General features: G+C 40.7%; 1 protein-coding gene across 1 annotated transcript; it reads left to right on the top strand.

The window, feature by feature from the left end:
- Positions 1-116,642: 116,642 nt before the first annotated feature.
- On the top strand, positions 116,643-119,049 carry LOC127104493 (uncharacterized). Its single transcript, XM_051041678.1, has 2 exons — positions 116,643-117,190; positions 119,028-119,049. Exons 1-2 carry the CDS (start codon positions 116,643-116,645, stop codon positions 119,047-119,049), a joined length of 570 nt encoding a protein of 189 aa, XP_050897635.1.
- The last annotated feature ends 25,130 nt before the right edge of the window (positions 119,050-144,179 follow it).

Raw genomic sequence — 144,179 nt, 5'->3', positions numbered from 1 at the left:
CTACTTCTTTTTAGCCCCTGCACATTTGTACAAATGTGAGAACCGCATCCAGTATCTAATATCCATGATGCAGAAGTAGATAAATTTATTTCAATAACAAAATTACCTGAAGTTGAAGTCTCTACTCCATTCTTCGTATCTTCCAGGTACTTTGGGCAGTTTCTCTTCCAGTGTCCGGTCTTACCGCAATGGAAGCAGGTGCCTGCCTTTGCTATGCCTCCAGTAGGCTTCAAAGCAGCAACAGTGGGTCTGGGTTTGGCAACTTCCTTGCCTTTCCCTTTATCACCCTGCTTGGTGGGCCTTTTGTTCTGTCTCTTTCCATTTCTGATCATCAGAATGGACTTCCCTTTTGTCTTCAGATTCTGTTCAGCTGTTCTTAACATGCCTAGCAGTTCAGGAAGAGATTTATCCATATTATTCATATTGAAATTTAGGATAAATTGACTGAATCTATCTGGCAACGATTGCAAGATCAAATCAGTTGCAAGTTCCTTTCCGAGGGGAAAACCCAATCTGTCAAGGTTTTCCACATACCCAATCATCTTGAGCACATGGGGACTTACAGGGGCTCCTTCAGCTAACTTGCTTTGAAAAAGGGCTTTTGAAACTTCAAACCTCTCATGCCTTGCCTGCTCTTGATAGAGCAACTTCAGGTGTTCGATCATATCGAACGCCGACATGTTCTCATGTTGCTTTTGCAATTCTGAGTTCATGGTAGCTAGCATGAGACAAGCAGTTTCATTGGCATCATCAACATGCTTCTTATAAGCATCTCTTTCTGCCTTAGGTGCAGAACTAGGAGGTTCCTCTTCAGGAACAGGAGTCTCCAAGACATACAGCTTTTTATCATGTTTGAGGACAATCCTCAGGTTTCGGTGCCAATCCAGAAAATTTGTCCCAGACAATTTTTCTTTGTCAAGGATTGATCGCAAGATGTTGTTAGAGGTGTTTGTTGTCATGGTTATCTACATAAGGATTAAGAAAATATTAGTATCATTGACATATTTAATTAGGCCTTTAATCAAATATGCTCCCACTATTTTACTCAAAACAAATGACCCTCATCATTTGATTCGGAAAATCCCGTTGGAAGATTTTCTAGTGGGTCGAGATCCATATTTCACTTCGTTCTAAGTCCGCGTAGGCGGATTACACAGAACTAGGTTATTTAGGTAGGAACTCCTTCCAATTGTATCTCATACAACTCTCGAAAATTTCAGTTGGGTGAATAACTCCTTATTCCAATCCATCATATGGATCATTCCCAACTCTTGCTTCTAAAACATATATGATATTATTATAATCAAGTTTGACCCATTGTCTTAGCAGTTGGATATTACAATTATCCCATCGCACCTTACTAATATAGAACATGCACCTCGCTTTGGCGAAACCTACATTATCCGATACTAGTCTTGATGAGTGCTAAAACTTGGAAAGCAAACATATATCATAATTTGTTTAGTTAAGTTTGACCCATTGTTTTAGCAGTTGGATATTACAATTATCCCATCGCACCTTACCAATATAGAACATGCACCTCGCTTTGGCGAAACCTACATTATTCGATACTAGTCTTGATGAGTGCTAAAACTTGGAAAGCATAAACTTAATATTTTAGTTTGAGGGAATTGCAATTGTTATGATCTCACCGGCTTGTTTATCATATAAATCGTCTCTCACATGCATCAACATACATTCACATGCATCAACATACATACACAATGAAACAGTTATGGCCCCTAGCGCAATTGTTCTCCCAAGCCAATGAGAGAACCTAAGCTAACCTAATAACGATCTAAGCTTCTCCAAGCAAGATCTTCAAGGTTGTCCTCCTTTAGTATTGAATTCTTCTCTAAGCTTCTCCAAGCAAGATCTTCAAGGTTGTCCTCCTTTGATCTTGAATTCTTCTCTTTCTTCATATCATTATTCTCCTTTGATATTGAATACTTCTCTTTCTTCATATCATTATATTACAGAAGAAACTCGTTTTACATACGAGGGATTGAGATGAGAAAAGAATTTACATTAAGAGATCAAAAGGAGAGGCACGACACGCAGGTCGTATTTAAAAACCCAAAACAAAATAAAGGAAGACTAAGGCCATAACTGATCACAACAAGGCAACAATAATAAACACATTATTATTATTATTATTAATCTCAATTCCTTTAATTAATTAAAACCAAATTAAATTTTGGCGACCGATCACACTACGCATTGTTTTGCTTGAACACAACCGTTGCGTAGTCACAAAACAGGAACCCCAAAATTTTGACTCTGGGAGTGTGACGACCGTCACAGGTGTGTGACGACCGTCACAGGCAATGTGAGTGTGACGACCGTCATGGGTGTGTTACGACCGTCACGCATCCAGTTTGTTACGCCTGTTACGCTCGTCATACGAGCTTCACGCAGCCAAAGTAACAAACTTTGAAACAGTCAACACGCTCGTCACACGAGCTTCACGCAGCCAAAATAATAGGACTTTGAAACAGTCTACGGACCTCTTCCAAAAACCCTAAATTCACAACTCCTTGACGGCACAACCCTTGCGCCGTCACCAACCCTAATGCGCCAATTTCAGACCGTCAAACACACCTCGATTGTTGATTCAGTATGATTGATCAACAGGTCATTGCTTCACCATACTAATGTCGGATTCCGAAGCAAATGACCATTGATCGCTCAAAGGAAAACAATCATTTAGTGTTCGAATGAACGAAACAGAAACAATATATCACATATACCGTATTTTGCATTAGGATTACTTATATCATATATAAGTTGATCGGTCTCAATTGCGTAACCTATGGACGATCGATGTATCGCTGCTTCACCATACTAATGTCGGATTCCGAAGCATAGTCAACATCAATCATCCAACTCGTACACTCATGATGCCAAATTTAATTGCCCGTTTAATTAATTGATTCATTCTGTCTTTTAATCATATTAATACAGAAATTAAACACCTATCCGATTCATGGTTTCGTAAGTGGCTCTGATACCACTGAAGGAGAATTTGCGACCCAAAGCGCAGCGGAAATTAAAATTTTCTCCTTTAGAGATCCTTACGAATGGTCATGATCAGTGATAGAGTATTTACCTCTTGTGACGGTTGAAACCTTTGGTGCAGATCTCTTGTGACAATCAAAACCTTTGATGCAAATCCACGAAGCGATCACGAACGTTGAACGATGACAACGTCTCTACTCAGTCCACACGAACGGCTTCCTTCAATCTCAGTGCTAGCTGGTACGAATGAAGGCTTTGAGTGAGAGAGAGAGAGAGAAAGAAAACGAAAATAATGCAACCGCAAATTTTTGCTTCTGCACAAGGGTTCTATTTATAGAACCACTTGTGTGGGCTTCAAGCTAAAAAGCCCACTTAAGTGTATTTTGGCCCATATCTTATAATATGCCCAAAATCACTTAAGCCCATGGTACCTTACCATATTTCGTATTCTACTCAAGTACACCGTACCTTACGATGTTCCATAACTCACTTAAGGGCACCGTACCTTACGGTATCCCTTAGTTATCCTATCTCTCATCAATCCGTCCTTTGTGTGTGACCCTGTAGGTTTTCGCGGCGTTGGCAATCATGTATTTAACATAATAAACAGTGAGCGGTATCTAGCAACACATCACTGCTACCCAAGACACGAAAATGTCATGTGATCTGACAATTCCTTCTGTGATAATAATTATGTGTATAATTACCCTTTTGCCCTTATGTCTATATTGAACACAAGGCATAGACCGTGTCATCCTTGTTCAGTTCAATATTGGGCCCATAGACATATATCCTGTTACGCAGGATGGGCAAATTCCATCTAGGACACTCATGTCCCTCAGCATGCTTTGTGGAGTACCCATTAACTGTCTTTATGGTTATCCAGTTACGGACAACGTTGGATCAGCAATAAAGCACTCGACTCTACATCTAGGATCCATAGTGGTTTCAGGTCGAAGAGTGGAATACACTATTATCACCATGAGAATGACTTATGACACCTTGCATAACTTTCTATATAGTATTCTCATAGCGGGTCAATCCGGTATAAGTATTACTCCTAATATTCATACCTATGTTTAAGACTTGATAACTCTTTATCCATGATCCATGAGATGTGATCATCAGTCTACAAACATAATAGTCTTAATGCTTTAGTGTTATCCCACTTCACACTAAAGCTCGACTACGGATACTTTAAGAATAGTGTCCTTATGTTTAATGTGATCTCATGATTAAGTCATACTTGATACATTAAATAGACTAGCTATTCTAGGGACTTTATTAAACAAACGCAATAAAGAAAAAGCCTTTTATTATTAATAAATAATTCGATACAAGTACCAAAAGTATTGGCCTCTAGGGCTCACACCAACAGATTGCCCGTTGGCAGATGTTGTTATCTGAGTATGATATTGAGTATCGAGCTCAGAAGGCCATTAAAGGTAGTATCTTGGCTGACCACTTGGCACACCAGCCGATCGAGGATTATCAGTCAGTTCAATATGACTTCCTGGATGAGGAAATTCTGTATTTGAAAATGAAAGATTGCGATGTGCCTACACTCGATGAAGGTCCAGATCCTGGTTCTAAATGGAGTATGGTATTTGATGGCGCTGTAAATCAGTAAGGAAATGGTATTGGGGCAGTAATTATTACTCCTCAGGGCACACATATTCCTTTTACAGCAAGGCTAACTTTCAAATGCACGAATAATATGGCTGAGTATGAGGCCTGTATTATGGGATTGGAGGAATGCATTGATCTCAGGATCAAGCATCTCGATGTTTATGGTGATTCGGCCCTTGTTGTTAACCAGATTAAGGGTGAGTGGGAAACGAATCAGCCTGGTCTCATTCCGTATAGGGATTATGCGAGGAGGATTTCAACGTTCTTTACTAAGGTTGACTTCCATCATATTCCTCGAGATGAGAATCGGATGGCAGATGCTCTTGCTACACTTGCTTCCATGATTGTGGTTAAATTGTGGAATGAAGTTCCCAATATCACTATGATGCGCTTGGATAGACCAGCTCACGTATTTGCAGTAGAAGAAGTGAAAGATGATAAGTCGTGGTATTATGATATCAAGTGTTTCCTTCAGAACCAGATTTATCCGCCTGGGGCATCTGTGAAAGATAGGAAGACTTTGAGGAGATTTTCAGGCAGTTTCTACCTCAATGGCGAAGTGCTTTACAAGAGAAATTTTGACATGGTTCTGCTCAGATGCGTGGATAGACACGAAGCAGACCTGTTGATGACCGAAGTCCATGAAGGTTCATTTGGTACTCATTCCAATGGACATGCCATGGCTAGAAAGATGTTGAGAGCAGGCTACTATTGGCTGACAATGGAGTCTGATTGCTGCAAATATGTGAAGAAATGCCATAAGTGTCAGATTTACGCGGATAAGATTCATATTCCCTCGACACTTCTGAATGTGATTTCATCACCATGGCCTTTCTCCATGTGGGGAATTGACATGATTGGCATGATAGAGCCAAAAGCGTCTAACGGACACAGATTTATTCTCGTAGCAATTGATTACTTCACCAAGTGGGTTGAAGCGGCATCATATGCAAATGTGACCAGATAGGTGGTGGTGAAGTTTATCAAGAATCAGCTCATATGTCGTTATGGTGTGCCAGATAAGATCATTACTGATAATGGATCTAACCTGAACAACAAGATGATGAAGGAACTATGTAGTGAGTTCAAGATCGCGCATCATAATTCCTCTCCTTACAGACCCAAGATGAATGGGGCTGTTGAAGCAGCTAATAAGAATATCAAGAAGATTATACAGAAGATGGTTGTCACGTATAAAGATTGGCATGAGATGTTGCCATTCGCTTTACATGGATATCGTACATCTGTCCGCACTTCAATAGGGCAACCCCTTTCTCTCTTGTTTATGGCATGGAAGTTATACTCCCAGTAGAGGTGGAGATCCCATCAATGAGAGTCTTGATGGAGGCCAAGTTGACTGATGCTGAATGGGTTCAGAGTCGTTATGACCAGTTGAATCTGACTGAAGAGAAGAGATTGACTGCCATGTGCCATGGTTAGTTATATCAACAAAGAATGAAGAAAGCTTTTGATAAGAAGGTCAAGCCTCGTGTGTTTCGAGAAGGTGACCTTGTGCTCAAGAAAGTCTTATCTTTCGCGCCCGATTCCAGGGGCAAGTGGACTCCAAACTATGAAGGTACATATGTTGTTAAGAGAGCCTTTTCAGGCGGTGCTTTGATACTTACAACTATGGATGGGGAGGATTTCACTCGTCCTGTGAATTCAGATGCAGTCAAGAAATACTTCGCCTAAAAATAAAAACAGAATAGCTCGCTAAGTCGAAAACCCGAAAGGGCGGCTTAGGCAAAAAATGAGCGTCTCGGTGGATTGAAAACCCGAAAGGGCGGTCCAGGCAAAAGTTAGAGACATGAAAAAATAATTATTTGTATCCCGCTAGATTGAGTACCTCATCCTGGGGAAATCTAGGCAAAAATTGGGGATTTGGCAAGTAACTGCATCTTAACAAGACTTTGTTCTACATCTGTCATCCGTCAGAGATTCTCGTTCATTCGTCATCAGCCGAAGCTTCGAATACATCGAATTCAGAATTGGTGGAGAAATGGTCATTATGTTCAATGTAACCCTTTTCCAATATATATCACCAATTTCAAATTTTGTAAAGATCTATGGAGTCTTGCCATTTGCAGACTATCATTCCATCAAATAAATTTGAGCCTTTATCCAATTATTTGCACTCTTATTTGTTTCTATTTCAACAAATGTTTCGCATGCTTTTAACTGAGAAAATATCATTGTTTTGAAAAAATGAATTTTTATAACTTGTTTTTAAACAAAGTGAACATTCACAAAGACGAAAGGATACTTAAGAGATCCCCAGTGCTCTTCCAAGAGTGGTATGATCTCCAACAGGGTAAGACATTTGTTCATATTCCTGGCATAACTGTATCCTCTTCCTCTAGAATATTGTTGTGGTTCATCCCACCGAGCGGAATGCTTGTTGAGGTTAGTTACCTCTCTTCCTAATAGCAGAGCAGTTGTTTCTTTCCTCCTCAGCAAATGTGTTCTCTCTGGAAGACTCGATTTTTGGTGTTGGGTCCCCAGAATCCCTTTATCCCTCGGATAGATTCCCCAGTAGAGTGGTTTATGTGGAAAATTCTACTTGTGCATTAAACTCTTTTCTCCAGCCGAGACTGATGATTCATCCCCTGTAGAGATTTGTTGTCCTCTGGTATCTCTGATCCCCGACAGATTGGATACTCTCCGGAGATCCTAGCTTTCCTCCTTGAGATGTAGTACCGGGTGGTTGATTCCTGGATCCGTTTGTGTTAGATATGTCTGTTTGTCAGCATTCATCAAACAAAAACCACACATAAACATGCATAATCATAACATCCAGATATTCATGTTGCATTCTTTGCCATATATCGTTGTTTGTTGTCTCCTGTTATTTGGTGATATATATCTCCCCTAGCAGAGGTGTGTGTCTGATCTCTCCATATAGAGTCAGCTCCATAGGCAGAAAGCGTCTATCCTTTCTTCCATATTCCCCACCGAGCTATATCCTCGTGGATGGTGGTTGTTTCTGTTTCCCCCCAACACATATATTGGGATGGGTTTCCCTATTGAGTTATATCCTCATTAGGACAAATCTTGATTCAATTTGCCTTTTGGTTTGATCCTAGATTGGCCCCTCGAAGCTATTTCCTTTGTTTCCCCGCGGTATAAATGAATAATTGCTCGGTAATTAGTAATCATTCATCTTATCCCCGGCGGAGTCTGTGGTTTTCTACCCTGATACCGGTAGTTGTAAACCCTATTTTCTCCCCTTTGCAGAGTTAACCTTTGATTCATCATAATCGATGACGGTTACTTTTCCGCAGTTTCCTACCCAGTAGCCGGTAGGTGTAATCCCCTCCTTGGTGGTTATCTTCATCCAATATTCGATGTTGACATTCCCTCTTTTGCCTGGATAATTGCCCTGTTTACGCAATTTATCCCCAGCGAGTCATCTCTCGTCTACCCTTTGTTGTTGATGATGATTGTTTCTCCTGAATTGGTCATCATTATATACCTCGTTTCGGTATCCCGATGCCTTTTTCTTTTCGGTCGATTTATCCTTTATTAACCCAGTAACCGGTTGTGGATAATCTTCCATGCGAGTATATTATCTACGTTCTGACGGTAATAGATAGTATATCTCATGCACTCTTTGGTCGAAGCCTTTTTGTTCTTCCCCAGTAGAGTAAGATTCGTTTCCCCTTTGTGGAGTCGAATATCCATCCTTTAATCGAGTTTGCTTTTAGCCCTCTTTTGGATGATGAGTGCCTTGGGAATATTCCCCAATTCACGCCTTGGTTGGTCACCTATTATATGCCCAGTAATCGGTATCCTTGGTGTTCCTCCCTTTCTGCTCCCTATTACGACTTTTGTCCCCTGTGGAGTCAAATTTCCTTGAGTTGAAATATACCTTCTAGGTCTTCCTCAGATGATTTGTTTGATTGATATCTCTCACCCTTGTACCGGTCTTAGATATTCAGTCTTCCCGAGCATGTTGTATCTCTGACGCTTATGTCGGTGATCAGATCACATGTCTCATTGAGCTTGTTGCCCAATAACCGGTAACACCTCATCTCACTGCTTTCCCAGGAGATTCTTTTCAGGCATCCCCGGTGAAGTCCATTGTGGTTTGTTTTACTGTATTGGCATATTCCCCAATACGAGCACCTTTGAGTCAGTTCGAGTCTTTCCATTGATTTATTCCCTTTGGAATTCTGCTCCCTAACTTTGAGTTGTGCTCTGCTCACGCATTTCTTTCTTATCCCTGTAAGAGTCCCCAAGATTTTGTCCCATTGAATATGGATTGTTGGTGTCTCCTGATTTTCTTTACTCCTTTGTGGACACATATCCCCACGGAGTGTTACCATTTTGCATACATACATTTGCATCATGAGGTCTCTTAGGGACCAAAATTTGTCTCTTTGTTATTATTTAAGCCCATTCTACCTCGTCGAGACATAGATTTTAACCTTCACTTCTCCGTCTAGAAGGACCTTAAATAGGGGCATCTGTAAGACCCCAATTTTGTCCCTAAGATCCCTCATGGCATCATAACATTGCATTTGCATTGCCTCAAGGATCATAAGCATCTTGGTTCCCTTTACCTTTGGGTGGGACTCTTTGTGAGTAGTTTGAGATCACCAAGCATGCTTGAATTGCATATCATTGCTTTTCTCATTTTTTGTTTACTAACCAAAAGCACAAAAATATGTCACTAACATCTTTTATTTGTAGCTTGAGCAACCACAAAGTCCAAAGCTTCTAGGAGATTATTGGTACAAAGACATGGTCAAGAAGAGATGATAGCCAGCATGGTAATGGTCCCCAAAGCTCTCATCCATCAAATATGCCTCCCTAGCATCTCAGTTCATCATTTTGATCAAAGCAAGTCAAAGGGTTTGAGGTTTTGTTCTTCAAGGAAACCCTAAATCCATCTGTGCACCACAATGCCTTGCTCATGAAGCAACCTCAGTCCATGGTCAAATACAATCAAGGGAAGTGCTTTAACTCTTCATTCCATGCATATTTGAACTTATTTGAGTGTCCTCAATCATCAATTCATCAAGGTATGAGTCATGGATTTGAGAAGTTGATCAGTCAATTCATCTGACTATTTTGAAATACACTGGGACCTAACTTCTTATGTGTTGATCAAATGGAGATGGTTCCAAAAGAAACAATGTTCTTAAAGACAATATGAACAACTTTCATTTTTATCAAAATTTGATTTGAATCTTATAAAACCATCTTCCATTCCAATACATTATAGGTCATTTTGACTGAAACCCTAATTTTGGGTCAACTTCCCAAGGACATAAATCATTCATTATTTATTATTTTGAGGTGGGATCAAATGAATTGGAAAGATTAAAATGTCTACTTCAAATGTTATGTTGAACAAAATTTCAAAATCTCAAAGGAAATACATGTGATAATGCAAGACATTATAGGTCCTTTTGTGCCAAAGGCATTAAAAGTCAAAAAAGTCCAACTTCAAGTGCCCATAACTCTTTCATCAAAACTCCAAATGATGCAAAATTTAAGTCTATTTTGAGTGTATTGAAAAGATCTATAACGTTTATGTTGGAGGTTTTTCCATTTGAAGCTTTCATCACCAAAACAGAAGGGCTTGAAAGTTGGCCAATTTTAGAAACCTTGCCTTGACATGTTTTGCACATCACACTTTAAACTCAAATTTCATAAATTTCCACATTCCAAATGGAATTTTGACCAACATAACATTTGTTCCTTATACAAAAACCTTTCCAACCATTACCCATATGCCTATGCTTGGATTTTCTAAATGGTATTTTCGAAGAGGTGAAGGATTAGGTTCAATTGTGGAATTCATGTTGAAATCTTGTTGCACAAGCCAATTCAGAGCAAATTACACGTCCAAACCCTTGGCATTTGAACTCAGCTTGCATTTGGCATTGCTTTTGGGCCTTGTGCATGATCATGCAAGCCCATGCAAGTGGTATCCAAATTCATGCACACGGATCCTCTCACACTTTCCTTGCCAATTCCTTTATAAATAGAGACTTCATTCCCTCCATTTTACAGACCCAATTCAACCTGAAATGCTGCAGAATTCATTCCCCAACCATCACTAAAGAAGCAATTGCATTTTTCTCAAAAAATTTCAGATCTCGAATTCAGCTTCATCTGGTTGTATTCATAGATCTAATGCTTCTAGACCTTCATTACACACTTCATTGAACTTCTTTTTTGATAAAGCAAGCAAGGTTTCAAGCTCAAATCACCAGAACTCAAACTAGAACTCCAACTGGTATTTTCTTCGATTCTCCTAATCCTTTGACCTATTGGCTGTGGTTTTGTGTTGGCTGAAGTCCTCTCAGTAGAGGCATCATGTTTATGCTTTTAATTTTTGCAATTCATTGAGTTCATGATGAACACCAGATTTTTCAACTTCTGATTTCTCAAATCATAGAGATCTAGAATGAAAATGGATGGTATAGAGATGATGTACATCATTTTAGCTTTCTATTGATGTATAGATCGCAGGTTTTGGTTGCCTTTTGAAGTTCTGCATTTTGGCCGGAATCTGGAAGCTCACCGTTGAAGACGGTGGCTCTGGTGACTTCATCATGTCCAGTTTAAATCTGGACCGTTTGATCTTGTTTCCATATTGAATCGTGTCCTTTGGATCTTATGACTTTCAATAATGTTGGATGCTTCGCTGTTGACTCATGCCTTCCATGCGCGCGCATCTCACATCCGTCTGATCAGTCACGTCAATTAATGAGGCTTGATCAGACGCTTGTGGTTTTTTCCATTTTCTGAATTTCTGATTTAATTTCTTTAATTCCATTAATTTTCAAAAATCAATATCTTCTTCATTTTTAATCCAAAAATTATGGGACCAATTGCATTATTTCCCAAATAAATTCTAGTTTCTATTTCTGATTTTTAATATTTTTTATTTTATTATTTGATATTTTTTGTGAATTTTCTCTTTTCTGGTTATTTTTAATTCATTTTAAATAGTTTTTGATATTCAAAAAATACAAAAATATTTTCCTAACCTATTTGAATGATGATGGATCTATGAAAAATATTCTCATCAATTTTTGAATTGATTTGAGATTTATTTGAGATTTTAGTTCATTTAGGTTATTTTTATTCATTTTTAATTGATTAAAATTAGTTTCTGACTTTTATAAATGTTGAATTTTTTTGTCAAACTTTCTTTGACCTTGCTGAACTTAGGATAAATCACTTGGACCTTTCAAGGTTGATTTGAAGTGATTTTGAAGTTTGACCTTTCCATTTATTTTAATTCAAGTTTATTTTTAATATTAAAAAATGCCAAAAATAGTTTATTCATTTCTTGACTTCCAATCTTCATCTCACTTTTGTTTTTGATTGTTTGACCTTGACTTTCAATTTCATTGGTCAACACATGAGGATTGGTACATGAGGTTTCATTTAATGCACTTTAATTTTGCCATTTCCTTTTCTCTTATCCATCTCCTTCTTCTTCTTCTTCTTCTTCTTTTTCTTTTTGATCAATGAGTTGAAGGTTGATAAGTTAGCATTGAATAGAGGGATTTAACCTTCCTTGATTCAAATCTAATTCATCTTGATCAATTGATCAAGTGAATGGCTTTGCATTAAGGATAGGTTGTCTTTTAAATCATGCATAAGGCTTAAACCAATACAAGATCAATTTTCTTCTCCCTTTTGGCATGGCAAGTTGTTGGGACTTGGTTCACTAATCAAGACTCCTAACTTGTGTTTGTTACCCACATTATTATTGACCGGCCTCAGATAGTTGTGACTTCTACATAAGTCCAATTACGATTGCTTAACATAGCGCTAAATTTGCCTTATGGCACACTAACTACTAACACTAACTATTGACAATTAACATTTACTTCATGCAATTTATTTCATGCAATTTACTTTAATGCAATTTACTATTCTTGCACATATTACTCATTTGCTTTTCTCTTTGCTCACTTGAGCACATGTTTATGTTAATGCCATTTGCCTTTTGCCCACTTGAGCACATAATTGTGTATATATATTATTGTGCTTGTGTTTTTGTTTTGATTGTTGTGGACCAAATGCAAAGAAATGGACTTAGTTTCTAGGACCTTCCCAATGCAAAAAAATGGAGAATTGGACTTAGTTTCTAGGACCTTCCTTATGCAAAATTGGAGTAAGAGGATCTTAATGGTGAAGATGGATTAGAAGAACCAAATCTCTAAACTCACTCTTGTCCATTCTTGTTTTACTTTATGGAACTTTTGATGTGTGTGCTTTTGTGCTAGGAGTTCCCATTTGAGCTTAATTGGAGGACCATTGCCATGTTCATCTAAGTGGAAGATACAAGATACATTGAGGATCTCTTGTGAGACTTGATTGGTTGCTTATACTTAGTGGTTGCTTATTCCAAAGGATGAGAGCTACTTGGATCATCCATATGATCTCAAGACAGGAACTCCTTGTGTGGTTCATTTCTTTTCCTTTACCCTCTTGTTTTGCTTAGGACTCTAGCCCTTCTTCTTCATCTCTCCACTCTAACCCAAGCCAAAACTTTTGTGCAAACATTTAACTATTGTTTTTCAACATTAGAAACCTAAGCCTTATGCTTTTGATTTTCAAACTTTCTTTTCATAACACTTATTTTGAATTGAACTTTTAAGTCAACTTTGACCATTTTTGTATATACTTCTAATTGGTAAATATAACCCATTCAAATGTCTTTTGTGGTTCCAATGGCCACTTTCTTAATCAAAATCTTTCATAACTTTTAGCTATTAGGTTTGAGTTATCCTTGTGGTAGATGTAATACTCACCTATATCCTTAGTGATGGACAATGAGTCTTCCATGCTTATTATAGGGTTAACCCCTCACTAGCATGTTGAAGTTATCCTCACATGGTGGATTTGTGGTTTGGTTGAGTTTTCTCCCTTTGATAACAAAAGACCTTAAGGCTTTTGGACCAATCAATTCACCAACTCATTTTTTGAAATTTTTACCCCGAACTACGAGGTTTTGATCCTAATCTTTTTTAAGATGGTACGTAGTGTAACACACCAAAATTTGCCCTCCTCATTCATGCATTCATTTAGCATTTCATATTGCATTTCATCATGTCAATCAGAAATAGATCCAAGAAATTTCTTTATTTAAAAAAAAACGAAAAAAAAACGAAAAAAAAAACGAAAAAAAAAAAAAAATAATAATTTTTTTACAAAAAAAAAATTAATTAAATAAATAAAATAAAATATAACAGATTTTTTTTTGGACTTGGGTCTCTCTCATTTGAGCCCACAAAACCATGAAATTCAGTATATAAATACCAAGGCTTCTTTTGAGAAAAAGGAAGAGAAGCAAAATACTCTGAGGTTTCCTTGGAACAAAACCCTGAGGAAAAAGATAGTGAGAGAAGAGCTAACAGAGTTCAGAGCAGCCTCCAAACCCTGAAGGGAACTCAACTGCACAGAATCACCTTTGCCTCACGGGTGCAACTCAATTTCAATCAAGCTCTCCAATCAGGTTTGCCCTATATCCATCATCTTTATGCCTTTAATTTGAATGCTCTAAATGTATGAGGTATTATGGGTGAATTTGATACCCTTTTGATGCATGTGTTTGACAAGAGGTTTAGGCCTCCCACCCTTGGTTGCTTTTTGTGAATTGAAAGAGCATGATTCATGTGGTTACATTTTGATTTGGGGGCAACTCTTGGTTACCCTATCTTGTTTCACTAACCCTTTTTTTGAGATTTTGTGAAGGCACATGACTTTTGCAGGGATAACTTGCATGGTTTTCCCACTTTATTTGCGGGATAACCCCTGGAGGTTTCATTCAGATTACCTGTACTGACTCACCTTTCTTTGATGGCATTAGCTTGGGAGATCCCTGGATTTCTTACTCCTTTAATTGCTGTTACTTCGGATCTTTATCCGTGTGGTACTTTTACCTCTTTTCCGCATTTTATCGCTTTCTTAGCTGGAAGACCTCGATAGGAGGCATTAGTTTTCTTTTGTTTATTTACTTCTGAGCCCCTTGTTGGCACATTTACTTTATACATGTTTGTTTTGTATGTGTTCGTATCCCTGCAGGTAGCGCGGTTCCTTCGTCAAGGACTGCCTTTTTGCCCTTGAGCATCCCAAACCCTAAAACCCAAAGCAACACGTTAACTCCTTCTACTACAGGCGAGTAAGTCTCCAAAGGTCGAGCATCCGGTAGATTGCATAGTGACGTCGTTCGTCCAAAACCCAATCCATAACCCCGTAGTTAGCCGAACTACGACTTGCTCTGATTCTCATTCCAGATGAGATACGTAGGCATAAGACGCGATGTCTTAGCGAGAACACATCCCCCCAACCCATAGGTCAACCGAGCTACGAAGACTCTGATTCTCATATTCAAATGAGATACGTATGCAGTGGATGCGACATCCATGCGAGTCATTTTCATTTAACCCTTTTTTTTTGTAAACAGCACAAGATAAACTCACACCCTTTAGACAAGAACTACAAAAGTGGATCCCGTAGAGTACTACGGATGCGTAGGGGTGCTAATACCTTCCCTTCGCATAACTGACTCCCGAACCCAAGATTTGGTTGCGAGACCCCGTCTTGTCCTTTCCTTTTTCAGGTTTACTTCGAGCGTTTCCTTTCCCTCCTTTGGGATGAATAACGCACGGTGGCGACTCTTCTGTCATTTTCTTTCGCCGGTTGTTTTTTCGCGCACTGTATTTTTCAGGTTGCGACAGCTGGCGACTCTGCTGGGGACACTAAGAAGTTGACCTCTTGCTGGTCCATCTTCCCTAAGCGAGTGCCTCCTAGCTTTTGTGAATTTCTTATTTGTTGGATGTTCATGCTTTTGTACATTTATTTGCTTACCTGCTTGCATGCATCTGTTGTATCTGTGGGATCTGTTTGTTTGTTTGTTGGGATGGGGTGTTCTATGAGAGATAAGCCCATTACCCAGGCTTGAGTGTACACACAGGTTTTAGAGTGGATAATCATGAGGCTTGTGTGGCGTGTTGCTACGTTAAGTCGTTCGTGAAGAACCACACCCAGACGAGGTTTCTTTTGGATATATTATGTCTTACGGGTGTTCCGTAACGGCAGGATGTTCCTCTAGAAATCGTCGACTCTGGTGACCATTTCCCGAGAACTCAGTCGAGGCCTCTCCTCCGAGACGTGATTATGTTAGCTCTGGTGGGCGCATTCTCGCTGCTCAATCCGAGGATCCCGAGACTGGGAACTTGCTATTAGGATGTCCTGTTGAGGGGAGTCAATGGAGGTCTTTTGTCCCGTAATAATACCAAACCTTCAGTGGTAAACGTATTATTCGCGACTGAAGGGTTGAACCTGACGAACTTCTGTTCTTAGAACCTACCAGTGAGGGGCGGGCTAAATTCAGGAAACCTTAACCTCCAACCAACCCGGTTTTCTGGAGCAGAGTTTTGGTCTTGTATTATATTCCTCAGTGAATTTCTCTCCAGGCAGTGCAACCTGACAGATGTTCAAGCGGATCCATCAATTCTGATTAACATGCCTTTGCATTGCATAACATCATCTGCATATTTGCATCCAACATCTCATGCTTATTCATTTGCAGGGTATTCCCTTTCAAAACGGGGGTGCCTTAAAACTGAACATGCAGTGCATCGCATACCATGCATATTAACCCTTGTCTGTTTTGCAGGTATCACCGCAGTGTCTAATGTTTGTTCCCTGTATCAGGCAGTTATTGGTCCCAAGCGAGTCCACAGGTACCCGACAAAGGAAAATCGTCCACAGCTAGCGATGGACCAAGTACAGAAAGAGCTGGCTGATATGCGTGAAAGGATGGATCAGTTCATGACATTGATGACTGGTATGGCAGAAGGCCAGGAAAAGCTGAGGGAATTGGTTGAGCAACCGAGGCCCAATCCGGAGGTGGAGATACCAAATGCTGAGGGAAACCTTGGTAACCCTAGGAACGCTGATAACCCTGTGAACACTGGTAACGCGGGTAACGCAAATGCTGATGGAAACCCGGGTAATGTTGGAAACACAGGGAATGTTGGAAATGGTATTGGCGGAAGGTACAATGTGAATCAAGGAATTCGGATTAACGGGCGCCCCGTTACTGAAGATTATCAGTATGATCAATTTTCTTTGCACGACGAGGCCCTCAAGACCACTCGCCGTATGGATGAGCTTGCTGAGAAGCTCAAATCTTTGGAGTCTCAAAATTCCTTAGGCTTTGATGTCACAAATCTTGGTCTGGTTCAGGGAGTAAGGATTCCTCACAAGTTCAAACCCCCTACTTTTGAGAAATACAACGGGGCTTCTTGCCCACGCACTCATCTCCAATCTTATCTGGGAAGGTTGGGAGCTCACACTGAAGATGAAAAACTGTGGATGTACTATTTTGAAGACAGTCTAACTGGAGCTTCTCGTGAATGGTATTCTCATTTGTCTCGTACTACCATCAAAAGCTGGAAAGACTTGGCAGAGGCTTTTTGTCGCATTACGCGAAAAACCGGCGGGAAAAGAAAGAAACAACAGAGCCGCCACCGTGCGTTATTTATCCCAAAAGAGGGAAAGGAAACGCTCGAAGTAAACCTAGGAAAGAACATGGTCTCGCGACCAAAGAGAATGGGTTCGGGAGTCGGTTATGCGAAGGGAAGGTATTAGCACCCCTACACATCCGTCGTACTCGACGGGATCCACGCACAAAAGGAAGGAATATTGGTTGCTAAAACACTGCTCAAACACACACACACTGGCTGAAAGAGACAAAAGAAACTGACTGAAACTGACTCGGCAGGACATCGTATCCTGGGCCTACTTAGTCTATCAGGCATAGACATCAGAGTCGAAGTAGTTCGGACTGGGGAGACGACACATGCTCGCTAGGATATCGCATCCTATGCATACGTATCTTCTCGGACGAGAGAAGAATCAGAGCATTCGTAGCTCGGCTGACACGCACACAAACAAACACAAACAAAGGCAAAAGTGGAGCCTGAATGCCAATCGCTGGACTTACATCAGCATCCGAACCAAGACACACGCAGGAAACCAACTGCCAATCGATGGACTTACGTCGGACTCCAACCAGAACACACACAAGGGTGGTTAAGACACAAAGGGTTGAAAAAAGAAAGAGGGCGCCCGGAGAGATCAGCTCAATCTCCTGCCTACATACTTCATCTGGTGTGAAGATCAGGGCGATGTAGTTCCCCTATGCAGGGACAAGGATCTAGCCTAACCAGATAACAGAGGGAGACACAACACTAGGGAGACTACGACTCGAGCCTAGATGTTGTCATGCAAAGTCAACCCTAAGTTAAGGTTTCTAGCTAACTGGCACAAGGGCCAACCTATCCTAGACACGGCTTGCACAGGAAGCAAGGGTCTCGATTGCAACTAGGGCAAGAGAAAGGGGAGATCTCAATCGCAACGAGGGCGAGAGAGAAGAGAATTAGTGTTAGTGGTTAGTCAAACTCGACAAGACATCGCATCTCGTGCCTACGTATCTCATCTGGACATGAGAATCAGAGTTGCCGTAGTTCGGCTACGGAGGGACAAAGGCCTCGATTGCAACTAAGGCAAGAGAAAGGGAAAGGCTCGATCGCAACGAGGGCGAAAGCGAACAAGGATTAGTCTAAACTAAACCTAACTTGCACAGGAAGCAAGTCAAACAAACATACAAGCACAGGTAGCACACACCATATACACACAAGGGGCTCACACAAGGGTTAGGTTTTAGTCGAGGGGTCATATCAACCTCAACAAACAAACCTCTGGAATGGGGTGAAGTGTGCTCTTAACCTTGCCATTGAGGGGCTAAGGTGAAGCAGATGAAAGGAGATGAGGGGTGTGCCTCATTGCTTCTATCTCTGATCAGGGAGAGCATCAAATATAAGAAAGTGTGGGAGTTCAGAAAGTAGGAACTCTCTCCACATTATTGACTCGATTGATCTTGGGTTTTGATCTCAATGCTACAACCATGTAATGGGAGCAAGGAGAAGACTCACTGAATAGTAGGGGATAGGTTGCTTATCCCTTTGATCTACCAATTGCCTTACTTGAAGGACTTTTCCTGCTTGGGACAAATATAAACACACACAAGCATTGCCTCTTAAGGAGGACTTCAGACAGTTTGCCCGGCCAAATAACAGGCCGGGTCTCCAGACTACATGAAGAAAGAGGGATTACCTCAAAGCAAATTGCTAAATAGCAAAGCAAAGCAAGTTCAAAGAACTTAAGCAACTAAATGGTACCTGAAATAGTCAAACAAATCAGTACACAGTTCAACAGTCAAAGCAAAATGAAGACAGTCAAAACAGATAAGCAAATGTGCAAAGCACAAGGCACAAGGCTTATGGGCCAAGCAACCTACAAAACAAAGATTAGCTCATGATAAACAATCAAGCTTAATCAAATGGGCAATGGTTTCTTTGAGGCATTATTGCTTAACCTGAAACAAATGAACTCAACATAAGCCAAGAGACCACTAGGGCAAGCCTAGGGTCAAAAATAAATGATAAAAGTCAAAACAGCAAATGAAAGTCAACCAAAATCAAGTTTAAACAATCAAGAAGTAAACTCAATTGGTCCCACATGCATATCATTCATCATCATGATTTTATAGACAAAAGAAGGCAAAGCATGGCAAATTGGTGCACATAGAAGTCAACAGAAAGACTTGCATCAAAAGTCAACTCAAACATTTTCAAAAATCACCAGATAATTCATGATCAATCCTAACACCTAGCATGGTAAGCATGTAAAATTTCATCACAATTGGACAAGTGGAAGGCAGTCAATGAAAATCATGAAGTCAAAGCAAATTTGAATATGCTCAATGAAGTCAACAGAAAGACTTAGCTCAAAAGCAATTATACTCAATTCCAAAAATTATCAAATAATTCAGGGTCAATCACAATCCATAACATGGCATACATATCAACTTTCAGCTCATTTGGATCATGGGAAGATGGTCAAATAAAATCAGGAAGTCAACACAATTTCAAGTGTGCACAAAGAAGTCAACAAAACATGTGTCATCTTCAAAAAATCATAACAAAATGAAAACAGATGAGAAATGGATGGGATCAACACCAATGCAAAGCTCAAGATGTCTAATATGCACATATGAAATTTCATGATCATACAACAAGGCATGAGGATTTCCCAAATGAAATGGCAAGAGGTGTCACATAAAGTCAACAATTGACTAGGCAGGGAAGAAAATTCACAAACAAATGGGAAATTGCACAATTAAATCCAGGAAAAATCACACATCAACTAGACATATAAGAGATGGCTCATGCAAAATTTCACATTATTTGAGGGCCAGGAAGTATGTCAACAAAAATCATGAACTTGCATAACAATGGTGTGACACAAATTGTCACACCCTACTTCAAAACTTTATATCTAACAAACCACAAATGATAAATGCACAAACTCTACATCAAAACAAAGGTGAATGAGTGTAGATTAACCACAAAAAATTTCAGGGTCATTGAATGCAACATGATCATTTCACAAAAGGATTGGCAAAAGGTATCAAATAAGCATACATGACAATAAACCCCATACCATTTATAATCCAGCCAACCAAAAATTCAATAAAAATCATGATAAAATACTAGACATTCAACAGGTCATAATGCAAAAAATCCCATGATTTTTGGAGTTGAAATGAATGAGAAATGGATTTTAGAAGTGAAGTAACAAATTGGAATAACATGAGCAAGATAACATGGAAGGATAAGTCAACCATGGTTGACCGGTGGCAATTCAGTAAATACGCGCGTTACTTAACCAAACGCTGCGTTTCAGGCCACGAAATGGAATGTTCTGATTGGCCAGTTTTCAATGAAACAGTACAGAGGCAGAAAATTCAAACCAGCAACCAATCATATTAACATAGAATTCGGGAAAAACAGCTAGGGTTTCTACAGCAATGTTTCATATTCATATTCATGGTTCATCATCAGTCGAAATTCAAACAGCATGGCAAACAGCATGGCAGTAATACAGTATGTTCATGCAACATCCAAACAGCAATAAACCCAAACATATTTCACATGAATTTCTGGATTCTAGGGTTTAAACTATAGGGTATTCATCATCTTCTCCAAGAATCATGGAAAACCAACATGCCCAGAAACAGCAAATAATCATGGCAATCGAAACAACAAACATCCAGCATCATATATCCAGCAAGCATAATCATTAAAACAAGCTAATCATCAATGAATCGTGCAAAACAAAAATGACCAACAATCTTTAAACTCAGATTTCTCCTAGCACAGTCAACCATTTTTCATGATACAAATTGCAATAGACTCAGCATACCAAGACCTACATCAAGCATGGCATAGTTTAGAAAAAGAAGTAAATCGAAAACTTACCAAAAGTGATGAGCAGTGAAGATTCAGTAGCTTTTTGCTTGCAAATGCTCGAGACAGATGAAGATTCTTCTTCCACAAATTGAATGGTGAAGCAATCGTGGCTCAGCAACCCTTGTAGGAGCTTGAAACAAATTCTGCCATGGCTACACCTTGAGAAAACAGAGCACGAAATGGAACTTCCAGCAGGGATTTGAGGTTGCAAAGGGCTCTCAAATGATGTCCAGATGATGAAGGAACCAAAGGATGCTCGAGGGTTTTGGAAATTTTGGCCAGAAAAATGCAATGTGCAAAAATGCAATTTGAGAGAGAATGAGAGTTTTTCTGGTTTAGAGGCTGCTAGGGTTGCTTCAATGTGACAGAAAATGTGTTATATACTTCTGTTTAACATCAGCTAATGGAATGGTAAGCTTGATTAGCTCAAATGGAACCATTTGCACATTTTTGCTAATTTTGACCATATGGAAGTGGAGGTGCAAGTTCTGGCCGAGTTGGGCTTGCAAACAAGTCTCAAATAAACATTAAAACAATTTCCAAATGGCCACTTGTGCTGAAAAGCCTTAATTCAAAAAGTCAACATTTGGTCATACTTGAATTTAAATGAGACAAGTCAAAAAATGCCATTTTGATTGGCAAGGTTTTGGTGAATGATGAATGAATTTTTGGAAAGAGGGGATTAAATGGAGTTTGTAGGAAAAAACCCCATCAAATTTGGCCTTATGGTTCATGAGATATGACTCTTTGAAGTTCACAAATTTTTGAATTTGAGTTGATCATATCTTGCAAACCATACATGGGATTTAGGTGTTCTTGGACTTTTTGAAAATGGGAGAACAAGATCTTCAACTTTCATGTTGGGCAAAAATTCATTTGAAGCTTGTATCATGATGTAAGTTTGGGATCAAGAAGTTTCCATTTTTGGCAGTTAAAATTACAGGTCAACTTTCTATTTCTGGAAATTTTCTGTTTGACTTGATTTTCTTCAATGATGTTGATTGCCATGATATATGAGGCCTATTGAGACATGAATAAGCTCTCTCAAACCAAATCCATCCATCAAAATCATAAAATCAACCATAGTTGACCAACTTTGACTTTCTAGGGTTTCTGACTGATTGTGCATGGACTGATGACCTCTGAACCTCCAAACCTTGACTTAAACATTTCAAATGGACCTCCAAATCATGTGAACTTGTGGGACAAACCCTAGGGCCTTTGCTCCTTGAGAAACACCCTTGCTTGCTTCTTGACTGATCTCCTGATCAGTTTGACCTAATTTCTTGCTTGCTTGCTCTTGAGGCAACTGGGGACAATGCAATGCTATGCAATGGACCATGATATGCTATGACCTAATATGAGATGTTATGTGCAATGATAGGTGCAAATTTGAGGTGCTACAGCTGCCCCTATTCAATCAGCTGGGAACCCGAACGGATGATAGCAGCGGCTGTCAGACTTTCAGGGTAAACAGGGATTGAATACAAAAGAACCGTAGAAATTTGCACCGACTGGATATGATACAAGAAGAACCACGTCATTTACCGATGACAACTGCCTGACAGCTTCAGAAAAGCAAAACCATTTACCGATGGTTAGAGAACTGGAACCTTGATATTTACCGATATCAACTTCAGCGAGACCATTTACCGATGGCTGCTGCAACTGGAAATTCGATATTTACCGATATCGAAGAAAACTGGGCCATTTACCGATGGCATCTCCGCTTGGGGAGGAACAAAATCTTTGTGGTGATACCAGACAAACCGTTTACCGACGACTTCTGGGGATTTTGATTTTATTAACAAGAGAAACAAAGAATGACCAGACATTTACCGATGACTGGGATGAGACTCGATGTTTACCGACATCGAAAGATGATGTTTACCGACATCAAAAAGAATGACCAGACATTTACCGATGACTGGGATGAGAAATTTATTGGGGAAAGACAAACAAATATTTGCAACTGGAAACCAGATAGGACATTTACAGATGACTCTACTGGGGATTTCTAGCTGGGGAATTATCAGACATTTACCGATGACTGGAGGAAAGACTCGATGTTTACCGACACCGAAGCAATGGCGTTTACCGACACCAAAAAATGACCAGACATTTACCGATGACTGGGTGAGACTCGATGTTTACCGACACCGAAACAATGGTGTTTACCGACACCAAAAAAATGATAGAACACACGCGGGTGCTGACACGACACTTACTGGTATCACAAGAACGACATCTGAGATATGTCAAAGCAAGGCTGATCACTTGCTGGGGGTCTCACTGGGGGAAACAAACTTTCTGTCACCATCGGGTGAGGAAATAAACCTCTGTGGGGATATCAATCCTGAGTGCTGTCAGGAGCAACTGTAGCAGACTTGCTGGGCTGATGTTGAACAAAAATGATCCACCTCTGCCGGGGATACGGCCTGATGTGGTTTCGAACACATGAATGCATATGTTTGAATTTTTCTATGGCGTAATGCTCCATATGGGATGGAAATGCTACGCAGTTTGAGGATGCAATGATTACTATATGCAATGCAATATGATAAGAACTCTGCGGGAGAAATACACAGGACGACTGTGTTGAGGAATCTTCAATACAAATCCGCTGGGGGAGTAGGACAAGGCAACTGCTGGGGAACCAACCATACGAATCCACTAGGGGAAGACAAGGCAACTCGCCGGGGAGCCAACCATACGAATCCACTAGGGGAAGACAAGGCAACTCGCTGGGGAGCCAACCATACGAATCCACTAGGGGAAGACAAGGCAACTCGCTGGGGAGTAAACCATACGAATCCACTAGGGGAAGACAAGGCAACTCGCTGGGGAGTAATAAAGCAACTCTGCTAGGGGAAAGCAACGGTAAACTGCTGGGGAATAGCCCAATCAATCCACAAAAATTCCGCTTGGGAAGCTAAACCAGGCAACTCTCTGGGGATAAGACCCACGATATTCACAAGTAGAAACAAACTCAGCTGGGGATGCGGGTATCGATCTGCTACGATAACTCGTCCAATCCACTGGTAGGATGAACTCTGCTGGAGAGATAACTGCTTCGCTGGGGAAGGCTTAAACAATCCATAGTCAGGAGAATGATTCCGTCTGGGGAAAGCACTGCTGGGGAATGCTCACAGGTGACGACCTTACTGGGGAAAATATTCACAGGTGACGACCTTACTGGGGAAGATATTCACAGGTGACGACCTGCAAATCGAACAACAGATGCCCCAGGGAATACATGGACAAGATACGCTCAAGTGTCCTCAACATTCAAAATGATTTTCAAATGTTTTTAATCTTTCTGCACGTCATTGTTTAGCCTTCATGTTTTTAGATGCAATGTTTATCAAAAATTCGGACGTTTTTGCAAACAAAACAGTAAAAGTAAAAACAAGAGAGCAATTATCTGAATAACGACTTTTATTGATTGAAAATGGGCCTGAAAAGGCAAATACATTGGGAAGCAATTCCTAGAAAGAGGTAATCGCACACAAAAGGAAAATAAACTATCCTAATGGCAATGTGAACACGGCATCCACTGTTTCCCAACTCTGTTATAACTCATAGATCATCAGTTTCCTCCCAATTCCTTGCTTTCTGAGAAGACTGACTGGACCGATCACATCTTTCGAGATGGCAGCTGACGAAGCATGATGAAGCACAGATGACTTAGATTGTAGTCTTCGCTTTAATCCCTCTTTTGGCTGGATCGCCCTTTCGGGTCTTCAATCCACCGGGATACCCATTTTTTCCTAAGCCGCCCTTGCGGGTTTTCGACTTACCGGGTGTACAATTTTTTTCATTTTTATCCCTAACTTTTGCCCGAACCTTTTCTTTCTGTTTTTGGTTCGCCGGGATGCCCATTTTTGCCTGGACTCTTTTATTCTTTTTGTCCAGCGGGTCAATTTATGCGAAGTATTTTTTGACTACATCTGAGTTAACAGGGGAAGGAAAATCTTCACCATCCATAGTTGTAAGCATCAAGGCTCCACCGGAGAAGACCTTCTTCACAACATATGGCCCTTCGTAATTAGGAGTCCACTTGCCCCTGTTATCTGTACCGGGAGGAAGGATCCTCTTCAAAACCAGATCGCCAGTTTGAAATGTCCGAGGACGCACTTTCTGATCAAAGGCTCGCTTCATCCTTCTCTAATACAACTGCCCATGGCAAACAGCTGCTAACCGTCTTTCTTCAATGAGGCTTAACTCGTTAAACCTTGTACGAATCCACTCGGCTTCGTCCAGCTTGACATCCAATAATACCCTCAGAGAAGGGATCTCCACCTCAACTGGTAGGACTGCTTCCATACCATACACAAGGGAGTAAGGGGTTGCCCCGGTCGACGTACGCACTGAGGTACGGTACCCATGCAACGCGAAAGGCAACATCTCATGCCAATCTTTGTACGTAACGACCATCTTCTGCACAATCTTCTTGATGTTCTTGTTTGCCGCCTCTACAGCACCATTCATCTTTGGTCTGTAAGGAGAAGAATTGTGATGTTCAATCTTGAAATCTCCGCATAAGTCTTTCATCATCTTGTTGTTGAGATTCGAACCATTATCAGTGATGATTCTCTCAGGGACTCCATAACGACAGATGATTTCTTTCTTGATGAACCGGGCGACCACTTGTTTGGTGACGTTGGCATAGGAAGCTGCTTCCACCCATTTGGTGAAGTAATCGATCGCAACCAAGATGAAGCGATGGCCGTTAGAAACAGTAGGCTTTATCTTCCCAATCATATCAATGCCCCACATGGCAAACGGCCAAGGCGAGTTCATGACATTCAACGGGCTTGGTGGTACATGCACCTTATCAGCATAGATTTGACACTTATGGCATTTCCGAGCGTACTTGAAACAATCGGATTCCATAGTCATCCAGTAATATCCGGCTCTCAGCAATTTCTTCGACATTGCATGACCACCAGCGTGGGTACCAAACGAACCCTCGTGCACTTCTTGCATTAACATGTCTGCTTCGTGTCTATCCACGCATCTGAGCAAGACCATGTCAAAGTTCCGCTTATACAACACATCATCATGATTCAAGTAAAAGCTTCCAGCTAGCCTTCTCAGGGTCTTCTTGTCATTCTTCGACGCACCCTCAGGATACTCTTGAGTCTTGAGGAAGTTCTTGATGTCATAATACCACGGTTTATCATCAATCGCAACAACTAACTCGGCTGCAAACACATACGCAGGCCTCTCGAGTCGATTCACAGCAATATGTGGCACATGATTCCACCAATGAACCTTTATCATAGAGGATAAAGTAGCCAAAGCATCAGCCATCTGATTCTCATCCCGGGGGGCGTGACACAGCTTCACCTTCTTGAAGAACGTCAGTATTCTTCTGGTGTAATCTCTATACGGAATCAGATGCGGCTGATTTGTATTCCAATCTCCATTGACCTGATTGATCACTAGAGCTGAATCTCCAAATATGTCAAGTGTTTTGATCCGCAGATCAATGGCTTCTTCTATCCCCATGATACAAGCCTCATACTCAGCTTCATTGTTGGTGACGTCAAAAGTCAATCTGGCAGAAAAAGGTATATGAGCACCTTTGGGATTGATCAGCACTGCCCCAATACCATTACCGTTCATATTCACAGCCCCATCGAACATCAGTGTCCACTTGTCATCAGGATCCGGTCCTTCCTCGACAGGTGGCTCTTCACAGTCTTTCGTCTTCAGATACATGATGTCTTCATCAGGGAATTCAAACATCATAGGCTGATAATCATCGATTGGTTGCTCGGCAAGATAGTCTGACAGAATACTACCCTTAATGGCCTTCTGCGACGTGTACTGAATGTCATACTCCGTTAAGATCATCTGCCAACGGGCAACACGTCCGGTGAGAGCTGGCTTCTCAAAGATGTATTTGACTGGATCCATCCTAGAAATCAACAGAGTGGTATGGTTCAACATATACTGCCTTAGTCGGCGAGCAGCCCAGGCCAAAGCACAGCAAGTTTTCTCGAGCAGTGAATATCTTGTTTCACAGTCGGTAAACTTTTTGCTTAGGTAGTATATGGCATGCTCTTTTCGACCAGACTCGTCATGCTGCCCCAATACACACCCCATCGAAGTCTCGGTAACTGACAGGTACATTATCAATGGTCTCCCTGGAACTGGAGGAATCAGGATTGGAGGGTTCTGTAGATATTCTTTGATTTTGTCAAATGCCTTCTGACAGTCATCATTCCATTTGATTGCCTGATTTTTTCTGAGCAGTTTGAAAATTGGTTCACATGTGGCAGTTAGATGAGATATGAACCTTGCAATGTAGTTCAACCTCCCTAAAAACCCACGGACTTGCTTTTCCGTCTTCGGTTCAGGCATCTCTTGAATAGCTTTGACTTTTGCTGGGTCGACCTCAATCCCTTTCTCACTGACAATGAAGCCTAAGAGCTTCCCAGATCTCACTCCAAACGTACACTTGTTCGGATTCAGCCTCAGCTTGAATTTGACCAGTCTGTCAAACAACTTCTGCAAATTAACCAGGTGCTCCTCTTCTGTCTGCGACTTCGCAATCATATCATCCACATACACTTCGATTTCATTGTGCATCATGTCATGAAAGAGAGTCGTCATAGCCCTCTGATAGGTAGCACCGGCATTCTTCAACCCAAATGGCATCACTTTGTAGCAGAACATGCCCCAAGGTGTAATGAATGTCGTCTTTTCCATGTCCTCTGGCGCCATCTTGATCTGGTTATAGCCTGAGAAACCGTCCATGAAAGAGAATACCGAGGATTAAGCCGTATTATCAACCAATACATCGATGTGAGGTAATGGGAAATCATCTTTCGGACTCGCCCTATTCAAATCCCGGTAATCGACACACATTCTGACTTTGCCATCCTTCTTTGGCACGGGAACAATGTTGGCAATCCACGGCGGGTAACTTGTAACAGCCAGGAAACCTGCATCCCACTGCTTCTGAACCTCTTCTTTGATCTTGACAGCCATATCAGGACTAGTTCTGCGAAGCTTCTGCTTGACCGACGGGCACTCTTCTCTAAGAGGTAACCGATGCACCACAATGTCTGTATCCAACCCAGGCATATCTTGGTATGACCAGGCGAATATTTCCACATATTCTTTCAGCATCTCAACTAACCTCCTCTTGACAGAGTCTTCTAAAGCAGCCCCGATCTTGATCTCTCTTCTGGCGTCCTCAGTACCCAGATTGACAATTTCCAACTCCTCCTGATGAGGTTGGATGACCCTTTCCTCTTGCTTCAGTAGTCTGACCAATTCAGCAGGGAGTTCACAGTCTTCCTCACTCTCCTCTTCAGCTTGGTAGATGGGATTGTCGAAATCATACTGAGCCATAACAGAGTCGTTCACAGTGGATGCCAAAATATTATTTCTGCATGTTTAATGTTTTGTTTTTAGAAAAAGATTTCAATAAAGTCAAAAAAACAAAAACATTGCCATTTTTATTGTTTTGAAAAAGTGAAAAAGCAGAAAAAATAGAAAGACAAAGATCTCAAAATTTGATTACAAAACGTCCTTTATTTATAAACATTGTAAACATGATGTGGCCCTACAATGAACCACTACGCCTTGGGCAGGACGTAGGATTTTCATGCAAAATGAAAAAAACGAAGGAAAATTACTCTGTCAGTAGAGTAACTTGGACCACTTCTTCAGCCGTCCAATTGTTGACAGATTCGCCTGGTGCACAAGGGCGGACCCAGACATCCAAATCACAGTCACAGTCTTCACCATCAGTAGCAAAGACATCCTCATGGTTCATCAGCCCAGCGCTGGTAAAGGTACTCGGACCTGCTTGTACGCTCTGCTCTGCTTGGAGAGGCTCATACCCAATGCCGAATTTGTCTTCTTTAACCGGCAAGTCAACCATCTTGCCCCAGCCCTCGGCTTTGCCGGAGTCAACCACCTCTTTGGCCTGCCTGTAGGATGCAATCGAAGCACCTGGCTTCCTCTGCTCAGCACAAGCTACCCCTTCAAGCGCCACAGTCTCAAATGCCTGGCACAGGGTTTCGTGGATCTCGCCATCCATCTCAACATATTTGAATGAGGAGAGATGACTCACCAAAATTTCCTCTTCGCCACATACGGTCACAATCTGACCGTTCCAGACATACTTGAGTTTTTGATGGAGAGTTGACGAGACTGCTCCAGCGGCGTGAATCCATGGACGCCCCAACAGACAGCTATAAGCAGGCTGAATGTCCATCACATAGAACACGATGTCGAAAACCTCCGGACCTATCTTTACCGGCAAGGTGACTTCACCAAACACAGAACGTTTGGATCCGTCGAATGCACGCACAATCAGGTCACTGGGAGTGAGCACGACTCCCTCGACATCTATCTTCTTCAATATCTGCTTGGGTAGGACATTCGTGGACGACCCGGTGTCCACCAGCACGTGAGATAATACAGCACCCTTGCACTCCATAGTGATGTGCAAGGCTTTGTTATGATTGCGACCCTCAGGCGTTAGGTCTAGGTCAGTGAAACCTACACCATGCCTGGTACTCACATTGGCTAGTACACCTTCCAGCTGGTTGACAGATATCTCTTGCGGGACGTATGCCATATTCAGCATCTTCAGCAAAGCGTCCCGATGTGCCTCAGAACACATCAGCAAAGAGAGTATCGAAATCTTTGACGGAGTTTGGTTGAGCTGATCTACGATCTTGTAGTCACTCTTTTTGATAATTTTCATGAACTCCTCAACATCTTTTTCGAAAGAACCCTCAGCCTCCTTCTGAGCCGGTTCTTCGTCAACCACTGCTTGTTTGCCCTTAGCTCTGGCGGATGCCTCAGCAGCAGCATCCCTCAAAGGCTGAGGAGCAAACAGTCGTCCACTCCTAGTGAAACCTCCTGGCCCTCCAACATTGTCCACTACCGGACTTGTAACCGCAGGAGTCCTCACTGGAGCACTGATTGTTACAGGCGCTTGCACAGCTGGTCTTGTCTGGTTACCAGCCCTTCTATCACGGCGATAGGCGTTGTCATATCTCCACGGCACAGCATTACTGTTCTCAACTCGTCCTCTGCCGGACGCCACAATAGTAGTAGGTGCACGGATGGTTACCGGAATTGGGATGGTAACCGGAGTATTGCTCGTGGTAGGTGCACTGACAGCCCCTCTTCCTCGTCCCTCAGACGGCTTGTAAAATATGGTGACAGTAGACACTACCCCATTATCTTTACTGGCCCGGCTAAACTGGAGACAACCCTCATCAATCAGCTTCTGAATACCAGCCCTCAGCTGGTCACAACCATTATCCGTTTCTGAACAACCCACACAGCCCTCTGCACAGCCCGGGTCAACACTCCCCTTCAGCAAACGGTCTTTCACTACCAACAGAGACGTCTGAACATCTTCCACATTTACTACCAAGTCTGCAGCCTCTCCTCCTTCGACATTGTTAACCCTATGCCCACCATGCTGAGGCATAGGATTGTTCACTACATTTGGAACTGGAGAAAAATTGATTGCCTTGGCATCAATCAGATCTTGTACCTTATGTTGCAAAGCCCGACATCTTTCAGTATGGTGGCCTGGTGCCCCAGAATGAAAGTCACATCTAACGTTTGCATCATAACCCGGAGGCAGTACTGTTGGAGTAGCCATCGTACGCAATTCCACAAACCCTAACCGGAGTAGTTCGGGCAATAATTCGGCGTACGTCATAGGCAGCGGGTCAAATCTTCTATCAGGATTCAACCTCTGTCTCTGCTGATAAGGACGTTGCTGCTGTTGCTGCTGTTGTTGCGGTTGTTGTTGAACTCTCTGTTGTTGTTGTGGACGAGGTTGAGGTGCAGGAATAGTCACTGCAGCCACTGGACGATACTGATCTCTGTTTGCACTTGCTCTGTACACACCCCCTCTGTGTTGTACAACATTGGTCTCTCCTTCTCTACGGCGAGGTGCCCCAGAGAAGGGTTTCTTCGAGGACGACGAAGAACCTGCGTCATGAATCCTCCCAGCTTTGATCAAACTTTCTGTTCTCTCGCCACAGATGACGACGTCAGAAAAACTTCTGAATGGGCAGCTTCCCATCCGGTCCATATATACACCTTGCAGAGTACTGATGAACATGTCAGTCAACTCCCTTTCCAGCATAGGGGGTTGAACTCTCGCAGTTAGTTCACGCCACCTCTGGGCGTACTCCTTAAAGCTTTCATTGTTCTTCTGACAAAGACTCTGCAGCTGAGTCCTGGTCGGAGCCATGTCCATATTATGCTTGTACTGTCTGAGGAACGCCTCACCCAGATCTCTCCAGCATCTGATGGAATCCTGCTTCAACTCCATATACCAATCCAAAGACGCCCCAGATAGGCTGTCTTGGAAGAAATACATCCACATCTTCTCATCGTCAGTGTATGCGGATATCTTTCTGTAGTATGCCTGCACGTGGGTGCGAGGGCAGGAGGTACCGTTGTATTTATCAAATGACGGCGCCTTGAATTTGTGCGGGATTCTCAGTCCTTCCACCAACCCCATGTTTGTAACATCAAAACCGAGGGAGTTTTGACACTCCATTGCCCTGATCTTCTCAGCAAGGGCCTCAACTTTGCGATCTCTCGCATCATTTCTACCCAAGATGTCGTCGTCTTCGCTGAGCATAGTGAACAAATCCTCTTGTCTGTCAACAATCGGAATTCTGTTACGGGCTGGAACATGGATGACTCTGGCACTAGCAGCATCTAGAGCAATCGGCTGACCGTCGACTCGAATACCCCTCAACTCTTCACCTACAGCATAGTTGTTGACGGGAATAGCAGCAGCAGGAGTGTCAGGAACTGGATTCCCTTCTGGCAGAGCCTGGTTAGGCGGTGGGATTACAGCTTCTTGCCTCTGAACCAGTGCTCGGAGTTCTTCTTGTCCTTGCGCAACCCCTTGCATTATGTGCATGAACTGGGCCATGTTAGCCCTCATCTCAGCCAACTCAGCTTGTACTTGATCCATGTTGCGTTGATGGTTGAGTCGCGTTGAGTAGCGGTGCGGTCTCTGATCAGCTATCCTGCCTGAACACAGGAACCAGAGTGAGAAGTCGGGCACCAGAACACCTGTAATGCGAGAATATGCAAAAATGAAATGTTAATGCAATGACATGTTTATCACTTCAAAAGAGTATTCTACATCCTTGATTCCAGTCTCACGAGAAAATCGAGCCATAGATAAAATTCGGAGATTAAGATACAATAGAGAAAAGGTCTTCATACAGATAAATTTAAAAGGAAAGGTCTTAGCCAATAGTACATCAAAAGATGACCTCCACAACAAGCCTGTGGATCGTCACTACATAACAACCAAGCAATAAGTAAAAAGCAATAAACAGGACTCAGCCTCCCGTGTACAAACCATGAGGACTGCTCCTCACTTCTTCCAGTAATGCTATCGTGTCGGGATGACCTGGAGATTCTGTCAAACGCCGGATAAGCAGATTCCTCTGGTAAATGACTTCATCCATCTTGTTGATGTGCTCTCTGTAGTAATTCTCATCATCCTCTCCGAATACCTCTACAAGTCTGGATTTCTTCAAACCTGCCAACTCCTTAAGTTCTTCAATCTGTCCTCGAGCCTCATTGAGTTGATCGGTGATGTACCCATTGGTAGAACGGGCACACAGAAGCTCATGGTTCTTCTCTTTCAACAAAGTCTTCAATTTCTCCATCTGACCAGTCAGTTCGGTCACCACCTCCTCCTCCTTTGCCTTCCGAGAAGTTGAAAATGCATCCCATCGCTCTTGCCACCCGGCTAATTTACCCTGAGCATCCATTAATTGTTGCTTGACTCGCCTCAACTCAGAGCTGGATGATCCCAAGGCCTTGTCTGTCTTCCGGAAGAAGTCCATCTCCACATCTAATTTTCCTTCTGCTTCCTCTTGCAGTCTGACGGCTTCCGCCTTCTGATATTCTGCCTCATGGAATTGATGCATAGAGTCTTGCAATTTCACACTTAACCCCGAGTTTTCGATTTGAAGCTCCTCCATGGCTTTCTTCAATTTGTCATACTCCTCCCGGCTCACCACTGTTGACTGTGCAGGAGTCGGCGGATACAGAGGTTCTTCTATAGGAAACGGCAGACCAAACTCTTTAACTCTTCCTTGAAGCCACTCTTCATACAGAGGATAAGTCCTACAATCTCCTTTTCCAAGTACAACTCCTCCTCGCTTGATCATCTTGAGCCAGGCCTCAGCTGCCTTACGGGACACAGTCAAATCAGGCGAAGAATGGAAAAACAATGATTCTTCCACGTCCTTTTCAAAAGGCGGAGTTCTTAAAGCATACCCAAACTGTCTAACTGCTAGAGAAGGATTATAGTTGATTCCTCCTCTTCTTCCTACCAACGGTACATTTGGGAAATTCCCACAACTGTGAATAATATCTGCCCGAAGCAAGCTCCGATCAGACCACCAAGAAATATCTTCGGCTCTCAACCCCATTAATCTCTTTGACCAACTCAACGAGCCCTCGACATCAACGAACGCTTCTGATTTGGGCAGGTGAGAACTGAACCATCTGTAAAACAAAGGCGCACAACAATTCACCAATCCTCCTTTTCTATTCTCATTCCTGTGATGCACCAAATGAAAGAAATCTCCCAGTAAGGTCGGCACCGGATTTCCCAACACAAAAAGGTGCACTGCGTCCATGTCCACAAATTTGGCAACATTAGGGAATAGGACAATCCCATACACACGAAGAGCCAACACAACATTGAAACCCCTCTGATCACCATCTTCAAGTTTCTTCCTTGCCTCTCCCAGCAAGAAACTCAAATGAAAACCACTGACTCCTCCCTTCTGACATATATTAGCCTTCAAGACCGATTTCCCCAAATATGTGGCCGAAGCAACCATGCTGAGATCGGGTAGAAGCTCAGATCTGTAGAATAACAATTGTGACTTAATAGGAACTCTGAGAAAACTGGAAATCTCCTCCAAAGTAGGGACCAAAATATAATCCGGGAATGTGAAACACCTCAATGGAGGGTCATAGAACTGCAGCAGTGTAAAGAGAGCATCGTGTTGATCTTTGGAGAGAACTGTGACGAAGCTTAGAATCAAACCATAATCCTTCCGGAATCCTTCTAGAGAATCGTGATCCATTGACTTCATCAGTTGTTGAATAGGCTCCAAACAAACCACTGGAAACTTGTAAGCGACATGTCTCTTTCTGCCAATATCCATCTCAGGAGAACCAGAAAACCCCGACCGGAATCAAGAAGAAGATGTAAACCCCCTAGAAATGGATAAACATGTGTTAGATGATATGAATGCAAAATGATGTGATGCAATGTAATGACATGGAAACCAGGACTGCTGTATCTGCTTAAACATCTGTTGGGTTGCACTGTCTGAAGAAAAACCCACTGAGGAATATAATACAAGACCAAAACTATGCTCCAGAAAACCGGGTTGGTTGGAAGTTAAGGTTTCCTGAATTTAGCCCGCCCCTCACTTGTAGGTTCTAAGAACAGAAGTTTGTCAGTTTCAGCCCTTCAGTCGAGAATAATACGTTTACCACTGAAGGTTTGGCATTATTACGGGATAAACGACCTCTGCTGACTCCCCTCAACAGGATATCCTAGAGCAAGTTCCCAGTCTCGGGGTCCTCGGATTGAGCAGCGAGAATGCGCCCACCAGAGCTAACATAATCACGTCTCGGAGGAGAGGCTTCGACTGAGTTCTCGGGAAATGGTCACCAGAGTCGATGATTTCTAAAGGAACATTTGTCGTTATGGAACACCCATAGGACAAAATATATCCAACAGAAACCTCGTCTGGAATGTGGGTCTCATGAACGACTTAACGTAGCAACATGCCACGCAAGCCTCATGACTATCCACTCTAACACCTATGTGTACACTCAAGCCTGGGTAGTGGGCTTATTTCTCACAAAATATCCCATCCCAACAAACAGACAACCAGCAGATGAATATGAATGAATGCAAACATTAATGCAAACAATAAAGGCAAACAGTAAATGCAAACATATACAAGTGAATGCAATAAATAAACACAGCAAATAGCAACCAAAACCCTAACCTAGAGAGCGCTAGGAGAGACTCGCTCAGGGAAGATGGACCAGCACAGGTCAACTTCTCTACGTCCCCAGCAGAGTCGCCAGCTGTCGCATTACGCGAAAAACCGGCGGGAAAAGAAAGAAACAACAGAGCCGCCACCGTGCGTTATTTATCCCAAAAGAGGGAAAGGAAACGCTCGAAGTAAACCTAGGAAAGAACATGGTCTCGCGACCAAAGAGAATGGGTTCGGGAGTCGGTTATGCGAAGGGAAGGTATTAGCACCCCTACACATCCGTCGTACTCGACGGGATCCACGCACAAAAGGAAGGAATATTGGTTGCTAAAACACTGCTCAAACACACACACACTGGCTGAAAGAGACAAAAGAAACTGACTGAAACTGACTCGGCAGGACATCGTATCCTGGGCCTACTTAGTCTATCAGGCATAGACATCAGAGTCGAAGTAGTTCGGACTGGGGAGACGACACATGCTCGCTAGGATATCGCATCCTATGCATACGTATCTTCTCGGACGAGAGAAGAATCAGAGCATTCGTAGCTCGGCTGACACGCACACAAACAAACACAAACAAAGGCAAACGTGGAGCCTGAATGCCAATCGCTGGACTTACATCAGCATCCGAACCAAGACACACGCAGGAAACCAACTGCCAATCGATGGACTTACGTCGGACTCCAACCAGAACACACACAAGGGTGGTTAAGACACAAAGGGTTGAAAAAAGAAAGAGGGCGCCCGGAGAGATCAGCTCAATCTCCTGCCTACATACTTCATCTGGTGTGAAGATCAGGGCGATGTAGTTCCCCTACGCAGGGACAAGGATCTAGCCTAACCAGATAACAGAGGGAGACACAACACTAGGGAGACTACGACTCGAGCCTAGATGTTGTCATGCAAAGTCAACCCTAAGTTAAGGTTTCTAGCTAACTGGCACAAGGGCCAACCTATCCTAGACACGGCTTGCACAGGAAGCAAGGGTCTCGATTGCAACTAGGGCAAGAGAAAGGGGAGATCTCAATCGCAACGAGGGCGAGAGAGAAGAGAATTAGTGTTAGTGGTTAGTCAAACTCGACAAGACATCGCATCTCGTGCCTACGTATCTCATCTGGACATGAGAATCAGAGTTGCCGTAGTTCGGCTACGGAGGGACAAAGGCCTCGATTGCAACTAAGGCAAGAGAAAGGGAAAGGCTCGATCGCAACGAGGGCGAAAGCGAACAAGGATTAGTCTAAACTAAACCTAACTTGCACAGGAAGCAAGTCAAACAAACATACAAGCACAGGTAGCACACACCATATACACACAAGGGGCTCACACAAGGGTTAGGTTTTAGTCGAGGGGTCATATCAACCTCAACAAACAAACCTCTGGAATGGGGTGAAGTGTGCTCTTAACCTTGCCATTGAGGGGCTAAGGTGAAGCAGATGAAAGGAGATGAGGGGTGTGCCTCATTGCTTCTATCTCTGATCAGGGAGAGCATCAAATATAAGAAAGTGTGGGAGTTCAGAAAGTAGGAACTCTCTCCACATTATTGACTCGATTGATCTTGGGTTTTGATCTCAATGCTACAACCATGTAATGGGAGCAAGGAGAAGACTCACTGAATAGTAGGGGATAGGTTGCTTATCCCTTTGATCTACCAATTGCCTTACTTGAAGGACTTTTCCTGCTTGGGACAAATATAAACACACACAAGCATTGCCTCTTAAGGAGGACTTCAGACAGTTTGCCCGGCCAAATAACAGGCCGGGTCTCCAGACTACATGAAGAAAGAGGGATTACCTCAAAGCAAATTGCTAAATATCAAAGCAAAGCAAGTTCAAAGAACTTAAGCAACTAAATGGTACCTGAAATAGTCAAACAAATCAGTACACAGTTCAACAGTCAAAGCAAAATGAAGACAGTCAAAACAGATAAGCAAATGTGCAAAGCACAAGGCACAAGGCTTATGGGCCAAGCAACCTACAAAACAAAGATTAGCTCATGATAAACAATCAAGCTTAATCAAATGGGCAATGGTTTCTTTGAGGCATTATTGCTTAACCTGAAACAAATGAACTCAACATAAGCCAAGAGACCACTAGAGCAAGCCTAGGGTCAAAAATAAATGATAAAAGTCAAAACAGCAAATGAAAGTCAACCAAAATCAAGTTTAAACAATCAAGAAGTAAACTCAATTGGTCCCACATGCATATCATTCATCATCATGATTTTATAGACAAAAGAAGGCAAAGCATGGCAAATTGGTGCACATAGAAGTCAACAGAAAGACTTGCATCAAAAGTCAACTCAAACATTTTCAAAAATCACCAGATAATTCATGATCAATCCTAACACCTAGCATGGTAAGCATGTAAAATTTCATCACAATTGGACAAGTGGAAGGCAGTCAATGAAAATCATGAAGTCAAAGCAAATTTGAATATGCTCAATGAAGTCAACAGAAAGACTTAGCTCAAAAGCAATCATACTCAATTCCAAAAATTATCAAATAATTCAGGGTCAATCACAATCCATAACATGGCATACATATCAACTTTCAGCTCATTTGGATCATGGGAAGATGGTCAAATAAAATCAGGAAGTCAACACAATTTCAAGTGTGCACAAAGAAGTCAACAAAACATGTGTCATCTTCAAAAAATCATAACAAAATGAAAACAGATGAGAAATGGATGGGATCAACACCAATGCAAAGCTCAAGATGTCTAATATGCACATATGAAATTTCATGATCATACAACAAGGCATGAGGATTTCCCAAATGAAATGGCAAGAGGTGTCACATAAAGTCAACAATTGACTAGGCAGGGAAGAAAATTCACAAACAAATGGGAAATTGCACAATTAAATCCAGGAAAAATCACACATCAACTAGACATATAAGAGATGGCTCATGCAAAATTTCACATTATTTGAGGGCCAGGAAGTATGTCAACAAAAATCATGAACTTGCATAACAATGGTGTGACACAAATTGTCACACCCTACTTCAAAAATTTATATCTAACAAACCACAAATGATAAATGCACAAACTCTACATCAAAACAAAGGTGAATGAGTGTAGATTAACCACAAAAAATTTCAGGGTCATTGAATGCAACATGATCATTTCACAAAAGGATTGGCAAAAGGTATCAAATAAGCATACATGACAATAAACCCCATACCATTTATAATCCAGCCAACCAAAAATTCAATAAAAATCATGATAAAATACTAGACATTCAACAGGTCATAATGCAAAAAATCCCATGATTTTTGGAGTTGAAATGAATGAGAAATGGATTTTAGAAGTGAAGTAACAAATTGGAATAACATGAGCAAGATAACATGGAAGGATAAGTCAACCATGGTTGACCGGTGGCAATTCAGTAAATACGCGCGTTACTTAACCAAACGCTGCGTTTCAGGCCACGAAATGGAATGTTCTGATTGGCCAGTTTTCAATGAAACAGTACAGAGGCAGAAAATTCAAACCAGCAACCAATCATATTAACATAGAATTCGGGAAAAACAGCTAGGGTTTCTACAGCAATGTTTCATATTCATATTCATGGTTCATCATCAGTCGAAATTCAAACAGCATGGCAAACAGCATGGCAGTAATACAGTATGTTCATGCAACATCCAAACAGCAATAAACCCAAACATATTTCACATGAATTTCTGGATTCTAGGGTTTAAACTATAGGGTATTCATCATCTTCTCCAAGAATCATGGAAAACCAACATGCCCAGAAACAGCAAATAATCATGGCAATCGAAACAACAAACATCCAGCATCATATATCCAGCAAGCATAATCATTAAAACAAGCTAATCATCAATGAATCGTGCAAAACAAAAAATGACCAACAATCTTTAAACTCAGATTTCTCCTAGCACAGTCAACCATTTTTCATGATACAAATTGCAATAGACTCAGCATACCAAGACCTACATCAAGCATGGCATAGTTTAGAAAAAGAAGTAAATCGAAAACTTACCAAAAGTGATGAGCAGTGAAGATTCAGTAGCTTTTTGCTTGCAAATGCTCGAGACAGATGAAGATTCTTCTTCCACAAATTGAATGGTGAAGCAATTGTGGCTCAGCAACCCTTGTAGGAGCTTGAAACAAATTCTGCCATGGCTACACCTTGAGAAAACAGAGCACGAAATGGAACTTCCAGCAGGGATTTGAGGTTGCAAAGGGCTCTCAAATGATGTCCAGATGATGAAGGAACCAAAGGATGCTCGAGGGTTTTGGAAATTTTGGCCAGAAAAATGCAATGTGCAAAAATGCAATTTGAGAGAGAATGAGAGTTTTTCTGGTTTAGAGGCTGCTAGGGTTGCTTCAATGTGACAGAAAATGTGTTATATACTTCTGTTTAACATCAGCTAATGGAATGGTAAGCTTGATTAGCTCAAATGGAACCATTTGCACATTTTTGCTAATTTTGACCATATGGAAGTGGAGGTGCAAGTTCTGGCCGAGTTGGGCTTGCAAACAAGTCTCAAATAAACATTAAAACAATTTCCAAATGGCCACTTGTGCTGAAAAGCCTTAATTCAAAAAGTCAACATTTGGTCATACTTGAATTTAAATGAGACAAGTCAAAAAATGCCATTTTGATTGGCAAGGTTTTGGTGAATGATGAATGAATTTTTGGAAAGAGGGGATTAAATGGAGTTTGTAGGAAAAAACCCCATCAAATTTGGCCTTATGGTTCATGAGATATGACTCTTTGAAGTTCACAAATTTTTGAATTTGAGTTGATCATATCTTGCAAACCATACATGGGATTTAGGTGTTCTTGGACTTTTTGAAAATGGGAGAACAAGATCTTCAACTTTCATGTTGGGCAAAAATTCATTTGAAGCTTGTATCATGATGTAAGTTTGGGATCAAGAAGTTTCCATTTTTGGCAGTTAAAATTACAGGTCAACTTTCTATTTCTGGAAATTTTCTATTTGACTTGATTTTCTTCAATGATGTTGATTGCCATGATATATGAGGCCTATTGAGACATGAATAAGCTCTCTCAAACCAAATCCATCCATCAAAATCATAAAATCAACCACAGTTGACCAACTTTGACTTTCTAGGGTTTCTGACTGATTGTGCATAGACTGATGACCTCTGAACCTCCAAACCTTGACTTAAACATTTCAAATGGACCTCCAAATCATGTGAACTTGTGGGACAAACCCTAGGGCCTTTGCTCCTTGAGAAACACCCTTGCTTGCTTCTTGACTGATCTCCTGATCAGTTTGACCTAATTTCTTGCTTGCTTGCTCTTGAGGCAACTGGGGACAATGCAATGCTATGCAATGGACCATGATATGCTATGACCTAATATGAGATGGTATGTGCAATGATAGGTGCAAATTTGAGGTGCTACACTTTTGTCAAGCAATATCAATACAACTTGGACATGGCTCCAAATCGGACCTTGTTGCAAGGTATGTCTCAGACTGCCAAGGAAACCTTTAGAGAGTATGCTCAGCGTTGGAGACAGATTGTTGCGTCCGTCCAACCCCCTATGTCTGAAAGGGAGATGGCGGACATGTTCATGAACACTCTTCAAGGCAATTATATTGAGAGATTGGCTGCTTGCCCGTCAATCAGCTTTGCAGAGATAGTAATTGCTGGAGAAAGAATCGAGAGTCTGTTGAAGACGGGCCGAATTCAAGACAATAGTGCTTCCAACTCATCAGGTCCCAAGAGATCGTTTGCTGGTAACGGTCAGCGAAGAAAAGAAGGCGAGGCAAGCGTTGTGTATGCCGGCAGAGGCAGGGGTAGAGGACGCCCTAATTATTATCAAAATCAAGTGGCCGCAGTCACTATTCCAACACCTGTTCCTCAACCGCAATATCATCCGCAACAACAACCCAGGTACAACAATCAACAACAAGGAGGTAATCCGGGTCAGCAGAGACACTATCAACAACGTCCAAGGCAGACGAACCAAGTCATCGAGCCAATCCCAATGCCTTATTCAGTATTACTTCCCAAGCTGATTGACATGAATCTGGTTACGTTGAAAACTCTGGCCCCACCAATCGATCCCAATAATTTGCCTAGAGGTTATGATGTCAACGCCAGATGTGCTTTTCACTCCAACGCACCTGGCCATACTATAGATAATTGCAAGGCTCTCCAGTTAAAGGTACAAGATTTGAGAGATGCCCAGGCTATCAATTTTGCTCCGGTGCCTAATGTTATCCAGAACCCGATGCCGGCTCACGGCGGGCAGAGGATTAATGCTGTTGATAGTGGGGAAACTTTGAATTTGGTTTCTGATGTGACTAAGGTGAAGACTTCGCTATCGGTGGTTAAAGACCGACTTCTGAAAGGACAGATTTTCCCGGGCTGTGGGGAAGAATGCAGAAATTGTCAAGCTGCCGAAAACGGATGTGATAGTTTGAGAAGGGGTATTCAGCAACTGATAGATGATGGTTGTCTTCAGTTCGATCAGGCCCGTCCAGTGAAGAATGATGTATCGACGATGACGTTTTATTTCACTCCTGAAGAAATATATGTTCCCGAGAGACTCGCTCCGACAATAATATATTTCCCAGAAAGTACAGAACCAGCAGCGGTGAACATCGAAAGTTCAGCACCAGTTGCAATTTACTCTAACAGCCCTCAACCGACTTTGGTTGGTCCGATCACCATCACAATACCAGGACCCATTCCGTATGAGAAAGACAGTGCTATCCCGTGGCACTATGGGGCTGATATCTACTTCCAGGGGTAGAGAGTTAACGAAGAAGACATTGACATTGGTAGCTCCGCTGTAGACAATGTTGGAGGGGTTGGTGGCTTCGCTCGCAGTGGACGCCTATTTGCACCAACAACATTACGCGCGAATACTGAAGCCGAGGCAGCTGCCAAGGCTAAAGGGAAACAGATGGCCGCCCAAGAGGTTACTACTGAGGAAGCTCCTCCTAAGACCGCATTCGAGAAGGAAGTGGATGAGTTTATGAGGATTATCAAGAAAAATGACTACAAGGTAGTCGACCAGCTAAATCAGACACCCTCAAAGATCTCCATTCTCTCACTATTGCTGTGCTCTGAGGCGCACAGAGCAGCCTTGTTGAAAGTACTGAATATGGCCTATGTTCCACCGGAGATAACTGTTAACCAGCTGGAGTCGGTAGTTTCCAATGTAAACGCTAGTCGGGGGCTAGGTTTCACCGATAATGACCTAACATCTGAGGGCAGGAATCACAACAAAGCCTTGCATATCACAATGGAGTGCAAAGGGGTGATGCTTTCCCATGTTTTGGTTGATACAGGCTCTTCTCTGAATGTTCTTCCAAAGAAAGCCTTAATGAAGTTGGATTGCGATGACACCATCCTGAGGCCAAGTAACTTAGTTGTGAGGGCTTTTGATGGCTCTAAGAGAGCAGTCTTTGGCGAAGTTGAGTTGCCAGTTAAGATTGGACCGCAGGTGTTCAAGATCACCTTTTATGTGATGGATATCCAGCCTGCCTACAGCTGTCTGCTAGGTCGGCCTTGGATTCATGTTGCCGGTGCTATTACTTCTACCCTCCACCAAAAGCTCAAATATGAACTAGAAGGTCAGGTCGTCACTGTCTGTGGTGAAGAGGATATTTTTGTTAGCCACCTGTCTACATTTAAGTATGTAGAGATGGACGGCGAGATGCACGAGATGCTGTGTCAGGGCTTCGAAGCCATAAACATCAATGAGGTCGCGCCCGAAGCTGTCTTTTCACCTGAGTTTGAGAAGGTCGGGACTTCTATCTCTTCATACAAGCAAGCTGTCGAAGTGGTTAAAGCTGGTAATGCCCAAGGCTGGGGCAAATTTGTGGAGCCAGTCATCAAAGAAGACAAGTTTGGATTGGGGTATGCTCCGGGATCTCAGAAGAATGAAACTGGTACCCTCTCCAGCGGGGGTTTGGTTTCTCCCCACATCATCAATGCTGCAGATGAAGACAAGGCTGACAGCGACTGTGACTTAGATAGCTGGATTCGCCCGTGTGTCCCAGGAGAAAAGCTCGACAATTGGTCGTCCGAAAAAGTCGTCCGGTTTACTCTATTGAAGGAGTAATTTTTATTGTTTTCCTTTTATCACATGCATAATAAAGTCTTACACTTTGCCCAAGGTGTAACGGCTCATTTGTAGGGTCATCCATTTAGTTACATTTCGCAATTATTTTTATCATCAATAAAGGACGGCTTTTGCAAACAATTTTGTGTTCTCTTTCTTTCAGTTTTTTTCTACTTTTACAAAAAAAAATGGCAATGTTTCTTTTTTCGTTTTTTTTTTCTTTCCAAAAAAAAAATCTCTCATTCTAAGGTAAAGCATGATCCTCCATCATGCAGAGCGGACCACCCGGATCTCACTACTAACGACACTGCCATGGCCAAGTATGACTTCGACAATCCTATCTATTAAGCCGAAGAAGGGGTTGAGGAAGATTGTGAATTGCCTGAAGGGTTAGCCAGATTGTTGAAACAGGATGACCGAGCTATTACACCTTATCAGGAGGTGATTGAGACCGTCAACATCGGTACCGCAGACGACAAGAAAGAGATCAAGATCGGGGTAAGTCTACAGGCCGAGAGGAAAGACCGTTGATCATGTACTTGACTGTGTTAGAAAGGTCAATGGGTTGTGTGCTCGGTCAGCATGACGAGTCAGGTCGAAAAGAGCATGCAATATACTACCTTAGCAAAAGTTTACCGATTGTGAACAAAGATACTCATTGCTCGAGAAAACTTGCCGCGCTTTGGCATGGGCTGCTCGCCGACTAAGACAGTATATGTTGACTCACACGACTCTATTGATATCAAAAATGGATCCAGTCAAGTATATTTTTGAAAAGCCAACACTTACCGGAAAGGTTACTAGGTGACAAATGATACTGACAGAGTATGACATCCAATACACTTCACAAAAAGCCATCAAGGGAAGTGTCTTGTCAGACTATCTTGTAGAGCAACCGATTGATGATTACCAACCTATGAGGTTTGACTTTCCTGATGAGGACATCATGTTTCTCAAATCGAAAGATTGCGAGGAACCACTCCCGGAGGAGGGGCCTGACCCTGAATCCAAATGGATTATGATGTTTGATGGGGCGGTCAACGTCAATGGTCGCGGAGTTGGTGCAATGTTGATCACACCGGAGGGGGTTCATATGCCATTTTGTGCCAAAATAACTTTTCCCTGCACCAAAAATGAAGTCGGACGAAGCAGAATGGGTCCGTTCTCGATACAATCAGCTAAGCCTAGTTGAGGAAAAGAGACTAGCAGCTATATGCCATGGCCAGCTATATCAGAGACGGACGAAGAGAGCGTTTGATCAGAAAGTGAATTGGTACTCAAAAGATTTCTTCCTCCCAACACAGATCACAGGGGCAAATGGACACCGAACTATGAGGGTCCGTGCGTGGTTAAAAGGATTTTCTATGGCGGAGCTTTGATGCTAACAACCATGGATGGCGAAGGATTCCCGTCCCCTATTAACTCAGACGCAGTTAAAAAAAAAATACTTCGCATAAAATAGACCCGCTGGACGATAAAAAGAATAGTCCAGGCAAAAAAGGGGATCCCGACGAACCAAAAAAAAAGAGAATAAAGAGGTTCGGGCAAAAATTAGGGATATAATAAAGAGTACACCCGGTGAGTCGAAAACCCAAAAGGGCGGCTCAGGCAAAAATGGGTATCCCGGTGGATTGAAAACCCGAAAAGGGGGCGATCCAGGCAAAAGTTAGGGAATAAGCGAATGACTGTGATCTGAGTTCATCAGTGTTATATCACCGTTTCATTCAATCCGGCAATCTTCGAAGGTTAAAGATCGACTAATCATCCACTTCAAAAAGCAAGATGAGCAGAGCGTCTTGAGGACATACGAGCCATAGCAGAGTCGAAACTCGGTGGGACCCCGTATCCCCATTGCCATTAGGATAGTTCTCTTTTTATAGCGATCACCTCTTTTCAGGGATCAGCTTCCTGATACCCTCGCCTATTCCTGGCACAAATTTTCTCCCCAGTAAGAGTCGAATAATTCAGTTAAAGAGCCTCTTTATTTTTCAATTATCAGTTTGTTTGCAAAAATGTCCGAATTTTTGATAAAACATATTGCATATGAACATAATGGTGGCTTTTGCAGATGATTTGCACAGGAAAACATTTAAAATTGCTTTGAATGTGCTTAATCCCGGACGGTGAATTCAAACCGAGTAATTCCCCCGAGGCATACGTGTATTTTTGGTTGCAGGTCACAGGAACCGGGTGCCAAGTCATGAATCCTCATCCCCAAGCGGTTGACAAAGTCTCTCCTCAGCAGAGCATGTTCCCCAGCAGAGTTGACAGTATCCAGACTATATATCCCCAGCGGAGTTGACAGTGTCAGACTGTATCTTCCTAGCAACAGCGGAGTGGTTGCATAACCAACAGATAAGAGGGTGGTGTTCCCAGTGTTCATCTCATTCCCCAGCAGATTATTTTTAACAGATTTGTTAATCCCCAGCTTGAGGACGATTAGCAAGTTCATATCCCCAGCAAAGGTCGTTTCCTACGACATTTCCCCAGGAAGTGTTTTCCCCACAGACTCTCCTCACAGAGCCTCGCCGAACAAAGTTTCCATAGTTGATACTCCCCCCGCAAGGTCAACTTTTCAAGCAGCCAATTTATTTTTGGTGGCTCATTGGTCCCGGCAGACGGATCATTCCCCACAGAGCATTCAAGGGTTGATACAGCGATCTGTTCCCTACCGGAGTTTGCTTCCCCAAGCAGATTTCTTTTTACACCATGCATAACATTTGCATTTGCATGCATATCATATCAAGCATACATATAAGCTGATAAACAGGTTCTTCCAAGCAGACTGAAGAATTACTTTACAACCAAGGTCATGAGATCCAGCCAGAGGATCAAGCGTGAGTGTTCCGGCCTGAGGTTCATTTTGAAGATTCAGCCTGAGAATCGTGTTCCAGTGATCCAGCCTGAGGGTCATTTCGAAGATTTAGCCTGAGAATCGTGCTCCAGTGATCCAGCCTGAGGGTCATTTCGAAGATTCAGCCTGAGAATCGTGTTCCAGTAAGCCAGCCTAAGGCTCAATTTGAAGATTCCCCAGTGAAGTCGCCTACAAGCTTCATTTCCCCAGCAAGCCCAAGTCTAATTGAGGAGTCGTTACAACATGTTCTAGCCCGAAGAATATGTACGAAGCCCAAAAGTGGAATATTCTCAAAGCTGCATATCTAATATGAAGGTTGGGTGTAGATTTCAAAAGAGGGTCAACCAGCGCATGCCTCAGATGCGGGATCCTAATAATGGGAATTTATCATCAAAACAAGTCAGGTCTAGCCCGAAGACCGGAAATAGATTCAGCCAGAGAATCGAAAGAATTCAGATCTAGCCAGAAGATCGAAGTGGATTCAGCCAGAGAATCAAAGGAAATAGATTCAGCCAGAGAATCGAAACAAAGGAGATCTAGCCAGAAGATCGAAGAAAATCTAGCCAGAAGATCAAAATCGTATCCATCCCGAGGATCAAAATTAATATCCAACCAGAGGACTAAATTGAGTATAGGTTCAGCCAGAGGATCGAAACTCCAGATTAAGCCAGAAGACTGATTCAGATCCAGCCAGAGGATCGGAAGAAAAATAAACAGCGCGGTGTATTTCCGCGTTTTTGTGGTGTTCTCGGAGCGCAAATTTTCGGTTTGTCTTTGGTATTCAATCACAGCTCACCCCGTTTGTCTGATAAGCTGTTCGCTTTCATCCTAACTCGGGTTAACTGATGATTGAATAGGGGCAGCTGTAACACCCCAAAATTTGCCCTCCTCATTCATGCATTCATTTAGCATTTCATATTGCATTTCATCATGTCAATCAGAATTAGATCCAAGAAATTTCTTTATTTAAAAAAAAACGAAAAAAAAATAATAATAATAATTTTTTACAAAAAAAAAATTAATTAAATAAATAAAATAAAATATAACAGAAATTTTTTTGGACTTGGGTCTTGTAAGACCCCAATTTTGTCCCTAAGATCCCTCATGGCATCATATCATATCATATCATTGCCTCAAGGATCATTGTACACCTTGCTTCCTTCCCTATGGGTGGGTGGTCTTTTGAGTGTGTTTCTTGATCACCAAGCATGTTTTGCATTTGTATATCATTGCAATTCATTTGTTTACTAACCAAATATACAAAAATATGTCATCTAACCTTGTTACTTGTAGATGAAGCAACATTAGGTCAAGCCAGTCAAAGGCATTCATTGAGCAATAGATGGTGGCCATTCTGAAGAATTTGGGCACCATGATCATTCATGAGAGTTCATATGAACCATGACATCATTTTGAATCAAGATCTCAAGTGGTAGAGGCTTGGATTTCATCTGATCACAACTAGGTCAACTGAAACCCTAGAAAAGTCAACACAAGTCAACTGTGCATTCAATCATGGATTTGAAGGTGGGAGATGGTTAGTGAGGCCTCATTCATGTTCATACAAGTCTCATATAACATTTCAAATATCAACATTGAAGAATTTGAGGTCAGATGAAAAGTTTCCAAAAATAGTAAGTGACCTGTAATTTCAAATTGCCAAAAATGGAAAGGTCTTCTCCTCAAGTTTACATGACCAAGAAAGCTTCAAATCAAATTTTGTCCAACATGAAAGTTGAAGATATTGCTCTCAAATTTCCAAAAAGTCCAAGAACATGAATTTCTCATGTGTGGTTGAAGAATTATGATCAAATCATTGTCAATGGATTTTGAATTTCAAGCTAGCATAACTTTTGAACCAAAAGGCCAATTGGAGTGGTTCTTTTTGGAATATTTCTCTCTTTATCTCTACTATCATAATCATGCATCACATTTCATTAATTCTCATCACAAAAATATTGCATTTTTTCACTTTAATTTAATTTGAATTTTGGAGGGAAAGTATCAATTTGAAAAATGTGCATTATTTTCAATTCCAACCAATTACACTTGCCTCCAAACAGATTTTTAAGCTTGCTCCAAGTGAAACTCGTGCACTGTAGCATTGCCATGCACATGAAAGGGTGATTTTGCCATTTTGCATAAACATGCTAATTTCACTAATCCATATTGCATTTGGCTAATGGTGATTAAGAACATGATTAACAAATGGTATATAACCATAATCATAACAGAAAACCCTAACAACAACTTCACAATTTCAGATCTAAAAATTTCACTTCATTTTTCTCTCAACTTTTTCTTCGATTTTCTTCATAAGCATTGGCTAGTTCTTGGTTTGTGCATCACCTCCAAGCATAATTGAAGATTGTTGAAGCAAGATCTGGAAGAGTTCAGCAAGAATCGTGGACTGTTGAAGCTCATGTTCATCAATGGCAGCTGAGATTTCTGGACCAATCGAGCATTGCTGAGCTGTTCTTCATCATCCATTCATATATCCAAGCAGTGTAGAGCATCTGTTTCGCATTTCCAGGCCTTGAATCAAGCAAATTAACTTCTGCATCTTCATTAAGGTTAGATTTCGATGCTCATAATTCTTGAAATTGTTAGATGCATCTTGTAGATCTTTGAACATAGGTTATGCTGAGCTTTGGATCTCTTGATTTCATTAAGTATTGAAATTAGTTATGTTGATTTTAAGTTTGACATGTTGAACTTCTTTTGCTCGATCCATGCGTATTATGTAGAATTAGATGAAATAAGTGTTGGATTGTTGATGTGTGATGTAAGACGAATCCATTTATGTATGTTTGGTAAATTTCTGTGATGATTTGTTCTTGAGGTGATGAACACGATGAATGTATGATGAACAGCTAGGGTTTGTGATTCCAGAACGTACTTGATCCATTTTCCTGTGTGTTTGCATGTGTTTTGGTGTTAGTACTCATGTGTTGGTCCAAGTGTTGGCTTCTGATTGGCCAGCGTTTCAATTAAATGAAACGCTGCGTTTAGCCTGGCGCCACAATTTAAATGCATACGCGGTTCGAATCTGAGCCAAAGAATTTTCCATTTTTGCTTTTGCATTTTATCCAATTATGCTATCCATGTTCATGCTACTTGTTTCATGCATTTTTTAATTTTTCTCTTCATTAAAAAATTCATAACTCCAAAAATACTGATCCAAATCACATGAAATTTTTTGCACAATGATCTTCATCATGTCTACTATTTTATGGATATTTTTCTAGAATTTGTGCTCAGTTGGATTTTTAAATTGCCTAGGGTTTGTTCATGCATATGCTTTCATGCACCTTGCTTGCCATTTTGGTTGTGAAATGATTATGGTTAATCCAATGAACATGAAAATTGACATGCATAAACTAGACATCCTAATGGTCATTTTGGTATATAGTTTGCATTTTTCTCATTTCTGGATGTTGAGTTATGATGTGATTAATGGAGGTGTGACAATGTGTGTCACACCATTTCTTGTCCAACTTGCTGATTTTATTTACCTTGCCAAATAAATGCCAAATGATCTGAATTTTTGCATGATGCTTATTCTGGATGTTAAGATTGATCATGAATTTTTGTGGAATTTTTGGATCCATTTCCAATTTGTTTGAGATTTTCTTTTCTGATTGGTCATGTTTGGACTTTTGATGAGTGTTGAACTTTCATAATTTGTGAAATCCTTATGCCTTATCATATGAGCTTGAAATTTTGTACATTGATTCTTGACATGTTGAAGTGTGTCTTGGCTTTGGTTTGAGTCATTTATCTTATGTCATTTCTGTTTTAGGATTGCCTTAAGTTGATGGACCAATTGTGGTCTTCTTTGAGCTTGTTTATGCTTACCTTGACTTGATGATTTTAATTGACATGCCTATACTTATCCAAATGCCTTGATTTTTGGTGTGTTGATCATTTGATGTGTTCTGTTTGGGCCTGATTTTTGTTGGAATTTATTGAGCCTTTTTTGAATTGATATAGAATTTTTCATTCTGTTGCTCCAATGTGATTCCAATGTGCTTACTTTGACATGATTTGTTTATGAAATGAAATTGGTTGGTGCTTTTGATATGAGACCACTTGGATATTGTTCTTGATTGATTAATCTTGATTCTTCTAAATTTTCATGTTCTGTTGTGGATTATTTCTCCTTCTTTGACCCTAGGCCTTGTCCTAGTGGTTTGCTTCTCATGTTTGAGTTTATTTTCAGGTTAAGAAGCATATGGCTTTAAGGAGATTAATTCACATGGCTTGAGTTGGTTTGTTTGATTGTTATGGACTAACTTTGACTTGTTTTGTAGGTTTCTCTTAGCTCATTTGAGTTGAGCTTGTGCCTTGCACAATGTAGCCTTGATTGTTGATTGTGTATTGTCTGTTGACTGTTGGATTATCTGCTTGACTTTTTAGAATTGAATACTGATTGAATTGGATTGTTTTCAGGTACATTAGTTGCTTAAGTTCATTTTGAACTTGCTTTTGCTTGGTTGCTTAACCAATTAGGTATAATTTCTCTTCTTCATGTAGTCTGGAAGACCTGGCTTGTTATGTGGCCAGGCACCTGTCTGAAGTCCTCCTTAAGAGGCAATGCTTGTGATTGTTTATCTTTATCCCCAAGCAGGAAAAGTCCTTTTGATAAGGCAATTGGTAGATAAAAGAGATATGTAGTCCATCTCCTACTATTCTGTGTGTCATCCCTTTGCTCACATTACATGTTGTAGCATCGTGGATATTAACCCAAGATCTATAGAGTCATTAACTTGTGGAGAGAGTTCCAACTTTCTGAACTCCCACACCTTCTATCATTTGAAGCTCTCCCTGACCAGGGATAAGAGCCATGAGGCACACCCCTCATATCCTTTCATCTGCTTCACCTTAACTCTCAATGTTAAGGTTAAGAGCACCATTCACCCCATTCCAGTTGACTTTAAAGTCTAACCCTTGTTTGAGCCTAATTGCTTGGATATAGTGTGTGCTAACTGAATCATTGATTGCTTGTTAGTTCATCTGTACATGTGTGCTTGTATGCCTTTGTGCATTTATCATCATTAATTGCTCATTATTGCATGATCGTCATTTCATATCTCTGTCACATCTTTGTTTGTCCATTGAGGAATCAACTGTAAGTCTATTCATTGGCCATTGTTCCTATGATTTGGAAGGGATTGAGTATAAGACCATTTCATTGGCCACTTATATCCTCTTTGCTTAGTGCTTCTGTTTGTTTGTTGTATGTGAGGATGCAATTGTAAGTCCATGTTGTTGGCATTTGTATTCCTATGATCATCCTGTGGAGATTGGTATAAGCCCAGATAGATTGGCATCTGATATCCATGTTTTGTTTTGCCTTGTGAGATTGGAATAAGTCCATTTATTGGCATCCGGTATCATTGGTTTGTTTTAGGAGATTGGTGTAAATCCATTGATTGGTATCCGGTATCCACCTTTTGTTTGTGAGATTGGTGTAAATCCATTGATTGGTATCCGGTATCCGCCTTTGTTTGTGAGATTGGTGTAAGTCCATTGATTGGCATCCGGTATCACCTTGCTTTTTATTTTCTTACTTGCTTTGTTGCCTCATTTCAAAGGACACACTTGAATCATCTTCTATATGATTTCAAGAGGTGAACTTCTAGGAAGTTTTACACTCCTTCATCCACATCCTTTTTGTTTCAAAACCCCTTTTCACTTGTTGACTTTCAAAAAACTTTGAACTATTGTGCAAACATTTTCATGTCTTTTCAAATTAGAAACCTGGACCTTAAGTCCTTGACTTTTCAAACTCCATTTCATAACACTTTTTTGAATTGAATACTAATCATACTTTGACCATATTTTGTGAATACTCATAATCAATTAATTTCACCCATTCAATTGTTTTGTGGCTTTGTCCATTCTTGATAATTTTTCATACATTAGCCATAGGTTTCAATTCTCATAGTGGTTGATGTAAATCTCACCACATCCTTAGTGAGTTGATTGTAAGTCTTCCATACTTATTATAGGGTTAACCCCTCACTAGTATGTTGAAGCTATCCTTGCATGGTGGATTGTTGGTCTTGGTTGAGTTTTCTCCCGTTGAGAATGAAAAGTCTTAGTGCTCTTGTTTTAAAATGAACCCATTCATATTTTGGAAATCTTTTAGCCGAACTACGGCATTTTGATCCTTTACCTTTTCATGGAAAGGTACGTAGGCAACGGGTTCATCCGTTCAAACACAAAAATAATAACTTGTACATTCTTTTCTCATCTTCCCAATCATGTTTGCACAATATGTCATAAATAAATAAATTTTTTATACAACAAGTGTGAAAAGGGCTCCCTAGGAGTACCTAGGACGTTTTGGGTGCCTAACACCTTCCCATTGCGTAATTTACCCCTTACCCAGATTCTCTGATCTTTTCATTAGTTTTCTATGTGTAAAACTTCTTAAGCTTTTGTTCGCTTTTTAGCCATTCCTTTGGATAAATAAAAGTGCGGTGGCGACTCGATTCTTTGTATGCTTTGCTTATGGTTTAATCAATAGACCATATAGCGACGAATACACCGCTACAGAAAAGTGGCGACTCTGCTGGGGAAATAACTCCTTGGTGGTTTTGCCTACTTTTCACCATTGTTGTGTGATATTGTTATTTGTTATGTGACATATTTTTGTACAATTTGGGATAACTGTATTGATTGTAATGTTTGAATTGTTTGATATACAATTGCTGTTTGCTTTGGTGATCTCTGTGAGATGAGTTCTATACCCGAACTCGAGTGCACTCTAGGATAGGAGAATGGCATAGTCTTGTTGACTGGTGTGGAGTATTCCTTAGCCAGTTGACTTGCGAGTCCATTCACTTGGTGGAGGTCATGTTGGATTAATAATGTCACACAAGTTATTTGTGGTTAGGCATTATTCTTTCAATCATGTGCCTTAGAAGCCAAGGACCGTAGTTTACCAAGCCCATCTTGGCCTATTTTTAGGACGTAGTGCGAAGGTCGTTCAGATGTCAGATCTGATGCGATTGTTACGCGATACTACACTCATAAGAGTCTCTCTTGAGAATATTTTTGGAATACGAGTATTCGTTCCTCCGATAATATCCGAAAGATGGGACGATGATTATGGGAACCTCTGGTAGAACATGTCTGGCAGGTTTAAAACCCTAGTACACTCCCTTTGGGTGGTTCTTAACCGAGACTCCATGCTCGTGACTCTCAGCAAACCCGTGATTCATGGTTGAGTTGTTCAAACATCGTTAATATCAATGGAACCTGGGCGTTGATAAGGTGTAAACCATAATCCGCCAAAAAGGATGATTGATATTAAGGATGTTAGAGCCGGTTCATGTATCGTTAATATCAATGGAACTTGGGTGTCGATAAGGTGAAAACCATAATCCACCAAAATGGATTATTGATATTAGGGATACAATGAGCTTTCCCATGACCTTTGTTTGGTGTGACTTGCTTGATCCTTGAGTGTGATTGTTGCATTCATGCATTCATGCATTCATCTGCATTTCATGTCATCAGAAAAATCAGAAAATTTTCAAGGAACTTAAAGGGTTTATTTGCAAAATTTTCAGACATGGAAAGACCAAAAAGGCATACAAAGAAGTACAGCTTTAGACAGCCCGATGTGAAAGAGTTAAGGAATCTGACATCCTATGTACTAGATCCCTTGGGTTTCAAAGCTCGTTATGGGAAGCTTCTGCCTCTGTTGACTACTCAGGTTGAAGAGGGACTGATGAGTACTCTGGCTCAGTTTTATGATCCTCTGTATCACTACTTCTCTTTCCCGGACTTCCAGCTATTGCCTACCTTGGAGGAGTATGCTCATCTTATTGGGATCCCGATTCTGGATCAGGTGTCGTTCAGTGGCTTAGAGAGTATTCCGACTGCTCGAGAGATTGCAGACTTGTTGCACATAGATGAAGCATTGATTAAAGCTAATCTGACTACCAAAGGTGGAATTCAGGGTCTTCCTTCTGATTTCCTCATTGCTCAAGCTACCGTTTATGGGAAGGCCAGGAGTGAGGATGCCTTTGAAGCTTTATTTGTGCTGCTCATCTATGGATTGGTATTGTTCCCCAACATCGACAAATTTGTGGATGTGAACGCCAGTAGGATCTTCTCAGTTCTTAATCCCGTTCCGACTCTGTTGGGTGATGCCTATGTCTCTTTGCATCTGAGGAATGCAAAGGGTGGAGGAGTTATTGTGTGCTGTCTGCCCCTGTTGTATAAGTGGTTTATTTCGCACTTACCGCAGACTGTTGCTTTCAAGGAGAACAAGGGATGTCTACGGTGGTCTCAGAGACTTATGTCTCTCACTAATGATGATATCTCTTGGTATGATCGCGTGTATGATACTGTGCAGATTATTGACTATTGTGGTGAATTCCCTAATGTGCCTCTTCTTGGTACATGTGGTGGGATCAGCTACAACCCTATTCTAGCACGTCGTCAGCTTGGGTTCCCCCTAAAGGATAAACCTCATAACATTCTGTTAGAAGGTGTGTTCTTTCAGGAGGGTAAAGATCCCCAAGGCCTGAAAGCCAGATTTGTCCGCGTTTGGCGCAAGATCTGCAAGAAGACCAGGAATGAGTTGGGTCCGAAGAACTGCATTGCTTTGGAGCCATATACCTCTTGGGTCAGACAGAGAGTTGTCGTGTACCTGATGCCTTATGATCATCCGAGACCTACACCGTTGGATGTGGCTGGGCCTTCCACCCTCCCTAACCAAGATGTAGAGGAGTTGAGAGAAGAAGACTTTTCACGTGCTTGGATCCGTGAAAGAGAAGAGTTGCTTCATCAGCTGAAGGAGAAGGACGCTCTGATTGAGTTTCTCGAGCATCAGGTGATCGACGATCCGAATGATACTTGGACTTCTCTGCTTCCTCAGTCTTCCAAGTTCTGGAAGAGGAAGTATGATCAACTTGCAAAAGAGAAAGCGGATATGGAAGCAGCCTATGAGAGAGAGATCAAGAAGTTGTGTGCATCTCGTCTTCCAGCATCCCGAGCTTCTCGGGATCCATAGGATGTCTATTTTCCTTTCCCCTTGTAATGATCAAAAATGTTGTACTTCTTTGTTCAAATATATTTGATGAGATATTTTCCATATGCTATTAAAGGCTTAAATATTCAAAATTTGCAAATAAATGCCCTAAAAAGTTCCTTGAAATAAAAATAAAGCATATGCACAAACATTGCATGCATCATTTTGCATGAGCAGGTGTCGTTCTTGGTCTTCTTGTCTGTGGCCTAACTCTGTGCTCTTCATTTATTTTGAAGACAAGCTGACTCACCGGTACTATACAAGAGCCAATTCCACCAGAGTAATGGATCAGTTGGAACAAGAGAACCGTGAATTGAAAGAAGAGGTCGCCAGACTTGGCGCTTTGATGGAGCAACTCCTTGCTGCTCAGAACCAACCTTCTCAACCTCCTGCAACTCCTCCCCAGAGGACGGTGATATCAGAAATCGTTGCTCCGACTGTGCCAGCTGCTAGTGCTCATTTTGTGCCTAACGCCATGCCAACCGGGTTTCCTTGGGGTATGCCTCCGGGTTTCATGCCTGATATTCCAGCACCAACTTTTGCTTCTATGTCGGCATCAAGCCCGGTCCTTGCTGCTGCTCCTCCTGTCGTGCATACCATGCCTCGGGTAGACGACACCATCTATCATTCTGAGCCGTCTGAGGGCCCAGATGTTAATGAGAAGATAGAGGCTATGAATGATCAGTTCCTTGAGCTGCGAAAGGAATTGAAGACTCTCAGAGGGAAAGATCTGTTTGGCAAGTCTGCTGCTGAACTTTGCCTTGTTCCCGGTGTTAAAATTCCGATCAAATTCAAAGTGCCTGACTTTGAAAAATATAAGGGGAACACCTGCCCTCTTGCTCATCTGGTCATGTACGCCAGAAAAATGTCTACACAAACAGATAATGATCAGCTTCTGATCCATTATTTCCAGGATAGTTTGTCCGGTGCGGCTCTTCGCTGGTATATGAGCCTTGATAGTGCAAACATCCGGTCCTTCAATGATCTTGGCGAAGCCTTCGTCAAGCAGTACAAGTATAATGTTGATATGGCGCTTGACCGTGATCAACTCAGGGCTATGTCCCAGAAGGATAAGGAGACATTCAAGGAGTACGCCCAGAGGTGGCGAGAGTTGGCTGCTCAGATCACTCCTCCGCTAGAAGAGAAAGAGATGACTAAGATCTTTCTGAAGACTCTTAGTTCTTTTTATTATGAGCGGATGGTAGCTAGTGCTCCCTCTGATTTCACCGAGATGGTGAACATGGGGATGCGCCTGGAGGAAGGGGTCCGTGAAGGACGTTTGGCTAAATATGAGAGCTCTTCTAAACGATATGGGGCGTTTAAGAAGAAAGATGGGGAGACACATGCTGTGCAATCCCATGCTAAATCCAGAAGACCCTCTGTTCAGAGGAAGCCTGCACGTCGTGCAAGTAATCAGCACCAGGTGGCTCATATAGCACCTGTTTTCAGAGATAGTGCTCAGTATCAGCAGCCTCAGCAGCATCAGCATCAACAGCAACCTCAGTATCAGCAACAGCACCGTTCACAGCAACAGGCTTACCAGCCTCGTGGCAGCACTAGTAACCAAGCTAATTTGAATTATGATAGGAAGAAGATCAGCTTCGATCCGATTCCTATGTCATAAGCTGAACTGTATCCTTCCTTGTTGGAAAGGAAGTTGGTTACTCCCAGGGATCCTCCTCCTGTGCCTGCAAATCCTCAGTGGTGGTATAAGCCAGACCAACACTGTGTGTATCATTCCGGTGCTCCGGGTCACAACATTGAAAACTGCTTTCCATTGAAAACTAAGGTGCAAGACCTTATGAGATGCGGTATTTTGAGCTTTGAGGACTCAGGCCCCAATGTTACAAAGAACCCATTGCCCGAGCATGGGAAATCTGTGAATATGGTCCAGGGGTGCCCTGGGAAGTACAAAGTCAAATATGTGAGTCATATTAGACAGTCATTGGTCGAATTACATCGTTTGCTGTGTCAATACAGCCATATGGAGCATGACCATGACAGATGCCGCATCTGTTCAGTTAACAGACTGGGTTGTCGCCAAGTGCGAAGAGAGCTTCAAGAGTTGTTAGACGAAGGAACCATAGAGATTCTTCAGAATCACAATGTTGATGAAGATGAACCAGAAGTGAATGTTATTTCTCCTGTGTTCAAGTTGCCTGAGCCTGTTGTCATTCGTTATGATGGCAGCAAGCCGAAGGTCTCTCCTTCTCTGATAATTAAGCCTGCAGGCCCTGTGCCTTATTCATCTGATAGGATTGTTCCCTTCAGGTATAACCCCGTTGCTGTGGAAGATGGGAATGAAGTGTTGTTGCCTTCAACTTCTGTTACTAATATTGCAGACGTAAGTGGGTTGACCCGGAGTGGTCGTGTATTCTCTGCGCCTAAGCCTCAGGCTAGGGCTGTTGCTTCTGATACTGTTGAGCGTCCGGTTGGGACGGCTGTTAATGTTCAGAATCCGGCACCTGTTGCCAAACCCTCCTCTGTACAAAAGACTCCTGATTCTTCTGTTGGCCCGAGTGGCACTGTGAATGAAGAATGTGATGAGATGCTGAGGCTCATCAAAAAGAGTGAGTACAATGTTGTAGACCAGCTTCTACAAACGCCATCCAAAATCTCCGTTCTATCTCTGCTGCTGAATTCAGAACCCCATAGGGAGGATTTGCAGAAGGTATTGGATCTGGCTTATGTTGATCACGATGTCACTGTAGAACAGTTTGATGGTATAGTTGCAAACATCATTGCTTGCAACACTTTGAGTTTCTGTGACGCTGATCTCCCTGAGGAGGGAAGAGACCACAACATGGCTTTACACATCTCTATGAATTGCAAGTCTGATGCCATGTCCAACGTGCTGGTGGAAACTGGATCATCTCTGAATGTATTGCCAAAATCCACTCTTTCGAAGTTGTCATATCAGGGGCCTCCCATGAGGCAGAGTGGTATTATTGTGAAAGCGTTTGATGGGTCGCGTAAGACTGTGATTGGGGAAGTTGATCTCCCAATCAAGATTGGACCTAGTGATTTCCAGGTTACCTTCCAGGTAATGGATATCCACCCATCATATAGCTGTCTCCTTGGTAGACCATGGATTCACGAGGCTGGCGCCGTGACATCCACCCTACACCAGAAGCTGAAATTCGTGAAGAACAAGAAACTGGTTGTGGTAGGGGGAGAAAAGGCTCTCCTGGTCAGCCATTTGTCTTCTTTCTCGTATATTGACGCTGAGGATGAAGTTGGAACCCCATTCCAAGCTTTATCTATGGATGAACCAATTGAGAAGAAGTCTCCTTCATTTGCTTCCTACCGTGATGCGAAACTGGCCATTGAATGTGGTGCAGTTGCTGGTTTAGGGAAGATGATTGAGCTTGAAGACAATAAATCCCGGGCTGGCATTGGCTATTCCCCTGGGGCATTCAACGAGCTTGGTTTGTTCAAGAGTGCAGGATTCATCCATGTTGATCAACCTGAAGAAGCTGCTGCTATCTTGGAAGAGGATGCAGAGGACTTGAGCAACTTCATCATACCTGGTGGTGTCTGCCATAATTGGGTCGCTGTAGATGTTCCTACAGTCATCCATAGATCAGAGTAATTGTTCACTTTGTTTAAAACCCTTCTCCCATGCCAAAAGGAGAAGTGATGACATTGTTGGCAGCATTTATACAAAGATATTTTCATTCAATTAATGCATTGTCAAACATTTGTTTTCCATTTGTTTTCACTTTTTGCTTTTTGCATGAAATCAGTGATCATAAAAAACCCATAAAAACAAGAATAAAAACATTTTTCATCTGCATAATGATTTGCTTGTTTAAATTCTGAAGTTTTTCATTAACCAAAATCATTATGCAGGTTGATCCTAAAACCCATTAAACATAATGATCCAACGCCATCTCCCAATTTTGAATTCCCTGTATTCGAGGCAGAGGAAGATGATGTTGAAGGGGTTCCAGATGAGATTACCCGTCTCCTTGAGCACGAGAAGAAGATCATTCAGCCGCATCTCGAAGAGCTGGAAACAGTCAACTTGGGGTCTGAGGATTGTGTTCGTATGGTGAAGATTGGGGCACTCCTTGAAGAGTATGTCAAGAAGGAGTTGATCAGTTTGCTACGAGAATATTCAGATATCTTCGCTTGGTTGTATGAAGACATGCCGGGTCTAGATACAGATATTGTGCAACATTTCCTGCCTTTGAAGCCTGAGTGCGTGCCTGTAAAGCAGAAGCTCAGAAGAACTCATCCAGATATGGCAGTGAAGATCAAAGAGGAAGTTCAGAAGCAAATTGATGCGGGGTTTCTGGCGACTTCTACATATCCTCAATGGGTGGCCAATATTGTGCTTGTGCCTAAGAAGGACGGAAAAGTCTGTATGTGTGTTGATTACAGAGATTTGAATAAAGCTAGTCCGAAAGATGATTTTCCTCTACCACACATTGATATGTTGGTAGGCAATACAGCTAAATTCAAAGTCTTTTCCTTTATGGACGAATTTTCCGATTATAATCAAATCAAGATGGCACCCGAAGATATGGAGAAGACAACATTCATCACACCTTGGGGAACATTCTGTTATCGAGTGATGCCCTTCGGTTTGAAGAACGCCGGAGCCACGTATCAACGAGCTATGACTACCTTGTTTCATGATATGATGCACAAGGAGATAGAGGTCTATGTTGATGATATGATTGCTAAGTCCCGAACGGAAGTTGAACATGTTGAGCATTTGTTGAAGCTTTTTCAGCGTTTGAGGAAGTTTAGACTTCGCCTGAATCCGAACAAATGTACATTTGGAGTCCGTTCCGGCAAGTTGTTGGGTTTCGTTGTCAGCGAGAGAGGTATTGAAGTTGATCCTGCAAAGGTCAAAGCAATACAAGAGATGCCTGCACCCAAAACTGAGAAGCAAGTCCGAGGTTTTCTTGGCCGCTTGAACTATATTTCCAGATTCATATCCCACATGACTGCCACATGTGCGCCTATATTCAAGCTCCTTCGGAAAGATCAGTCTCATGATTGGACCGAGGATTGCCAGAAAGCTTTCGACAGTATCAAAGAGTATCTGTCTGAACCTCCGATCTTGTCTCCTCCTGTGGAAGGAAGACCTCTGATTATGTATCTGACTGTTCTTGAAGACTCGATGGGTTGTGTACTCGGTCAACAAGATGAATCAGGGAAGAAAGAATCTGCTATCTACTACCTCAGTAAGAAGTTTACTGATTGTGAGTCTCGATACTCTATGCTTGAGAAGACGTGTTGTGCTTTGGCTTGGGCTGCTAAGCGCTTGCGCCAGTACATGATAAATCATACCACTTGGTTGATATCCAGAATGGATCCGATTAAGTATATCTTCGAGAAGCCTGCTTTAACTGGGAGGATTGCTCGTTGGCAGATGTTGTTGTCTGAGTATGATATCGAGTATCGAGCTCAGAAAGCTATCAAAGGTAGTATCTTGGCTGACCATTTAGCGCACCAGCCGATTGAAGATCATCAGTCTATTCAGTATCACTTCCCTGATGAGGAGATTCTGTATTTGAAAATGAAAGATTGTGATGAGCCTACACTAGATGAAGGTCCGGAACCTGGTTCCAGATGGACGATGGTGTTTGATGGCGCTGTGAATCAATATGGAAATGGTATTGGGGCAGTAATCATTACTCCTCATGGCACGCATATTCCGCTTACAGCAAGGCTAACTTTCAAATGCACGAATAATATGGCTGAGTATGAGGCCTGTATTATCGGATTAGAAGAATGTATTGATTTGAGAATCAAGCATCTTGATGTGTATGGTGATTCGGCCCTAGTTGTTAATCAGATTAAGGGTGAATGGGAGACGAATCAGCCAGGTCTCATTCCGTACAGAGATTATGCAAGAAGGATTTCAACGTTCTTTACAGAGGTTGACTTTCATCATATTCCTCGAGAGGATAATCGGATGGCAGATGCTCTTGCTACGATTGCTTCAATGATTGTGGTCAAGTATTGGAATGAAGTACCCAACATTGCCGTGATGCGCTTAGATAGACCAGCTCACGTGTTTGCAGTTGAAGAAGTGAATGATGACAAGCCTTGGTATTTTGATATCAAGAATTTCCTCCAGAACCAGGTCTACCCGCCTGGGGCATCGGTGAAAGACAGGAAAATTTTGAGAAGGTTGTCAGGTAGTTTCTACCTCAGTGGTGAAGTGCTTTATAAGAGAAATTTTGACATGGTTTTGCTCAGATGCGTGGATAGACACGAAGCAAACCTGTTGATGACTGAGGTCCATGAGGGTTCATTTGGTACTCATTCCAATGGACATGCCATGGCAGAAAGATGTTGAGAGCAGGCTACTATTGGCTGACAATGGAGTCTGACTGCTGCAAATATGTGAAGAAATGCCACAAGTGTCAGATTTATGCGGATAAGATTCATATTCCTCCGACACTTCTGAATGTGATTTCATCACCATGGCCTTTCTCTATGTGGGGAATTGACATGATCGGCATGATTGAACCGAAGGCGTCCAATGGGCACAGGTTTATTCTCGTAGCAATTGACTACTTCACCAAATGGGTTGAGGCCGCATCGTATGCGAATGTGACCAGACAGGTGGTTGTGAAGTTTATCAAGAACCAGCTGATTTGCCGTTATGGTGTGCCAGATAAGATCATTACTGATAATGGATCTAATCTGAATAATAAGATTATGGATGAGTTGTGCGCTGAATTCAAGATTGCACACCATAATTCCTCTCCCTACAGACCTAAGATGAATGGGGCTGTTGAAGTTGCTAATAAGAATATCAAGAAGATTATCCAGAAGATGACAGTTACGTACAAAGATTGGCATGAGATGCTGCCATATGCTTTGCATGGTTATCGTACATCTGTCCGCACCTCAACAGGGGCAACCCCTTTCTCTCTTGTTTACGGCATGGAGGTTGTTCTCCCAGTAGAGGTGGAGATCCCATCAATGAGAGTCTTGATGAAAGCCAAGTTGACTGATGTTGAATGGATTCAGAGTCGTTACGACCAGCTGAATTTGATCGAAGAGAAGCGATTGACTGCCATGTGCCATGGTCAGTTATATCAGCAGAGAATGAAGAAAGCATTCGATAAGAAGGTCAAGCCTCGTGTGTTCCGAGAAGGTGACCTCGTGCTCAAGAAAGTCTTGTCTTTCGCGCCCGATTCCAGGGGCAAGTGGACTCCAAACTATGAGGGTCCATATGTTGTTAAGAGAGCCTTTTCAGGCGGAGCTTTGATGCTTACAACAATGGATGAGGAGGATTTCACTCGTCCTGTGAATTCAGATGCAGTCAAGAAATACTTTGCCTAAAAAAAAGGTATATACAAATGAAAAACAGAATAGCTCGCTAAGTTGAAAACCCGAAAGGGCGGCTTAGGCAAAAATGAGCGTCTCGGTGGAGAACCCGCCAGGGTGATCCAGGCAAAAATTAGAGACTTGAAAAAAAAAGTATATTTGCATCCCGCTAAATTGAGTACCTCACCCTGAGGCAATCTAGGCAAAAATTAGGGATTTTGGCAAGTAACTGCATCCTGACAAGACTTTCTGTTCTACAGCCGTCTTTTCGTCAGAGGTTCTCGATTCGTCATCAGCTGAAGCTTCGCATACATCGAGATTCAAATTGGTAGAGAAAGGATCATTATGTTCAATGTAGCCCTCTTCCAATATATATCACTGATTTCAAATTTGTACAGATCTATGGAGTCTTGCCATTTGCAGGCTACCATTCCATCAAATCAATTTGAGCTTTTATCCAATTATTTGCACTCTTATTTGTTTCAATTTAACAAATGTTTTGCATGTTTTAATTGATAAAATGTCATTGTTTTAAACAAATAATTTTTTTTCAAAATTGTTGTTTTAAACAAAGTGAACATTCACGATGATGAAAGGATACTTAAGAATTTCTCAGTGCTCTCCCGAGGGTGGCATGATTTCCAACAGGTAAGACATTTGTTCATATTCCTGGCATTGGTTGTATCCTCTTTCTCCTGCTTGGTTGTTGGGGTTGTTCCCCAAGCAGAGTTGTTGTTGTGGGTTGTTCCCCAAGCAAAGTGCTTGTTGAAGACTTCGTTTTCTTCTCCAGCAGTATTCTCTCCCAGCATGGGTGTTTTTTCCTTTTGGAAGATTCGGTAGTTGGTGGTTGGAGACCCAGGTACTCCGTTTCTCCCCAGTACAGTCGCTAGCGGAGTTGTTGTTTCTCTCATCAGCATGGTTGCTTTCTTTTGGAAGGTTCAGTGGTTGGTGGATTGATGTCCCAGTATTTTACCGCTTTCCTCAGCGCAGTCGCCTGCAGATTTGTTGCTAGCTCCCCATCAGTGCGCTTATCCCGTCAGCAAGGCAGTGATTATGTTCCTCCTCAGCAGTTGTGGGTGTTCTCCTCAGAAGAGTTAGCATTTAGTGGTTGATCCCAGCTCTCTTCCATATCCCCAGTGGATTCTTCAGTGAAATCCCCCAGTAGATCTGCCAGTAGATTTGTGTTTTGGTGGATTGTATTTGTGCAAAATCCCCATTGGAGTTGGTATCTCCAACAGAATCAGGATTGCATCTGTGGTTTTCCCTCAGAGTCTCCGCCAGAGCTGATATCCTCGACAAAGTTGCTTTTGTGGCAGTTTCTGCTTGTTGAAATCTCTGTTTCCCCAATAGGGTTGGTTGGTGGTCTAGCATCCATTAGATTGGGTTGGTTTCCCGATTGCTTTGATCCCCAGGTAGAGTTGTTTGTGCAGTAGATTCTATTTGGATGATCTGTTCTCCCTCAGTGGGTTGTTCCCCAGCGGAGTTGCGTGGAGTTGCTTTCATAGCAGTCCTCACTTGTGCAGTGAATTCTTATTTCTCAATTGATACTGAAGGTCCCCTGCAGATATCTCGGGATTTCTCCTGTTTCCCCAACAGATTTGTCTTTGTGGTTGTTTGTGCCTGTTGTGACTTTCTGTACTCCAGTTGGGTTGTTGTAGATCCATTACTCAGAGATTTTGGGATTTCTTTGATATCTCTGATCTTTTGCCTCCTCGTAGATCTTTGCTTTTCAGTATGTGAATCTCCCGCAGATTGGCTTTCCAGTTGGTTTTTCCCCTGGAAGTATAGTACCGGGCGTTTGATTCCTGGACTTGTTTGTGTTAGATATGTCTGTTTTGTCAGCATTCATCAAACATAAATTACGCATATTCATGCATAATCATAAACATTCAGATATTCATGTTGCATTTTTTGCCATATATCTTTTGTTTGTTGTTCTCCTGCTATGGGTGATATAGATCTCCAATAGATCTTCCCAAGCAGATGTCGGGTGTTAAAATCTCTCCATATAGAGTCAGCCCCATAAGCAGAAAGTGTATGTTTTTCCTTCTGCAGTTCCCCACTGAGATTATCCTCGTGGATAACGGTTTCTTCCGTTTCCTCCCAACACATATATTGGGATGGATTTTTTCCTATTGATTTATATCCTCATAGGATGAGTCTTGGTTCAGTCTGTCTTTTCGGTTTGGTCCCGAATTGGCATTTGTCATCTGTTTCACGTGCTTCCCTGTGGAATGAATGAATAATTTGCCCAGTAACCGGCATTAATTCTTTTATCCCCCAGCGGAATCTTTTTGGGCCTCTACCCTTATACCGGTAGTTGTAAGTCCTATGTTCCCTCTTCTTGGTGGAATTTGTGGTTATATACCCTTTTCCTCAGCAAAAGTTGATTTGGCCACTACCCCGTATTCGGTAGTTGTAAGTCCTATCTCTTTTCCCCTAGCAGAGGTAACCTTTGTGGTTCGTTCTGGTTGATGGTGGATTTGGTGTCGTTGTGGTTTTATTCCCAATGGAGTCTGTGCTTTTTGTGGATAATTGCCGGTTGCTAGCAGTTTTATCCCCAGCCAGAGTTTTGGTATTCTACCCCGTATTCGGTAGTTATAAACCCTAATTTCTCCCTTTGCAGAGTTAACCTTGTTGTTCATCCTAACCGATGATGGTTACTCTTTGTGGTTATCTTCATTCAATGTTCGATGTTGATATTCCCTCCTTACTTGGGGATAATTGCTGGTTGCTAGCAATTGTATCCCCAGCAAGTTGTCTTCTGGATCATTGCCGTATGCTTGCAATGTTATTCCCTTTGAAGTCGCCAGTGGGTCTTTTCACCGTTTGCTAGTGATTCGTTCCCCGGATCATTGATTGTTTATCAATGTATTCCCAGCTAGTCCTTGTGGGTAATTGTCGGATGCTTGCAATTCGCCCCCAGCGAGTCTTCTTTCATTTACCCGTTTGCTTGGTAATGATTGTTGCTCCCTTTGATTGGTCATCGTTATATACCTGGTTGTGGTATCCCGATGCCTTTCTTTTCGGTCGATTTATCCTTTGTTAACCCAGTAACCGGTTGTGGATAATCTTCCATGCGAGTATGTTATCCACGTTCTGACGGTAATGGATAATATATCTCATGCACTCTTCAGTCGAAGCCTTTTGTGTTTCCCTGGTCGAGTAAGATTCGTTATTTCCCTTTTGCGGAGTCGAATATTTTGTTGTTGGATAATTGCCGGATGCTTGCAATCTGTCCCCTCTGAGTTGTATTTCGTTTACCCGTATGCTTGGTATCGATTGTCTCTATTTTTGGTTAGTCACCTATTATATGCCCTAACCGGTATCTCTGGTGTCTCCTCCTTTTCGAGTGTATTATTCACGTTCTGACGGTAATGAATAATATATCTCTTTTGCTCTTTGGTTGGAATCCTTTGTTGATCTTCCCCAGTAGAGTAAGATTCGTATTCTTTGTGGAATCGAATATCCATCCTTTAACCAATTTGTGTTTTGGATGATGAGTGTTTTGGCAGTAAAAACCAATTCACGTTTTCGATAGATCACCTATTATATACCCAGTAACCGGTATCCCTGGTGTTTCTTACCATGCGAGTATATTATCTATGTTCTGACGGTAATAGATAATATATCTCATGCGAGTATTTTATCCACGTTATGACGGTAATGGATATTATATCTCATGCACTTTTCGGGTTTGTGTCCCCAGTTGAGTAAGATTCGTTTTCCCGTTGTGGATTCGAATGTCCATCCTGTAAGTCGATTTGCTTTTTCAAGCCCTCCTTTCGGATGATGAGTGTCTTGGCATATATACCAATTCACGCTTCGGTCGGTCACCTATTATATACCTCGGTATCCCTGGTGTTCCTTCCTTTATGCTCCCTATTATGACCTTGGTCCCCTGTGGAGTCAGATTTTCCTGAGTTGCTGTACCTTTTTCAGGTCTTTCTCAGATGTTTGGTTGATTGATATCTCTCACCCTTATACCGGTCTTAGATATTCATTCTTCCTGAGTTTGTTACTCTTATACCGGTAACACCTCATCTTGTTGCTTTTCCCCAGGAGAGTCTCTTTGTTAGACACCTCTCCAGTGGAGTTTTCTTGTGGTGATTTTTACCCTTTTGCCGTATTGGCATGTTCCCCAATATATGCAATTTTCCCCGGCAGAGAGATTCTTTGTGAATCGTTCTTTGGTCCGAGTTCGGATTTTTATCTGAAGTATCCTTTGTGGATAATTTGAGTCAGCTTGTGTCTTTCCAATGGATATGTCTTCCTTTGGAAATCTTCTTTTCCCCAGTGAGAGTCCTTCACTCCCCAGTGAGGTCTCCGGTCCAGTCGTGTTTTGTTCACGCTGTGTCAGTTTTGTTCCCCTAATTCAGAGTCGTGTCCTGCTCACGCCTTTCTTTCTCTTTTCTTTTTATCCCCATAAGAGTCCTGTTAGAGTCTCTGTTCCTGGTGAGTGTATTACCCCGATGGATTGTCTTTTCTTTTGTGTGAACCATATCCCCACAGAGTTTGTGTCTTTTACATGCATACATTTGCATCATGAGGTTTCTTAGGGACCAAAATTTGTCTCATTACTGTTATTTAAGCCCATTCTACCACGTCGAGATGAAGATTTCTAAACTTCACTTCTCCGGCTAGAATGACCTTAAATAGGGGCATCTGTAAGACCCCAATTTTGTCCCTAAGATCCCTCATGGCATCATATGATATCATATCATTGCCTCAAGGATCATTGTACACCTTGCTTCCTTCCCTATGGGTGGGTGGTCTTTTGAGTGTGTTTCTTGATCACCAAGCATGTTTTGCATTTGTATATCATTGCTTTTCATTTGTTTACTAACCAAATGTACAAAAATATGTCATCTAACCTTGTTACTTGCAGATGAAGCAACATTAGGTCAAGCCAGTCAAAGGCATTCATTGAGCAATAGATGGTGGCCATTCTGAAGAATTTGGGCACCATGATCATTCATGAGAGTTCATATGAACCATGACATCATTTTGAATCAAGATCTCAAGTGGTAGAGGCTTGGATTTCATCTGATCACAACTAGGTCAACTGAAACCCTAGAAAAGTCAACACAAGTCAACTGTGCATTCAATCATGGATTTGAAGGTGGGAGATGGTTAGAGAGGCCTCATTCATGTTCATACAAGTCTCATATAACATTTCAAATATCAACATTGAAGAATTTGAGGTCAGATGAAAAGTTTCCAAAAATAGTAAGTGACCTGTAATTTCAAATTGCCAAAAATGGAAAGGTTTTCTCCTCAAGTGTACATGACCAAGAAAGCTTCAAATCAAATTTTGTCCAACATGAAAGTTGAAGATATTGCTCTCACCTTTCCAAAAAGTCCAAGAACATGAATTTCTCATGTGTGGTTGAAGAATTATGATCAAATCATTGTCAATGGATTTTGAATTTCAAGCTAGCATAACTTTTGAACAAAAAGGCCAATTGGAGTGGTTCTTTTTGGAATATTTCTCTCTTGATCTCTACTATCATAATCATGCATCACATTTCATCAATTCTCATCACAAAAATATTTCATTTTTTCACTTGAATTTAATTTGAATTTTGGAGAGAAAGTATCAATTTGAAAAATGTGCATTATTTTCAATTCCAACCAATTACACTTGCCTCCAAACATATTTTTAAGCTTGCTCCAAGTGAAACTCGTGCGCTGTAGCATTGTCATGCACATGAAAGGGTGATTTTGCCATTTTGCATAAACATGCTAATTTCACTAATCCATATTGCATTTGGCTAATGGTGATTAAGAACATGATTAACAGATGGTATATAACCATAATCATAACAGAAAACCCTAACAACAACTTCACAATTTCAGATCTAAAAATTTCACTTCATTTTTCTCTCAACTTTTTCTTCGATTTTCTTCATAAGCATTGGCTAGTTCTTGGTTTGTGCATCACCTCCAAGCATAATGAAGATTGTTGAAGCAAGATCTGGAAGAGTTCAGCAAGAATCGTGGACTGTTGAAGCTCATGTTCATCAATGGCAGCTGAGATTTCTGGACCAATCGAGCATTGCTGAGCTGTTTTTCATCATCCATTCATATATCCAAGCAGTGTAGAGCATCTGTTTCGCATTTCCAGGCCTTGAATCAAGCAAATTAACTTCTGCATCTTCATTAAGGTTAGATTTCGATGCTCATAATTCTTAAAATTGTTAGATGCATCTTGTAGATCTTTGAACATAGGTTATGCTGAGATTTGGATCTCTTGATTTCATTAAGTATTGAAATTAGTTATGTTGATTTTAAGTTTGACATGTTGAACTTCTTTTGCTTGATCCATGCGTATTATATAGAATTAGATGAAATAAATGCTGGATTGTTGATGTGTGATGTAAGACGAATCCATTGATGTATGTTTGGTAAATTTCTGTGATGATTTGTTCTTGAGGTGATGAACACGGTGAATGTATGATGAACAGCTAGGGTTTGTGATTCCAGAACGTACTTGATCCATTTTCCCGTGCGTTTGCATGTTGTCATACCCCAAAATTTGCCCGTTGATATTACAAAACATTTTCCAAGACCCTCCGACTTGTTCCACAAGGCACTGACATCCCAAAGGAACGAAGGCCCGGCTCACGAATGGCCCAATCCAGAAAATGGCCCAAAACTGGCCTGTTCGCTACACGCTCGCCTAGCGAACGTTACGTTCGCTACACGCTCGCCTAGCGAACGTTCGCTACACGCTCGCCTAGCGAAGCAAACGTTCGCTACCAGCTCGCCTAGCGAAGCTGACAGACAACAGAAAATTTCGGGCTTCACTCCGAGCCCATTAGGTCATGGAAAAAGGCATTATAAATACCAGCACTTCAGTAACAAAAAAGGGGACGAAAAACAGAGGGAGACAGACGAAAACCCTGGCACAAAAACCCTGGAGGCTACTTTAGAAACCCTGAAGGCCGCTCCTCCGCTCCGAAGCTACCACCGCCCAACTCAATCCGGCTCGCCAATTCAAGGTTGCAATTCGATTGCAAACAGGTTTGCATTACTATTATCGCTTTATTTTCTTAATTTGCATGTGATACCGCTTTATGTTCTTAACTTGCCTGTGATATTATAATTGAATTCATAAACATATTTGAGGTTTTGCATGTGAATTTAAGTGTGCCTGAATATTGTGAATGCTGAACCATATAATTATGTGTTGGATGCCATAAGCCATGCCGCAGGTTGAAGTCATACTGTTCTGAAATTCAAAACCCGCAGCCGCTCGCTAGCACATCGCTAAGCGAGCATGTAGCGAGTATTCGCTAGGCCCTCGCTAGGCGAGGCAGAGGCGAACGGGACAGTCGCTAATATTTTGTTTGTTATGTCCTATGCGTATCTGATCTATTCTATGTTAATTATGCACTGTTTTGCCTGACATTCATGCTGCTGTATTTTCTTTTGCGGTGTAATCTTCGATTACACCCCGATTTGGTATTCTAACCCGTTTGCTGAATTTTGCCAAGGTTCACATGTCCCAGGAAAAGATTGTCGTTAGGTCTTCCACTTTATTTGTGGGATACCCTTGTGGAGACTCACCCTAAATTACTTAATTAATTTTAATGTGTTAATTTTAATGTATTAATTTTAATGTATTAATTTTAATGTATTGATTTTAATATGGAGGCTCGTCCTAATTACCTAATTGACTTTAAAATATTGCCTTTAAATATGTGATCTTGGACCTCTCTTTTACCCCCGATTACGTAATATGGTCATGTCCCGCGAATGTGGGGATACACTTAGCAATGGCCCTTCGATTAAATCATCATAAAATAAATCATGGTCCCTCGGATGTTGCCTTCGAAAATACGATTTTGTCCCTCGATGACCCTTCGGTGTAGCCTACGGTTAAATGATGATCGTCCCTTCGAATGCTAAGGTATCCTTACAACTGTTGCCTTCAATGACCTATCGATGACCCTACGGTGACCCTTAAACATCCAAAGGGTAAGATTACTTACTTCTCAATAGTAAGGACAGTTTTACCCTCATAAGGATAGGAAATGCCCATAACGACCTCAGGAAGGTATAACTCTAAATTATTGGATCATAACCTAAAACATTTTCCACCCCTCACACTTTACACTTTACAAATCCTAGAAAATCACCACTTGGTATACATTCATACTAGAATCATTACCGAGTTATATTTTTCTAAACCATTTTCAAAATCAAATGAGATAAATACTTTGTATACATTCATACGAGAATCATTACAAAGTTAAACTCTCTTTCAAACATTTTTTAAGCAATTCACCGACACTTTTCAGACAAAAATATAAGTGATCCAGTAATTAAGAGCCCATGGATAACCATGGATACAAAGGGTGCTAACACCTTCCCTTTGTATAATGTACCTCCCGAACCCAAAATCTATTGAGGTCTTTCCTGTTCTTTTCCACCTTTCCTTATTGGATAAAAGAAAAGTCGGTGGCGACTCTTGCTATCCGCGACATTGCGATAAAAAGCAAAACACCCCAAGTCAGTTCACCGTATGACAGAACTGGCGACTTTGCTGGGGAGTACTTTAAAAAGAGAGGTTACCTTAAAAAAAAAAAGATCACTTATTTAAAATTGTCTGATTTACTTTTAAGGGATTGCTTGGGTATTCTTGAGTGAAAGATCCTACACCCGGATCTAGTGTACCTTAGGTAAGTAGCAATAGATCATCGCGACTATCCGGCGTATACTGGAATGGTTAAAATGATGGCTACGGTTAATGTGACACTTTGGATGTCCTGATGTTCCTCATGTTCACTTGAGGAAAAATTTGGCTTCCGCGTGGTGTCATTAAAGCATTAACCAGACCTTTAGAACCCTAATTGACTCATCCTGGCCATTAGAAAGTAGTGAGATAACTGACTTCGGTTCCGACTGGGGTTGGTTGAGACTCGATACTACACTCTTTGAGATTGGACTTTAGGGAAGCTTCGGTCAACCACTTGGTGTTGCACTGAAGTGGACTTAAAGAAAGGTCAATGATTTGAGATCCTTCTAGAACCCGGTTATTATTCTAGGACAGGTTGAACCAACCAAACTTCAGTGGGGAGGGTACTTACCTATGGAACTCATGCAAGCCTTAAAACCTAGGAATGATGGTTGTGTGACTTGTTTGTGCTTGTTATTTACTTAACATCATAACATCATGACATCATAACATTGTACTAACCATTTCAAGGACTTAGGGATTTAACTTTGCTCTGTTTTGTATGAAAAAAAAAAACAAAAAAAAAAAACAAAAAAAAAAACAAAAAAAAAAAGTTTCCCTTTTCGTTAGTTTATGCAAAGTTAAATTCCAAAAGGCCTTGAAAACATTTCATGCATTGCATAGCATAACATAGCATAACAGGTACTCTAAGGGATCAATGTTCTCACGGTCTTCCTCCAAACAGAAAAATGGAGCTCGAACAAACTGTCAAGGATCTCCATGCTCAGAATGCTCAACTCCAGGAGATGATCTTGAACTTATCCAGGGGGCAGGAGGAACTGAAAGCTCTCTTGCTCGAGAAAAAGAAAGACAAGAAAGCTGTGAGTTACATTAACCCGGGAAGAAGGCTTAAAGGACAGGCTGCGGGAATCAAAATCAGAATTCCGAAGGATCAAGAAGAGGAAACAGAGACAGATTCAGAAGATGAGAATGCTGATCCTTTCAACCCTGAGGATGACGATGAAGATTACGAGAATGGACAATACTCTCCAAAAGATGGCAAGTACAAGTTGCTGGAAGAACGCATGCTAGCTATGGAAGGTCAGAAGGCGCCCGGTCTGGACTTTGAAAGTTTGGGTCTAGTCTCCGATGTGATCATTCCTCGCAAATTCAAGGTCCCCGCTTTCACTCAGTATGATGGGGCATCTTGTCCTCAGATGCATCTGAGAGCTTACGTGAGAAAGATTCAGCCGTATACCACTAATAAGAAGCTCTGGATCCATTTCTTCCAAGAGAGTCTGTCTGGCACACAATTGGAGTGGTATTATCAGCTCGAGAGCTCTGACATCCACACATGGACTGATTTAGCAACTGCTTTCTATAAACAGTACCAGTATAATTCTGAACTAGCGCCTACTCGGCTACAGTTGCAGAATATGACTATGGGATCTAAAGAAAGTTTCAAAGAATATGCTCAAAAGTGGAGAGATTTGGCTGGCAGAGTCAAACCCCCTATGACTGATCGAGAATTAGTGGACATGTTCATGAGCACAATGACTGGCCCATTCTACAGCCATCTATTGAGGAGTTCCTCATTGGGTTTCACTGAACTTATATTAACAGGTGAACATGTTGAAAGTGGCATTCGAAGTGGGAAGATACAGGCGACTATCTTTGATCCTCCGGAGACTCCTAATGGCATCACTGCCCCTCTGCCTAATCATGACGAGACTGTCAATGTTGTGGAAGATACTGATAACGATTATGACTTGGATAGCTGGATTTTCCCAACAATTGGTGACGGACCCAATAATTGGAAGGCTGAAGACACTATCCCGATTTCCTTTAGTCAGGAGTAATTGTTATTGCTATTTTTGTGTTTCAAAGCATTGTGTCTATACCCGGGGCATAATAGCTAATTTTTCAAGGGTTTTGTCATTTCATAAGCATATTTATATTCAATAAATCAATGGACTTTTTGCATTCAAATATTGCGCTCTTTATCTTTCCTGTCATTTTTTCAAAACGAGCTATGTTTTCTTGCACACACTCACGTAACAAATCGCGTATCCATATCCACTCCAGATCCTGTTGATAATAGTTCTGCTACTGTTCATTATGACTTTGAAAATCCGATCTACCAAGCCGAGGATGGAAGTGTGGAAGATTGTGAAGTACCTGGTGAACTTGTCAGACTGTTACTACAAGAAGAAAAGACCATATAGCCGCAGGAGGAATCAATTGAAATTGCAATGGGTACTGAAATAGACAAGAAAGAAGTCAGAGGTTTCTTGGGGCACTCGAATTACATTGCCCGATTCATCCCACATTTGACTGCTACCTGCAAACCCATCTTCAAATTACCAAAAAAGAAAAATCAAGAGATGGTATGGAATGATGAATGCCAAGAAGCTTTTGACAAAATCAAGAAGTATCTCCAAGAATCTCCCATCCTGATGCTACCAGTGGAAGGAAGACCTCTAGCTATGTATCTGACCGTGTTAGAAAATTCAATAGGGTGTGCTGGGGCAACATGACGAGTCGGGTCGAAAAGAGCATGCCATATACCGCCTTAGCAAAAGGTACCGACTGTGAAACAAGATACTCACAGCTCGAGAAAGCTTGCTGTGCTTTGGCTTGGGCTGCTCGCCGACTAAGATAGTATATGTTGAATCATACCACTTTATTGACTTCTAAGATGGATTCTATCAAATACCTATTTGAGAAACCTGTTGTTCCCTGAAAGAGTTATCACTGATAATGGTACTAAACTGAACTCTGCATGCAGTTCAAAATAAAACACCATAACTCTTCTCCGTACCGGCCAAAGACGAACGGCGCCGTGGAGACTGCTAACAATATCAAGAATATAACAGTAACATACAAAGACTGGCATGAGATGTTACCTTTTGCTCTTCATGGTTACCGCACTTCGACAGGGGCAACCCTTTCTCTTTAGTCTATGGAATGGAAGCCGTTTTACCAGTGGAAGTTCAGATTCCCTCTCTAAGAATTGCGAAAGATGCAGGCTTAGATGAGGATGAATGGATTCAAACTCGACTCTATCCGATAAATCTGATTGATGAAAAGAGACTTGCGGCTGTATGTCATGGGCAGATATATCAGAAGCGCATGACCCAAGCATTTAACAAAAGGTCAAGAGACAGGTGTACCAACTTGGCGCCTTGGTGGTCAAGCGTATCATTCTACCACAAGGTGATCCCAGAGGCAAATGGACTCCCACACACGAAGGGCCATTTGTAGTTAAGAAGGTATTCTCTGGTGGAGCCATGATGCTTGCTACAATGGATGGCGAAGAGTTCCCGCATCCTGTGAACGCTGACATAGTTAAAAAATACTACGCATAAAAGAGACCCGCTAGGTCGACGTACCTAGGCAAAAGTAAGGGCATCCCGGCGAACCAAAAGGGTTCGGGCAAAAATTAGGGATAAACATATAAAGACGTACACCCGGCAAGTCGAAAACCTGAAAAGGCGGCTTGGGCAAAAAAGGGTATCCCGGTGGACTGAAAACCTGAAAAGGCGGTCCAGGCAAAAATTAGGGATTAAAGCGTATGACTATGTCCCGTTCTCTGTCAGCTTCAACCAAGTTCAAGGGACTGAACAAGCCAATCACTTCTATCCGACAGCAGGAGATGAGATGCTTGAAGACATAATGACAGTAGTGGAGTTAAAATTAACAGGTTTTTTTTCCTCATAGCTTCTCTTTGTTCCCTTGACAATTTCCTCTTACTAGGATTTCTGTCTCCTTGTACACAAATTGCCTGTTTATAGGCCCTCTTTCTAAATCAATACAATTCTGTTTCAAAAAAAAAATGCTTTTGTTTTACTTTCTCTGTTTTGATTGCGTAAACGTCCATTGATTTAACTTGAATTGATATATGCATTTGAATATGATCAATGTTTACCAAAAATACATGCCTAGAATAGTAATGGCAGTTACTAAGAGACTTCAGGATCGTGGATAAGGTCTAACCCTGCTTCCCAATGAATCCGTTGCTAATTCTATTCCCCGGCAACGCCAATTATTCCCTAGAAGAGGTCGGCACCACCAGATAGACAGGTCATCTCTTCCATCCCCAGCCAGGCTCTGTTGAGTGGTTCCATCGTCAGACAGAAATCAAGTATCCCCCAGCTGAGACAGGGTCATCAATACAAATATCACCGACCAGAAGACCGAGATTTATTCCCCCAGTAGAGTCCCCTGGAAGAACGTTTCAGACGCATAGTGCATTCATTACATCATTTCACATCACATACCTACATACAATTTTCATTCCACATCATATACATTACATCATTTCATAACATATACATGCATACAAAGCTCGCATTCATTCCAGACGCATAATTCACTCATTACATCACTTCACAGCACATGCATGCATACAACATTTGCATCTCATGCATCATGACATGGCATGAAGCTAACTTTATTTTTCAGGTTAATTATCCTCTTGATACAACCAACACAAAGGTCCATTCAAACGGACATCTTTATCAATTACATTCAAGATTCAACTATATCCCTCAGATACTGCCTAGCATATGGTACATTCCGAGGTGTAGTCTAGCGTACGACTACTTTCTTCTTCAGATACATCTTCCAGATCTGCTCCATGTCAACATCCATTCTGACATCCTCCTAACGATGGCATCTATAAGCCCATCCCAAATATTCATTGCAAATACAACATATACAAATACTAGCAGATATAGCCTAGCGTACGGTTCATTCTGATTCGGCTCATCATATAACTCCTTCCACTCAGATACTATCTAACGGACGATCCATTCTGATCTTCAACTACTCCCAACACGGTCTAATGTATGACCCAGTTGGACCTTCAACAACTCAGATACGATCTAGCGTACGATCCATTCTGACCTTCTTCAACTCGAATACAGTCTAATGTACGACCAAGTTAGACCAGATGCTGCTCAAATACAGTCTAATGTACGACCAAGTTAGACCCTCATCCCTTGCTCAGGTGCTACCTTCGGACAGGTACATTCCTGAATAGTAGTCTGGTATACGGCTACTCCCCTTGCTCAGGTGCTACCTTCGGACAGGTACATTCCTGAATGGTAGTCTGGTATACGGCTACTCCCCTTGCTCAGGTGCTACCTTCGGACAGGTACATTCCTGAATGGTAGTCTGGTATACGGCTACTCCCCTTGCTCAGGTGCTACCTTCGGACAGGTACATTCCTGAATGGTAGTCTGGTATACGGCTACTCCCCTTGCTCAGGTGCTACCTTCGGACACGTACATTCCTGAATGGTAGTCTGGTATACGGCTACTTCCCTTACTCAGATGCTACCTTCGGACAGGTACATTTCTGAATGGTAGTCTAGTATACGGCTACCCCCTTACTCAGATGCTACCTTCGGACAGGTACATTTCTGAATGGTAGTCTACTATACGGCTACTCCCTTACTCAGATGCTACCTTCGGACAGGTACATTTCTGAATGGTAGTCTAGTATACGACTACTCCCTTTTCAGCAGATTCAGCCTAATGGACGGCTCATTCTGCTCAGATATGGTTTAATGTACGACCAAGTTAAACCTTCATCTTCTCAGATGCTACCTTCGGACAAGTACATTTCTGAATGGTAGTCTAGTATACGACTACTCCCTCTTCAAGCAGATTCAGCCTAATGGACGGCTCATTCTGCTCAGATATGGTTTAATGTACGACCAAGTTAAACCTTCATCTTCTCAGATGCTACCTTCGGACAGGTACATTTCTGAATGGTAGTCTAGTGTACGACTACTCCCTTTTCAGCAGATTCAGCCTAATGGACGGCTCATTCTGCAACTCAGAGACGATCTAGCGTACAATCCGTTCTGATCTTTCATCCCCATCAAAGTCATCCGCCTAACGAACAGCTCACTCTGATACCCAGATATGGTCCAGTGTATGATCCATTCTGATCCATTATCCCCAGCAGCATATAGCATACTCTGACTCCCCAGCGAAGTCAACAGCATGATGGATGATTCACTATACGGTCTAGCGCATGACCCGGTATGACGTCCATGTCTTCAGACATTGTCTAACGTACGACACAATCTGGAAATCTCCTCATCGAACCTCCTGGATGGCATCTTTAAGCCCATCTCCATCAAGACTAATGGACAAGCGCAAATTTTTGGGGCATTCTAGTGTTCAATAATCTTTCACCTCCAGACCACGAACGGCATACTCGCCATTCTAACTCTCTCGGTTCAAGAATATTGAACAGGGGCAGCTGTCATACCCCAAAATTTGCCCGTTGATATTACAAAACATTTTCCAAGACCCTCCGACTTGTTCCACAAGGCACTGACATCCCAAAGGAACGAAGGCCCGGCTCACGAATGGCCCAATCCAGAAAATGGCCCAAAACTGGCCTGTTCGCTACACGCTCGCCTAGCGAACGTTACGTTCGCTACACGCTCGCCTAGCGAACGAAACGTTCGCTACCAGCTCGCCTAGCGAACGTTCGCTACACGCTCGCCTAGCGAAGCAAACGTTCGCTACCAGCTCGCCTAGCGAAGCTGACAGACAACAGAAAATTTCGGGCTTCACTCTGAGCCCATTAGGTCATGGAAAAAGGCATTATAAATACCAGCACTTCAGTAACAAAAAAGGGGACGAAAAACAGAGGGAGACAGACGAAAACCCTGGCACAAAAACCCTGGAGGCTACTTTAGAAACCCTGAAGGCCGCTCCTCCGCTCTGAAGCTACCACCGCCCAACTCAATCCGGCTCGCCAATTCAAGGTTGCAATTCGATTGCAAACAGGTTTGCATTACTATTATCGCTTTATTTTCTTAATTTGCATGTGATACCGCTTTATGTTCTTAACTTGCCTGTGATATTATAATTGAATTCATAAACATATTTGAGGTTTTGCATGTGAATTTAAGTGTGCCTGAATATTGTGAATGCTGAACCATATAATTATGTGTTGGATGCCATAAGCCATGCCGCAGGTTGAAGTCATACTGTTCTGAAATTCAAAACCCGCAGCCGCTCGCTAGCACATCGCTAAGCGAGCATGTAGCGAGTATTCGCTAGGCCCTCGCTAGGCGAGGCAGAGGCGAACGGGACAGTCGCTAATATTTTGTTTGTTATGTCCTATGCGTATCTGATCTATTCTATGTTAATTATGCACTGTTTTGTCTGACATTCATGCTGCTGTATTTTCTTTTGCGGTGTAATCTTCGATTACACCCCGATTTGGTATTCTAACCCGTTTGCTGAATTTTGCCAAGGTTCACATGTCCCAGGAAAAGATTGCCGTTAGGTCTTCCACTTTATTTGTGGGATACCCTTGTGGAGACTCACCCTAAATTACTTAATTAATTTTAATGTGTTAATTTTAATGTATTAATTTTAATGTATTAATTTTAATGTATTGATTTTAATATGGAGGCTCGTCCTAATTACCTAATTGACTTTAAAATATTGCCTTTAAATATGTGATCTTGGACCTCTCTTTTACCCCCGATTACGTAATATGGTCATGTCCCGCGAATGTGGGGATACACTTAGCAATGGCCCTTCGATTAAATCATCATAAAATAAATCATGGTCCCTCGGATGTTGCCTTCGAAAATACGATTTTGTCCCTCGATGACCCTTCGGTGTAGCCTACGGTTAAATGATGATCGTCCCTTCGAATGCTAAGGTATCCTTACAACTGTTGCCTTCAATGACCTATCGATGACCCTACGGTGACCCTTAAACATCCAAAGGGTAAGATTACTTACTTCTCAATAGTAAGGACAGTTTTACCCTCATAAGGATAGGAAATGCCCATAACGACCTCAGGAAGGTATAACTCTAAATTATTGGATCATAACCTAAAACATTTTCCACCCCTCACACTTTACACTTTACAAATCCTAGAAAATCACCACTTGGTATACATTCATACTAGAATCATTACCGAGTTATATTTTTCTAAACCATTTTCAAAATCAAATGAGATAAATACTTTGTATACATTCATACGAGAATCATTACAAAGTTAAACTCTCTTTCAAACATTTTTTAAGCAATTCACCGACACTTTTCAGACAAAAATATAAGTGATCCAGTAATTAAGAGCCCATGGATAACCATGGATACAAAGGGTGCTAACACCTTCCCTTTGTATAATGTACCTCCCGAACCCAAAATCTATTGAGGTCTTTCCTGTTCTTTTCCACCTTTCCTTATTGGATAAAAGAAAAGTCGGTGGCGACTCTTGCTATCCGCGACATTGCGATAAAAAGCAAAACACCCCAAGTCAGTTCACCGTATGACACATGTGTTTTGGTGTTAGTACTCATGTGTTGGTCCAAGTGTTGGCTTCTGATTGGCCAGCGTTTCAATTAAATGAAACGCTGCGTTTAACCTGGCGCCACAATTTAAATGCATACGCGGTTCGAATCTGAGCCAAAGCATTTTCCATTTTTGCTTTTGCATTTTATCCAATTATGCTATCCATGTTCATGCTACTTGTTTCATGCATTTTTTAATTTTCCTCTTCATTAAAAAATTCATAACTCCAAAAATACTGATCCAAATCACATGAAATTTTTTGCATAATGATCTTCATCATGTCTACTATTTTATGGATATTTTTCCAGAATTTGTGCTCGGTTGGATTTTTAAATTGCCTAGGGTTTGTTCATGCATATGCTTTTATGCACCTTGCTTTCCATTTTGGTTGTGAAATGATTATGGTTAATCCAATGAACATGAAAGTTGACATGCATAAACTAGACATCCTAATGGTCATTTTGGTATATAGTTTGCATTTTTCTCATTTCTGGATGTTGAGTTATGATGTGATTAATGGAGGTGTGACAATGTGTGTCACACCATTTATTGTCCAACTTACTGATTTTATTTACCTTGCCAAATAAATGCCAAATGATCTGAATTTTTGCATGATGCTTCTTCTGGATGTTAAGATTGATCATGAATTTTTGTGGAATTTTTGGATCCATTTCCAATTTGTTTGAGATTTTCTTTTCTGATTGGTCATGTTTGGACTTTTGATGAGTGTTGAACTTTCATGATTTGTGAAATCCTTATGCCTTATCATATGAGCTTGAAATTTTGTACATTGATTCTTGACATGTTTAAGTGTGTCTTGGCTTTGGTTTGAGTCATTTATCTTATGTCATTTATATTTTAGGATTGCCTTAAGTTGATGGACCATTTGTGGTCTTCTTTGAGCTTGTTTATGCTTACCTTGACTTGATGATTTTAATTGACATGCCTATACTTATCCAAATGCCTTGATTTTTGGTGTGTTTATCATTTGATGTGTTCTGTTTGGGCCTGATTTTTGTTGGAATTTATTGAGCCTTTTTTGAATTGATATAGAATTTTTCATTCTGTTGCTCCAATGTGATTCCAATGTGCTTACTTTGACATGATTTGTTTATGAAATGAAATTGGTTGGTGCTTTTGATATGAGACCACTTGGATATTGTTCTTGATTGATTAATCTTGATTCTTCTAAATTTTCATGTTCTGTTGTGGATTATTTCTCCTTCTTTGACCCTAGGCCTTGTCCTAGTGGTTTGCTTCTCATGTTTGAGTTTGTTTTCAGGTTAAGAAGCATATGGCTTTAAGGAGATTAATTCACATGGCTTGAGTTGGTTTGTTTGATTGTTATGGACTAACTTTGACTTGTTTTGTAGGTTTCTCTTAGCTCATTTGAGTTGAGCTTGTGCCTTGCACAATGTAGCCTTGATTGTTGATTGTGTATTGTCTGTTGACTGTTGGATTATCTGCTTGACTTTTTAGAATTGAATACTGATTGAATTGGATTGTTTTCAGGTACATTAGTTGCTTAAGTTCATTTTGAACTTGCTTTTGCTTGGTTGCTTAACCAATTAGGTATAATTTCTCTTCTTCATGTAGTCTGGAAGACCTGGCTTGTTATGTGGCCAGGCACCTGTCTGAAGTCCTCCTTAAGAGGCAATGCTTGTGATTGTTTATCTTTGTCCCCAAGCGGGAAAAGTCCTTTTGATAAGGCAATTGGTAGATAAAAGAGATGTGTAGTCCATCTCCTACTATTCTGTGTGTCATCCCTTTGCTCACATTACATGTTGTAGCATCGTGGATATTAACCCAAGATCTATAGAGTCATTAACTTGTGGAGAGAGTTCCAACTTTCTGAACTCCCACACCTTCTATCATTTGAAGCTCTCCCTGACCAGGGATAAGAGCCATGAGGCACACCCCTCATATCCTTTCATCTACTTCACCTTAACTCTCAATGTTAAGGTTAAGAGCACCATTCACCCCATTCCAGTTGACTTTAAAGTCTAACCCTTGTTTGAGCCTAATTGCTTGGATATAGTGTGTGCTAACTGAATCATTGATTGCTTGTTAGTTCATCTGTACATGTGTGCTTGTATGCCTTTGTGCATTTATCATCATTAATTGCTCATTATTGCATGATCATCATTTCATATCTCTGTCACATCTTTGTTTGTCCATTGAGGAATCAACTGTAAGTCCATTCATTGGCCATTGTTCCTATGATTTGGAAGGGATTGAGTATAAGACCATTTCATTGGCCACTTATATCCTCTTTGCTTAGTGCTTCTGTTTGTTTGTTGTATGTGGGGATGCAATTGTAAGTCCATGTTGTTGGCATTTATATTCCGATGATCATCCTGTGGAGATTGGTATAAGCCCAGATAGATTGACATCTGATATCCATGTTTTGTTTTGCCTTGTGAGATTGGAATAAGTCCATTTATTGGCATCCGGTATCATGGGTTTGTTTTAGGAGATTGGTGTAAATCCATTGATTGGTATCCGGTATCCACCTTTTGTTTGTGAGATTGGTGTAAGCCCATTTATTGGCATCCGGTATCATTGTTTTGTTTTAGGAGATTGGTGTAAATCCATTGATTGGTATCCGGTATCCGCCTTTGTTTGTGAGATTGGTGTAAGTCCATTGATTGGCCTCCGGTATCACCTTGCTTTTTATTTGCTTACTTGCTTTGTTGCCTCATTCCAAAGGACACACTTGAATCATCTTCTATATGATTTCAAGAGGTGAACTTCTAGGAAGTTTTACACTCCTTCATCCACATCCTTTTTGTTTCAAAACCCCTTTTCACTTGTTGACTTTCAAAAAACTTTGAACTATTGTGCAAACATTTTCATGTCTTTTCAAATTAGAAACCTGGACCTTAAGTCCTTGACTTTTCAAACTCCATTTCATAACACTTTTTTGAATTGAATACTAATCATACTTTGACCATATTTTGTGAATACTCATAATCAATTAATTTCACCCATTCAATTGTTTTGTGGCTTTGTCCATTCTTGATAATTTTTCATACATTAGCCATAGGTTTCAATTCTCATAGTGGTTGATGTAAATCTCACCACATCCTTAGTGAGTTGATTGTAAGTCTTCCATACTTATTATAGGGTTAACCCCTCACTAGTATGTTGAAGTTATCCTTGCATGGTGGATTGTTGGTCTTGGTTGAGTTTTCTCCCGTTGAGAATGAAAAGCCTTAGTGCTCTTGTTTTAAAATGAACCCATTCATATTTTGGAAATCTTTTAGCCGAACTACGGCGTTTTGATCCTTTACCTTTTCATGGAAAGGTACGTAGGCAACGGGTTCATCCGTTCAAACACAAAAATAATAACTTGTACATTCTTTTCTCATCTTCCCAATCATGTTTGCACAATATGTCATAAATAAATAAAAAATTTATACAACAAGTGTGAAAAGGGCTCCCTAGGAGTACCTAGGACGTTTTGGGTGCCTAACACCTTCCCATTGCGTAATTTACCCCTTACCCAGATTCTCTGATCTTTTCATTAGTTTTCTATGTGTAAAACTTCTTAGGCTTTTGTTCGCTTTTTAGCCATTCCTTTGGATAAATAAAACTGCGGTGGCGACTCGATTCTTTGTATGCTTTGCTTATGGTTTAATCAATAGACCATATAGCGACGAATACACCGCTACAGGTCTCTCTCATTTGAGCCCACAAAACCATGAAATTCAGTATATAAATACCAAGGCTTCATTTGAGAAAAAGGAAGAGAAGCAAAATACTCTGAGGTTTTCTTGGAACAAAACCCTGAGGAAAAAGATAGTGAGAGAAGAGCTAACAGAGTTCAGAGCAGCCTCCAAACCCTGAAGGGAACTCAACTGCACAGAATCATCTTTGCCTCACGGGTGCAACTCAATTTCAATCAAGCTCTCCAATCAGGTTTGCCCTATATCCATCATCTTTATGCCTTTAATTTGAATGCTCTAAATGTATGAGGTATTATGGGTGAATTTGATACCCTTTTGATGCATGTGTTTGACAAGAGGTTTAGGCATCCCACCCTTGGTTGCTTTTTGTGAGCTTTTTGTGAATTGAAAGAGCATGATTCATGTGGTTACATTTTGATTTGGGGGCAACTCTTGGTTACCCTATCTTGTTTCACTAACCCTTTTTTTGAGTTTTTGTGAAGGCACATGACTTTTGCAGGGATAACTTGCGTGGTTTTCCCACTTTATTTGTGGGATAACCCCTGGAGGTTTCATTCCGATTACCTGTACTGACTCACCTTTCTTTGATGGCATTAGCTTGGGAGATCCCTGGGTTTCTTACTCCTTTAATTGTTGTTACTTCGGATCTTTATCTGTGTGGTACTTTTACCTCTTTTCCGCATTTTATCGCTTTCTTAGCTGGAAGACCTCGATAGGAGGCATTTGTTTTCTTTTGTTTATTTACTTCTGAGCCCCTTGTTGGCACATTTACTTTATACATGTTTGTTTTGTATGTGTTCGTATCCCTGCAGGTAGCGCGGTTCCTTCGTCAAGGACTGCCTTTTTGCCCTTGAGCATCCCAAACCCTAAAACCCAAAGCAACACGTTAACTCCTTCTACTACAGGCGAGTAAGTCTCCAAAGGTCGAGCATCCGGTAGATTGCGTAGTGACGTCGTTCGTCCAAAACCCAATCCATAACCCCGTAGTTAGCCGAACTACGGCTTGCTCTGATTCTCATTCCAGATGAGATACGTAGGCATAAGACGCGATGTCTTAGCGAGCACACATCCCCCCAACCCATAGGTCAGCCGAGCTACGAAGACTCTGATTCTCATATTCAGATGAGATACGTATGCAGTGGATGCGACATCCGCGCGAGTCATTTTCATTTAACCCTTTTTTTTTGTAAACAGCACAAGATAAACTCACACCCTTTAGACAAGAACTACAAAAGTGGATCCCGTAGAGTACTACGGATGCATAGGGGTGCTAATACATTCCCTTCGCATAACCGACTCCCGAACCCAAGATTTGGTTGCGAGACCCCGTCTTGTCCTTTCCTTTTTCAGGTTTACTTCGAGCGTTTCCTTTCCCTCCTTTGGGATGAATAACGCACGGTGGCGACTCTTCTGTCATTTTCTTTCGCCGGTTGTTTTTTCGCGCACTGTATTTTTCAGGTTGCGACACGTAGGCAATGGGTTTATCCATCCAAACACAAAATGTAAATAAACTTGTACATTCTCTTCTCATCTCTTCAATCATGTTTGCACAAACAAATTTTTCACAAGACAACAACCTTCACAAGTATGAAAAGGGCTCCCTAGGAGTACCTAGGATGTTTTGGGTGCCTAACACCTTCCCATTACATAACCAACCCCCTTACCCAGATCTCTGTTTCTTTTACTAGTTTTTTGTTAAAACTATTAGGTTTTTGTTCGCTTTCTAACCATTCCTTTGGATAAATAGAAGTGCGGTGGCGACTCGACTTGTATGATTTACCTTGGATTTAGTTAATATCTCTAATGGTAACGAATACCCCGCTACAGTATCAGCAACAGCAACAACAACAATAACAACAAGCACCTAAAAAGGTTGAATGGGAGATTGCCATTGAAACGTTAGCAGCCCACAACATACAGTTTCAAGAAGAAACAAGGACTAACCAGAAAAACACCACAACCTCCATCAAAAATCTTGAAGTTCAAATGGGACAGATAGCCCAACAGTTAGCTTCAAACTCTCAAGCCCCGGGCACCTTACCTAGTGGTACGGTGACAAATCCGCGGGAACATAACACTGTGAACGCTGTCACAACCCGAAGTGGAAAGTCAACAAAGGAAAATGATATAGAAAAAGATGGATTAATAGAGGTGGATTTAGAAATCAAGGAAACAAAAGTCCAAGATGAAGAAGCAATACCACCTCCTGTCAAGGAGAAAGAGAAGGTTCCTAAACCCGTAATCAAACTCCCTTACCCTCTACGACAGAAAAAGAAAAATCAACATGAGAAGAATTTTGAGAAGTTTCTGGAGATGTTCAAAAAACTCAAAATCAATATCCCTTTTTCTGAAGCATTGGAACAAATGTCAATATATGCCAAGTTCATGAAAAACATAATTTCCAAGAAGCGTTCCACTGATACGGAACCAATCATCCTGACTAAAACATGCAGTGCCATTCTCCAAGGCATGAAAATCCCAGTGAAAAAGAAAGACAAGGGATCAGTTACTATTCCTTGCACTATTGGTGATAGAAAATTCAAGAAGGCTCTGATTGACTTAGGGGCAAGTGTAAGCTTGATGCCACTGTCCATCTATAAGAAATTAGGCATCGGTTCTGTTCAAGATACTCGAATGACCCTTTAGTTTGCGGATCATTCTGTTAGGCGACCTTATGGTATTATGGAAGATGTTCTTGTAAAAATTGACAAGTTTGTCTTTCCAATCGACTTTGTCATTCTGGAAATGCCAGAGGATGAGGAGATTCCTCTCATATTGGGAAGACCTTTCTTGGAAACAGGACGGTGTATGATAGATATTGAGGAAGGAACTATGACCCTCAAGGTTTATGATGAAGAGTTAAAGATAGATATGAGAAATACCATGCAATACAAAGATGATATCGGCACTAGCAACACTATAGAGATAATCGACCAAGTAATTGCTCAAGAAAATGACCAGCATAGACCCCGGTCACCTCTAAACTGGGTCTTAAGCTTGTCCATTTTTTACAGTAATGAAGATGAAGAAGAATCTGAGGTGCTTGCTCTGATGGAAAAACAACCTGAATGGATTAGATCTGGACCACACCGGTGGGAAGATCTAAGACCACCACCATCCGATGTCACTGAAGAACCCAAAAAAGGGGTGAATCTGAAGCAGTTGCCAACAAATCTGAAGTATGTATTTCTAGACACTGAAGAAAAATGTCCAGCCATCATTAATGCTAGTCTACAGAGTGTCCAAGAGGCAGAACTCATTCAAGTGCTAAAAAAATACAAGGGTGCAATCGGATGGGCAATTGAGGACTTAAAAGGTATAAGCCCTACTGTTTGCATGCACAAGATCTTAATGGAGGATGACCACAAACCGGTAGTGCAACCACAACAAAGACTTAACCCAACCATGAAAGAAGTGGTACGCAAAGAGGTTATAAAACTCTTGGATGCGGGCCTAATCTACCCTATCTCTGATAGTTCTTGGGTAAGTCCAGTCCACGTGGTACCCAAAAAAGGGGGCATAACAGTAATAAAGAATGAAAAGAATGAGTTGATTCCAACCCGCACTATTATAGGTTGGAGAGTGTGCATCGATTACAGAAGGCTAAACGTGGAAACAAGGAAGGATCACTTCCCGTTACCATTCATTAATCAAATGCTGGAAAGGTTAGCAGGACACGATTACTATTGTTTCCTAGACGGTTATTCGGGGTATAACCAGATTGCGGTTGCCCCTGAAGACCAAGAGAAGACTGCATTCACATGCCCTTATGGTATTTTTGCTTATAGAAGAATGTCATTTGGCTTGTGCAACGCACCGGCCACATTTCAAAGGTGTATGACTTCTATTTTTGCTGACATGCTTGAAAAGCATATGGAAGTATTTATGGATAACTTTTCAGTATTCGGTTCTTCATTTGATAATTGTTTGACTAACCTGTCACTTGTGTTAGAAAGATGCCAGCAAACAAATTTGATCCTGAATTGGGAAAAATGTCACTTCATGGCCCGGGAAGGAATAGTCTTGGGACACAAGATCTCTAACAAAGGTATCGAAGTAGACATAGCAAAAGTGGAGGTAATGGAAAATTTACCACCACCGGTGAATGAAAAAGGCATCTGAAGCTTCTTATGACATGTGGGTTTCTACCGCAGGTTCATAAAAGATTTCTCCAAGATTGTCAAACCATTGACTAGTTTACTGGTAAAAGATACCCCGTTCTTATTTGACAAAGAATGCAGGAAAGCCTTCGAGACCTTGAAGAAGAAGCTGGTGTCAACACCCATAGTTATTGCCCCAGATTGATCCCTTCCTTTTGAGATAATATGTGATGCAAGTGATAACGCAGTGGGGGCGGTACTAGGGCAACGCAAGGAGAAACTCTTGCATGTGATCTACTATGCAAGCCATGTACTCAACCCTGCTCAAATGAACTATGCAACCATAGAAAAAGAACTCCTGGCGGTGGTATACGCTTTTGACAAATTCAGATCCTATCTGCTGGGACCAAAGGTAATTGTATATACTGACCATGCTGCTTTGAAATATCTTTTTGAAAAACAAGAATCCAAGCCAAGGCTGCTGCGATGGATCCTCTTACTACAGGAATTCGATCTGGAAATCAGAGACAAAAAGGGTAGTGAAAACACTGTTGCTGATCACTTGTCTCTGATGACTCCAATTCAAGAAACAGAAGAAACGCACCCCATCAGAGATGAGTTCACGGACGAACGCATTCTAGCTGTTACGCATATCCCATGGTTCGCCGATTACACGAACTTTGTGGTAGGTGGACTGATACCTGATGACTTTGACTCTAACAGACGAAAAAAGTTTTTGCATGCTTGTAGGTTCTATGTATGGGACGATCCATTCCTTTACAAAAAGGGATTAGATGGCCTAGTCAGGAGATGTGTTCCAGAGGAAGAGCAGACGGACATTTTAAAAGCCTGTCATAACTCAGAATATGGAGGACATTTTAGCGGAGACAGAACCGCAACCAAAGTCCTCCAGTCTGGATTGTACTGGCCCACACTGTTCAAAGATGCACAAGCAGTGGTAAAAGAGTGCGACAGATGTCAAAGAACAGGCAACATATCTAAAAGAAATCAGATGCCTCATAATGCCATGTTAGAAGTCGAATTGTTCGATGTATGGGGGATAGATTTTATGGGACCCTTCCCACCTTCCTTTGGAAAGCAATACATTCTGGTTGCGGTTGACTATGTGTCAAAATGGGTGGAAGCAGTTGCACTGCCCACGAATGATGCAAAGGTGGTAATCAATTTCCTCAAAAATTGTATCTTCGCACGGTTTGGGGTACCAAGAGCACTGATTAGTGACGAAGGTACCCACTTCCTAAATAAATTGATGGAAAACCTACTGCGGAAATATAATGTCAAGCATAGAATCGCCACACCGTACCATCCCCAGACCAGTGGACAGGTTGAGGTATCCAATCGGCAGATCAAGCAAATCCTAGAAAAAACTGTTAGTGCCTCAAGAAAGGATTGGTCAATCAAGCTCGATGACGCACTCTGGGCATACCGAACAGCGTTCAAAACACCAATAGGTATGTCCCCTTATCAGTTAGTCTATGGTAAAGCTTGTCACCTACCACTCGAACTTGAGCATAGGGCATTTTGGGCTACCAAATTCCTCAACTATGATCTGGCCAAAGCGGGTAAATCTCGGATCCTCCAATTACAAGAGATGGAAGAGTTCAGGAATCGAGCGTATGAGAATGCCAAGATATACAAAGAACAAACCAAAACCTGGCATGACAGGCGCATTCAGAAGAAAGACCTTCAGGATGGACAACTGGTGTTATTATTCAACTGAAAGTTGAAACTCTTCCCAGGGAAACTGAGGTCCCGATGGTCGGGACCCTTTGAGATACAAAAGGTCTTTTCACATGGAGCCGTTGAACTAAGAAATCTAGCAACGGAGACACGTTCAAGGTGAATGGGCAGAGAGTGAAACCTTACATACAAGACCAGGAGGGTGGTCCTATAGAAAAAATCTGTCTCACGTAAGCAGACGGAGAACCGTCGAGCCATGCGACGTTAAATGAAGTGCTTCGAGGGAGGCAACCCACGCTTTTTATTTCTAATAAGTTGTGTGTGTCTGTAGGTATATAGGAGTTCTACAAGGAGAAGCCAGAGGAACCAGCGGTTGACCTGACAAGAAAACAAAAAAACGACCAAAAGGACAGCCTGATACGGCCACCCGTGTCAGCTGACACGAGCCGTGTCAGGAGAGGAACAATGTATGGAAAACAGTGGCCTGACACGGCCACCCGTGTCAGCTGACACGGGCCGTGTCAGGAGCACTGTAGGAAAAATGTTTTTAGGGACTGGTAAACAGTGGCCTGACACGGTCGGCCGTGTCAGCTGACACGACTCGTGTCAGGAGCACTGTAAAAGAAATTTTGGAACGAGGTAAAACAGTAGCCTGACACGGCCGTGTCAGGCAGGCAGATTTTTTGAAATTTTTTTAAAAATTTTGATTTTTCAGGGGGCCCACCCTATTAATCCACTTTTAACCACACATTTTCCCCTATCACCTCATCATTATCAGATTTTTACCACACAAATCATTACTCTTTCTCATCATTCTTCATCTCCTTCTCTCACTCTCTTACAAACTCCATTAAACCTCACTCACCTCACCACACAAAACCCTCCATACACCCAAGTTCCACTCACCTATCGCTAAAACACCCTTCACAAATATTTCTCACCTCGTCGTCCCGGCCATAACCATGGTTTCAGATTTTCCTAACTCGACAGTTCGGAATATTGCTATTTTTTTGCAGGTCCAAAATGCCCCCGCGAAGAATCGTTACCGGAAAGCAACAACTTGCAGAGATGGCGAAGTCCCGGAAGCGCTCAAGTCGGAATCCTAATCCACATAATATTGTGTTTGACAATCCGGAGCAAGAACGACGATACCAAATTCACCGGAAGCACAAGCTCACGCCTACCAGGTATATGTGTGAGCAATCTCTGAACGCTCTAGGGCTGAAAATTGAGGTAGACCGAATGTTCCATGTTTTGGGCCTGCTCGAGTTTATGAGTTTGGAGGCGCCGACCTACGAGCGTATTACTCTCGAGTTCCTCAGCACTTTGGAGTTTCAGCTGGAAAAGCGGTGGATTAACACAACCAGGTATTATTTCGGCTCCTTACGTTTCCGGTTGTTTAACAATTATCATGAATTGTCTGTTGAGGAGTTAGCTGCAATACTCCGACTCCCTCTGAACGGACCCGGAGCGGTCCCAAACGGGTTCTCTCCTAAGGATTTCTGGATCGCCATAACTGGGAGGACGGACTACTCCTCCAAAGGTGCGAAAGCCTCGGGCATCCAGAATCCCTATTTTAGGTATGCCCAAAAAGGTTTAGCCTATACCCTGTTCGGTAGAGGAAACAGCACTGGGGTAGCTACTCAGAGAGAGCTATTCTTCATGTACTCGATGGCTCAAACCAAGACCATCAATGTAGTTGCCTTTGCAGCAGATTACCTGGGTAGAGTCGGCCGAGCAAACTCCGGAGGCATATTCATGGGAGGAATGATCACCCAAATTGCATTGCATTTCGGGTATCAGGCTGTTTTACTCGAGGACACGCCAATTGCAGATAACACAAAAATTGACATGTCTGCTCTGATTTCCCAAGGTATCATTGCGGTTGCCCCTACTTATTATTCCGTACTCATTCGTAAAAGGTTTATCATTGCTCTGCCGGATCCAGACAGAGTTGTTATTACTGACTGTGCTAATTGGTTATATGTGAGCGCCGATCCCGATACGTATGAAGGCCACGAAACTGACCATTTTAATGCAGGTGAGCAATTTGTGGATGACCAGGCAGAAGGAACGGAAATAGAAGAAGAAGATCCTCAAGCACCTCCTGAGCAGTTTGTCCCACAGCATCAGGAACCCATCCAACAGGCGGCGGGTTCATCATCATGGTTAACTGACCAATGGAGTTGGTACAGACCGAGATAGGTGAGTTGAGGACTGAACAACAAAGGCAAGGCATCGAGCAAGCCCATCAGGGAGCGATGTTGGATGAGATGAGCAGCATGATGCGACAGTTGATGTTGCATTTCCTGCACCCATCTCCTCAGTAGGACCCTGTGAGTTCCCTCCTCCGCGCTTGTTCCCAAACATTATGGACAATGTTGAGTTCTAGTGTGGGGGAGATTTTATGTCTTTTATTAGTATTTGATTATTGTGTTATTTTTACTTTTGTAGTCTAGATTTAATTTGTCTGTTGAAAGTACATTATGCTACAAGAGTGTGTGTCAAGTCTGTGTTGACAGGTTGGAAAAGTAATGATCATAATTGAGAGTGGATGAAAGATCACACCACTCACCATGGCTTATTGTGAAGAATCTCCCTAGAAAGTTACACTGCTAAAAGTAAAGATCGGACGCAACGTATACAGCTGAACCGACACGAGTATCCTGCATATTCCGAAGTAAGAAAGCAATTGCACCAAATTAAGGAGCACTGTGGATCCTGTCAAAGCTAAACCAAACCAAGTGAGTCATAAAAAGCCAAACACATTAATCATCATGAGCTTCATTCAGGTTTGTCTTTATCACTCTAAATTTGCGTAGACTCTCTGGGACTGTCACTGCATGATACATACACTGAGGCACGTTGTTTGTAATTAACCCCGAGCCTTTCTAGCCATCCCGAATTATTATATCCCTCGTTAACCCCCTTTGAGCCTACATCCATTTTTTTGTTTAAAACACCATAAATGTAACCATTGGCCACAACACTTCCTCACCCTGTTCAGAGTCATGATAATGCATTAAAAGATGTGTTGAAAAGCTAAGTTTGGGGTAACCCCCCCCCCCCCCCCAAAAAAAGCTCTCAAAGCCCAAGAAAGTGTAAAAACAAGAGAAAAAGAAAAAATGATGAATCGAGAAAAAGAAAGAAAAAGAAAAATTCGACAACTCGAAGATTCAAAAGAAAGAATCACGGAAAAGGGCAGTCGGTGAAAAAAGAAATAAGAAAAGAAAACCGAGGAAATACAAGAAACAAACACAGGATGTAACATCGACTCTGAACCAAAAGCCCCTTTTTTTCCTTTTTTATCCATACCCTAACCCAAGCCAAGCTACAACCCTAAAGACCTCAAAAGTGTGTGTGTCATGTGTAGGTGATGAGAAAAGAGAGATTATTCAAACTTGTGAGTGATATTGCATACTTTGAATTATGAGTGTAAATAGCTTACCCCGAGAGAATTGGTGAGAATGTGATATAAGCTAACAGGTGAAATGGTGCTTTGAAGTGGAAGTTTGAATAATGACTTACGAGGATAGGCAGGACTTGTGGAAGGAAAAGGGAAGACGTTAGCGAATGATCTCAGCAGTGGTGGAAAACATGAAGAATTTTAGGGAGTGATCATGAAACATTACTTGGGACAAGCAATGAGCTAAGTTTGGGGTTGTGATCAGTCACCATTTACATTGAGTTATCATTACTGATCCGACGCAAAACAGAGACATTTGACACACTGTGCAAGTATTTATGGTACATTTCGAGTTAGTTTTACTTCCGTTATTTTATTTACGCATTTTTAATCTTTGTTATGTTTTACCTTTTTTATCTTGATTTTATGCGTGGGATAGTGTTGATTCTAAGTGTTGGCAGCAATTTTGGCAAAACAAAGAGTGTTCACAAGATTTTATGTGTGATGTCTTAACATGAGATATCCTATGTACCTGTTGGAGTTCAAGAACATGTTCATGCAGGATTGTTTCAGAATGCCATATACAATGCCATGGCTTCTGATATTGGATGTACCTGTTGGAGCTTAAATGAAAGACATGTTCATGCAGGATTGTTTCAAGATGTCATACACAAGGTCATGGCATCTGATATGGTTGTACCTGCTGGAAGTTATAAAAGGAATTATTGGATTATGCAGGATTTTTCCAGGATGTCAGACCCGATGTCATGACATCCTTGTAGGAGAATTGCCATCCAAGGTGCAGTGGAATATAAAAATTTCTCCTTTTATGATCCTTACGAATGGGCATGATCAGTAATAGAATCGTTACCTCTTGTGGCGATTCAAACCTTTGGTGCAGATTCCTTGTAACGATCAAAACCTTGGATACAGATCCACGGGGCGATCACGAACGTTGAACGATGACAACGTCTCTACTCAGTCCATACGAACGGATTCCTTCAATCTCAGTACTAGCTGGTACGAATGAAGGCTTTGAGTGAGAGAGAGAGAGAGAGAGAGAGGGAAACGAAACTCCAAGTCTTCACTTGAGTTTGAGTCTGAGTGGAGTGACAATGCTTCTACCCAAGGGGTTCTATTTATAGAACCACTTGTGTGGGCTTCAAGCTAAAAAGTCCACTTAAGTGTATTTTGGCCCATATCTCATAATATGCCAAAATCACTTAAGTATTTGGTACCTTACCATATTTCGTCTCCCACTTAAGTGCACCGTACCTTATGGTGTTCCTTAGTTACTCTATTTCTCATCAATCCGTCCTTTGTGTGTGACCCTGTAGGTTTTCGCGACGTTGACAATTATATTAAATCACGCATTTAACATAATAAACAGTGAGTGGTATCTAGCAACACATCACTGCTACCCAAGACACAAAAATGTCATGTGATCTGACAAAACCTTCTGTGATAATAATTATGTGTATAATTACCCCTTTGCCCTTATGTCTATATTGAACACAAGGTATAAATCGTGTCATCCTTGTCCAGTTCAATATTGGGCCCATAGACATTTATCCTATTACGCAGGATGGGCAAATTCCATCTAGGTCACTCATGTCCCTCAGCATGCTTCGTGGAGTACCCATCAACTGTCTTTATGGTTATCCAGTTACGGACAATGTTGGATCAACAATAAAGCACTCGACTCTACATCTAGGATCCATAGTGGTTTCAGGTCGAAGAGTGGTATACACCATTATCACCATGAGAATAACTTATGACACTTTGCATAACTTTCTATATAGTATTCTCATAGCGGGTCAATCCGGTATAAATATTACTCTTAATATTCATACATATGTTTAAGACTTGATAATTCTTTATCCATGATCCATGAGATGTGATCATCAATCTACAAACATAATAGTCTTAATGCTTTAATGTTATCCCACTTCACAATAAAGCTCGACTACGGATACTTTAAGAACAGTGTCCCTATGTTTAATGTGCTCTCATGATCAAGTCACACTTGATACATTAAACGGACTATCTATTCTAGGGACTTTATTAAACAAACATAATAAAGAAAAATCCTTTTTATTATTAATAAATAATTCGATACAAGTACCAAAAGTATTGGTCTCTAGGGCTTACACCAGCAATCTCCCACTAGCACTAGAGCCAATCAGGCATACCCCTTATGCCCATTGATCTAGTATGGCCATCATGCTTCTGTTGTGCAAGAGGCTTTGTCAGTGGGTCAGCAATATTGTCAAGTGTAGGTACTTTACATATTTTCACATCTCCTCTATCTATTATCTCTCGAATGAGATGATAACGCCTAAGTATGTGTTTGGATCGTTGGTGAGATCTAGGCTCCTTAGCTTGTGCGATAGCACCATTGTTATCACAATAGAGACCAATGGGATCCACAATGCTAGGAACTATGTCAAGTTCACTAATGAACTTATTGATCCAAACAGCTTCCTTTGCTGCACTTGAGGCAGCAATATACTCGGCCTCGGTTGTAGAATCAGCAACTGTATCTTGCTTTGAACTTTTCCAGCTCACAGCGCCACCGTTTAAGCAAAACACATAACCAGATTGCGATCTAAAGTCATCCTTATCTGTTTGGAAGCTAACATCGGTGTAACCAATTACAGCCAACTCTTCCTGACCTCCATATATCAAGAATGAGTCCTTAGTCCTTCTCAAGTACTTAAGGATATTCTTGACAGCTACCCAATGGGCATCACCAGGATCAAATTTGTACCTACTCGTTGCACTTAAAGCATACGAGACATCTGGTCGAGTACATAACATGGCATACATGATAGATCCTATTGCAGATGCATATGGAATCTTATTGATGCGTTCCCTTTCTACCTTAGTTGAAGGGGATTGTGTTTTTTATAGACACAAGCCATGTTGCATAGGTATGAATCCTTTCTTGGAATCATGCATATTAAAGCGTCTCAGCACTTTGTCTATGTATGTACTCTGACTTAGGCCAAGCAGTTTTCGTGATCCATCTCTATAGATTCTGATTCCTAATATATAGGTTGCTTCACCTAGGTCCTTCATAGAAAAGCATTTCCCCAACCAAGTCTTTACTTGTTGCAGGGTAGGGACATCGTTTCCAATAAGTAATATGTTATCTACATATAACACCAGGAACACGATCATGCTCCCACTAACCTTCTTGTAGACACAAGGCTCATCTTCGTTCTTGATGAATCCATATTATTTTACCGTCTCATCAAAATGAAGATTCCAGCTTCTGGAAGCTTGCTTCAATCCATAGATTGATCTTTGTAGCTTACATATCTTTTGGGCTTCTTCTGGTATGTCAAATCCTTCAGGCTGTGTCATGTACACATCCTCAAGAAGATTTCCATTAAGGAAAGCAGTTTTGACATCCATCTGCCATATTTCATAATCATGATATGCAGCGATAGCAAGTAAAATCCGAACAGATTTAAGCATTGCAACTGGTGAAAAGGTTTCATCACAGTCAACCCCATGAATTTGTTTATATCCTTTTGCAACCAGTCTTGCCCTATAGGTATGTACCTTACCATCCATGTCAGTCTTCTTTTTGAAGACCCACTTGCATCCTATAGGATTAACTCCTACAGGAGGCTCTATCAAGGTCCAAACTTGGTTTGTGTACATGGAATCCATTTCAGATTTCATGGCTTCTAGCCACTTCTCAGACTCAGGACCAGTTATGGCCTCTTGGTAGGTCACAGGCTCATCTTGATCCATGAGTAATACATCACCTTGATCTGTTATGAGATATCCATATCTCTCAGGTAGGTGACGTATCCTGCTTGACCTACGCTGGTCTTGTTCTACTTGAGCAGGTTGCTCTTCCACAACCACTTGTGTTTCCTGCTCTAATTCCTCCATAGGTGTATCGATGCTTTGTGATTCTTGAATTTCTTCAAGCTCTACGTTCCTCCCACTGGTTCCTTTGGAAATAAAATCCTTTTCTAGGAAAACTCCAGTTCGAGCGACAAACACTTTGCCCTCAGAAGGATTGCAGAAGTAATACCCTTTTGTTTCTTTAGGATACCCCACAAATAAGCATCTGTCAGATTTGGGCTCAAGCTTAGTTGAAATCTGTCGTTTCACATAAACTTCGCAACCCCAAATCTTCATGTAAGACATATGTGGTTTCTTACCACTCCATATCTCATAGGGTGTCTTTTCAACCTTTTTGGATGAAACACGGTTAAGTGTGTAAGCTGCTGCCAATAGTGCATGTCCCCAAAAGGAGTTTGGAAGGTCGACGTGACTCATCATGGATCGGACCATGTCCAACAGGGTTCGATTTCTTCTCTCAGATACACCATTCCATTGGGGTGTTCCAGGAGGAGTAAGTTGGGATAAGATCCCACACTCTTTCAGATGGTCATCAAACTCTAGGCTTAAATACTCACCACCTCGATCTGATCGAAGAGTTTTAATATTCTTACCTAGTTGGTTTTGTACTTCATTCTTGAATTCCTTGAACTTTTCAAAGGATTTTGATTTGTGTTTCATTAAATACACATAACCGTATCTACTGAAATCATCAGTGAATGTGATGAAGTACTGAAAACCTCCTCTGGCTGGTATGTTCAGTGGTCCACATACATCAGTATGTATGAGGGCCAAAAGATCATTAGCTCTTTCACCTTTTCCTGTGAATGGAGACTTTGTCATCTTTCCAATTAAACAAGATCTGCATGTCTCATATGATTCATAATCAAAAGAGTCCAACAGTCCATCTTTATGGAGTTTGGAAATGTGTTTCTCATTTATGTGGCCTAATCGACAATGCCAAAGGTAAGTTGGATTTAACTCATTGGGTTTCATCCTTTTAGTATTAATGTTATAAACTGGCATTTCAAGATCAAGGACATATAATCCATTGTTCATTTGAGCAGTAGCATAGAATATATCATTCAAATAAATTGAACAACAATTGTTCTTTATTATGAATGAAAAACCGAACTTGTCCAAACAAGAAACGGAAACAATATTCCTGCTAATTGCAGGTACATAATAACAGTTCTCTAACTGAATTATTAAACCACTAGGTAAACTCAATTCATAAGTTCCCACGGCTAAGGCAACAACCTTTGCTCTATTACAAACTCGTAGGTCGACTTCACCTTTTGCCAATTTTCTACTCCCTTTTAGTCCTTGCACATTGTACAAATGTGAGAACCGCATCCAGTATCTAATACCCATGATGCAGAAGTAGATAAATTAATTTCAATAACAAAAATACCTGAAGTTGGAGTCTCTACTCCATTCTTCCTATCTTCCAGGTACTTTGGGCAGTTCCTCTTCCAGTGTTCGGTCTTACCGTAATGGAAGCAGGTGCCTTCTTTTTCTATGCCTCCACTAGGCTTTAAAGCAGCACTAGTGGGTTTGGGTTTGGCAACTTCCTTGCCTTTCCCTTTATCATGTTTGAGGACAATCCTCAGGTTTCGGTACCAATCCAGGAAATTTGTCCCAGACAATTTTTCCTTGTTAAGGGTTGATCGCAAGATGTTGTTAGAGGTGTTTGTTGTCATGGTAATCTACATAAGGATTAATGAAAATATAAGTATCATTGACATATTTAATTAGGCCTTTAATTAAATATGCTCCCACTATTTTACTCAAAACAAATGACCCTCATCATCTGATTCGGAAAATCCCGTTGGAAGATTTTCTAGTGGGTCGAGATCCATATTTCACTTCGTTCTAAGTCCGCGTAGGCGGATTACACAAAACTAGGCTATTTAGGTAGGAACTCCTTCCAATTGTATCTCATACAACTCTCAAAAATTTCAGTTGGGTGAATAACTCCTTATTCCAATCCTTCATATGGATTATTCCCAACTCTTGCTTCTAGCAATATATAATCTTATTATAATTTGTTTAGTTGAGTTTGACCCATTGTTTTAACAGTTGGATATTACAATTATCCCATCGCACCTTACTAATATAGAACATGCACCTCGCGTAGGCGAAACCTACATTATCCATTACTAGTCTTGATGAGTGTTAAAACTTGGAAAGCATAAACTTAATGTTTAATTTTGAGGGAATTGCAATTTTTTCTGATCTCACCGGCTTATTTATCATATAAATCGCCTCTCACATGCATCAACATACATTCACATGCATCAACATACATACATACATAATGAAACAGTTATGGCCCCTAGCGTAATTGTTCTACCAAGCCAATGAGAGAACCTAAGCTAACCTACAACGATCTAAGCTTCTCCAAGCAAGATCTTCAAGGTTGTCATCCTTTGGCACTGACTTCTTTGCTTTCTTTATATCATTACATTACATAAAAGAAACTCATTTTACATACGAGGGAGTGAGATGAGAAAAAGAAGTTACATTTGGGAGATTAAGAGAGAGGCACGACACGCAGGTCGTATTTTAAAACCCAAAACAAAATAAAGGAAGACTAAGGCCATAACCGATCACCACAAGATAATAATAAACACTTTATTATTATAATTAATTCCTTTAATTAATTAAAATCAAATTATATTTCGACGACCGATCACACTACGTAGAGTTAGCCGGGGTTGAAGGGGCAGCGCCCCTGGCCGAAATTTTTAATGAACAATTCATTTAAAATCGATGTCGCTTTTCGCATCAACACTTGATACTTTAAAGCACTAAGTTAGTGAATTTTGCCTTGCGTTAACCGGTTAACCATATGTGTTAACCGGTTAACACTGTTTGAAATCTGTTCAAAAAATTGTTTTCTGCCTTGCGTTAACCGGTTAACCAAATGCGTTAACCGGTTAACACTGTTTGAAAATGTCTTGGAAAACTGTTTTCCGCCTTGCGTTAACCGGTTAACCAAATGCGTTAACCGGTTAACACTGTTTGAAAACCTTAAAATTTTTATTTCGCATTGTGTTGACCGGTTAACCATATGCGTTAACCGGTTAACACTGTTCCAAAAAATGTTCAGAAAGCACAATTCTTGTGCAGTCATAACCCCAATCGCATAACTCTCTGACAACACAACCCTTGTGCCGTCACTAACCCTGATGCACCAATTTCAGACTGTCAAACACATCTCGATTGTTAATTCAGTATGATTGATCAACACGTCATTGCTTCACCATACTAATGTCGGATCAAGAAGTAAACGACCATTGATCGCTCAAAGGAAAACAATCATTGAGTGTTTGAATGAACGAAACAAGAACACTATATCATATATAATGTATTTTGCATCAGGATTACATATATCATATATATATATATATATATATATATATATATATATATATATATATATATATATATATATATATATATATATATATATATATATATATATATAAAACTTGATCGATCTCAATTTAATCTTTGATTCATTCTCTCTTTAATCATATTATTACAGAACAAAAACAGTTATCAGATTCATGGTTTCGTAAGTGGCTCTGATACCACTGTAGGAGAATTGCCATCCAAGGCGCAGCGGAATATAAAAATTTCTCCTTTAATGATCCTTAAGAATGGGCATGATCAGTAATAGAATCGTTACCTCTTGTGGCGATTCAAACCTTTGGTGTAGATTCCTTGTAATGATCAAAACCTTGGATACAGATCCACGGGGCGATCACGAACGTTGAACAATGACAACGTCTCTACTCAGTCCACACGAACGGATTCCTTCAATCTCAATGCTAGCTGGTACAAATGAAGGCTTTGAGTGAGAGAGAGAGAGAGAGAGGGAAACGAAACTCCAAGTCTTCACTTGAGTTTGAGTCTGAGTGGAGTGACAATGCTTCTACCCAAGGGGTTCTATTTATAGAACCACTTGTGTGGGCTTCAAGCTAAAAAGTCCACTTAAGTGTATTTTGGCCCATATCTCATAATATGCCAAAAATACTTAAGTATTTGGTACCTTACCATATTTCGTCTCCCACTTAAGTGCACCGTACCTTATGGTGTTCCTTAGTTGCTCTATTTCTCATCAATCTGTCCTTTGTGTGTGACCCTATAGGTTTTCGTGACGTTGGAAATTATATTAAATCACGCATTTACCATAATAAACAGTGAGCGGTATCTAGCAACACATCACTGCTACCCAAGACACGAAAATGTCATGTGATCTGACAAAACCTCCTATGATAATAATTATGTGTATAATTACCCATTTGCCCTTATGTCTATATTGAACACAAGGTATAGACCGTGTCATCCTTGTCCAGTTCAATATTGGGCCCATAGACATTTATCCTATTACGCAGGATGGGCAAATTCCATCTAGGTCACTCATGTCCCTCAGCATGCTTCGTGGAGTACCCATCAACTGTCTTTATGGTTATCCAGTTACGGACAACGTTGGATCAACAATAAAGCACTCGACTCTACATCTAGGATCCATAGTGGTTTCAGGTCGAAGAGTGGTATACACCATTATCACCATGAGAATAACTTATGACACTTTGCATAACTTTCTATATAGTATTCTCATAGCGGGTCAATCCGGTATAAATATTACTCTTAATATTCATACCTATGTTTAAGACTTGATAACTCTTTATCCATGATCCATGAGATGTGATCATCAATCTACAAACATAATAGTCTTAATGCTTTAATGTTATCCCACTTCACAATAAAGCTCGACTACGGATACTTTAAGAACAGTGTCCCTATGTTTAATGTGCTCTCATGATCAAGTCACACTTGATACATTAAACGGACTATCTATTCTAGGGACTTCATTAAACAAACATAATAAAGAAAAAGCCTTTTTATTATTAATAAATAATTCGATACAAGTACCAAAAGTATTGGCCTCTAGGGCTTACACCAACAATCCTGTACATAGAACATTCAGTGGGAATGTCTGGTGTTTTGTTATTGCACAATTAATGGCAATCTTTGTATGATTGAAGATCTGATTAGCTGGCGCATTCAATCATGGATTACAACCAGATTTACTTATTTTCCAAGGAGATCTAACCAGCTGTTATAAAAAGATTTGATTGGAAAATAGATTTAGGGTTTTCAAGATGTCCAAGCCCAGCTGGATGCTTCTATAAAAAGGGACTTAGAAAACCTGTTTGTACACAGAACCAATACTAAGCGAAATATAGAGAGAGAGTTAGGGTTTGTGTTTGTTTAGTCGTAAGACTTGTAAGCCATTCAAGTCATCTTTTGATGATTGAATTGGACTGATTTGTGGTTGTAATTTGTCACTCTAAAGTTGTTAAGCAAGAGTGTGTGTCTACTTGATCAAAGTTGTGAAGCAAGATCAAGTGTGTGTCTTCTTGATCAAAGTTTTGAAGCATTATCAAGAGTGTGTCTTCTTGATTGAAACTGTGAAGTAAAATCAAGAGTGTGTAATTGAAAAGTGTTTTCTTTTCTCAAGGGATTGTTGTTTAAGATCACAGGTGTGATTATAGGGAAGTGAGTGGGTTCTCATATCTAAGAGTGCTTAGGTAGAAATTGCACGGGTAGAGATTAGGTGAGAAAGACTGTAACTTGTTGAAGTGTACGGAGAGTCTTTGAACTAATTCTATTTTAGTGAATTTCCTTCCTGGCTTGGTAGCCCCCAGACATAGGTGAGTTGGACTGAACTGGGTTAACAATTCTTGTGTATCTTGCATTACTATTCTCTATCTTTATTCTATTTGCATTACTCAGATATTAGTGTCGTGACATTACCTTCGACATCTCATATCTGATACCAGAAATTCAATTTGTATGAGAGCAGGCATCCTGCTCTGGTTCTGGGTAAGATCTAGGGGCAATACTTTCTGGTACAATGGAGAGAGATAGAGTATATGTTCACAGGCCACCAATTTTGGATGGTTCTAACTACGACTATTGGAAACCTCAAATGGTAGCCTTTCTAAAATCTCTTGATAACAAGGCTTGGAAGGTTGTGTTGACAAGCTGGGTGCACCCTGTAGTTTCTAAAGAAGGAGAAGCCACTGCTGAGAAAAAGCCTGAAGAACAATGGTCCAAGGAGGAGGATGACCTAGCCCTTGGAAATTCTAAAGCATTGAATGCCATCTTCAATGGAGTGGACAAGAACATCTTCAGATTAGTAAACAATTGTGAAGTAGCTAAAGATGCTTGGGACATTCTCAAAACCACTCATGAAGGCACCTCTAGAGTGAAAATGTCTAGACTACAGCTGCTCACCACCAAGTTTGAAAACTTAATGAAAGAAGATGAAAATATTCATGAATTTTACATGAGTATCCTTGAAATTGCCAATGCCTCTGGAGCTTTGGGTGAGAAGATGTCAGATGAAAAGTTAGTAAGAAAAATACTCAGATCACTCCCCAAGAGATTTGCTATGAAAGTAACAGCCATGGAAGAATCTCAAGACATCTCAAATATGAGAGTTGATGAGCTAATTGGATCCCTACAAACATTTGAGATGGGAATATGTGATGGAGCTGAAAAGAAGGCCAAGAGCATAACATTTATGTCAAACACTGAAGAGGAAGATGAGGAAGGTAGTCAAGATATTGATGAAGATCTGGAAAATGAGATAGCAATGCTGGGAAGACAGTTCAACAGACTGATGAAAAAGGTAGATGTGAGAGCAAAGGGCAATGTCAAGAACATCACATCTGACATCAGTAAATCCAACAGCTTTGGTAAGAAAACAAAGTCTGAAGAAAAGCCCAAAGAAGTTCAGTGCTATGAGTGTAATGGGTATGGTCATATTAAAACTGAATGTGGGACCTACCTCAAGAAACAAAAGAGGAGTCTTGTGGCCTCTTGGTCTGATGGAAGTGAAACAGAAGAAGCTACAAACCATGTGACTGCATTGACAGGAAGATGGGGGGTCTGAGGAAGAGTCAATTGATGATGAAAGAACCTTTGAAGAGCTGGCCACTACCTACAAAGAGTTGTGCCACAGAAGTGCAAGAGTGTGCAGACAAGTTGAAAGCCAGAAGAAAGTGATAGCTCAGCTGAAAAATGAAAAGGAAGAGTATGTGGAAATCATATCAAAATTGAAGACTGAAGTTGTATTCTTGAATTCCAAACTAGATGAGATGACTAAGTATGTAAGAATGCTTAACAATGGATCTGCCATCCTAGACAAGATTCTCCAGACTGGCCAAATAACAGGAAACAAATCTGGCATTGGATTCAAGGCTGAGTGCAGTTACACTGGTTGCAAACCAAAATCCAAACCTAAGTGCAACCATGTTAAAAGCAAACCTGAGATGTCACATCAGATATCACAACAGCAGAAAGGGAAACATCAAAGATGGAAATTCCAATACTGTAGAAAATTTGGCCACCTGAAGCCCTTCTGCTATAAGCTATATGGTTATACTGGCCCTGTTCAGTCTCAATACCAATCAAGGTCCAAGCATCACAAGACTGTCAACAAAAAGCAATGGGTTCCTAAGACAAAGGTCACAAGTCTAATAGCTCACACTTCCCTCGGAGTTTCAGCCAAAGAAGATTGGTATTTTGACAGTGGTTGCTCCAGACATATGACTGGGAACAAAAATCTGCTAACTGAACTTCACACTCATGCCATGAGTTATGTCACCTTTGGTGATGGTGCAAAGGGTGAAATCAAGGGAATGGGTAGGCTGGATTTCCCTGGAGTTCCTGACCTTGATGATGTCCTACTTGTTAAGGGATTAACTGCTAATCTTATAAGCATCAGTCAACTGTGTGATCAAGGTCTGAATGTAAACTTCACCAGAATTGAATGTCTGATTACTAACAAAGAAAATGAAGTAATCATGAAGGGAGTTAGGTCCAAAGACAAATGCTACATGTGGAGCTCTCAAGAAACTGGATACTCTTTAATGTGTACTTTAGCCAAAGAAGAAGTGATGAAGATATGGCATCAAAGATTGGGCCACCTGCACCTTAAAGGGGTGAAGAGGATCATATCAATTGATGCAGTTAGAGGAATTCCCAACTTAAAGATTGATGAGGGAAAAATCTGTGGAGAATGTCAGATTGGAAAACAAACAAGGATGTCACACCAGAGGCTCAGACATGACACAACTACCAAAGTCTTGGAACTTCTTCATATGGACTTGATAGGACCCATGCAAGTTGAAAGCCTTGGTGGGAAGAAGTATGCATATGTGGTGGTGGATGATTTCTCCAGATACACCTGGATCAATTTTATAAGAGAAAAATCTGATGTATTTGAAGTCTTTAAGGAGCTTTGTCTGAAACTTCAAAGGGAAAAAGAAAGTCCTGTTGTCAAAATTAGAAGTGATCATGGGAAGGAGTTTGAGAACAGCAAATTTGCTGAATTCTGCTCTTCAGAAGGAATACATCATGAGTTCTCATCTCCCATCACTCCCCAGCAAAATGGTGTGGTGGAAAGAAAAAATAGGACTCTTCAAGAATCAGCCAGAGCTATGATTCATGCTAAGAAATTGCCCTACCATTTTTGGGTTGAAGCCATGAACACAGCCTGCTATGTTCACAACAGAGTGACATTAAAGAAAGGGACTCCTACAACCCTTTATGAAGTCTGGAAAGGAAGAAAACCTACAGTCAAATACTTCCATGTATTTGGTAGCAAATGCTATATCTTGGCTGATCGTGAGCAAAAGAAGGAAGATGGATCCCAAAAGTGATGAAGGAATATTTCTGGGCTATTCAACAAATAGCTGAGCTTACAGGGTCTTTAATTCCAAAACTAATGTATTGATGGAATCTATTAATGTTGTGGTTGATGACCAACAGACTGATGTCATAGACGATGTCGAGACATCTCTGAATGATTCTCCAGCTGACTTATCAGACAAAAATAAGGAAGAAGAACTTCCTCAAGCTGAACCTGAAGATGACAAAATCAACAAGGGACCCTCTATCAGAATTCAGAAAGATCATCCCAAAGATCTTATCATAGGAGATCCAGATAAAGGAGTCACTACTAGATCAAGGGAAGTGATCTCACATGGCTGCTTTGTGTCAAAGATTGAACCCAGAAATATCAAGGAAGCCTTGACTGATGAGTTCTGGATCAATGTCATGCAAGAGGAATTAGGCCAATTCAAGAGGAATGAAGTATGGGAATTGGTTCCTAGGCCTGAAGGAGTAAATGTCATAGGTACAAAGTGGGTATATAAGAATAAATCTGATGAACAAGGAGTTGTTACTAAAAACAAAGCTAGATTAGTAGCTCAAGGATATACTCAAGTTGGAGGAGTAGACTTTGATGAAACATTTGCTCCCGTAGCTCGCCTTGAGTCTATTAGATTATTGCTTGGAGTGACATGTATTCTGAAATTCAAACTGTTTCAAGTGGACGTAAAAAGTGCCTTCCTGAATGGCTACTTAAATGAAGAAGTATATGTGGAATAGAATAAAGGATTCACAGATCCAAATCTTCCACAACATGTGTACAGATTGAAGAAAGCTCTCTATGGGTTAAAGCAAGCTCCCAGGGCTTGGTATGAGAGACTCACAGTGTTCCTCACTGACAATGGATACAGGAAAGGAGGTATTGACAAAACTCTGTTTGTGAAGAATGAAGGAGGAAAGCTCATGGTGGCACAAATATATGTAGATGACATTGTATTTGGTGGGATGTCAGAACAGGTGGTTGAACATTTTGATAGACAAATGCAATCTGAGTTTGAGATGAGCCTTGTTGGAGAACTGACCTACTTTCTTGGGTTACAAGTCAAACAGATGGAAGACTCTATCTTTCTATCTCAAATCAAGTATGCCAAGAACATTGTGAAGAAGTTTGGCATGGAAAATGCAAGCCATAAAAGGACACCTGCTCCCACTCATGTGAAAATCTCCAAAGATGAAAATGGTGTCAGTGTAGATCAGAGTCTATACAGAAGCATGATAGGTAGTCTGATATATCTCATAGCAAGCAGACCTGACATTGCATTTGCTGTAGGTGTTTGTGCTAGGTATCAAGCTGAACCAAAAGTCAATCACATAAACCAAGTGAAGAGAATACTGAAATATGTCAATGGGACTAGTGACTATGAGATGTTGTATACTCATGGATCTGGATCCATGCTGACTAGTTATTGTGATTCTGACTGGGCTGGAAGTGCTGATGATAGGAAAAGCACGTCTGGAGGATGCTTCTTTTTGGGGAACAATCTGATTTCATGGTTCAGCAAGAAACAAAACTGTGTATCTCTATCCACTGCTGAAGCTGAATACATAGCAGCTGGGAGTAGTTGTTCTCAACTGGTCTGGATGAAGCAAATGTTGTCTGAATACAATGTCACACAAGAAGTCATGCCATTATACTGTGATAACCTGAGTGCCATAAATATTTCCAAAAATCCTATTCAACATAGCAGGACAAAGCACATTGACATTCGTCATCACTTCATCAGAGAACTTGTAGAAGAGAAGATCATAACTCTGTAGCATGTTACTACTCAAAAGCAATTAGCAGACATTTTCACTAAAGCTTTAGATGCCAATCAGTTTGAATGTTTAAGGGGGAAGTTGGGGATCTGTGTTCATGAGAACCTATAGCAAGTAAAGGAGTTTGTGGTTATCCCAGAGGATATTTCTGACTGGGTAAAGTGTGATGTGGCGAAGACTAGACTGTGTGGCTGGAAGCTATTCTGATGCTGATGTTTGGAAGACTGAAGTTTTATTGTTTTTGAAAAAGGTCACCTTTGGTCAATTTTGACTAAAAAGGGGGAGAAGTGTTGATATGGAAGTTGTTGTGGAAGTTGTGAGATATATGTATATAACTGGAGGACAGCTATTATTGAAGGAAGTGCACAGGTGCTAAAACAGAATATTGTTCTGTTTACAGATGTTTACAGATGTCAAAAAGGATGTCTGATATGGTGCACATGTGTTGATGTAGAAGCAGATGTCAGAATGACATTCTGGATGGTACTGGTTGGTGTGTGCATAGATTTAGGGGGAGAAGGAGTACCCTTGTGCATTTGTGTGTCTTACTAGTTGCATCCAAAACTAGTAATTCTGTTTTTGTTGCACAAATTTAGGGGGAGGAGAAGTACCCTTGTGCTTATGTGTATTACTAGTAGCTATAGCTAGCAATTGTTTTGCTTCTGCTGTTGTTTAAATTATTGTTAAGTTGTTTAACTACTGATAGTTTACCTTGTAAACAAAAAGGACAGATATATGTTTTAGCCAAAATTTGCCAAAGGGGGAGTTTGTTGATTCTAAGTGTTGGCAGCAATTTTGGTAAAACAAAGAGTGTTCACAAGATGTTATGTGTGATGTCTTAACATGAGATATCCTATGTACCTGCTGGAGTTCAAGAACATGTTCATGCAGGATTGTTTCAGAATGCCATATACAATGCCATGGCTTCTGATATTGGATGTACCTGCTGGAGCTTAAATGAAAGACATGTTCATGCAGGATTGTTTCAAGATGTCATACACAAGGTCATGGCATCTGATATGCTTGTACCTGCTGGAAGTTATAAAAGGAATTATTGGATTATGCAGGATTTTTCCAGGATGTCAGACCCGATGTCATGACATCCTGTACACAGAACATTCAGTGTGAATGTCTGGTGTTTTGTGATTGTACAATTAATGGCAATCTTTGTATGATTGAAGATATGATTAGCTGGCGCATTCAATCATGGATTACAACCAGATTTACTTATTTTCCAAGGAGATCTAACCAGCTGTTATAAAAAGATTTGATTGGAAAATAGATTTAGGGTTTTCAAGATGTCCAAGCCCAGCTGGATGCTTCTATAAAAAGGGACTTAGAAAACCTGTTTGTACACACAACCAATACTGAGCGAAATATAGAGAGAGAGCTAGGGTTTGTGTCTGTTTAGTCGTAAGACTTGTAAGCCATTCAAGTCATCTTTTGATGATTGAATTGGACTGATTTGTGGTTGTAATTTGTCACTCTAAAGCTGTTAAGCAAGAGTGTGTGTCTACTTGATCAAAGTTGTGAAGCAAGATCAAGTGTGTGTCTTCTTGATCAAAGCTGTGAAGCAAGAACAAGAGTGTGTCTTCTTGATTGAAACTGTGAAGTAAAATCAAGAATGTGTAATTGAAAAGTGTTTTCTTTTCTCAAGGGATTGTTGTTTAAGATCGCAGGTGTGATTGTAGGGAAGTGAGTGGGTTCTCATATCTAAGAGTGCTTAGGTAGAAATTGCACGGGTAGAGATTAGGTGAGAAAGACTGTAACTTGTTGAAGTGTACGGAGAGTCTTTGAACTAATTCTATTTTAGTGAATTTCCTTCCTGGCTTGGTATCCCCCATATGTAGGTGAGTTGGACCGAACTGGGTTAACAATTCTTGTGTATCTTGCATTACTATTCTCTATCTTTATTCTGTTTGCATTACTCAGATATTAGTGTCGTGACATTACCTTCGACATCTCATATCTGATACCAGAATTTCAGATACCTATGTTTTTGTCCGACAGATCCAGGTTGAAGAACCGGAGAATTCAGAACAAGACAGTGCGAGATTCCGACACACAAAGGAGCAGAAAACCCCGGTACAGGAGGCCTGACACGGCCACCCGTATCACCTGACACGAGCCATGTCAGGGCAAGGGAAGCAAGAGAAGAAAACAGTAGCTTGACATGGCCACCTGTAGGCAGAAATCTCAATCGTGTCATCCTTGCCATGGGTGTGTCAGGAGAAACAGTAGGCTGACACGGGCCGTGTCAGCCCAAGCCCAAAATTTCCAGTTTTCTCGGGCTTTTCATTCCGCGGCCTTTTTAGAGACATCTTTGGACCTGTCCAACTACTGCTGGGAACTTTCACTATAAAAAGAGGTCTTCTGCCAAAGGAAAAATCATCTTGGAATACGGCAAACCACAGTATTGTGAAGCAATCAAGTATTACAGAGATCAAGGCATTTGGAGAGCTGAAGAGATTCATGAGCGGGAGCGATTGAAGATCAAAGTCATCCAATTACTTGTAATATGTAATTTTTATCTTGAAATTGTTTTAAACAATATGAGTGGCTAAACCCCCCAATGCTAGGGGGTGTCCCTGATTTAGAATTTTAATGAATTTGAGTTTACATTTGCATTTATAATATTGTTTTTACGGTAACCTTTTGATGTGTTTATTGCTTTCTCTTTCGGACCAATTGAGATTGATTGGTGGTTATCAATTAGGCTGGACCGCCATTGATAAGGTTTTCATAAGGTTACTCTACAGTAGATATCACCTAGGACTAGGGATACCCTGTATGAACCAGAGCATTCTTGATATTATACAGCTTAACTTCACCCTAATTGGCTATGGACATAGGAATTAGGGTAGATTGATTAAAGGTTTTCTCACCAAGGACTTGGAGAAAATACCCTTGAGAACTGGTAGTAATTAATATTTGTTGATGCAATAGTAACTCAGAGTTGTTACGGGGATAAATCATACACCTTCCCTGGAATTGTTCCTTTTTCTCTATAAACCCTTATTTTCATATTTCTTTACCTTTACTGTATTATTATACTTTTACACTCAAAAACCAAATTAATACTTTTTGTTTAATTGAATGATAATTTAAACTCAATACTAACGTGCAGTCCTTGAGATCGACATTCGGGGAATTTCCCCATTATTACTATAAAAGGTAAAATAGTACACTTGCTATTTTCCCGATCACATTCTCAGCAGTTTCATGAGACACATCTGCTGGTTGCTTACTAGGTAAGGTTTTACCTAGAGAACGTAATCCCTCAGCAGCCACTTCCTTCTCTGATCTAGATGAATCATCATCTTTCTCAGCTTGGGCTTCCACCTCAAGAGAGGGGTCCCTTCTAGACAGAGGGATAGAAACACCCTTGACTGCATGCCCTTCATTCAGAATCCTAGTAACTAGGTTCCTAATGGTATGATCAGTAAAATGCATGTCATCCTTATGAGGAGATTTTTCAGGAATGTTACCTTGCTTACTTCCATCCATGGAAGAAGGGCTAGGGGCGTCACCTGGAATCACATAAAGAGGAGTAACGTCCAACACGTCTTCATCTAGAAACTCCATGGAGGGAGTCCTTGCGTGATGAGTGGGTTTTGAACCAGAGGATGAGGGATGTTGAGACATTTTGTTGAACTTTTGAAATAAAACTCTTTGCCCTAACAGAGGTTTTCTGAGAAGTTGGATGAAGATGGAAATGGTAGTGTTGAGGTAGCGTGTGGAAATGGCATAGATACTAGTTCCAATACTAGGTGATGATTTATCATTAATGTGGCTCTTTCTTTTAAGTGGGCAGACACTATTTTTATTACCTTTTCCACTCAACTTTAATTGCCATAACTTCACAAGAATCCAAATCCCTAATTTCCCTCTCAAATATTCAAACTGATTATTAGCCAAAACTCTTGCAAATTTGTCAGCTAATTTCATTTCATGCTTTAGAGCTATGAATTTGTCTTTCACAAATTCTATAATGGAGTGATGACAGAAATCAATGTGCTTGGTCCAACTGTGCTGAGTAGGATTTTTGGACATAGTTGTAGCATTCAGGTTGTCATAGTACAATGTCATGACATCGTGTGTGACATTGTATGCAATTATCAGTAGTTTCAACCAACCCTGTTGAGAACAGCTACTTCCAGCTGTTATATATTCAGCATAAACACCATTTTCATCTTTCAAATGTGTAGGAGCAGGTGTCCTTTCACTCTCCATCCCAATCTTCTCAACATTGTTCTTGGCACTTTTGCTTTGAGATAGACACATAGGCCCTTCTATCTGCTTGACCTGTAGCCCAAGTCCAACAAAGCTCTTTCCAACTTCAGACTGCATATGACTAGCAACATGTTCAACCATCTTATCCATCCTCCTATCTATTTGAGCCACCATGAGCTTTTCTCCTTTGGAAGTGATGTCAAGTCTGAGTTTCTGGTGTGACATCCTTGTTTGACATTTCCCACAGACTTGTCTTTCATCAATCTTGGGAGTTCCTCTAGCAGAAATAATCATCTTCATCCCTTTTTCTTTGACTAAGGTACACTCTGAGGAATAACCAATTTGAGATCTCCACATGTAACAGTTGTCTTTGGTCCTGACTCCTTTCATGACCACTTCACTTTCTTTGTTGGTAATCAGACAATCAGTTTTAGTGAAGTTAACATTTAGACCTTGGTCACATAGTTGACTGATGCTGATTAGATTTATAGTCAAGCCTTTAACAAGTAGGACCTTGTCAAGTTCAGGAACTCCAGGGCAATCAAGCTTACCAATCCCCTTGATTCCACCTTTTGCTCCATAACCAAAGGTTAAATAACTCATGGCATGAGGATGAAGACCAGTTAGCAGGTCTTTATTTCCAGTCATGTGTCTGGAGCAACCACTGTCAAAATACCAATTTTCTTTGGCTGAAACTCTGAAGGGAGTGTGAGTTATTAGACTTGTAACGTTTGTCTTAGGAACCCATTGCTTCTTGTTGATAGGCCTGTGTTGTTTGGGTCTTGGTTGATAGTGAGTCTGATAATGAACAGGGCTAGGATAACCATACAACTTATAGCAGAAGGGCTTCAGGTGGCCAAATTTTCCACAGTAATGGCATCTCCATCTTTGATGTTTCCCTTTCTGTTGTCTTACCTTCTGATGTTGTGACATATGATGTGACACCTCAGGTTTACTTTTAATATGAGTGCACTTAGGATTGGATTTAGGTTTGCAACCAGTGTAACTGCACTCAGGCTTAGATCCATTATACCCAATGCCAGATTTGTCTCCTGTTATTTTTCCAGTTTGGAGAATTTTGTCTAAGGAGTTAGATCCATTATTTAACATTCTTACATACTTGTTCATCTCTTCTAGTTTAGAATTCAAGAACATAGCTTCAGTTTTTAACTTGGATATGGTTTTCACATGCTCTGCCTTCTCATCTCCAGCTATACTATCACCTTCTTTTGGCTTTCAACCTGTTTACATACCTCTGCACTTTTGTGACACAACTTTCTGTAGGTAGTGGCCAACTCTTCAAAGGTTACTTCATCATCACTCGAGTCTTCATCAGAACCCCATCTTCCAGTCAAGGCAGTCACCAAATTTGCAGACTCTTCTGTTTCACTCTCATCAGACCAAGTGGCAGCAAGACTCATCTTCTGCTTCTTGAGGTAGGTTCCACATTCAGTTCTAATGTATCCATACCCATCACATTCATAGCATTGTACTTCTTTTCCTTCTTTAGGATTATCATCTGACCTTGTTCTTCTTCCATCTTTGTTGGATTTACTGATATCATATGAGATGTTCTTGACATTAGCCTTAGATCTTACATCCATCTTTTTCAACAGTCTGTTGAACTGTCTTCCCAGCATTGTTACATCATTGGCCAGATCTTCATCAACATCCTGACTATTTTCCTCCTCTGTGTTTGACATGAAGGCCATGCTTTTAGTTTTCTTTTCAGAACCATCATTCATTCCCATCTCAAATGTTTAGAGGGAACTAATTAGCTCATCAACTCTCATGTTGGAGATGTCTTGAGACTCTTCTATGGCTGTCACCTTCATAGCAAATCTCTTAGGGAGTGACCTGAGTATTTTCCTTACTAGCTTTTCATCTGACATCTTCTCTCCCAGGGCTCCTGAGGCATTAGCAATTTCAAGAATGCTCATATGAAATTCATGTATATTTTCATCTTCTTTCATCCTTAAATTTCCAAACTTGGAGGTGAGCAGTTGTAGTCTAGACATTTTAACTCTAGAGGTGCCCTCATGAGTGGTCTTGAGGATGTCCCAAGCATCTTTAGCCACCTCACAGTTGTTTACCAACCTGAAGATGTTTTTGTCTACTCCATTGAATATGGCATTCAATGCTTTAGAATTTCCAAGGGTTAAATCATCCTCCTCCTTGGACCATTGTTCTTCAGGCTTCTTGTCAGTTGTGGCTTCTCCTTCCTTAGTAATTACTGGATGTACCCAGCCTGTTAACACAGCCTTCCAAGCCTTATTATCCAGAGATTTTAACAAAGCTACCATTCGAGATTTCCAATAGTCATAGTTAGATCCATCCAAAATTGGTGGCCTGTGAACAGATCCTCCATCTCTCTCCATTGTACCAGAAAGTATTGTCCCTAAATCTCACCCAGAACCAGAGCAGGATGCCTGCTCTGATACCAATTGAAAATTCTGGTATCAGATATGAGATGTCGAAGGTAATGTCACGACACTAATATCTGAGTAAAACAAACAGGATAAAGATAAAGAATAGTAAAGCAAGAGACACAAGCAATTGTTAACCCAGTTCGGTCCAACTCCCCTACATCTGGGGGCTACCAAGCCAGGAAGGAAATCCACTAAATAGAATCAGTTCAAAGACTCTCCGTACACTTCAACAAGTTACAGTCTTTCTCACCTAATCTCTACCCGTGCGACTTCTACCTAAGCACTCTTAGATATGAGAACCCACTCACTCCCCCTCAATCACACCTGTGATTTTAAACAACAATTACTCTGAAAAGAAGACACTTTTCAATAACACACACTTGATTTTGCTTAGCAGCTTTAATCAAGCAGACACACACTTGATCTTGCTTAACAGCTTTGATCAAGTAGACACACACTTGATCTTGCTTCACAGCTTTGATCAAGTAGACACACACTCTTGCTTACAAGCTTAGAGTGACAATTTACAACCCACAAATCAGACCAATTCAATCATCTATGGATGAATTGAATGGCTTACAAGTCTCACGACTAAACAAGACACAAACCCTTGCTCTCTCTCAATATTTCGCTCTGTATTGGTTGTGTGTCAAATCAGGTTTTCCAAGTCCCTTTTTATAGAAGCTTTCAGATGGGCTTAGACATCTTGAAAACCCTAAAATTGTTTTCCAATTAAATCTTCTCATGACAGTTGGTTAGATCTCTTTGGAAAATAAGTAAATCAGGTTGTAATCAATGATTGAATGCGCCTGCAAATCAGATCTTCAATCATACATAGATTGCCATTAAATGTGCAATCACAAAACACATAACATTCTCCCTGAATGTTTTGTGTACAAGATGTCATGACATCGGGTCTGACATCCTGGAACAATCCTGCGTAATTGCATTTATAATTTCCAGCAGGTACATAATATCAGATGCCATGACATTGTGTATGACATCCTGAAACAATCCTACATAATTATGTTTTTTTTAACTCCAGTTGGTACATAAATATCTTATGTTAAGACATCACATGCAACATCTTGTGACCACTCTTTGTTTTACCAAAATTGCTGCCAACACTTAGAACCAACACCTTGGGTACAGGCAAGATTATGCAACTCAATGATAATAAAGACCGTAGTGGGTTAGGGTTTAATCCCTATGAGCAGTCGGCCAAAGCACCAAGGATTATTCAAGAGGTGAAGCTGATTTCTGAGATGTTCAGAAGTTGCGGGTTTATGGACCAGTCATGTGTTATCCTGCAAGATGATGTTGATGAAGGACCAAACTTTGTAACAAGGGGAGGATCGAGCCAGAGGACTCTTAATTGGACATCTGTGGATATCCCTAAAGTCATGCATGTGTCAGAGTAATTTGTTTTACTGTTTTTTCTGCTTTTGTTTTTCAAAAGTTGCCTTCTGCTCTCCCAAGGCAAAGGTGTTTTTGTTTGGGCTTTATGAATTTTGTTGCAACTCTTAATGGCATAAATAAAAGTTCATTTTTATTTCAATAATGTCTTTTTCATTTTTGCTTTATTCGGAAAAATGGTAAAGAAAATAAAACTTTCAAAAATATAACGACAAACTTTTATCTGCATGTGCAATTTATTTCGGTCAGTTTCTAAAAATAAAAAATATAAATGCATGTGCCGATTTCTCAATAAACCAATTGAACGCAATGACCCTGCACCCTCTCCCGACTTTGAGTTCCTAGTATATGAAGCAGAGGAAGAAGAGTTCGAAGAGATCCCATACGAAATTTCCAAATTGCTAGAGAAAGAGGACAAGACTCTCGAGCCCTACAAAGAGCCGATGGAATTGATCAACTTGGGCACCGAGGAGGATAGGAAAGAAGTGAGAATTAGGGTATTACTCGACTCAGATGTGAAACACAGGTTGACAATGCTGCTGAGAGAGTATGGTGATGTGTTTGCTTGGTCATACCAAGACATGCCAAGGTTGGACATTGATATTGTTGAACACAAGCTGCCACTCCGGCCCAAATGCCCACCTGTGAAGCAAAAGCTAAGACGAACTCATCCTGACATGGCCGTCAAAATCAAAGAAGAAGTACAAAATCAAATTGATGTAGGATTTCTGATCACGTCTATATACCCCCAATGAACATTGTGCCTATGCTGAAGAAGGATGGAAAGGTCAGGATGTGCGTGGACTATAGGGACCTAAGCAGAGCCAGGCTGAAGGATGATTTTCCTCTACCTCACATATACATGTTGGTAGACAATACTGCAAAATTCAATGTCTTTTCATTTATGGATGGTTTCTCCGGATATAACCAGATTAGAATGGCGCAAGATGACATGGAAAAAACAACGTTTATCACCCCATGGGGAACATTCGATTATAGAGTGATGCTGGTGCAACGTACCAGAGGGCCATAACAACCATATTCCATGACATGATGCACAAAGAGATCGAGGTTTATGTGGATGATATGATAGCCAAATCTCAAACAGAGGTAGACCAATTTGATAATCTTTTGAAGTTGTTCAAGCGCCTGAGGAAATACCAAGTTCGTCTAAATCCCAACAAATGCACATTGGGGTACGGCCTGGTAAGTTACTTGGTTTCATTGTGAGTCAAAAGGGTATTGAGGTGGACCTCGGTAAAGTAAAAGCTATAAGAGATATTCCTGCACCAAAGACAGAAAAACAAGTCTGAGGTTTCCTTGGAAGGTTGAACTATATCTCTAGGTTTATCTTAAATATGACCGCAACCTGCTCTTCGATCTTCAAGCTGTTGAGAAAAGATCAAGTTGTGGTATAGAATAAAGACTGTCAAATTGCTTTTGATAAGATCAAAGAATATTTGAAAGAACCTTCAATCCTGCTTCCCCCTGTTGAGGGTAGACCTTTGATAATGTATCTTACCGTGCTCGATGAATCCATGGGTTGCATCCTTGGTCAACAAGATGAGACATGTAAGAAAGAGCACATCATTTACTATTTGAGCAAGAAATTCACAGACTCTGAGACAAGGTACTCGGTGCTTGAGAAAACCTGTTGTGGACTAGCATGGGATGCTAAGTGACTCCGCTAATACATGGTGAGTCATACTACTTGGTTGATCTCGAGAATGGATCCAATCAAGTATATCTTTGAGAAACCTGCTCTGACTGGCCGGATTGCTCGTTGGCAAATGCTATTATCCGAATACGATATTGAGTATCACACCCAAAAAGCCTTAAAAGGAAGTATCCTCGATGATTATTTGGCACATCAGCCTATTGAGGATCCTCAATCTATGCAGTTCGACTTTCCTGATGAAGATGTCATGGCTTTGAGAATGAAAGACAATGATGAGTCGCTTATTGAAGAAGGACCTGAACCTGGATCCATATGGGGTTTAGTGTTTGATGGTGGTGTCAACGCATATGGACATGGCATAGGAGCTGTAATTATTACTCCTCGAGGTTCACGTATATCTTTCGCAGCAAAGGTTGATTTTGATTGCACCAACAACATCGCAGAGTACGAGGCATGCATCCTTGGTTTGGAAGAGACTATTGATATCCGTATCAAATTTCTTGAAGTGTTCAGTGACTCGACTCTTGTCATCAATCAGATTAAAGGAGAGTGGGAAACTCGTCATCCTGGTTTGATCCCATACAGATATTATGCCAGAAGATTGTCGACTTTCTTTACTAAAGTAGAATTCCATCACATCCCTCGAGACGAGAACCAGATAATAGATGCTCTTACTACGTTGTATTCCATGTATAGGGTGAATTTGCATAGAGAAGTGTCCTCCATCACTATCCAGACCCGTGATAAACCGACCGATATCTTCAACGCTGAAGTTGTGTTAGAGGAGAAGTTGTGGTATTATGATATCAAGTGTTTTCTAAAGAAGCAAGAGTACCTGCTTGGGGCGTCTAATAGATATAAGAAAACCTTGAGGCGGTTGTCAACTAATTTCTTCTTGAATGGGGGCGTGCTCTACAAAAGAAACTTTGATTTGGTCTTGCTCAAATGCGTGGACAAACACGAAGCAGACATGTTAATATTAGAAGTACATGAAAGATCTTTTGGCACGCACCTCAATGAACATTCTATGGCAAGAAATATGCTCAGGGCTGGTTACTTTTGGCTGACTATGGAGTCAGATTGTTACCAATATGCTAGAAAATGCCATAAATTTCAGATATATGCAAACAGAGTGCATGTACCTCCTACACCTTTGAATGTGATCTCCTCACCATGGCCCTTTGCAATGTGGGGCATTGATATGATCAATATGATTGAACCAGAGGCGTCTAATGGACATCGGTTTATTCTTGTAGCAATTGATTACCTCATTAAATGGGTTGAAGCCACATCATATGCAAATGTTACCAAGCAATTGGTAGTCAAGTTCTTGAAGAATAATATCATCAGTAGGTATGGTGTACCGAGCAAGATCATCACAGATAATGGGTCTAATTTGATTAACAACATTGTCACCGAACTGTGCAAAGAATTCAAGATTGAGCACCACAACTCTTCTCCTTACAGACCCAAGATGAATGGGGCAGTTGAAGCTGCAAACAAGAAGATCCTTCAAAAGGTGGTTGTCACCTACAAGGATTGGCACAAGATGTTACCCTATGTTTTGCATGGATACCGTACCTCAGTACGCAATTCGACTGGGGAAACCCCCTTTTCTCTTGTATACAGCATGGAAGCAGTACTTCCCATAGAAGTCGAGATCCCATCAATACGAGTCTTGATGGAAGCGAAGCTGACTGATGCAGAATGGTGTCAAACCAGATATGATCAGTTGAATTTAATTGAAGAGAAGCACCTCAAAGCCCTGTGCCACGATCAGTTGTACCAACAATGGTTGAAGAAAGCTTTTGACAAGAAGGTTAAATCTCATTTATTCATCGAAGGGGATCTTGTGCTAAAGAAGATCTTTCCCGGTCAACATGATGCTAGGGGAAAATGGACGCCAAACTATGAAGGCCCATATGTCGTTAAGAAATCTTTCTCAGACGGTGCCCTAATTCTTACGATTATGGATGGAGAAGAGCTTATGCGTCCAGTTAACTCAGATGCAACCAAGAAATACTATGCCTAAAAAAATAAAAGAACGCTCGATAAGTCGAAAACCTGAAAGGGCGGCTTAGTAAAAAAAGAGCAGTCCTGATGGATTGAAAACCCGAAAGGGTGATCCAGTCAAAATGAAAGGGACAGAAACAAAATAATCATCTTGGTAGATTTAATACCCTTTTGGGCAATCTACGCAAAACAAAGGGACAGATGGCTAGTAACTGCATCTTAACATGACTTATATTAAAGACAACAACTTTGTACTCAAGTATTCAAAGTAGGAGGGAGAATAGTGGTCATTGTGATTCAACATAGCCCTTCCCGATTACCATTTACCACTTTTGTATAATTCCATGGAGTTCCGCCCTTTGTGAACTACCATTCTTGCAATAAAACTCAAACATGTGCTCATATATGTTCTTACTTTTATTATGTGCAAAATTATCTTTTATCTTTGATGTTAATTCTTGCAACAAAATTTTAAAATTATCTGTTATTTTTCGAAATAAATTTGTTTCAATTAACTTGACACAACATGTTCAAAAGGACTTTATACTAATTGTCTGAGATGATGGAAATGGTCCTATGACTTGATTTAACTTTTTAAGATTGTTGGGATCCGATTCAGTATGGCTACACGCCAGGATTAGTACTACCTTAATCAGTGTTTCCCAAAGGCCATGTGTGGGGCACTCATTTTGCTAACGATCGAGAAAGATACCTGTATCCATAAAATCCTTCCAGCATTTGTCATTAGAAGTTGGACTATATCTATCCCCTGTCAAGTCTCATTGGTTTCTAAAAGTGAATCATTTGTTCCCCGATAGCAACATCAGTTTGATCGTTTCTTCTCCCTAGAGCAGTTGATGATTGTTTGAGTTCCCCCAGCGGAAGTAAACCATATCTCTTATCCCCATACAGTGGTAAGGGTTTTGCATAACCCTATAAAGATACCCATGTTGAAGGATCTTTTTCTCAGAAGAATTATCTGCATGGACAAAGAAACCTTTTTTATAAGGAATCTCCCGCAGACTTAAAATTCTTCTATGTTTGTCAGCACTCCTCAATAGAGTCTTCGAATCCTCAGTAGATCCAGTTTGGATATATCCTCAGCAGTTGTGAAAATTAATCTGTAAAATCCTTCAAGCCATGCGGTTAGACGTTAGATATATGTTTTCCCCAAGCATAGTCGAGGACGTTCCATCATTATCCGCTGTATCTCCTCATGTAGAGCAGAGTTTTGTCACACTGATTTCCTAAGCAGATTGGATAGTGTTGTAGCTCGTCCAAAATATAAGGCGTGATGTATGAATCCCCTGAAGTCGGCTTTCATGGATATTTGAAGTGCGGAGTTCCTGTGTTGGAATATACTCCTTATTGCCTATTGTTATCACTACCTGTTTATTGTGTCAATTCTGTCAACATTTGCATAACATTTGCATGCATTAAACAAATTGTAATGCATCAGTAGGATCATTACATAATCATGCTCATATTCATATGTAAAATGGAGTAATAAACCATCCCCCACCGAGTCATATTCTGGTTGATTTTGACATACACAGTGACTGATCTCCCCAATAGAGTCGGTCTCGTAAAAATTCCCGGCGGAGTCTTTCATCCCTGCAAAATCCATTTGTCTGCAGCTGAATCATGCTCTATCGAATCTCCGGTTTGGACTAATCCCTAATCGAGTCTTGTTTCATTCCTTTCCAAAATAAGGAAGGAATATCCCCCAGGTGAGCTTGTTTCCTCGGCCATAGTCTTGTTTTACCCTTTCTCTCCAGCTCATTTCTGGATTGAACTTTGGTCCCCTTGCAGTCGCTTACCAGTTTTGAATTATACATTCGGGGCCTTCTTTGAGAACATTGTATCAGTGTTTCCCCAATAGATTATGCAGAGCAACATATATTGTTTTCTCCAGCTAAGGAAGGTAATCTTGCAATAACCAGCAAAGCAAATCAATTTTCCCCACAGAGGGAACTTTTTTTTAGGTGACATACCAAGTGGAAATTTAAATCGAGTCACTTTCTAGACAAAAGTCAAGGAAGTTGGGAGGTTTTTGGAATAAGTTGAGTCCCTTTCAAGGCGAAAGCCGAGAAAGTTGGGAAGCTTAATCTTCACCAATTATATGATGACATCAAATTATCACCACTCTCAGTAAGCAAAGGGATAATTTGAAATGGACAAAAGAAGCCACTCGTGCAAGGAGTTGGATAGAATTGGCTAAGCCTTTTCCAAGAGAAAGACTTGGAGTAAAGGAAGGAGTAGTTGTTCGCATGATAATCATTGAAACTTATTTCAGGCAAAGAATAACCGTTCATGGATCAAGGTAAAAAAAATTGTGCCTTTCTAGGAGAAAGACCTGGATCGAAAAGGCAGAATGAGGATTAGTCACTTGTATATAAAGTTGACGAAGCCATATATCTTTCTCTGTTCTTAGCTCACCATCTAAGTTAAAAAAACACGAGTTCCATGTAGTATTCGACAAAGTAATCGAGTACCGACAATTATATCTTTCTCTATTCTTAGCCCACCATCTAAGTCCAGAAACATGAGTTCCGTCTAGTATTCGACAAAGCAATCGAGTACTGACAATTATATCTTTCTCTATTCTTAGCTCACCATCTAAGTCCAGAAACATGAGTTCCATCTAGTATTCGACAAAGCAATCAAGTATCGATAATTTTATCTTTCTTTGTTCTTAGCTCACCATCTAAGTCCAGAAATGTTGTTTCATCTAGTGCTCGGCAAAGCAATCGAGTACCGATAACATTGTTTTTCTTTTTCTTTGTTCTTAGCTCACCATCTAAGTCCAAAAGTATATGATCTTTCGTCTCGTTCTCAGAAACTCGTCTGAGTCCAGACCTACACTTTGTTAACCCGTGCATACTGTTCTAAGTTGCACCTTTAGTTCAAAAGGGTTAACATATCTTTTTATCTTCCCTGTGAAAGGATCTGTGTGAATCCTGGCAGACTTTTTTATTGTTGCCTCTCTAGTGTTTATTTCACTATGAATTTCCTTTTCCCAACAATTAATAATTAGTATTGTTGTTTGTTCCTCAGTGGAATCCCTTGTAGTAGGCCTTTCCCCAGAGAGTCCAACATTTTGTTCTCTTTTCCTCAGTGAGTCTCACATAGCATAACATTTCTTCATCAATTTGTATTTTTGCATCATCATCAATTCATCTTAAGGATAAAATTAAGGTATTCTGTATATAACTACCTTCAATCCTTTCAATCCCAAAGAATTTTAGTCTTCATATCTCAAGGCTGAGGAACTTAGATAGGGGCAGTTGTCATACCCCAATTTTTACCCTTAAAATTCATAGCATCTTAATAAAGCATTGCATTCATACTCTCAATTCATCAATACCCTAATGTGTTCACAAGCATGGATCTGAGTGATTTTGGTCTTGATAATCTCTTCTTGTTTGTTTGCTTAAGCTAGGGTAGGGTATCTCACTCATTGTATCACCCATTACTTTGATTTATACTATTACTTGTGCTATATTTAACTTTCTTGGTCTCTTATCATTATGTACTTAGCATCTACATTCATTCATCACTAACCTCATGCATTTAGATAGATCTTTGCTCTTGTGATATGCTTATGTATTTTGCAGTAAGATGAGGCAAGCTTTAGGAGATTTGAATATCAAAAGAAAAGGCACTGTGGTATTAATCATTCAAGGATTATCATTTTTCATTGTATATCTTGATATGCATGGATCTCAACATCATTTGGCCTTTATTTGTGCAAGTCATCACAAGGAATTGCTTCATTGGCTCTAAGACTGGTTAGGTTGACTTCCTAAGGTCCTAACTTTTTCATAAAGCAAGCTATGAATATGATTCTTTTTGAATTTAACTATAATCTCCATCTTCTATAACTTATCTTCACGTGTCAAGAGCCGAATATGGATGGAAAACCATTTTTGAAGGCAAAACATCTCAAGATGTCTAGGGTTTTGACCTAATTTTCAAGTTGAACTTCCCAAGGTCATAACTTGGGCAATATTTATCACATGAAGCCCATTATTTTTCTCATATGTTCCAATTTAGACCCTATACAACTTTGATTCATTGTTTGAAAATAGATTTTGTTTGGTTTAGCTTTTGGGTTTGGAGGTTTCCCTATACAGCACCCTAATTTTTGCCGAACTTCAATTGACCCTAACTTGGTCAATATTCATCCAAATGGGGTGTTTACTTTCACCACATCAATCTTGAGGACATTCCTAACAGGTTTTCTTTTTATCACAAAGTCCAATTTTATGTGTAAGCCCATTTATTTTGGGAAGACATTACAGGTCATCTTTGGTTTCTATGGATTTTGGGCCAAACTTCAAAACATCATAACTTCCTTAATTTTTGGCCAAATGAGGTGGTTATTTTTTCAAAGTAAATCTCACAACCATTGTGAACTTTTGGTCTTAACACATAAAAGTCCAATTTTGAATGGAGAAGGGTGAATGAGATCCATACATTATAAGTCATTTTGCCAACTTCACTACCTCATAACTTTCTCATTTTTGACCCAAATAAACTGGTTCGTTTTGTTATGATCTTATTTTTCATTATTTACAACTTTCATTCATTGTCCAAAAGCCAAAAATGCATATATCAAGGACTTGTAGTGCAAACCTCAAGGTTGCTAAAATTGTCCAAAAGTGAAAAAATGAGGTTTTTATTTAAAGGCTCTTTGGGTGTTTTTCCAACTCAAACACCTCGCAAATGGTTCACATGACTTGTGTGCATCATTGTTTGAGGTTGATTCAAGCCAAAACTCAACTGGACCACCTTGTACCTTGCATTTCAAGTTATCCATCTATGTCACATAGCCATTTTCCAAATTACACACTTTTGAGCTCAGTTTTTTGTGCCATTCCATTATATACAAATTATATGGTGTGTGTGTATCAAGATATGCCATGGTTGAGGGCTCAAACCATGACTTGTCTTCCAACCAGAGCCATATTGAATTTTTGGCCAAAAGCTTCTTTCTCCCAAACCAATTTTCCTTGTTCCAATTGGACTTCAAACAAATCATGCGAAACCCATTTACACTTGTTGTTTGCACCCATCCACGACCTGTACCATGCCAAAGTCCCACATTCCTCAATTTTGTGTTTTTCACATTTTGAAGCAAATTACACAAAGAGGCAATGGCATTGACATCTGCCCACGATTTTGGATGCAAAATAGAACAGTGGAGAGTGTATTGTGTTTGTATATGCCTTTTGCAAGGTACAAAGGCCACCTCACCAAAACATGGTTGGCAAGATTAATCAAAACCCCCATTTTTCCCCCTAACCTAATTGGAATCATTCAGCAAATGACCAATACCCTTCCCCTTTATAAATAGAGGCTACTGCACTGCTATTTTGAAGCTTGGATAGCCATTGAACCTCTACACATTTTCCATTTGAACCTCTTAACTTTGAATCGGTTTTCAAAACTCAAGCACACTCAAGCTTTCCCTTTAGCTCAACAAGGTTCTCTGAAGTTTGGTGAAGGTGTGACAACTTGAAGCAAGCAGAATAGTGACCTGTGGAGGGAGAACCAGTGCTCTAAAGTCAGTCATTCAAGTGATCTTCAAGAGGTATATAACTTGAACCAAATCATGAATTTCTTGATGCCATGTTGTTGGAAATTTGTTCCTGATGATCACTATGCCATTTAATTGCATTTTCATGACTTAAGTAGCATTTAATTTTGATTTATAGTCTAGGGTTTCTTTTTGGTACCAACTTCGATTTGTATTGTTGGTTGTTCATAAATAATTTTGGATCCTACCATCTTGCTCACCGTGAAATTCTGAGCAACATTGCTCTTTTGTGTTTTCCATTTTGAAGCTTTTTACATTTTTCCAGAAACAAGTCACCTCCCATGGTGGTCCGGTCATCTTCTCAGGCGACCACACGCACCTCCCTCCAAAAATTCAAATTGGACCAATAGGAGTGTGACGTGTGGTTCCTCCAAAATTTGAATCTGTTTGTGTTCTTGTGCTTTAAGAAACATGCGCTATGGTGTGTCTTCATTGGATCTGGTGGCTCACACTGAGCCACCTCATTAATTAGGGGAATGGATTGATCTATGTGTTAGCTTACCATAGGCCTTGTTCCCCTAATTTCCACTGGATTGCTTTTTTATTATTTTTATTATTTATTTTATTTATTTTGATTATTTGATATTTCTCAAACCATTTGGAATTTGAAAAAATGTCCAACATGAAAGTTGTTAGGTTTATTTTTCTCTTCCATAATATGGTTATTGTTTATTTTTCTGACCAATAGAAAATTAAAAAACATTTTTATCTTTTAGGTATTATTTTTAATGTATTTAAATTATAGTAATTTCAAATTACATGATAAAAATCCCAAAACTTTTGTGAATGATTCTTATGCAATAGGTGACACTTCTCTTCTTTTGAGCTTTCTATTTTGAAGCATCTTTCAATTAGTTTGAACTTAGGATTTATTATTCATTCATTTTCAAAGTTTGAAATCCCTAAGTGTTTCAAATTGGTTCATAAATGATATATAGTTACATTTTTAGTTTCCATAGGTGATTAGTGATATTTTTTTATGTTGAACACTTTTTCATTTGAAGCTTATTTCTTAAAGTTCAAAATTAGAGTTTTCCTTTTGCCTTTTTTGCTTGATTCAAGTTATACCTTGTTCTTGATGCATGATCAATGTGAAATGATTTGCATCCCTAGTTTTAATATGATACTTGGAGACTTTTCTATGTTGGAAGTTGTTTCATTTGAACCATTTTCACTTAGTTCTCATTTGTGCTTTGATTTTGATGTTTATGCTTGCTTTTGACTTTAGAATGGACCTTCATTTTTTATGCTTGATTTGTGTTTCCATGTTGATATTGATATGACATTTTGGGACACGTTTGCTTCTATCCACTTTGAATTTTTAGGTCCTTTTCTTTTTCATTCAATTTCATGATAGATTTGACCTAGTTTTGGCATGTTTAAGTGATACATTGTATGATTAACACCATAACTTATTTGATACTCATCATTATTGCAATTCATGAACATTATTGGTTTTCCATATCATTTTGTTTCACTTCATCTTCCCAAATGTTTTTGATATCATGTTTACATCTTGCACTTTTGGTCCAATGTTCAAGCATGTTGTAGATTAGGGTTTATACCTTGCTAGCATGCATTGTTTTGATTCCCATTTTGTCAACTTGCATGATTAATAATGTGTCTCAATTGTATTTGATTCTGACCTCACTGTCTGTCATTTCATATGTTAAGTATTTTTTGCATTTTGATCTTTTTTCATTTCCATTTCATTTTGTTTAGAAAGCATGTTTAGTTTGCATTCCATTTGTGACTTGCCTTGATAATCATATTCAAATGTGCCCTTCCCTACATGAGAAAAATATCCAAAAAATATATGTCATCCTGGACTCACACTTCTCCATTTTATCTTTTGAAGTTTACTAACAATTTTGATTCTATGTTATAGTTTAAAATTTGTTAAGTCATTGTATTAACATTGTTTCTCTTCTTGTGACATTCAAGAGTATTCCATCCAAACATGGTGAAAAAGAAAATTGCAAAGAGGAAGAGCCATTCCAAATCAAGTGAGACCAGCAAGAGATCAAGAGATTAATTATCTCTTCATTTGTGTTTGTACTTTCACATTTTCTTTTATTTGTCTTTGAGATTCCATGTGTGGAAGGGAAATATCACCTTAGGACTAGTTTATATTTCTTGCTTTTCAAAGTGATGTAATAAGGATACTATGGATACTATACTTAGATAGGGGTATGGGACTTTGTATGAGGGGTATGTTAGAGGTTGTATGCTTTAATTCCTTAAACTAAAATCAACCTTAAATCAACCATTCAAACTAAAGTTAATTTCTTGCATGAAAAACTTCTCACCATCCCTTGTCCATAACTTAGTAAACCACTCTCTTTGCATGTTAAAAGACTTTGTAAAACACCCAATAAACACTTTGTAAAACACCCAATAAAGACTATATTGGATTAAGGAGAATTACTCAAGAAGAGGATATTTAACTAACCTTCGAGACTGATATGTGTCCCATTTTTTGTTGCGACGAAAAAGATGAAACTGAAGAAAGAAATCTAGAGAATATCTAGGTAAATGGTCCAAATCCTTGCCCTTCATTGTGTACTCTTATTATTCTTCTTCAAAGTGTAATATGTATGTGTGTGCGTTGCTCTGTGATATGTTCTGTGTTGCTTTGGTTGCGTGAGTGTGAGAGATATAGAGATAGTTCGCAGTGAGAGTGAGATCGAGAGTTTTTTCAATGAGAGTGAGGGGATGATTTTGATACTCTGATTTTGTAATGATTGAAGGTCCTTCAATGATTGAAGATGATGATGGTTTATAGAGTTTGAAGTGTGTAACTGAATAGGGCAGTTCGGGTAGTTCTATTTGTAATACCCCAAAATTTACCCTTCATTTTTCCTGGGAGCATACGCTTTACACCTCATGCATGCATTCATTTTTAGGTCATTTAGCATTTGCATTTCATCATGGCAATCGGAATCAGATCCAAGAAGCTTGAACATCATCCAGGACACTTTGTGGGCTCTATTTAGATGATCAGTCAACACAAGGGAAAGACTTGAGTTACTTCCAACAGAGGTCTATTCGTCAGTCAAAACGTTAATCTTGAAGGAGCAAAGGTTTGTTCATGAGATGTCATGCTCGCTAGGAGAAGCCCATGTGTTTTGAAAAAAAAACGAAAAACGAAAAAAAAACGAAAAAAAAAACGAAAATAAATAAATAAATAAATAAATAAAAGAAAAAATCTTGGACTTGGACCTCTCTCATTTGAGCCCACAGTTCCACAAAAATCAGGTTATAAATTCAGAGTTTCAGTGAAACAAAAGGCAATTCTATTCCTATTATCCTGTCTGGGAAAAAGATAGTGAGAGAAGAACCCTGAGGAAAAAGATAGTGAGAGAAGAGCTAACAGAGTTCAGAGTAACCTCCAGGCAACTCTGAAAGGTTCATTCTAACTCACACACTTTCAGCTCAAGCAAACCCTCACATTGGTTTGCAAATCCAGCCGTGCCATTTGATTTCAACTGATCTCTCCAATCAGGTTTGCCCTTATTCCCATTACCTTTGTGCTTTGAAGTTGAATACTTTGAATGTTTGAGGTATGATGGATGAATTTCATTAGGTTTTTGCCCACGGGTTCATAATTATGTATGAATGTATAAATAATGCCTTGAATGCTTAATCGTTTAATTTCTGAAGTGTATGCCACAGGGTTTGAGGTTTCTGAAACCATACTGTTATCCATGAAAAAAATGCTTATCGTGTTTCACTAACCCTTTTGTTGAGTTTTTGTGAAGGCTCACATGACTTTTGCAGGGATAACTCGTTGGATATTCCACTTTGCTTGTGGGATACCATTTGGGAGATTTATTATGATTGCCTTGTTGGCACATTTACTTTATACATGTTTGTTTTGTATGTGTTCGTATCCCCGCAGGTAGCGCGGTTCCTTCGTCAATGACTGCCTTTTGGCATGAGCATCCCAAACCCTAACCCTTCATTGATTTTTCTTCTCCTAAACACACGTTTACTCCTTCTACTACAGGTGAGTAAGTCTCCAAAGGTCGAGCATCCGATAGATTGCGTAGTAACGTCGTTCGTCCAAAACCCAATCCATAACCCCGTAGTTAGCCGAACTACGGCTTGCTCTGATTCTCATTCCAGATGAGATACGTAGGCATAAGACGCGATGTCTTAGCGAGCACAATTGCCCTTAACCCCTAGGTAGCTGTAAGACCCCAATTTTGGCCCTAAGATCCCTCATGGCCTATATCATATCATATCATTGCCTCAAGGATCATTGTGCACCTTTGCTTCCTTCCTAGTGGGTGGGTTGTCTTGTGAGTATGGTTCTTGATCACCAAGCATGTTTTGCATTTGTATATCATTGCTTTTCATCTGTTCATCAACCAAAAGTACAAAAATATTGTCATCTAACCATGTTGCTTGCAGATGAAGCAAATTAGGTCAAATCAGTCAAAGTCAGTCATTGCAGTGGATGGTGGCCATTCTTGCAGAATTTGGGCACCATGATCATTCATCAAGAGTTCACATGAGTTGTGACATCATTTTGAATCAAGATATCAAGTGGTAGGGGCTTGGAATTCATCAGAGCATGGTTCAGTCAAGCAAAACCCTAGCAAAGTCAACTGAAGTCAACCTTGGTCAACTGTGCATTTAATCAGTGATTTAATGGTGGGAATTGGTTTGAGAGGTCTCATTCATGTCCATATAAGCCCCATATAACATGTCAAACATCCACAGTGAAGAAAATAAAGTCAGACAAGAAATTTCCAAAAATAGAAAGTTGACCTGTAATTGGAATTTGCCAAAAAAGGAAAGTTCTTCTCCCCAAGATTACATCATCATACAAGCTTCAAATGAATTTTTGTCCAACATGAAAGTTGAAGATCTTGTTCTCTCATTTTCAAAAAGTCCAAGAACACTCAATTCCCATTTATGGTTGGCAAGTTATGATCAAATCATTCTCAAAAAATTTTGAACTTCAAAGTGGCATATCTTTCAAACCATTTGGCCAAATTGGGTGGGGTTTTTTGCTATAAGTCATATTTGATGTGCTCTATCCAAATCTTTCATCACAATTTACCAAAACTTAACCAATCAAAATGGCATTTTTTAGTTGACTTGAATTAAAAAGGAAAGGTAAAAAAGTTGACTTTCAAAATAGCCATTTGCTACACATTCTACCAATTGAAATGTTCTAAAAATCATATTTGGAAGTTGTCCAAGGCCCATTTTCGCAGCTGTACATGCAACTAAAGTGAAATCCATCAATTAACCAAAAACACTCCACTTTGAGCTAAATGCAATTAACCATTCATTAACCAAACTTAGCTCCATTAATCACAGTATATATGCTCACATTTTCTGCTGAAAAGCCCTAGCAGCCACAATACACTAAACCAGACCAAAAAACTCATTTGCTCTAAAAACATTCATCTTCTTCATTTTGAACTTTTGCTAAAAAATCTCAAGGAACTCGTGCCCTGTTGGTTGCTTCATCACCTACCAACATTCTTGGAGCATTTGTGAGCATCATTTTCCAGCTGTAAGCAAGGGATCTACCACTGTTACATCAAAGCATTTCCATGGCAGTTTTCGATTTGAGCTAGAATCAAGGTTGCTGAGCTAAAATCCTTCTTCCATTCACCTTCTGGGACCTCCTTGTACATCTGTTTCAGCTGTTTGAGGCCAAACAACCACGAATTCCATACTGCCTCCTCAAGTCAGGTAAAATTCGAATCTCTCCATTCTCAAAATGTTGATATGCTTTGGATAGAGCTTGCTTTGCTGGTCACAATGAGCTTTGAGTCATTAAAAATGGTTGCATATTGAGAGAGATACATGGATTCAAAGTTTCATATGTGAATATGTTTGTGCTTGGTTCTGCTTTGTTAGCTCGAGTCATTGAAAATGGATGTTGTAATGTTGATGTGCATTGTTTGCTGAGTTGATTGATGTATTTGTTTTCCGTTTCTGGGAGAAATTTTTTTTCACGATTGTTGATGATGATGAACAGTAACGCACAAACCCTAATTTCAAACCCAGATCGTGTTTTGGCTGTAGCATTTTGTTTTGCATGAATTTTTTACTATTCCATTGCCATGAGCCACTTGCTGCGTGCCACCTCACTAAGTGAAACGCAGCGTTTCACTTAGTGAGTCCAGTTATTACAACAATGCCATTCCGTGTCACATTATTTCATTTAATCATTTTATTTCTCAATTTTTATTTCATTTTGATACTAATCTTCCAAAAATCATAGCACACTCATTTTTGATCCAAAATTCATGGGGTTTTTTGTGATTTGCTCATCTTGATCTCTAGTTTTTTATCATGTTTTTTCCAGATTTTTTGCATGAGTGGATTTTAAATTGTGCTAGGGTTTGTTCATGTGGTCCATTTTATGTATATCTTACCAAATTGCTTGTGAAATGATGATACATTATCCAATGCTTCCCAATTTTTTTGTGCTTAAACTAGACACATTCATGGTGATTTTGGTGTAGAGTTTGTGAATTTATCATTGCTGGTTGTGGAGTTATGATTTTTTGAATAGGGGTGTGACAATTTGTGTCACACCATTGATGTCCAACTTCATGATTTTAATTACCATGCTTAATGAACTCAAATTGGTTTGAATTTTTGCATGAACATACTTGTGGATGTCTAGTTTACATGTGAATTTTTATGGAATTATTTATGGCATTTCCTATTTGTTTGGGATTTTCTCCCCTGTTTGGTCATATGTTGACTTTTTGTGACACATGTTCTCATATGATTTGTGAAATTCTCATGCATTATTGGATGAACTTGAAATTTGACATGTGATTAGTAGACATCTTAAAGTTTGTCATGGTTTTGGTCTCATTCATTTCTCATATGTTGTCACTGTTTTATGATTTATTGAAGTCGGTGCATGTTTGGTTGACTTCTTTGAGCATGCTTGAACTTGCCTTGCTTTTCTGATTTTCATTGACCTACTTCCCTTGATCCAAATGAGCTGAAATTTGGTATTATTATCATGTTATGGATGATGTTTGATCTTGAATTATTTGATAATTTATTGAAATGTTTGTGATTGGTTTTGAGCTAAATCATTCTGTTGACTTCTTTGAACTTCTATATGCCATGCTTTGACCTAATTTGCTTATGAAATGATGATGATGATTGATATGAACATGAAACCAATTGAGTTTGTTTCTTGATTGTTTGAACTTGATTTTGGACACTTGTCACTTGCTGTTTTGATTTTCTTATCTCTTTTTGACCCTAGGCTTGTCCTAGTGGTCATGTTGCTCATGTTTAAGTTTGTTGTTTCAGGTTAAGCAACAAATACCCAAAGAGATCATTACAAATTGAATGAGCTTGATTGATTATCATGAACTAACTTGTTTGTTTTGTAGGTTGCTTGGCTCACATGCTTTGAGCCTTGTACATTGCACATTTAATTGATTGTGTTGACTGTTGATCCCTATCTTATTTTGGTTTGACTTTGAGTTGTGTACTGATTCTGTTTGACTGGTTTCAGGTACCCATGGTTGCTTAGTTCTTTAAGAACTTGCTTTGCTTTGCTTAATAGCAATTTGCATTGAGGTATAACTTCTTTATCTTCATGTAGTCTGGAAGACCTGGCCTGTTACTTGGCCAGGCAACTGTCTGAAGTCCTCCTTAAGAGGCAATGCTTGTGTGTGTTTACATTTGTCCCAAGCAGGAAAAGTCCTTTGAATAAGGCAATTGGTAGAATCCAAGAGATATGCAACCTATCTCCTACTATTCTGTGTGTCACTCACCTTGCTCACACCACATGTGTTGATGCATAGTGAGTAAAAACCCAAGATCTATCGAGTCTAATCTGGGGAGAGAGTTCCTACTTTCTGAACTCCCACACCTTCTGATATTCAAATGCTCTCCCTGACCAGGGATAAGAGCAATGAGGCACACCCCTCATATCTTTTCATCTGCTTCACCTTAGCCCCCTCAATGGCAAGGTTAAGAGCACCATCAACCCTATTCCAGTTGGCTTCAATGCCTAACCCTTTTGTATGAGCCTGATTGTTTGGTTATAGTGTGTGCTGAATGACTTCAATTGATTGATTGCTCACTTCATATACACATGTTTGCTTGTATGCTTTGTGCATTTATCATCATTAATTGCTCATTAGTGCATGATCATCTCATTTGTCTCTGTGACATATCTTTGTTGTTTGCCCATTGAGGACGATTGTAAGACCATCCATTGGCCATTGTTCCTATGATATGGAAGTGAGTATAAGACCATTTCATTGGCCACTCATCATATCTTTGCTTGATGCATTTGTGTGTTGTATGTGAGGATGCAATTGTAAGTCCCTGCAAGTTGGCCTTTGCTTTCCTATGATCATATGTTGGATATTGGTATAAGCCCAGACAGATTGGCATCCGGTATCCAAGTTTCGTTTTGTTTTAGGAGATTGGAATAAGTCCATCTATTGGCTTCCGACATCCTTGTTTCTTTGTTTAGGAGATTGGTGTAAATCCATCTATTGGTATCCGGTATCCGCTTTTGTTTGTGAGATTCGAGTAAGACCATCGAGTGGCATCCGGTATCATTTGTTTGCTTATTTTGCTATTGCTCATTGCCTATTCCAAAGGACACACTTGAATCATCTTCTATATGATTTCAAGAGGTGAACCTTCTAGGAAGTTTTACACTCCATCTTCACCCATTCATCCATTTTGTCCTAAACCTTTTCACACATTACTTTCAAACTTGAGATAGATATTGTGCAAACATCTTCATGTTTTCAAATCAAAAAACCTGGACCCCAAGTCCTTGACTTTTTTCAAACTCCATTTTCATAATACTTCTTTTGAATCAATCTTAATCATACTTTGACTCTCCTTTTGTGAATAATCATAATCAATTAACTTCACCCATTCAATTGTTTTGGCTTTGTCCATTCATGCTAAGTTTTCATGCATTAGCCATAGGTTTCAATTATCATTGTGGTTGATGTAAACCTCACCTTATCCTTAGTGAGTCGACTATAAGACTTACGTACTGAAAACAGGGTTAACCCCTCTAGTACGTCGAAGCTATCCTCGCATGGTGGATGTTGGTTTTGGTCGAGTTTTCTCCCATTGATAATGAAGAGCCTCAGTGCTATTGTTTAAAATTGAACTCACTAACTTTTGGAAATCTTTTAGCCGAACTACGGCGTTTTGATCCTTACCTTTGATGGAAGGTACGTAGGCAACGGGTTCATCCGTTCGAACACAAAATAATTAACTTGTATATTCTTTCCTCATCATCCCAATCATGTTTGCACAATACTTATGTCATAACAAATAACAATTTTATACAACAAGTGTGAAAAGGGCTCCCTAGGAGTACCTAGGACGTGATGGGTGCCTAACACCTTCCCATTGCGTAATTTACACCTTACCCAGACTCTCTGATCTTTTAATTAGTTTTCTACGCGTAAAACTTCATAGGCTTTTGTTCGCTTTTTAGCCAGTCCTTTGGATAAATAAAAGTGCGGTGGCGACTCGAATTCATTGTATGCTTTGCTTATGGTTTAACCAATAAATCATATAGCGACGAATACACCTCTACAGTAGCCGAGCTACGAAGACTCTGATTCTCATATTCATATGAGATACGTATGTAGTGGATGCGACATCCACGCGAGTCATTTTCATTTAACCCCTTTTTTTTAGTAAACATCACAAGATAAACACACACCCTTTAGACAAGAACTACAAAAGTGAATCCCGTAGAGTACTACGGATGCGTAGGGGTGCTAATACCTTCCCTTCGCATAACCGACTCCCGAACCCAAGATTTGGTTGCGAGACCTTGTCTTTTCCTTTCCTCTTTTCAGGTTTACTTCGAGCGTTTCCTTTCCCTCATTTGGGATAAATAACGCACGGTGGCGACTCTTCTGTCATTTTCTTTCGCCGGTTGTTTTTTCGCACACTGTATTTTTCAGGTTGCGACAACTGGCGACTCTGCTGGGGAAACCGGTTTCCCTAAGCGAGTCCCTCCTAGCTTTTGTAGTTTGTTTGTTTATTGGGTGTTCATGCTTTTGTACAGTTATTTATTTACCTGCTTTACCTTATTGCATTGTGTACATATCATTGTTGTATCTGTTGGTTGGCTATGGCTGCTTGGTGATCTTTGTGAGATGAGTTCTATACCCGAACTCGAGTGCACTTAGGATAGGAGAATGGCATAGTCTTGTCAACTTGTGTGGAGTTATTCCTTAGCAAGTTGACTTGCAAGCCCATTCACTTGGTGGAGGTCATGTTGAGATCAATAATGTCACACAAGTAAGTTGTGGTTAGACATTACTTTTTCCAATATAGACCTTAGAAGCCGAGGACCTTAGTTTACCAAACCCATCTTGGCCTATTCGTAGGACGTAGTGCGAAAGTCGTTCAAGTGTAAGATTTGATACGATTGTTACGCGATACTACACTCATAAGAGTCTCTCTTGAGAATATTTTTGGAATACGAGTAGTCGTTCCTCCGATAATATCCGAAAGATGGGATTATGACTATGGGAACCTTTTGTAGAACATGTTTGGCAGGTTTAAACCTTAGTACACTCCTTTTGGGTGGTTCTTAACCTAAACTCCATGCTCGTGACTTGCAACAAACCCTTGATTCATGGTTGATCCGATCAGGTATCCTTAATATTAATGAAACTTGGGTGTTGATAAGGTGTAAACCATAATCCACCAAAATGGGTGGTTGATCCATCCCATGACCTTTGTTTGGTGTGCTCTTAATTTCTCTCCAGACAGTGCAACCTGACAGATGTTCAAGCAGATACAGCGATCCTGATTCCCATGCCACTGCACTGCATTCACATCATTTTGCATCACATCATTTTGCATTCATAATCATTCACACATGTTTATCCATTTCTATGGGGTTTATATCTTCTACTTGATTCTAGTCGGAATTTTCTTGGTTCTCATCAACGGCTTAGTCTTTTTTTTTACATCGTTTATCTATTGAGAGACTGGAATCAAGGGGGTAGAATACCTTTGGAATTGATAAACATGTCATTGCATTTACATATTCATTAGCTTGTCTTGCATAACAGGTACCGCCACAGTGTTCTCAGTTTGTTTGGTGTTCCATTATCAGGATAGCTGACCCAGGCATTCACCGGTACGGTACCTGCAGAAACCAACAGAGAGTAATGGAAAGCCTACAGGCAGAGTTCGCCGAGATGAAAATCCGCATGAATCAATTCATGGGTGTGGTTCAAGGGGTGGCTCAGGGACATCAAGAGCTCAGGCAGATGATACAGAGGAATCCCCATGCTCAACTAGAGACGGTGACTGATCCTCCAGCTGGAGAGGCTAATAGACCCAATGGACCGGGGCCTATCCCAATCCTACGTGTCACCTCCGGTCAACAGCCCGTTCATGATGATCAGGACGATCAGTTCCCCCTGCTGCAGGAAGACTTTGGTATGGGTCATGGTGTGGACCCCATGTTTAGAAGATTGGAAGAGAGGTTGAAGGCAGTGGAAGGACAGAATCCTCTGGGAGTAGATGTTGCTGACTTGGGGCTGGTCCCAGGTGTGAGAGTGCCACCGAAATTCAAGATCCCGATATTTGAAAAATACAATGGCAACTCTTGCCCGAAGACCCATGTGCAAGCCTATTTCCGTAAAATGGTTGCATACTCCGATGACGAAAAGTTGCTTATGTACTTTTTCCAGGACAGCCTAGCTGGGGCATCCCTGGAATGGTATATGAGGCTGGACAGAGCCCACATCCGTTGCTTGAGGGATTTGGCTGAGGCTTTCGTGAAGCAGTATCAGTATAGTGCAGACATGGCTCCGGACAGAACTCAACTTCAAAATCTGTCTCTTAAAAGCAATGAGTGCTTCAGAGAATACGCTCAACGCTGGAGAGAAACAGCTTCCCGTGTTCAACCTCCTATGTTGGAGAAGGAAATGGCTAACATGTTCATGAACACTCTGCCAGGACCTTATTTGGAGCGCCTGGTGGGTTGTAATGCCTCCAATTTTGCTGATGTAGCCTCTACCGGAGAGAGGGTGGAGAATTACCTGAGGACATACAAGACCCAGAGTGAAGGTGGATCCTCATCAAGGGTGAAGAAGCCGTTCATTCAGGGACAGAAGAGGAGAGAAGGGGATGCAAGTGCCATGTCTTCTTATCAGAACAGGGATAACCGGAGGAATAACTTTCAGAACTATCATCAGCAACCGTATGTTGCGGCTGTGACCATTCCAGCTGCAGCACCACTACAACAACAACAACCACAACGTCAACCAGCTTAGTACCAACCACAACAACCGGGTAACAGACCCGCCTATCAACCGAGGCCAAGGACGATGGACCGGCGTTTCGACACTCTTCCAATGTCGTACGCTCAGTTGCTTTCTAGTCTTCAATAACTACAACTTGTGCAGTTGCGCACTCTGGCTCCTCCCATTGGTAGGCTTCCGGTGGGTTATGACGCCAACGCTAGGTGCAGCTTCCACTCTGGGGCACCTGGCCACAATATTGAGAACTGCAAAGCTTTTAAGCACGTAGTTCAGGACCTCATTGATTCGAAGGTCGTTAACTTTGCACCAGCTCCTAATATCGTCAACAATCCCATGCCCCAGCATGGTGGAGCCAACGTTAACATGGTTGAAGGAGAAGTCAAATTAGTCTCCGCGGTCAACAATGAAGATGGGGATAGTGATTGCGACATTGATAACTGGGTGCGTCCGAGGATCCCGGGTGAAGTTCTCAATAATTGGTCTTGTGAGGAGATTGTCCAAGCCACTTGTCTGGAGGAGTAATTTTCTTTGTTTATTCATACATATCCAAGTCTTACGTTCCGCCAGGGCGTAATGACTCATTGTAGGGCTCATCTATGTGACACTTGCATTTTTTATCATAAATAAAGGACGTCTTTTTGCATTCAAATATTTTGTTCCCTGTCTTTCTATTTTTGCAGTTTTTCAAAAAAAATGGCAATGTTTTATTTAGTTTCCGCTTCTTTCTTTTCTTTTCACACTCATAAGCACATACCATCACTCATGCAGATGCACATCCCCGGATCCTATTGATAACGGTTCTGCTATGGCTCGCTTCGACTTTGAAAATCCAATCTTTCAAGCTGAAGAAGAGGGTGAGGAAGACTGTGAACTCCCTGAAGAACTTACCAGGTTATTAAAACAAGAGGAAAGGGTCATTCAACCGCATCAAGAGTCTGTTGAAGTGATTAATCTCGGCACCGAGGACGCCAAGAGAGAAATCAAGATAGGGGCTGCTTTGGAAGACAATGTGAAGAAGGGGTTGATTGAATTACTGCAAGAGTATGTTGACATCTTCGCTTGGTCTTATCAGGACATGTCAGGGCTTGACACAGACATCGTGGTACATCGCTTGCCGCTCAAAGAAGGTTGTCCTCCGGTCAAGCAGAAGCTCAGAAGAACAAGACCAGAGATGGTTGTCAAGATAAAGGAAGAAGTGCAAAAATAGTTGGATGCAGGGTTTCTAGCAGTCACAAATTATCCGCCATGGGTTGCAAATATCGTTCCGGTACCTAAGAAGGATGGAAAGGTACGGATGTGTGTTGACTACCGGGATCTGAACAGGGCTAGTCCTAAAGATGATTTCCCCTTACCTCACATTGATGTTTTGGTGGATAACACGGCTCAGTTCTCGGTATTCTCCTTCATGGATGGCTTTTCTGGCTATAATCAAATTAAGATGGCACCAGAAGACATGGAGAAGACAATATTCATAACCCCATGGGGCACCTTCTGCTACAAGGTGATGCCGTTTGGTCTGAAAAATGCGGGAGCAACATATCAGCGAGCGATGGTGACTTTGTTCCATGATATGATTCATCATGAAATCGAGGTTTATGTTGATGATATGATTGCCAAATCTCAGACAGAAGAAGAACATTTGGTGAATTTGCAGAAACTGTTTGAGCGTTTGAGGAAATTCAAGCTGAGGCTTAATCCGAACAAGTGTATTTTTGGGGTGAGATCTGGAAAACTACTGGGTTTTGTTGTTAGCGGAAAAGGGATTGAGGTGGATCCGGCCAAAGTGAAAGCGATACAGGAAATGCCTGAGCCAAGAACAGAGAAACAAGTTTGTGGTTTCTTAGGGAGGTTGAACTACATTGCAAGGTTCATCTCTCACCTCACAGCCACGTGTGAGCCAATATTCAAATTGTTGAGAAAAGATCAGGCTATCAGGTGGAATGATGATTGTCAAAGGGCGTTCGAGAAGATAAAAGAGTATTTGCAGAATCCTCCTATCCTTGTGCCTCCGGTCCCAGGGAGACCGCTGATTATGTATTTGACAGTACTAGACAATTCCATGGGTTGTGTTATCGGTCAACACGACGAGACAGGTAGGAAAGAGCATGCCATCTACTACCTGAGTAAGAAATTCACAGATTGCGAGTCGAGATACTCAATCCTTGAAAAAACATGTTGTGCACTTGCATGGGCTGCTAAGCGATTGAGACAATACGTGTTGTCTCACACAACCTTACTAATCTCCAAAATGGATCCAGTCAAGTATATATTTGAGAAGCCAGCTCTCACCGGAAGAGTTTCTCGTTGGCAAATGGTACTGACAGAGTACGATATCCAGTATACATCCCAGAAAGCCATCAAAGGGAGTATTCTGTCAGACTATCTTGCTCAGCAGCCAATTGATGATTATGAGCCGATGAAGTTTGATTTTCCAGATGAAGACATCATGTTCCTCAAGATGAAAGACTGTGAAGAGCCAGTTGTTGAAGAGGGACCTGATCCAGACGAAAAGTGGACTTTAATGTTTGATGGGGCCGTCAACGCCAGAGGAAGTGGAATTGGTGTTGTCATTACAACTCCGAAAGGTGCCCACATGCCTTTCACCGCTCGTCTGACTTTCGAGTGCACCAATAATGAAGCTGAGTATGAAGCCTGTATCTTGGGTATTGAGCAAGCCATTGATTTGAGAATCAAGACTTTGGACATCTTCGGAGATTCAGCTCTGGTAATCAATCAAGTGAATGGTGATTGGAACACTCTCCAGCCTACTCTGGTCCCTTACAGAGATTACACGAGAAGACTATGGACTTTCTTCACAACAGTAAAGTTGTATCACATACCTCGTGATGAGAACCAGATGGCAGATGCTCTTGCCACTCTATCCTCCATGATCAACGTGATTCAGTGGAACCATACTCCCAAGATCGATGTGATGCGCCTCGAAAGGGCCGCGTATGTGTTTGCTGCTGAACTGGTAGTTGACGACAAGCCCTGGTATCACGACATCAAGCGCTTTCTGAAGAATCAAGAGTACCCTGCAGGGGCATCCAACAATGATAGAAAGACTTTGAGAAGATTGGCAGACAGTTTCTTCTTGAACAAAGACGATGTGCTGTATAAGAGGAACTTCGATATGGTTTTGCTCAGATGCGTGGACAAATACGAAGCAGACATGTTAATGCAGGAAGTTCATGAAGGCTCCTTCGGTACTCATGTCGGCGGACATGCAATGGCTAAGAAATTGTTGAGAGCAGGTTATTACTAGATGACCATGGAATCTGATTGTTTCAAATATGCTCGGAAGTGTCATAAATGCTAGATTTATGCTGATAAGGTGCATGTGCCGCAGAATCCTTTGAATGTGATGTCTTCGTCGTGGCCTTTTACTATGTGGGGCATTGATATGATTGGAAAGATTGAGCCGACTGCCTCCAATGGGCACCGCTTCATCCTTGTTGCCATCGACTATTTCACCAAGTGGGTCGAAGCGGCGTCATTTGCAAAGGTCACCAGACATGTGGTTGCCCGATTCATCAAGAAAGAAATCATTTGTCGCTATGGGATTCCCGAAAGAATCATTACTGATAATGGTTCTAATCTCAACAACAAAATGATGAAGGAGTTGTGCCAGAACTTCAACATTCAGCATCACAATTCTTCCCCTTACCGCCCTAAGATGAACGGTGTTGTTGAAGCGGCAAATAAGAACATAAAGAAGATTGTGCAGAAGATGGTCGTTACGTACAGAGATTGGCATGAGATGCTACCCTTCGCCTTGCATGGGTACCGTACTTCAGTACGTACATCGACCGGGGCAACCCCTTACTCCCTTGTGTATGGTATGGAAGCAGTCCTACCTGTTGAAGTAGAGATTCCTTCTCTAAGAGTCCTGTTAGATGTCAAGTTAGACGAAGCTGAATGGATTCGGACAAGGTTCAATGAGTTGAGTCTTATCGAAGAGAAGCGAATGGAAGCCATTTGTCATGGGCAGTTGTATCAAAGTCAGATGAAGAGAGCCTTTGATCAGAAAGTGCATCCTCGATGCTTCCAGGTCGGAGATTTGGTGTTGAAAAGGATCCTTCCTCCTCAGACAGATCACAGGGGCAAGTGGACTCCTAACTATGATGGACCGTATATTGTCACCAAGGTTTTTGATGGTGGGGCCTTAATGCTTGCAACGATGGATGGTGAAAACTTCACTTCCCCGGTGAACTCAGACGAAGTTAAAAAATACTTCGCATGAAATAGACCCGCTGGACAATAAAAAGAGTAGTCCAAGCAAAAAAGGGCATCCCGGCGAACCAAGAAAATGAAAAAGTTTCGGGCAAAAATTAGGGATTAAAAGTGAAAAGATTATACACCCGGTAAGTTGAAAACCGGAAAAGGCAACTTAGGCAAAAATGGGTATCCCGGTGGATTGAAAACCCGAAAAGGGCGATCCAGGCAAAAGTTAGGGATTAAGCGAATGACTGCGTTCTGAGTAGTTCTGAATCTCATCTCGTGTCAATGACTGGAAACTTTTGAAGGATAGGAAACAGTCCAATCACTCTTTCAGAAAGCTGATCATCGGGAGGATCTTGAAGACGAGCAAGTCATAGCAGAATTGGAACGCAATAGAAATCCATTTCACATTGCCATTAGATTAATGTCTGTTTTTATCTGTTGTGCGATTACCTCTTTCCAAGGATTGCTTCCTGATGTAAATGCCTATTCAGAGGCCGTTCAATCAATAAAATCATGTTATTCAGTATATCTCTGTTTTCATTTTCATTTTTCTGTTTTGTTTGCAAAAATGACGTCCGAATTTTTTGATAAACATTGCATCATGACAGATAAGAGCTTTACAGGTACATGCTTAATAAACATTTAAAATTGCTGTAAATTTTAAGTGTTTTGGATCGTCTATTCAGAACAGGTACCCTCGGGGCATTTCCTTAAAATCCCCTGCAGATGATCGTGAATGTTTTCCACGGCAACGGCGCCAACAGACGAATTCGGTATCTTATCCCTACAGAGCTGATTAGAGCGTTGGATTCTTTAATCCCCAGCAGGTTCTCACCACTGTACCTCCCACCAAGCGGTGGTTTCAGATTATACACTCCCCAGTAGAGTTGACAGTGTCAGACTATATACCCCCAGCGGAGTTGACAGTGCCAGACTGTATCTTCCCAGCAGAAGCGGCTGCTCCTCAGAGTTCGAGGCCAGATCGATAATCCCAATGCCAGATCCATGGTTTCTTTCCTTGAAGCAGAACCTCGGTACCGTATCGGTGTTTGCTTCCCCTGTTGAGCCCTCTCTCGCAGGTTATGGTTGCCAGAACCACTATCGCTTTCCCCAACAGCAGGTTTTCAGTGCCGTTCTCTCCCTAGTCAGAATCTCGGTATTTCGTCATTGCTAGAACACCGTGTGGCGAGTCATTTCCCCACAGAATTCTTTGCGCTGTGCATCTCCAGCAGCCTTGCCAGGGTTCAGAAGATGGTGATCATTTCCCCAGCAGATCCCCTTGCCTCAGCTTGGCATTCTACCCAGCATTTCATATCCCTGCATGTAGAATCATATTGCATTGCATCCTCCCAAATCGCGTAGCATTTCCATTTTCATGGAGCATTACGCCATTGAAAAATTCAAACATATGCATGTAAGCATAAAACATTCTCGGTATCCCAAGTGATAAGCCAGAAGTTGTTTCCAGTACTCAGACTGAAGATTGTTCATGACTTACCTTTGTTATCCCCAGCAAGTGTCATTGGCCCATGCACCGCCTCTATTATCGTTCCCCATTTCTGCCGATGCTAACAGGCATGAAGTTTCCGGTATTCAGACCGAAGTGGCGTTCAGGCCAGTTTTCCGATATTCAGACCGAAGTGGCGTTCAGGCCAGTTTTCCGATGTTCAGATCGAAGAAGTTTCCGACGTTCAGGTCGATGCAACTTGCAGCGTTCAGGCCACTTTTCCGATGTTCAGATCGAAGAAGTTTCCGACATTCAGGTCGATGCAACTTGTGGCATTCAGGCCAGTTTTCCGATGTTCAGATCGAAGAAGCAAAGGTTTGTTCATGAGTTGTCATGCTCGCTAGGCGAAGCCCACGTGTTTTGAAAAAAAACGGAAAACAAAAAAAAACGAAAAAAAAACACGAAAAAAAAAATTAAATAAATAAATAAAAGAAAAAATCTTGGACTAGGACCTCTCTCATTTGAGCCCACAGGTCCACAAAAATCAGGTTATAAATTCAGAGTTTCAGTGAAACAAAAGGCAATTTTATTCCTATTACCCTGTCTGGGAAAAAGATAGTGAGAGAAGAACCCTGGGGAAAAAGATAATGAGAGAAGAGCTAACAGAGTTCAGAGAAACCTCCAGGCAACTCTGAAAGGTTCATTCTGACTCACACACTTTCAGCTCAAGCAAACCCTCACATTGGTTTGCAAATCCAACCGTGCCATTTGATTTCAATCGATCTCTCCAATCAGGTTTGCCCTTATTCCCATTACCTTTGTGCTTTGAAGTTGAATACTCTTAATGTTTGAGGTATGATGGATGAATTTCATTAGGTTTTTGCCCACGGGTTCATAATTATGTATGAATGTATAAATAATGCCTTGAATGCTTAATCGTTTAATTTCTGAAGTGCATGCCACACGGTTTGAGGTTTCTGAAACCATACTGTTATCCATGAAAAAATGCTTATCGTGTTTCACTAACCCTTTTGTTGAGTTTTTGTGAAGGCTCACATGACTTTTGCAGGGATAACTCGTTGGATATTCCACTTTGCTTGTGGGATACCATTTGGGAGATTTATTCTGATTGCCTTGTTGGCATATTTACTTTATACATGTTTGTTTTGTATGTGTTCGTATCCCCGCAGGTAGCGCGGTTCCTTCGTCAAGGACTGCCTTTTTGCATGAGCATCCCAAACCCTAACCCTTCATTGATTTTTCTTCTCCTAAACACACGTTTACTCCTTCTACTACAGGTGAGTAAGTCTCCAAAGGTCGAGCATCCGGTAGATTGCGTAGTAACGTCGTTCGTCCAAAACCCAATCCATAACCCCGTAGTTAGCCGAACTACGGCTTGCTCTGATTCTCATTCCAGATGAGATACGTAGGCATAAGACGCGATGTCTTAGCGAGCACTATTGCCTTTAACCCCTAGGTAGCCGAGCTACGAAGACTCTGATTCTCATATTCAGATGAGATACGTATGCAGTGGATGCGACATCCGCGTGAGTCATTTTCATTTAACCCCTTTTTTTTAGTAAACAGCACAAGATAAACACACACCCTTTAGACAAGAACTACAAAAGTGGATCCCGTAGAGTACTACGGATGCGTAGGGGTGCTAATACCTTCCCTTCGCATAACCGACTCCCGAACCCAAGATTTGGTTGCGAGACCTTGTCTTTTCCTTTCCTCTTTTCAGGTTTACTTCGAGCGTTTCCTTTCCCTCATTTGGGATAAATAACGCACGGTGGCGACTCTTTTGTCATTTTCTTTCGCCGGTTGTTTTTTCGCACACTGTATTTTTCAGGTTGCGACACTATTAAGGAAGATTCACTATGTTATATTTCTAAGGGTAAGTTTGTTAGGTGTTTAACCCTGTTAAGAAATTATGTTTAAAAAGTTGTTAGAGGTTTTAGGTTTCAGTTAGTGAAATTTACTGTTAGTTAGTTTTGAATGAATGTTTTGTGGAGGTTAGAGTTTGGAATTCAGTTACCTGTTAGTGATTTTGTTAAGACTGTTAAGATTAATTCAGTTATGTTTAGTTAGTTGATATGAGAAATTCAGTTAGGAGGTTAATTTGGTTATGTTAGTGTTAAGCACTATTAAGTTAGGTTGTTAGTTTGAGTTAGTTAGCTTTTAAATTGGAAGCAAAACAATTAGATTTGAATTGGA

Source organism: Lathyrus oleraceus, chromosome 7, assembly GCF_024323335.1.
Source record: "Lathyrus oleraceus cultivar Zhongwan6 chromosome 7, CAAS_Psat_ZW6_1.0, whole genome shotgun sequence".
In the NCBI taxonomy this organism is placed as follows: Eukaryota; Viridiplantae; Streptophyta; class Magnoliopsida; order Fabales; family Fabaceae; genus Lathyrus; species Lathyrus oleraceus.
Note: the sequence above shows the minus strand (reverse complement) of the source record. Positions and strands in the feature narration are given on the sequence as shown.

Bases quoted from the DNA above. Each gene is read 5' to 3' on its own strand.
- LOC127104493 (XM_051041678.1), top strand. From the start codon at position 116,643: ATGGCTTTGAGAATGAAAGACAATGATGAGTCGCTTATTGAAGAAGGA. The intron at 117,191-119,027 runs GTATTATGATAT...GATCCGATTCAG, and splicing joins GTGTTAGAGGAGAAGTTGTG to TATGGCTACACGCCAGGATT.